General features: G+C 49.7%; 1 protein-coding gene and 1 long non-coding RNA gene across 2 annotated transcripts in view; both read left to right on the forward strand.

Annotated features, from left to right (window-relative positions):
* Nucleotides 56,190–104,695, forward strand: LY86 (lymphocyte antigen 86). The gene is given in 6 exon segments (NM_001097415.1): nucleotides 56,190–56,363; nucleotides 84,977–85,063; nucleotides 86,773–86,856; nucleotides 86,859–86,900; nucleotides 100,323–100,375; nucleotides 104,296–104,695. Coding segments are annotated over 6 exon segments (477 nt in total). The 5' UTR covers nucleotides 56,190–56,236; the 3' UTR covers nucleotides 104,380–104,695.
* Nucleotides 139,435–143,334, forward strand: part of LOC110261765 — an 8,671-nt gene continuing 4,771 nt past the window's right edge. Inside the window, exons 1-2 of the long non-coding RNA XR_002346274.1 lie at nucleotides 139,435–139,813; nucleotides 139,957–140,046. This is a non-coding gene — a long non-coding RNA (uncharacterized LOC110261765). The remainder of the gene's footprint in view (nucleotides 139,814–139,956; nucleotides 140,047–143,334) is intronic.

The raw sequence follows: 143,334 nt of genomic DNA on the forward strand, positions 1-143,334 counted from the left end.
TCCACTCTCTCTTGTCCGGCTTTCTTACTCTTTAAGAAAACTTTTTTTTTTTCTTTTTGGGACGGCACCTGCAGCATATGGAAGTTTCCAGGCTAGGGGTCGAATCAGAGCTACAGCTGCCAGCCTGCACCACAGCCGCAGCAACGTCAGATCCCCTTTTCCCCAAAAGGCAAAAAGACAAAAAAAAAAAAAAAATTAATGACCCTTAGAATCAGGGAGAGGACTTTAAGGGAAAGATGATATTTCAAAGTAGATGACCCTCCTTAAACAGAAACCTAGATGATTTAAAATATTTTAGCATATGTTACTACCTTTCTGATTGAATAAGCACCTTCACAGTCTTAGTTTTTTGGGTTTATTTGGAGTGTTTGTTTGTTAGTTTTGCTTTTTAGGGCTGCACCTGCAGCATATGGAGGTTCCCAGGCTAGGGGTCTAATCGGAGCTACAGCTGCCAGCCTACACCACAGCCACAGCAACGTCAGATCCCCAACCCACTGAGGGAGGCCAGGGATTGAACCCACATCCTCGTGTATATTAGTCAGATTGTTTCTGCTGTGCCACAGTGGGAACTCCAGGACAGTCCTAGTTTGACTTCTCAGCATCAAATATTCTTTCCCATATGAAGGAGGAGCTAGTGATGTAAGCAGGACATTAGTAAACGAATGAGAAAGAAAGTGGTCCCCCCAGCCCCACTTTCCTTGGATGATAAAACTATAGCCCACCTGATCCTCGGGGCAGAGCCTCCTCGCCTGCCCACTTGCATCTCTCACAGACGCCTTATCTTAATAAATCCATTTCTTGCCACTTTGTCTCTCGCTGAATTCCTTCCGCAGTGAGACCCAGAGAACCTGAGCCTCAGTGAGTCCAGACACCAGGTGAGTGATTCTAATCCAACAAACAAACAAACATAAAACCTTCAGGCTCAAGTCCCAATCTGAGTTTCGGCTGGGTTCAAGTCAGAGGTATCTCGGTTTCAGTGCAGTACGATTCAGCCTCAAAAAAAGGGAAACTCTGTCGCATGTCACAACGTGGAAGAGCCTTGATGACATTATGTTCAGTGAAAAACAAGCCAGATGCCAAAGGACAAATGCCGTGTGATTCTATTCCCATGAGGTCCCTGGAGGAGTCGAACTCACAGACAGAAGGAAAAGCCTGGCTTCCAGGGGTTGCGGGAGGGGCTGTGCATCACCACACAGAACCATGCCTGCTGCTCCACAACAAACACTTTCGATTTTTCTACCGTTTCCAGATACATCAGCACGTTAAATCCTTAAAATAAATGAAGGCGATGTGAGTACCCTGTGTCTAGCGAGGAAAATCAGCCCCCAAGACTAAGGCGTGTTCAAAGCCGCCCAGCAAGCACAGGTCAGAGGGGAGCCTGAAATCACCATTTTTTGGCTTCTAGTCTTTTCTGTTCCTCTCACCTCATCACTGGGAACGACAAAGGTGAAGCAGATGAGAGCTACCTCATCTAAGGACTCGGAACACTCAGGGCATGCTGCCAGGCTCAGGCGCAGAATCAGAGAGGAAGTAGCCAAAACAACCCAAGCTTGGCAGGGAAGAAGAGCCAGGCCACGAACAGGAGAAGCCCAGGTACCAGAACACATGACCCTTTCAGGGCCCTGCAATGGCAGCATTGACTCTTGGGACCAAGAGCCAGGCAATGGGTGGCTGCAGGAGGCTCGGGGTCCTGTTGGAAGGCTGTTAGCCCTCACGGAAAGGCCGCATCCCTGAGCTCAGCATCTGAGAAACATCCCAAGGTCCCAGGGGAGGTACCAACGGCAGGGGTCCTGGTTTCATGAGAATGGAGTTTCTCCTTCCTCAGGACAGTCTAAGAAAAAGGTCAGAGAAATCAGAGCCCCCTAGACAACAGCCGCGAGCAACGATGTAAGGGCTCCAGAGAAATGAGAAGCCCTGACTGGTTCTAACTCCAAAACATTTCAGTCTCCTCCCTCAGCATCCGTACACGTGAGTGTGGTTCTGCTCTTTGGAGCCATAGTTGCTGCCGCCACTTTGAAAGACCGAGTATCTGTTCTCTGTGTACCACCTCGCTTCCCGGCCAGGACCCATGGTCACCAGCATAGGGGCATGTACTGCCACCCAAACCTGTAGCCGTTGAGAAAATGCTGCCACCATCACTGCTTCCCAGGCTTGAATGGAAGAGAACAGACACTCTGTGTATGTGTGTCTCTCTGTCTCCGTCTTTCCCTCTCCCTCCCTCCCTCCATCGCACTCTCTCCCTCGCTCTCTCCACTCCATGCTAACGTGGGCTCGGAAGGTTAGAGTTCTTTAAATACACACAGACACAACCGCACACTTCCCCAACACCACCTGCCTGTCCCCCAACTCCCACATCCCCGGATTTTCAGGAGCTGAGAATGTTTCTCCTAATAGTCAGTGTCCACCACTTCTTGCCCCAGGATACGTCGTATTTCTCTCAGGAAAACTCCACATTCCAATAGACTGCATGCTGCTTGAAAAAGGGTCGATGAGTCTTTACATCAGAGAGGAGAATCGGAAGGAAGGAGAGGAGGTTTTGCAAGACAGAGGATTAAGGATGAGCTGGCTGAATCGAATGAAAAAATGATGCCCTACGAACACAAAGATGTGGTTTCCTTTCCTGAACAATTCAGCTGAGAATCTGATGCGGAGTTCCCGTCGTGGCGCAGCAGAAAACAACTCCAACTAGGAACCATGAGGTTGCCGATTCGATCCCTGGCCTCGCTCTGGGAGTTCAGGATCCAGCGTTGCCGTGAACTGTGGTGTAGGTCACAGATGCGGCTCAGAGCTGATGTGGCTGTGGCTGTGGCTGTGGTCGGCAGCTGTAGCTCTGATGACACCCCTAGCCTGGGAACTTCCATACGCCGTGAGTATGGCCCTAAAAATATAAAAGACAAAAAAAAAAAAAAGAGAGAGAGAGAGAGAGAACCAGATGGTACCTGGCTATTCCATGGATGATGGAGTTGGAGATAAAACCAAGCCCTCCAGCGTCTCCAGGGAAGCAGCACACTGAAAGAAAGGCATCTGAAGATTAAGATCTCATTTTCTCTCTTTTTTAAAGTTCCAAAACCCACATCTTCTATAAGTTAGTTTGAGCATATTAACTTAAATCTCACTTTCATGCTCCAAGAAAAGTCTGTCCTGGGAGTTCCTGCTGTGGCTCAGCAGGTCAAGGACCCGACGTTGTCTCTGTGAGGATGCAGGTTCGATCCCTGGCCTTGCTAAGTGGGTCAAGGATCCGACGTTGCCACAAGCTGTGGTGTAGGTCACAGAGGTGGCTCAGATCCAGCATTGCTGTGGCCGTGGTGTAGGCAGGCAGCTGTACCTCCAATTTGACACCTAGTCTGGGAACCTTCATATGCTACAGGTGCAGCTATAAAAAGAAGAAAGAAGGAAAGAAGCAGGAAGAAAAGAAAGGGAGGAAGGAAGAAAGGAAAAGTCCGTCCGTGAAGCCATAGGAAAGAAGAGAATCCTAGTTGGGCTCCCAAAAACAGCCCCTGGGACGCAGATTTGTGTATGGGTGACTTTTTGAGAAAGGACTTCAAGGGGGCTGAGAGGGGGTGGGGAGTTGGACATGAAGGGAAGAGGCCAAGCCAGGAGGCTGATGCAGGCAGAGTCTTGCAGGGAGCTGGGGAGTAAGAGTGTTTGCAAGATGAGGGAGCTGGGGCTTTCCTACTTCTGTACCCATCAGCCCCTGAGCAGGGATGTACATGCCCCAGCGCTTCCTGCCTTCAGATTGTGTGGACCAGGAGGCACCCCTGAACCAAGGGCCACACCAGAGGAAGTGCAGGTGGTCTGAGCAAAGCCTCGACATCAGCTGCTAAGGAGCAAAGACGAGTCAGAGAGACTCAGTACCGCCCCCCACACACAATAGCTTACTCAACTGCCGGGTACCCCTGCTTCCTTATCTATTAAATGGAGACTGGAACCATGCCTGCTTCACTGGGTTGTTGTAAGGATTAAATGGACATTCAGGAAGAGCACAGATGAAGCACCGAGAAAGAGCACCTATCACAATTATTTATAAGCCACTATAACCGTCATTTCACCTGCACCTGTGGCTCTGGTTACGTTTTGAGACGGAAACATGATCACACATGCAGCAAAAGTCTCAGAGAGCTCCGCCATCTCTCAGCAATTTGGCAAAACCTTCTGAGTCACCTGGAAATGACAGGTTTCCATAGGACAAGAAAAACATGGACAGCATCCATGAGGAATTTCAAAAGTTCGTGAAAAACACGAATGCACTGGCCTGGATTGGACACAAAGCTTCTCTTTAGCTAAAATGCTGCTTCAGGTCTGCACTGTGTTTTCTGCCCCATTCATCTCTCAAACAGAATTATAAGGAGAGTTTTTTTTTTTAATTATTTTTAGGGCTGCACCGGCAGCCTATGGAAGTTCCCAAGGTAGGGGTCAAATCAGAGCTGTAGCTGCCCTACACTACAGCTCACAGCAACCAGATCCTTAACCCACTGAAAGGAGCCAGGGATCAAACCCACATCCCCATGGACACTATGTCATGTTCTTAACATTGGAAGCTCCAGGAGAGCTTTTAATGCGTTCGTCCTGAGAATCAACCTACGATGAGGCTGGCCCTCAGTGAGCCAAGTGAGGGGCCACGAGGGAGCTGTTTTTATGACATTCGAGTAGCACGGAATGTGATTTTTCTCTGGAGAAGACTTTTGAGAATGAGGGAGAATGAGTCATGTTTCCAGTGGGGATTTTAACAGTTGTGAAATTATGAGGAAGACCTGACTCAACGATTCCAATACTGCAATCTGTCACCTAGCTGTCTTGTTACTTAAAATTACATGATTTAGAAGACAGGGACTTTGAAAAGAACCCAGCTGAGGCTGGGAAGAGAAGGGAGATGTGCAGACAAAGCAAGAGAAAAGTATAGAATTGCCGAACATTTACAGAGCTAAGTTTAACAATTCTGGGCTCATTTAGAACATTTCTTTCTTAAAAAGCACACTGAATAGACATGTTTATCCTCTCAGTGAGTTATATGTTAGAAATGCACTCATTAAAAACGGTGTTTTCCCCCCCCTACAGTACGGAATCTGAACTGGATTTAATATGTTGCTAAATATTCAAATGGTTCACCTTTCTGGACTCCCTTGGGGAGGTTAAAAAAAAAATGGATAGACTTTTACTGGATGAAGAGGAGCGAGCCAATTTATAACAACCCTGTGCTGTATTTTTCTAGCCTCTTCATTTTTCTGCTCCTCATTAACCACCCAGAATGAGCTACAAATGGTGATCAGGTCCTGTCCTTTATATATGAAAATGAGACCATTAGTGAGCTTCTGACTCTTGAGGTGTTTTCCGGGAGCGGCAAGGGGTCTGAACTTTTTCCATTCTTTCTCTGGGTTTCCCTTAACCTCAAACCACACAGGTGCAGGATGGTTGGCCAGGGTTGGGAGGAAGCAAAATGGCTCTGAAAGAGATGCTTCTAATGAGCCTGGCCTCATTAACATGGTGTGATAATTAGATAACCTAGCCAAACAATTGCAACACTGGGCAAGTTGGAAGAGCTACAAACAGCTCCGTGAAATGGTCAATTCAAAGCTAGAAGTGGTGTTACCCCCTTGAAGAACTAACCAAACGACTAACTAAGAAGCACTGGCATTTATTATCAGAGATGGTAAAAAGGGCGAATGTTGGGTTAAGGACTTCGTGCCACGTACAACTAACTCACAATTCCAAAATGCACACACAATTTCTGGGGGGTTGCTCCTGTTGTGAGAATACCAGTCGAAAGTCCCTTGAGGCGTTCCCACTGTGGCTCAGCGGAAAGGAACCTGACTGGTATCCTTGAGATGTGGGTTCGATCCCTGGCCTCGCTCAGTGGGTTAAGGATCCGGCCTTGCCGTGAGCTGTGGTGTAGGTTGCAGACAGGGGTTGGATCCTGCGTTGCCGTGGCTGTGGTGTAGGCCAGTGGCTACAGCTCTGATTTGACCCCTAGCCTGGGAACCTCCACAGGCCATGGGGGCAGCCCTAAGAAGACCAAAAAAAAAAAAATCCTGAGAGGTCTTAGACTTATTCCAGACAATGCACCCCAAAGAAGTTTATTCCAATATATTGATTTCCAGGACCATTCATTCTTCATACATGTTCAACAAAGTTTTTTTGTTTGTCCATTTTTTCCAAAGAGTTTGTTTCAGCAAAATATTTCTCTCCGAATTGATCTATACATTAAGGGCAGTTTCAATCAAAATTCCAGTGGGATTTTGTACGACCTTGACAAGTGCATTTGCAAAGTTATCTGGAAGGACAAAGCCAGGAAACCTGCCTAACCAGATATTATTATACCTCAAAGACGAAGAAGTTAGAAAAAGTGTGATGTCAGCAACAGAAAAGATAAAAAGATCAATGAAACGGAGTAAGAGGTTCAGAAACAAACTCAAATAAGGATGGGCATTAATTCCACAATAGAGGTAGCATTATACATCTGTGGGGAAGAAGGAATTTTTAGCAGCTGATGTGAAGAAAACTGGCTCCCAGCATGAAGAACTATGTCTGCCTCATGAAATAGAAAACTACAAATCTCAACTGATTGAAAACCTAGATATGAAAGTTAAAACAGTAAAGCAATATTTTTAAAAATACTGTGACTTTAGGTCGCAGGTGCAGCTCAGATCCCGCCCAGGGCTGTGGCTGTGGTGTAGGCCAGTAGCTGTAGCTCTGATTCGACCCCGAGCCTGGGAAACCTCCATATGCCGCAGGTGCAGCCCTAAATAGACAGAAAATAAAAAACGTAAACAAATAAGGAAATAAATAAATAATTAATGAATGTATGCCCATTCGGTGGGCAAACGTGTGGACGTCGGTAAATACCAAATATAAACACGATGTTGGCGTATAAGAACCTATGCACCGCTGGCGTGAGAGACTATTGATGATGGTTTGTCAGGTTATTGTGCAAACGTCCTCACTACCTGTCCACCCCTTCCATAGGCGGGATGTATTTCTCTCCCCCATTGGGCTTGGCCCTGTGCCTTGGTTTGGTCTCACAACGGGCTTCCTGGCACTCCCCTGCTCCTGGAGGTGAAGCTTGGCCACAGGACTCGGTTTGGCCAAATATGTTAACAAAAGTGATTTGGGCAGGGGCTCGACATGTGCTGGCTTGGCTCAGCCTGGCCCCTGGGCTTCTGCCATCGCCCCGAGCGCATCCCCAGCTAAGTCCACTCCTTGCGCGGTTGAAAGATGCGTGGAATTGATCTCAGCCCAGCTGGAAGCCTAAGGGCGCCTTCGGTGGGGATCTCCTTTCAAGCCCCTTCGCTGGTGACTGGCAGGATCAGTTCCTTGTGGATGGGGGACAGAGGCCCTCAGTTCTTCGCTGGCTGCTTTTTGGCCACAAGCCCCCTGTCAGCTGCTTGCCACCTGGGCCTCTGCCCGGGGCAGCCCTTGGCCCAGCAGCTTGACCTGCTCAGGGTGAGTGAGAGAGAGGGTGTCCCCAGCACAAGTCTCCGTCCCACTTTGGCCGCATCCCAGTCATCAGGAGCCAGTCACTGGGTCCAGGCCACGTTCAAGGGGAGGGGGTTGCCTAAGAGCATGAGGACCAGGAGGTGGGTTCATAGGGACCCTCAGAGACCCTCCCTCCCACAGCGAGAGTCCCTTACCACCAGCACAGAAGCCCCCTCCCACCGCCCTCAGTACCTTGACCAGGGAGAGCCCCTTGCCACCAGGGGAAGAGTGTGATGAATTCCACCTTGGATGCCTGTGGTCCAAAGACTGAAAGGAGAGACCGAGTGGCCAAAAGCACCCCAGCGGCTTTGACTTTTACCTGTTTGTAGGTCACGCAGTGGCTGAATGACAGTAAATGATGCTGACAGACTGAGTAGCTATTCAGGCCAAATTCTTATCTTTAAGGATGTAAATATTAAGACATAGGAAGAAGTTGCAGCTTTTCTTAAACATAAGATCCATATAAAGAGACAGGAAGAAAAAAAGGTGAATATTAATATAGCTTCTATTGAAAACAGCAGCTCCCATCCAGATTTAGAGTAAAAAGTGCTATTCTCTGTGCTAAATGTCTTTGATGTAGATTCGGGTAGCTTGATAACAGGAGGAAACTTGTAACGTTTTCTCTTATAATAGATGGATGGATAAGGAGGTGTCCAGATGGCCAGTCACTTAGCTCAGGCTGTGGCGGGCGTCCCTGCCTTTGGTGAAGCAAACCCAGCAGGCAGCCTCTCGGGTCTGGGTAGAAATGTGAGCCTTGCAGTCTCCCAGCAGCTTATATCTGATGCCCAGGGGGCTAGACGGGGCACTACCTTTCTTTCTTTCCCAGGAAATTCACACCAAAGAGTTAATTGCATTAAAATGTTCCATATTTAATGTCTAACTCTGCAAAAGAGCAAACCCCAGTAAACCCCAGCTTCCATGTTCTCTTGGAGCAGAGCAACGCTGCTTTTATTGGCTTAAAACACTATTCCTGAAGCTCTCTCATCCTTTTCAAGCTCCTCATCACAGTGTAAGTCCATGAAAAATTAACGCCCCTGTTCAGCAGGGAAGCTAGCTCCTTTTAAAAGAATGTTCTGGCCAACCCAACACCAGGACATGCATCTCCAGGCAGCTCAGCCTTAGAAAGGTACAATGTGTTACAGAACCTTCTCCCCAGAGCGCGGCCGTCTCTGGGGCCATGGCAAGGGTGTTAGGTTTCAGGTATGTTTCCTCGACTGTGCTATTCTTTCACAGAATAGCACCTTTTGGATCTACAAACTTGCAAAATTCAGGTAAATCACTGCAACAGTGGAGAAGCCACTATACTTTTTTTGAATTCCATGACCAGTGAGGGAAAACTGAGATCTCAAAGTCCAAATTCTACCAACAAAATAGCTTTTGCAGCTGCTGAAGAAAGCCACTGAGTTTTACAGATAAGACATTTGGCCATACCAACAAGTTGAAAATGGGGTCAATTAGAAAAGCATGCGGTGGAACGAACACATGCAAGAGCTCGTCACTGTCATGAACGTTTTCCCCAAAGAACATGGTTAGCGCAGCATTTAATGAAAATTCAAATTGCATCTCTTCTTAAAAGCCAGATTTTTAAAAAATCTGAGTTCAATGTACCCGGCTATTTCTATTCACAAATACAAATAGCCATTTGGATTAGGGTTTTTTTGTTTGTTTGTTTGTTTTTTGTTGTTGTTGTTGTTTTCCCCCGAGGAATGGATTGGATTTTTGTCACATAAATTCACAATTATATCTTATTATGAAATAATTCCTCATGTAAAATATATGAGTCACCCCCACCCTGGACTTCACTTGGTGAGTTTGATCCTATGGCTAACTTAGATCACAATTCGCCATTTCTAGGTCCATCCCTCTTCCCTCCCCTTCCTAGACATCTTGATGGAGCTCATTCCAGACTTGTACCTGTTAGTCGTCTCATAAGACCACAAAACCACCAGGTGGCTCAACGGCTTTAAGAGAAAAGGCATGTCCAAGGAGATGGACACTGGCTGACCCCCAATGGAAAATCTGATCCAAGAGAATTTGCTTTTCAAGGCTTTCGCATCTCTTTCATCCCTCAATACGAGAGCCCATCTGACTCAGCCAGCTATCTGTCTCCTCCACTGGTGCTCCATCTCTGAGCTTCGACAGTCTAGAAAGCTCCTAAAACCTTAATCAAGAGTCAAGTTAGACACCCACTTAATAAATAGCCTTTCACTCTCTTAAAAGTCCCTACCTTCCCACCACCACTGATATTCCAATATTCTGCATGTCTTATGACCCAGCTCCAACAATAACGTTCAAATTTCAGAGTCAGTTCTTGGTTCTGTCAGAGGAGCTCATTCCCTAAAGTTTCCTCAAGGGTCATAAAGCCCACAGATCTTAGAATAAATGGAGTAAAATGTATGGACTTGTAAACCACCTTCACATGGAAACATGCATTGCTGGAGTTTCCGCTCTGGCTCAGCAGGTTAAGGACCAGAAGCTGCCTCTGTGAGGATGAAGGCTTGATCCCTGGCCCCCTCAGTGTATTAAGGATCTGGTGTTGCCACAAGCTGCAGCATAGGTCACAGACACGGCTTAGATCTGGCATTGCTGTGGCTGTGGCCTAGGCTGGCAGCTGCAGCTCCAATTTGACTTCTAGCCTGGGAACTTCATATGCTGCAGGTGTGGCCATCAAAAGAAAAAAAAGAAAAAGCATTGTTACCTTCTCTCAAAATTTTTCACTGGTCCACCACTTTGTTCCTTAAGTTTTGCAGGCAATAAAGCAAATGAGCATAGGACATTAATTTCCACAGGGGTACGCATTTGGGGGGCAGGGGAGCCATATGCATATTGAAAAGCCTCTTTGACAAACCAGAAGAGCGATCAGAGAAACTCCAGAAAGGCTTTCTCCCCCTTTCCAAGGCTGTTCGTTAACCAAACTTAATGGCTCAGAATCAGATCCAGCTACTTCTGTTCCTCTTCTTGTGCCTTACTCACTCTGCATAGAACAAATCCATTAACTCTCAGCACTCTAGGGTACCAAATGTAAGATGAACACTGGAGTAGCTAATTCAGCCCAGTGCTACACTAATGGAGAAACAGAATCCAAGATAATAGTTACGCCACATGGTCTTAGAGCAGCATAAAACATGCAGGAGAGAAAAAGTCATTTAAAACACAATTAGGGAGTTCCTGTCATGGCTCAGTGGTAATGAACCCAGCTAGCATCCAGGAGGACTGGACTGGATCCTGGCCTCACACAGTGGGTTAAGAATCTGGCATTGCCATGAACTGAGGTGTAGGCTGCAGACACAGCTCGGATCCTGTGTTGCTGTGGCTGTGGTGTAGGCCAGAAGCTGCAACTCTGGCTCAACCCCTGGCCTGGACCTTCCATACGCTGAGGGTGTGGCTCTAAAAAAGACAAACAAAATAAATTTAAAAAATAATTTAAAAAGTAATCCTAAAGTTCTCTTGTGCTGCAGGGAGTTAAGGATCTGGTGTTGTCACTGCAGCAGCTCAGGTCACTGCTTTGTCTTGGGTTCGATCCCTAGCCTGGGAACCTCCTTCCATATGCTGTGGGCAGACCCACAAAAAAAAAAAAAAAAAAAAAATCCTGCAGTCAAAACTACTTTAATTGGCATGTGTGCACGGAGGTCTCTGGAACAATTGGCCAACGGGGACCTGCTGTATAGCACAGAGAACTCTATGCAATATTCTGTGATCATCTATGTGCAAAAAACATCTGAAAGAGAGTGGACATGTGTACGGGTGTAACTGAATCTCTTTTTTGTGCAGCAGAAATGATCGCAACTTTGTAAATCAACTATAATTCAATAAAACTTTAATAAAGAAAGGAAAAAAGAAAAAACTCCTCTGGTCTAAATTCACTCTAAATCACCACAAGATTCAATAGAAACTCAAAGGGAACTGCACAGTCATGGATTCTCAAAAGAAAAACTCATTATAATTGAGCCAACCTACTCCTTGGCACACAGAGCAGCTGGTCTGACCATACATGGATATTATACTTGATTCTGGTGCCACATTTTAAGAGGGACCATGACAAACTGGCATACGTTCAGAATGGGGCAACCTATTCTGGAAACTATTTCATATGATAAACGGTTGAAAGAACTGGTGAGCTATATTCACCAGTAAGGGGAATAAGACAGCTGCCTGAAATAACAGGGGTGACTACGAAAGTGGGACCAGAATTATAGAAGAGCAATTAGAACATGAATCAAGTAGAAAGCCTTAAGCCAATAAATGCAAATAAAAACAACAGTGAAATACTATTTCCCCATTCCCGCACCTCAGCAAATTGGGATATACACATGCCCATATATTTGTCTTTCAGTGAAATGCCTAGTGTTTCACTGGCAGGAAGGGGTGGGAAAAGCATTTCAGGTGGTCATTTTGAAAATAAGAATCAGCAGCCTTAACATTGCGTCTACCTTTCTTCGGAATGTTTTCACATCTCAGAGTTTCTTTGAGGAAATAACCAGAAAAGCTTCTCAAAGACTTTTGTAAATAAATGTTCATCAGAACATTAATGATGCTTATAGAAAAATGGGGGCAGTGCCAAAATATCCAATGAAAATCTTGGGGTTGTCTACCCTGAGCAGTTACGATATGTACAATGCACCTGTCACCGCTGAATGTTGTTCAAAATCCCAACAGCCCTGGAATTCCTGCTGTGGCATAACATATCAATGGCCCCTCGGAGCAGGCGCTGGGATGCAGGTGCGGTCCCCAACACTGGGGGTTAAGGACTCAGCATTGCAGAAGCTGCACTGGGGCCGGGGGGGCGGGGGGTGATCCCTGGGGTGTGGCCAAAAAGAAAAAAAAAATCCCTACAGCCGTATGAAGGGAGTGTTATCATTATACTATTATGCACATTTTGTAAATGAGGATATCGATGGGCAAATATTCATTACTTGAAGTCTGAGAAACAGCACATGGTAGAGCCAAATGCCAAAATACTCACCCTGGCCCTGGACTCCGCACTCGTAACCACCACATTACGTTGGTTAAAAGTCATGACTTCCCCGAGTTCCCATCTTGGCACAGCGGAAGCAAATCCCACTAGGAACCATGAGGTTTCAGGTTTGATCCCTGGCCTCGATCAGTGGGTTAAGGATCTGGCATTTCCATAAGTGTGGTGTAGGTTGCGGATGTGGGCTTGGATCTGGCGTTGCTGTGCTGTGGTGTAGGCTGGCATCTGTAGCTCCGATTAGACCCCTAGCCTGGGAACCTCCATATGCCACAGGTGCGGCCCTAAAAAGACAAAAAAAAAAATGAAAAAGGAATAGTAGGAGCTCACTGGTAGGGGTTGGCAAAATCTACCTCAACCTCCTTCTGGAGAACTAAGACCCTGTCTGCCCTTTTTCTGTCTCCTGGCCCCTGCTCACCCCATGCCCTTCCAGCTTCTGGGGACCAGATCCTCTGGCTCAGAGGCTCAGCCACCAGAGCAGCTAAGACCTCGCTCACAGCTCAACCACTTCTCAACCTCCTCTTTCAGCTGCTGCTGTTGCACAGAATCAGTGGGTAGAAGTTACCGGCAGAGCTATCCTTGTTATTACATTCCTCACCCCAAAAAAGTTTCAGGCAAATTCAAAAGTAAAAAGTTAATGACGAGTTTTGTTTTTTTTTTTTTTTTCCTTCTCATTTTAGGTAAGGAAACATTGGATTCTGGATGTAATTATTGAGTGGAAATTTTAAAACCACTTAGGTCACTTGCAAGCACCTTTCAAATGAGGTCAAAGTTTTTTCCATCCTCTCGTCTTTATGCTGAATAGCTCTGTACACCTTGGATAACAAAACCACAAATGCAATTGCTGCTTCCTCTGTATTGGAAAACGTCTTGTTTAAAGTGTTTGATTCACTTGTAAACACAAGCACTTGTTTTTGTTTTGTTGTTGTTGTTGTTGCTGTTTTGGTCTTTTTAGGGCCACACCCGTGGCATATGGAGGTTCCCAGTCTAGGGGTCGAATCAGAGCCGGCCTAGATCCAGCAATGCAGGATCTGAGCAGTGTCTGCTGCCTACGCCACAGCTCACGGCAACGCTGGATTCTTAACCCACTGAGTGCGGCCAGGGATCAAACCCACATCCTCATGGATCCTAGTCGGGTTCATTAGCCTCTGAGCCATGACGGGAACTCCTTAAGCACTTGTTTGAAACTCGGGCTATTTTTCCTGGCAAATTCCCATTAAGAACTATAGGTAAAGACAGAAACAAGAAGGGGTTCCCGTCCTGGCTCAGTGGTTAACGAATCTGAGTGGGAACCATGAGCTGTGGTACAGGTCGTAGACGCAGCTCAGATCTGGTGTGGCTGTGGCTGTGGTGTGGGCCGGCAGCTACAGCTCCGATTGGACCCCTAGCCTGGGAACCTCCATATGCCGTGGGGGTGAGGCCCTAGAAAAAGAAAAAAAAAAAAAGACAGAAACAAGCAGATGAAGAGCCTCATAAATCTCTTTGCTAACATCAGTCAGAAGTAGAAAAAATACATAGATGGAATTGCTTCGAATGATGCAAAGATTTTTATTCTAGCAAAATAAATAGGATATAAAGAACGGCTCTACTTACTCAGTAGTTCTCCAAAATCTATATGTTTGATGAATAGAGAGGCTGGCAAGAGCTGAGGGTCACCCTGATATTTAATTCCTTTGGCTTGAACAGTTTCGTGATTTGTGACCGGCGATATCCTGCCAAAGATTTATGTGACTTCCCAGGGGAACCTTATATTCCCAGGGTGACTCTTGGCCGGAAGCCCCTCATTCCTACTGAATTCGCTGTAGATGTAAATATCATCTCAGAGAACCTGACAGGCTGTTTCTAGTTGGTACCAAATCAGTCCAGAGATGGGAAGGGTGCTTTCCTTCACATTCACAAAAACAAAAGTCACCGAGCGAGCAATTAAGTACAACCCACGTGCACACTGATATCTAACCTGGCCGACGGTCCTAGGGTTGGGAAGAGCCAGGAAATGTATTTGCAGCGATGCTGACCGCAGAAACCCAACAGAGAGGCACCCTCTTCCCAAACCCCTGGTGGCCTCCTGGTTACGGACAGTTCCCTGGTCACCCCAACACAGTGAACGCTCTGCCCCTCAGCATCCTGTCGGGCCCCTCCCTCCTCCTCCTCCTCTCTTCCCAGCCTCTCTCACAGCAACCGGGGTACCAGGCTTATTTCTGGCACAGAATATTTAGCTCTCTCTTGCCCTTTCTCCTGCTAGCCCATGTGATTTATGATGTGATTATTCAAAACAAAGGCACCTCCCCCAACAGGAATGCTGTTACTATTAAAGCATTTTTGTGTGTGTGTGAAACTCCATTGTAATCACAGACACTTAGGAGTCCGTTGAGCCAAGACCTTGTCTTAAAAGATAAGAAATACCTAAAAATAAGACTAAATGACTTTACCCCAAGGTCTCATGTCTTTTTATGTCTTTTTTTTTTTTTTTTTTGGCTTTTTGGGCCGCACCCTTAGCATGTGGTAGTTCCCAGGCTAGGGGTCAAATCAAAGCTACAGCTCCCAGCCTACAGCTTCCCAGCAACACCAGATCCTTAGCCCCCTGAGCAGGCCCAGGGATCAAACCCGCATCCTCATGGGTACCAGTCAGATGTGTTACTGCTGAGCCACAATGGGAACTTCCTGGGTCTTACATCTCAGTGGTGGCAGAGCTCACGGGAAAACCCCGCTCTTCTGATCCTGCCTAGGATTTTTTCATTGCTAAATACAAATACTAAAGCATTTCAATATCTGCTGATAGTAAGCAGTGGGGAAAGCCTAGACTTATACTTGCTCCATACATTCTGAGAAAGTAGAATGACCATTTCATGCACAACCAGTCCCAGACAGTTTTCACCGCCAAATGTTTTTGAGGTCACATTTGTGCTAAATGTCAGCGTCAGTCGAAGGGGTTTGGAGTCGAGTGAAATGTCTTTGTCTAGCTTATAAAGATCCTCTGTGTCATGACCCCAAAGCCCTTTCCTAACCTGTGGCTATAAATACCAGCCACAGGCTGATGACCGTCTGAATTCAGGTATCTCCACTCCTGACCTCAGCAGCAAGCGCCCTATTTATGCAGCTAAATGCCTTGTTTACCAAACTGACTGGTTGACTAAACCCAAGGGGAACTCTGGAATCTTTCTTCAACCACTCCCTTAATAACTCTTTCCACAGGCTCTTCATTTCAGTGGCTGGCATCACAAGGATCCAGCTTCTCAAGCCCCCAGTCCGCAGAATTATCTTTGATTTGGCTCACTCAATTATACCCTAAGCCTCCTCTCTCAGCTTCTCTCCCCAGATAGGTTCTGAATCCATCCCCTTCTATCTCCACCATAACCGCCCCATTCAAGCTCCAAGATCTCCTGGCAAAACTGCTCGAATAATCTTACTAGCTTCCTCCTCCATCCTTTCCCCCTGGGGTCTATTATCCACAAACCAAAGGGATTTTTAAAAACTGAATCCTCTTATAATAACCTCTTGCTCAAAACCCTTCACTGTCTTTCCAGGAGGCTTCTAGAACCACCAACTTTCCTTCTAGAACCTACCATGTCCTAACTAGCCTGGCCCCACCTAAATCGTTAGCTACAGCAACCTCTTCCTTTATCATCTTTATTTTATTTTGTGTATTCTTTACTATCTTGATTAAGCAGGTCTTCCTATTGCAAGACCGTAAGGACAGCCTCACATTTTTTCCTAACCCGCCTGGAATTCATTCTGGAGTGTGGTGTGATAAGGTATCCAACGTCATTTATTCCACATAAATAACCAATGACCCTCTATATCATTAATTGCTATTGATCCCCAATGGAAAACACATCTCTATGAAGGGAGCCTGTTTCTGTGTCTTAATTTTGCCATCTATTCTTCTGTAGATCTGAGCCAATACTATGTTACATTAATGATTATAGCTCTATTAATTTTTCTTTTTTTTTTTTTTTTTTTTACAGCCACATCTGTGGCATAGGGACGTTCCCAGGCTAGGGATCACATCGGAGCTGTAGCTGTGGCCTATGCCTCAGCCACAGCAACGCCAGATCTGAGCCACATCTGCCACCCACGTCACAGCTTGCGGCAACACCAGATCCTTAACCCACTGAGCAAAGCCAGCGTTCGAACCCACATCCTCACAGACACCAGGTGGGCATGTGGGGTTCTAACCAGCTGAGCCACAGTGGGAACTCCTTATATTAATCTTGATGTCTGGTAAGGCACATGCCAGACATGCTCCGTTTTCTTCTGCAGGAGGATCTTGGTTGTTGTTGATCTTTGCTCTTTCACATACTTTTCAGAATCAGTATTGATTATAAACCAGCATTGACTCAAAGCACAGTACTATGTTGAGTTTTTGAATTATATTCAGTGTAAACTGGTATCTTTACAAATTGAGTCTTCCTATTCATAGATATGGTATACCTCCCAATTTATTTCTCCTAGCTAATAACTCTCAGTAGAGTTTTATAATTCCTGGCATAATCTTTTGATAGATTTATTACTGGTTGAAATGACCTTATTGCTATTAAACATACTCTCATGTATTTTCAAAGAGTTTACTGCTGGATCCTTTACACTGATATGATATCTACCCACTTTGTCACAGATTTTTAAATCTTTTATAATTTGTCTGTAGCTGTTTCTTTTGGAATTTCTTGGTAGAAAATTATATTATCTATAAATACTGAGCATTTCATTTCTTACCATTTTTTCTCTTTTATTTGCTTTCTTCATTTGTCCATCATCCTTGAAATTTTACTATAAAAACTTAACAGTGTCAGGAGTCAATCAAATATCTACCTGAATAGACGAGTTTCCAGAAAAAAAGATACACAAAAGACCATCAGGTACAGGAAAAGGTACTCAGCATCAGTAACGGGGGAAATGCAAATTAAAACCATGTAAGATATCACATCTATTAGAATGGCTGTTATCAAAAAGACAAGAGATATTGTTGCAAGGATGTGGAGAAAGGGAACTTTTGTGAGCTTTGAATAGAAATGTAAATTGGTGCAGCCACTATGGAAAACAGCATGGAGTTTCCTCCAAAAGTTAAAAACAGAACTCTATGCTCCCATAATCCCACTTCTAGGTAGATATTCAAAGGATTTGAAATCGCTGTCTCGTAGGAACACCTGCCCCACCATGTTCACTGCAGCCTTCCTCACAATAGCCAAGATATGGAACCAACATGTGTCCATCAATGGATGAATGGATAAGGAAGATGAGGTACATATACACAACGGTACATTATTCAGACATGAATAATGGAAGGAAATTCTGCCATTTGTGACAACATGGACAGACCTCGAGGGCATTATCCTAAGTGAAAAAAGTCAGACAGAGAAAGACAAACACTGTATGAGCTCATTTACATGCAGAATCTAAAAGAAGTCAAACTCACAGACACAGAGGGTATAATGACCACCATCAGGGAATGGGGGGTGGGGAAAATAGGGAAATTTTGGTCAAAGAGTACAGTGTCCCGGACTCCGACTCCTCCTCGATGGTCTGAACTGAGAGTTGTGTCTGCCCAGCACAGTGAGACGTGAGCTTCTCAAGGGCATCACCTGCACCACAGTACAGTGTCTCCCGAGCATCACCCTCATCAGGACCATGGGTATCTCCTATGCATCACCTGCATCAGGACCATGAATATCTCCCAAGCATCACCAGCAGCACAAGTGTGCCATCATCTTTGCTCAGCTTTCAGCCCTTGAGCAGGTGATATTGTTTAGTTTCTTGGCCTTTCACCCTTCACAGGCATGGCTTAGAAATCCAGAAATGTCTGGAAGAGGAACTGTATACTGACTCAACTCCCTTTGCTTCTGCTTAATGGCACATCAAGTCCCGGCAACTTGGCATCCTGCACTCCAATCATTTTGACTGCAGCAAGCTTTGAGCTGCCACTTTCTGTCTGGGTTCCACACCCCATGACAAGGCCTGAATCAGCAAATGCTCCAAGGGGAGAACAGCAGCTGTAAAGAAAGGACTCATTTCAGTGCACTTCTCTCCTGCTCACATCTCAGCCCCTTCAAATCCTGGTGACCTTGACTGCTCTCTGATGCTCTCAGACTGCTTTCTGTTTTATTTTATTCAGCTTCACAGTTCTTTAGCACTTGGGGTGTTATTACATAAACCACTACTTTACAGCCAAAAATGGAAAACCCCTTCAGGTTTTTTTTCCCCCCAGAAATGTACTAGGTGGCATATTTTCTTACTTAATGGAAATGTCTTTCTGTTGGCTCCATGTGTGAAAGATAATTTGATGTAGATCAAAACTCTTGGTTCACCAACACTTTTCCCTAAAAATTCTGTAGATGTTGCTCCATATTCTTTTTGTATTTAATGTGCCAGAGAAAAACTCTCATTGAGCTTGATTTTTGTTCCTTGGTCACAGGTGTTAAAATTAAATTAATGTTTCGGGCGAGACACCAAAAAGAATGATATCAACTTCAACGTCTGCATAGCTTTTCTGAGTAGGTGGCTGAGAAAGGAGTAGCCTCACCCATCCAGAGAACCAAGGATGCAGAGCTGGGCTGATTTGCAAGCAAGACTTTGGGGGATGCCTCTGGACCAGGCCAGCTCTCTCACCTCAAGTGTCTGGGGGTGGGTGGGTTGGAGGAGCTCAGTGGAGCACTCAGAACCCTTGGGAGACTCGCCATCTTTTCACCCTGCCTGCTATTACTGTTTGTATACTGACCACATGTAAAAGGTGTCATCATATGGTCTCAACCAAATTAAACACATACAGAAAAACTATTGTAAGGAAACACATGGCAAGGATTGTCATATGTTTGGGGGGGGCGGATTTTTGTCCTCATTTATTCCCTTATTTTCCAAACCTGTACAAAGACATGCACTGCTTTTAACAATTTGAAATCTTGCTTTTAAATACCTAAATGTAAACACTTTACCATACACTGTATGCTAAGTATGTGTTTTTAACCTACAGTTTCGTAAAAAAAAAAAAAAAATGTTCCCGTAAAAAAAAAAAAAAACCCAGAATAGAACACCCCACCCCGCCACCTCGGAATGTGTTTTCCTCTGGATCGTGATTTCCCCTAGATAGCTATTTTCAACCTTTTATATATAGTGGGGGACGGGGGGGGGGGGTAGGTACTTTAAGAATATACCAGTTCCGGACATAAGGTGGGTCTACCCGATCATTGGATGGCCTTAGGAGCACCTGCAGGGGCCTCTCCCATCCCCACTCAGGGTGAGACCCTCCTCATTCTGCTTCTCTCTCTGGGTGCCTCCTCCTTTCCCCTCAGTCCCTCCTCCCAGGCACCCCGCCTCGCCGACCCTTGCCCCCTAAGCTGCTCACAGCCACATTTAGATGGCCCTTGGTACACATTCTGGCACATTTTCCTTCAACCACTGGGCGCTTTTTTTGAGAATGGGTTTCTGCACTAGCCGGCACCCACCCCCACCCCCACCCCCACCCCTCAGGGCAGGAATGTGACTCCTGGCCGAGCTGGGGTCGCGGAGGGTTGGGGAGGGGGCCTTGGCGCAAATGCAATTCAATTGACCGGCCAGCAGCCGGCTCCTCTGGGGGCGCTCACAGCTTGCCGCTCGCCGGCCCGCTTTCTCCCGGAGATGAAAAAGGGAAAGGGAGGAGGCCACTAATGTGAGAAACAGTCCCTCTCCTGGGTCAGCAATGGCGCGGTCCGGGGAGGGGCCGCCCTGGCGCAGTCGTGTCCCTAAGGGCCCCGGCCCAAGAGGCCGCCTTCAGATCCGCAGCCAAGTGAATTGCAATGAAAAATTCATTGGCCTCCACTCTTTCGCGGCCCAGATCCGCACGGAGCACCCCCCTCCCCCCGCCACCCAAGCCAGGCAGGAGCAGCTGGGCTTTAAAGCGGCCGCTCCGCCCGGGATGCGCTTGGCTTCGGGCGGGGGGTGCTCGGTCAGGGAGCCAGGGTTATTCTCCACAATACCAGTGGGAAGCACGCCCTGGGTCTCCAGAACCCTCGAGTGTGTAAACGGACCCCCGACCAGGGCCTAGTCCCCGCCACCAGCTTTAGCAGCCACAACGCAGCCAGAGCGCAAGGCCCTTCCGGGGAGGCGGGGGAAGAGGGGGTGGCCAGGGCGGGCAGGTGTCGCAGCCCCTAGGCCGGGGTGGCGGGGGAGGGCGGGGGCCAGAGTCGGAGAGATGCAACAGAGCCACGGGTTTCTGGAGGCCTGTGCAGCCCCTGCCATCTGGGCACTGCGCAGACAGACGCTGCGTGGGCCCCCGGAGCGAGCCACCTCCGCGCGGCTGCGGGAAGGCTCCACGTCGGGGGCTGCGGGAAGAAACACCGGCCGGGGCTCGCCTGCTGCCCAGGCTCTGCGTGTGGAAGTCATTTTCCTAAAATGACTTTCAATAGCCACTGATGATTTGCTATGGGACACGCAGGACTCTGAGGTGCTACCCTCTGACCTAGCTGGGATGCGCGGCGTTATCCGGCTGTTTTGCTTTGGCCCCAAACGCGCTGATTAGAGAAGTTGGAGATTCAGGTCAGGCTTTCCCAGGACCTCCAGGCCCGGACTGCGCCGGCTCGCGGGCCAACAGCGCCATCTGGTGGTCATGGTCGCACTGCGGCGGGACCAGGCCGAGTGATGTAATGGTCCACGTTTGCCTTCAGAGTGGGCTCTGCCGCAGGGCCCGCGTTGCCCGAGGTTCCCACTCCAGTATTTCCTGTAAATGAGTCATCGCGCAAGGGATTTCTCCATAGGACCCTTGCTATACATTGCAACGGACGTGTCCCTCTTTGCACTCTATTCCAGGGCTTCTGGATTTGAAGCTGAAAGCGAGGAAGAACTCAAAGTCTAAACTCCTTGATTCACAGCTGTGAAGCTGGCTGGTTATGCGACTTTTCCCAGGTCCGGCCACGCGAGGACCAGAATCGCGCCTCTTGGCAGAGTGTTTTTAAGAGCCCTGTGAGTTATGTCGGCTTGGGAACTTATTCGGTCCCTTGGGCCTGCAGAACAGATGCCTTGGTGCCTGAAAAGCCCGGAGCACGCTCTCACTGTCACCTCTCCGCTGCCCCTCTCCGCTTTGCCACTTACCCCAACCCAGGCTAATGTCCTCAGCTGCCTCCTTGTCTGGCACCTCATCCCGCCAAGACTCACTGAGAAGGCCCCTATGCAGAGGACTGATGGGACCAGGGGCAAATTTAGGTGGACTTGCGGCTGCGCCCTCCCTGCAACTCAGGGCTTTCAACATTCGTTGATTCCTGCATTGCAGATGCTGCAAATGCTTCCTTCTGATCTTCAGCTCTTGGCCTTACAAGACCTCACCATTTCAAAAACAAATTCTCCTGCTTTCCAGAGACGAGGTTTGCCTCCTGGGAGCCTCCTCCATGTTGCCTCTTTCGCCCTTAAAATATTTGCATTATCTCTATCTTCTCTTTCTCTATTGCCTCAAGGGGGAGGAAAAAAATCCTTTGTCTTTTCTAAAGCAAATGCATCGACTTTTACCTCTCGCATAAAAGAGTGAGCCCAAATAAAACAGGAAAATAAAAACAGTCAAAAGAGCAAATTGAAGAAGCTAAAGGCAACATTAAGAAACCATCAGTAGTCTCGGGTGCATGAAAAAAATACTGCATAGTGGAGAAAAAGATGCCACCAGAAAAGGAATATTCAGAGATGGCGGGGGGGGAAACCTCCTGGAAATTAGAACACATGATTATAACAGCCAAAGACTCAAAGAAAGGATTCAATGAAAATGTAAGGCGGCTCCAGAAAGTTGAACAAAAAGGCAAAACAATAGAGAGCTAAAAATTAGAAATAAAGCAAGACTAGTCGAAGAGAGTCAGTTACATAATTTGAAAAGCTCAGTGCAAAATGATAATGTTGGGGTCCCTTGTTTAAAAAATCGTTAAGATTTTCAGGCACGGGCTGGTACCGTGAACACGGGTCTCTGGCCCCTCCTCTCCTTCCTCTGGGTTAAGGGATCCTAGCAACCTGAGACCTTAGCAACCTGTGACAGGAGGAATCCTTTTGGTCAGAGTTTTGACCCACAAGAGCTCTGCTTTTTAGACTATTTGGAGGTTAGTGGAAAGCGAGAGCCCCGCCATCAGCTCTGCAAGTTTAAAGCTGAGCTGCCCAGGAGTTCCCGTCGTGGCTCAGTGGTTAACGAATCTGACTAGGAACCACGAGGTTGCAGGTTCGATCCCTGGTCTTGCTCAGTGGGTTAAGGATCCGGCATTACCGTGAGCTGTGGTGTAGATCGCAGACGTGGCTCAGATCCCGAGTTGCTGTGGCTCTGGTATAGGCTGGTGGCTACAGCTCCGATTCAACCCCTAGCCTGGGAACCTCCACATGCCATGGGAGCAGCTCTAGAAAAGGCAAAAAGACAAAAATAAATAAATAAATAAATAAAGCTGAGCTGCCCAGTACAGAGGCCTTAAAGACTATGAGATCAGGACTCAGAAGCATGAGGCTAATGAGACTCAGGTGTGTCTGGTCTGATGGAGACAGATTGTAAGTGTAAAATATACACAGGATTTAAATATTTAGTATAAAAAAATAACATCAATATCCTGTTAATAATTGTGTTGTAGTGATTACATATTGAAGTGATAATGTCTTAGATATATTACGTTAAATATATTATCACAATTTCACCTGTTTCTTTTTACTTTTTAAAAATCTGGCTGTTGGGGGTTCCTATTATGGCTCAACAGGTTAAGAACCCGACTCAGAACCACGAGGACATGGGTTCCATCCCTGGCCTCACTCAGTGGGTCAAGGATCCAGCATTGCCATGAGCTGTGGAGTAGGTCGCAGATGCAGCTCGAATCTGGCATTGCTGTGGCTGTGGTGTAGGCCGGCAGCTGAAGCTCTGATTCCACCTCTAGCCTGGGAACTTCCACAGCCCTAAAAAGACAAAAAAAAAAAAAGCTGCTATCGAAAAAATTTTAATGTGGCCTGTATTTTTATTGGACGGCACTGGTCTTTATTACCGAGCGACAGTCACTAACCCAGTAGTTACTTCTATGTTTTGTTTCTGCCTTCTTATCACAGAGTTTCGGGGCAGCTGACTTGGCCCAAGCCATATCCATCAGTTTCCAAAGAAGAACATAGAAACTACTCTAGGTATTTCAAACGGATGGAGATGTAGTGTAGGGAATTAGGTTACCAGATCATTATAAAGGCGGGAAGAGCTAAACAGGAAGGTGGTGTTTCCTGAAATCCAGAACTGCAGAAAGCTGCCACCACTCTGTAGAGGAGCCAGGGCTCATGGGAGCCTACCCCACTCACCCTGCCCCATTGTTCAGCAGCTCCAAGAACTCACGGTCAAGTGTGGGCTACACCAGGGCAGGAGTCTGCTGATGGTGTTGCCGCTGTGGGCACCACGTAGCAGCTGACAATCACTCTCTGCTGTCACTGGGCTAGAGGACACGATATTGTTGTTGAGAGGGCCTGCCAGAAACATAGTGGCTTCTGCCTTTTCACTCTTTCTACTTTCTGTGGATGCCTCCAACTGGCAGGCTTCAATAGAGTTTGGCTGGATATGAAGTCTGGAGAATGTAGTTTGCAAGCTTCTAGCCCTGGCAGCGAGAAGGAAAGGATGATGGGATGAGGCACAGAGGTTTCCTATAGAGTCTCTTCTAGTAGATCAACGTGGCAAATATCATTGAATGTACTGGGAGGAAAGTCTTTGGCTGAATGGGGATGAATTATTGATAAGGACCCAGAAAACAAAGAGAGCACTGGAAATTTAAAACTAAGTCAACTGGATTTCCCATTGTGGCTCCGTGGTTAACGAACCCAAAAACCCGACTAGTATCCATGTGGGCTCGGGTTCAATCCCTGGCCTCACTCTGTGGGTTAAGGATCTGGTGTTGCTGTGAGCTGTGTGTATAGGTTGCAGCCCAGGCTCAGATCCCATGTTGCTGTGGCTGTGGTGTAGGCTGGCAGCTACAGCTCTGATTTGACCCCTAGCCTGGGAACCTCCATATGCCTCAGGTGCATCCCTAAAAAAAAAAAAAAAAAAAAAAAAACTTAAGTCAACTGTAAACTCCAGGAAAAACAAAAGTTTTACAGTAAAGAAATATAATCACATACTGGGTTCAGCTATGAACACTGTTTCTATGTTCATAAAAACATCAATTCCTAATATTAATTTACTGAAAGTAATACACGATTGTACTGAGGTGATGGGGTATGTGAAAGAGGTAGGTGAATTTGAACTGTAAATCTTCATCCTCCATGGTAGTAATTCGAGACATAAATATAACCTTGGGAGAGAACATCAAGAAAGAGCAGTATGAGATGGTCATTTCTGTGTTTGAAGGTGTATCCATGAAGAAACAACTGCATAGTTAAAACAATGAGTGGGGATGTAGGATGGGGAGCAGGGCAATGACACTGCTGGTTGTGGTGATAAGCTCTCGGAAATTATACAATTTGTTCCAACGACATACATGTTCCTTTGAAAAAATAACATTTAATAAGTTTTTAATTTCCTAAATAAGGAAAGCTCCTTCCCACCACCCCAAACACTTCACTTCTCATGAGACACTCGTTGTACACACAAATTTATGGTAACGATGGAAAGAAAATGCAATTACTGTCAGAGTAAAGCAAAGCTTGACAGCACTACGTGGAGTGATTTATTTATGGAAGGAAAGTTGACTGGGCAGGAACTAATTATTATCTTTAGCCAGCATTCTTTACCATACATTCTCACAAGTCTAGTTACACTCTTGATGAGCAACTGGAGTTACCAACACTGCTTTGGAAGTCTGCGTGCGACCTGCTGTTTCCACCAGCCTTGATGAGGTTATTAGTGAGGGAACTGAAATCTATGATAATTCTTTGAAACTAAATTTAACTGAGCAAAGACCTTTACTGCTCACCAAAGATCCACCACTTGTACTCAGGTAGGGCCATGTGCTGGTCTAGCCAACAGGCTCTGCATAGAAGTGATTTGAGCTGGGAACCAAAGCATCGAGGAGCCAGTGTTGGACCTGACAGCCCTCTCTCCCCAGCCTTGCTGACCGTTGAAAAGAGCCTTACAAGATGTGGCAGCAGCATCCTGGTTCCTGAGTCACGAGGTGCAGGACGTGTACCCTAAGAGTCGCTCATCATTGAGAAGTAAAGTTTACTGTCTTAACCCCTTAAGATTTCAATTCCATCATTAAGAAAGGAAGTTTATTGTTTAACCCCTTGAGATTTCAGTGGTATGTGCTTCTGAGACATAATCCAACCTACCCTGACGCAATGGTCTTTTGTATCATTTCACTTGATATCATTTTAATACATGCTGTTTTTTAGAAATCACTTTCTGGAGTCCCCTTGAGCTGCAGTGGGTTAGGGATCCAGCGTTGTCACTGCAGTCGCTCGGGTCACTGCTGTGGTGCGGGTTTGATCCCTGGGCTGGGAGTGTCCACATGCCACACGGAGACTTAAAAAAAAGAGAGAGAAAGAAATCACTTTCTAATCCTCCATCATAAACCCATCACCAAGTGTTTTGAGCAGTGGGTTTAAATGGGAGCGATGGGTTTAGACTGAGCCCCACACACTCCCCTACTCAAGGCTCCTAAGATGACTTGTCGGAGGGGAGAGGCCAGCAGGTGGCCCCTGTTCTCTGTGTGATGTTAACTCACCGCCGAGGGAACTGGATCCATAACGGAGCAGCCATCGTGTTCTAACCGACAAACCACCAAGGAAGCAGAATGAAAGGGGTTAGACTGTTTAGACGGAGTCAAACATTTCAATCCATCCATCCATAACCTTAACTCAGAGCCTGCTGCGTTCAGGGCCTTGAGCCAAGTACAACATGAGACTGAAAATGACTGGGAGATGCATTGTTTTCCCCCCAAATGAACAAAAAAGCCGCCCTGGAAAAGGAATACTAGGTGTTTTTGGGAAACAGCATCTCAACAAACATAGGACAAGGGTACTTCACGCAGTCCCAAGGCCAAAGAGCAAAGGAGAATGAAGCATTCACAGAGTGAAGGAGTCTCGGGGGTGGTATCCAAGCCGGGCTTTGGGGGAGGCAAAGGCGAGTATTAGGAGACAGGCGAGAGGAGATGGGACCAGATGAAAAGACTGGCACAGCAGGGGATTCCTGTTGTGGCGCAGCAGAAACGAATCCGACTAGGATCCATGAGGTTGCGGGTTCTATCCCTGGCCTCGCTCAGGGGGTTAAAGATCCAGCATTGCCGTGAGTGTGGTGTAGCATGCAGATGTGGCTTGGATCCTGCATTGCTATGGCTGTGATGTAGGCTGGCAGCTGCAGCTCTGATGCAACCCCTAGCCTGGGAACCTCCACCTGCCCCCAGGTACAGTGCTAAAAAGCAAAAAATAAAAGTCTAAAAGGGCCACTTCCGGAGTTCCCGTCATGGCGCGGTGGTTAACGAATCCGACTAGGAACCATGAGGTTTCGGGTTCAATCCCTGGCCTTGCTCAGTGGGTTAAGGATCTGGCGTTGCCGTGAGCTGTGGTGTAGGTCGCAGATGCAGCTCGGATCCTGTGTTGCTGTGGCTCTGGCGTAGGCTGGCAGCTACAGCTCCGATTCGACCCCTAGCCTGGGAACCTCCATGTGCCATGGGAGCGGCCCAAGAAATGGCAAAAAAAGACAAAAAAAAAAAAAAAAGGGCCACTTCCCTTCTACCACAATAGAGCCTCAGGGCTGTGACACCCACATAATTTCAGTGGCTCGAGTCTAGGGTTGGCCACGCCCTCATGGAAGCAAGAGGCTACAGGACCCAGAACAGAGAAGATGCTGACAGCACACTGGTCACTTGGAAGAGGTGCAGAGACCACCGGAGTACATTTATTCCTGAGTTGATATGCAGACTCTCCCACCTCCTCCCAGAAGTACTTGAAGAGGTGGGAAATGCCGCAGGGAGCTGAGGTCGGAGCATCCATAAACCAAGGTCACATCAGACTTGGACAGGACAGGCTTTGCCCAAAGTTCATGATACTGTGAAGCCCGACATCAGAGATGGAGTGATTTGGGGGGGGGGGGGCACTGTTGACCCAGGGAGGGGAGGGGTGTGTTGATAGCCCCCAAAGATTCGGATCAGTAGAATGTACTCCATCTGCCCTGGACCAACTTCTTGCCATAATATAAAGTGATGTGGGAGTTCCCACTGTGGCACAGTGGCTTAAGAATCTGACTGTAGAAGTTCCTGTCACGGCTCAGCAGAAACAAATTTGACTAGGATCCCTGAGGACGCAGGTTCCATCCCTGGCCTCAATCAGTGGGTTAAGGATCCAGTGGGGCCATGAGCTGTGGCAGAGGTCACCAGTTGCAGCTCTGATTTGACCCCTAGCCTGGGAACCTCCATATGCCCCACCTGAGTGCAGCCCTAAAAAGACAAAAAAATTAAAAAAAAAAAAAAAACGAAAAGAATCTGATTGCAGGGCTCAGTTCGCTGCAGAGGAGTAGGTTCAATCCCTCGCCCAGAGCTGTGGGTTAAAGGATCCGGCATTGCAGCAGGTGCAGCTCAGATTCTATCCCTGGCCCAGGAACTTCCATGTGCCATGGGTGTGGCCATTAAAAAAAGAAACGTGCAAGGACGGGCAAGCAGCTGACTGCACCACGCAGAACCTACTGCACAGGCTTTTCTGCTCCACTCAAGTCTTAGCCTCCCAGCATACCTTGCCCTACCTGTGCCCAGCAGCCATCCCATCTCGGCATCACCTTTGCCAATAGAGCCTCCGCTTTGTTCTGCGTGGTAACAGGCGCAGCTAGTGCTTCCTGTTCCAGGGGGTGGGAGGAGGCCACATGCCCCATCTCCAGAAGGATGCAGAAGTCTCTGGGCGATGCTTCTTTGTCCTCCCTCTTGTGTGGAATGGAAGCCCCCAGCTGAGCTGAGTCACAGGCTGTCTGGTCAACACAAGACTGCAGCCATGAAGACTAGACCAGAGCCGTGCGCCCAGGAGGGCTGAGCAGAAAGAGGAGGCGATCAGGACCCAGTGGCAATGGGGAGCCACCACGCCAACCCTGCCTTGTCTACCTCCATAGCCCTGTTCCTCCCCATCCCTCTGCAAACCCGCCCCCCTTCTCCACCTTTCTATGGAAACCACCCCTCCCTCACCTCACCCTGCACTGTTAGCGGATGTGTCCCAGGGCAGCCTGTATTCCACGCCCCTGTATTTCTAGCTAACTTTTCCTTTGTACTTGCTGCTTCCTCTCAACTACATTGTAACAGTCTGATAGCTGAGCTCCTGGCTTACCTGTTGTTTATTTGGGTTTTTTTTTTTTTTTTTTCTTCCTTCTTAACTTCTACAGAATGGGTGGTAGAACCTGGTTTTACTGGGTGCTTCCCTTAAGGGATGCTGCCTTAGAAAGGCAATTTCAGCCTTGGGTAAACCACATGGTGGGTGAGTGGAAGGGTGGGAAGCTTTTTTAAAAAAATTTTAACCCAATTCCAGGAGATGGGGCAGGATGAAATGGATGAAGGGCGTCCATACAACTTTCCAGGCATAAAATGAAGTCACAGGGATGACAAGTACTACATGATGACTAAGGGGGAAAGAAGAAGAAGGTCGTTCGAGAGGACTTTTGCCTTTCAGTTCATGGACTATTCAGTCCCGACCTCAAATTTATAGTACACTAATTATGATTCATTCAGCATCCTAACAGCAGACTCCGGGCCCACACACTAGCACCAGACACAGCCAGCTACGCCCCAAGCTGTCAGAGAAGCACCAGCTCTGGGGGGGGTTCCTTTATGTGAGCATCCTACCTCTCCCCCAGGAAGCACGCCGTGACTCATCAGGTTCCCCCACCCCCACCCCCCGACACCACCGCCTCTCCATCCTGTGCCAGGTCCATCTGGCTTCCTAGGGCCAAAATAGCATCCCGGAATGACTGTCCCCGAAGGTGCCGGAACGGATGGACTGAATGGGGAAGCCTCTCCAGAGGCACACGGGTGGTTTTCTGGGACGGTAAACGCCAGCGATTCTTTTCCGAATCCTTCGTGTGACCCCCCCTATGCCCAAGGTTCTGCTCTCCCCCCAGCTGTTCCGCCGGGTCCTTTCCGATGCCTTTTTTCCATAAACTCTGTCATATGTCCCACAGATGCTGCTTTGCTCAGCCGGTCTCCTCAGGTGCCCCCCTCTCCAAGGCTGAACGAGTGGCAGCTGCGCAGCTCGGCGGAGAGATCCCTTCATTTGACCCTGCGGCAACACGGTGGAATCGATTCTAATTTCCTGGCGCTGGTCCCCGGACGGAGGAAGGTTACCCCCTGGGGCGCCAGAGTGTGGACGTGCCCAGGCAGCCCTGGCCGAGGCTGCAGCAGCTCACGCAGGTCAGGTGCAGAGCAGAACAGCGCAGGCTCCAGCGGCACGACGTCTGCTGTGTGCAAACTAAGCCCAGGAAACTTGCTTCTTGACTTAGGGTGGGTCAAATTCCAGGAGCTTCGTGAGAAGCTGCAGAGCCGCTAGGGAGCCACCAGGGGGCTCCTTACCAGCATCTGCCGGAGCCAGAGCGCTCAATCCTCAAGATTTCTGGTACATTCCACAGGGTTTACTAAACTGTTGATTGTCTCCTTCCATAAAGACTTAGAAAGCAATAATAATGGGGCGATGCCAAGTGAGGAGGAATAGGCATCCTTTTCCTTTCATTGCCTTTTGGAAAGAAACTGAGTTTAACATTGGCCAGCAGTATGGAAGCAGGGTGGGGGTGGGTGGCGCAAAGACACTTCGTGGCAAACCCACAGAAAGGCCCCAGAATGGTCCGCTGGTCCCAGAAATGTAGGGCCAGGGCAGGCTCTGTTCTAGAAGAAGCAGGAAGCTTGTTAGCACTCCCCAAACACAATTATTTCAGTCGGGAAGGCTAGGTCTCTGCCTCCTCTTTCTTCCCCCTCCCTCTCCCCTCCCCGCTCCCTCTCCCTCCCCTCTACTTCTCCTCCCCCTTCTTCTTCCTCTCCCCTCTTCTTCCTCCTCCTCGTTTTCTCGTGAGATATTTATTGAGATAGTTGCAGATTCACAAACAGCTGTGAGAAGTAACGCTGAGATGTCATACCTGCTTTACTCGGTGTCCCCAGGGGTGACATCTTATTAAACTGTAGTAAACCATAACTAGGATACTGACATTGCCACAGCCTGATCTTATTTGGATTTCCCCAATTTTATTAGGACTCTGCGTGTGCCTGTGCGTGTGCGCATGCACCTCTATGCAGTTTTATCACCTGCAGGTCCAGGCACACACTGCCATAGTCAAGACACTGAATAGTCCCCACCACCGCCAGGACCCCTCAGGTTCCCTTCTACGACCACGCCCAGCTAGCTCCCAAGCCTCTGGCAACCACTCACCTGTCCTCCAAGGCTAAAACTTGGTTATTTCAAAAATGCCAATTGAGGAGTTCCTGTCATGGCTCAGACATTAACTCGACTAGGTTCCACGAGGAGGTGGGTTGGATCCCTGGCCTCACTCATTGGTTAAGGATCCAGCATTGTTGTGAGCTGCAGTGTAGGTCTCAGATGCTGCTTGGATCTGGCATTGCTGTGGCTGTGGCGTCCGTAGGCCAGTAGGCCAGCAGCTGCAGCTCCAATTTGACCCCTAGCCAGGGAACCTCCATAGGCCGTGGGGTCAAAAACAAAAACCTGGAATGAAATCATATAGCATGTACCATTTCAGGACTGGATTTTTTTTTCCCTCAGTATAATTCCCTGAAGGTTCGCCCAGGTTGCACTTTGCCTGCACCGACCAGTTTGCTTTATTCACCTGCCCAGGAACAGCTGAACTGGTTCCGGATCTGGCGAAGTGAAATGGCCGTGAACATTAGTGTAGTGTTGTGAGTATTGCTGGGCAGAGATGCTGAACACTTTATGGGCTTACTGTCTAACCCAAAGTCCTCTTTGGTGAAATAACTCTTCATGTCTCATTCCCATCTTCTAACTGAGTTGTTCTTTTTTTTTTTTGTCTTTTCTGGGGCCACACCTACAGCATATGGAGGTTTCCAGACTAGGGGTCTAATTGGAGCTGTTGCCACAAGCCTACAACACCAGATCTGCAAGCTACGCCACAGCTCACGGCAATGCCAGATTCTTTAACTTACCAAGCAGGGCCAGGGATTGAACCTGAATCCTCATGGATACCAGTCAGGTTCATTTCTGCTGATCCATAATGGTAACTCCCCAGTTGGGCTTTTGATATCAAGCCCAAAATTCTTCCCATAGCCCTAGGTCCTAAAAGCTTTATCTAACTTTTTCTAAAAGTTTTATAATTTTGTATTTACCCATAAGTCTGTGATCCATTTTGGTTAATTTTTATGATATGGGGTTTAAGGCAAAGTTGTTTTTTTGTTTTGTTTTTTTGCCTATTGATGTCTATTTATTTTCTGTCTGTTTTTCTCTCTGTTGTTTATACTGGGTGAATTATATTGTTCTGTCTTCTAGTTCACTGATTCTATCCTCTGGCAAGATAAAGAGTGTTTCCTCTCCTGCTTATTATTGGTGGGGCACCGGATGTCCAGTGGTGTTGGGCATGATGCATGGCACGGGAACTTCCATTTGATTTGGGGGAGGACTCAGCCTCCCTGGCTGCCTCCACTGCTGGGCTGGGGGTGGGAAATGCCAGGTCTGGTTGGTCTCCTTCTCTTGGTTGGGAGGGTGGGGACATGAGATGCTCTGCCTCTGTTTCTCCTCCAGTCCCAGGACCCCTAACAGATTTGCCTTCTCTCTTTCAGAGTTTTCCTTTCATTTTCTCTTGCATTATATCCAGGGTTTATAGCCGTGCTTTGGTGAAGGGGTACGCCAAGAAGGGGATTCAACTAGTCCTTGACACACACACCCCAAGTCTTGGAAGCCTACAGAGGACTAAGTAGGGATGCCCAGAGGCCAGATCAAGGGTGTGTGGGTCTGAAGAGCTGCTATATTTGTGCATATGCACGGGGCTGTGCCCACATTTGGAAGAAATATGATTGCATAAAGAGAGGAATTAGAAGAGACCCAGTGGCACCTGTAGGCTACTGTGATCAATGCGTGGATCATGAGACCAGCAGGGAAACCTCAGTTAAATGGGAGAGAAGGGGCATTGCACTGAGAGAGCTGTGCACGGCAGCAGCTGTTACCATCCCGCTCCACCATCTCCAGATAGCAGGGCTCAGGCTCAAGGAGGCCGGAGCTGGGCTGTGAAGACAGGTCTGCCTGTTCCTGGCCTGCATGCCTCTTCCACTGTCCTTCCCCACCTCCTGTGAACGGGTCCAGGCCTCTGCCTTTTGGGTCAGGAAGACATACTTTTTAGCATCAAAGCTAAATTAGCCTTGGTTCTCCCTTTCAGGGTCCTCTCCCTCGTTCAGACTTGGCAACAATGAAACTGGGCTAAAACCAGAGAAGGCATTGGCCAAAGACTCCAAGTATGAGAAAACTCCACACATTCTTTAAAAGGGCAGGCGGGGAGGCAGCCTGCCTGAGCAGAATTGGCCAGGGGTCTCTCTTTCCTCCTGCCCATCGTGAACTCATCTCTTTAGAGTCACCAATGGGGCCAATCGGAGAAGCACGTGGGGTCCTCCTCACTGCCTGCCACCCCCCCCCCTTTAGGGAGAATTTTTCTTCCAGGAAACACAGGTAAGTTAATGTGGTTGGAGTTGGGAGAAAGCTAATGTTGTGGTGAAGAGCTGGCTAGCTAGATGTCCTACAGCCTGGCCAGGAAGGGGGCTGCCCACCAAAATCCTCTGTTTTGTTCTTCACAGTTAAACATTGAAAAAGGCTGACATGCACAGAGATGCATTCTCCCCCGTCCTCATCTCATTAAGCCCAAATTGAGACATTTATTAGAACTGAATTGAAAAAATTTTTAAATCACTTTCATCCTAGAGGGAAAAAACCCAGTGTAGCTGGCGTGCCCTGTAATGATCGCGGTAATTCATCTGCAGAAGGTCCATGCAATTTGAAATGCAGTGGACAGGGCCCTGGCTGCTTCTCAGCTTTGCAGCCTGTGCCTTCAGAACAAAGACCGCAGTATGGAGAGGTGGTGACAAGGCAGTAATCCAAGGGCCACCTAGGGCCACCTCCCTTGGGACATCCTTATTGACAATATCGTGTAGATGTCAGCATTGGGGGGAGAAATGTTACAGTTTAAAAATCAACTCTCTCAAGTTTGGCTATAAATCTTGTATGGAAATTTAAGATGAAAAACACATTTCTTTTTCATTGGTCTCATTTGTCTAATAAATGCTTCAGGGACTCACAGCTCAATCAGTGCTTCCAACCTCAAATTAAATTATCTTTTTTTTTTTTGTGCGCGAGATAAAAATGATTTAAGTAGGTGGAGTAATTTGGCTCTTATCTTAGAGTTATTGACTGAGTGTCATTGCCATTGGCGTTTTTCCCCTCCTGAGTTATTCATTTGAAGAACAACCTGATATATGCACACACACACGTGTGTACATATAAATGTGTATTATTTACACACATGTACACACATGTACAGATAAATATAGATTATTTACACACATATACCTATAAATATATATTATTTCACTAAAGAGTATGTTTCCAAAACGGTCATACTCAGTAAATAGAGGTGTCCCCATCTACCCCTTGGAGTAAAAGTATAAACTGGAGGCCAGCGACTTTCCTTAAATGAATGTGGATTTTGTCTCCTGCACAGCAGAACATTTGTAATAAATACAGCACTTTCTTACATAAGGCAAGATAAACAGAAATATTCTAATTGCAGAAGAAACAGACAAAATATCTACCCCTTGATAAGAATAGCTTATCTCACTAGATTGTAATTTTTTTTTTTTTTTTTTTTTTTTTTCTTTTTAGAGCCGCACTCTCAGCATATGGAGGTTCCCAGCCTAGGGGTGGCAATGCGGGATCCGAGCTGCATCTGCGACCTACACCACAGCTCACAGAGACGCCGGATCCTTAACCCACTGAGCAAGGCCAGGGATCAAACCCGCACCTTCATGGTTCCTAGTCGGATTCGTTTCCGCTGTGCCATGATGAGAATTTAATTTAATTCTTCATTTATTACACCAGCTTTGGTTTATCAATCATTAGGTACTAGACTCAAGGCCAGGCTCTGTGGATAGAAAGGTGAATAAGACCGAGGTCACAGGCTTTGTAGACAGAGGAGTACGCGTAGGCGTTAATACCGTTGACAGAGTGTGTAGACACTCAGTTAAGCTACATAACTGGGCCCTAAGCCGGTGGGGGCAAACCTGAATGACACGTATTCTAAAACAGAAGACACACATTCTTTTTTTTTTTTCTTTTTAGGGCCGCCCGTGGCATACGGAAGGTCCCAGGGTCAAATTGGAGCTGCATCTGCTAGTTTATGCTACAGCCATAGCAATGCCTGATTCGACCTACACCACAGCTCATGGCAATGCTGGATTCTTAACCTATGGAGCAGGGCCAAGGATCGAACCCACGTCTTCATGGATACTAGTCACATTCGTTACCGCTGAACCACCATGGGAACCCAACAGCTTTTGTTTCACATTCCATTCATTTTTATCTGGATTTTGCTCTTACCTTTTTAATAAATAAATTTTCAAAAATAAATAAATTTAATGATGATAAAAAGAAATAACCTCCTTTTAGTATCCAAATTGGGATTCTGCAATTCTTCCCTTATTTCACCGAGACATTTCAAAACCTCTTGGAAAATTCAGATAAAACTGTGTCTTCAAGCTTTATGGAAAACATCTTTCTCTTTACAAAAAGAAAAAAAAAACTGAAAAGAGAATGGCTTGTTTAGAATCGTATTAGCTGAGCCACCCAGTAGATTTCCATAGGTGAGAGCTTCCACTTTCACCAGGTACCTTCAACAATGGAACCCTCCTCCCCTCACAGGGAGAAATATCTGCTGATTGGAACTATTTCCACAGATTCCACGTCAAATCTTGTCCTCCGCCCCCCACCCCCCACCCCATGACTTCCGTTTGGAGCTATGGAGAGTCTGTAGGGCGCCACTGGTCCTCCCCATCCCCCAGCAGCAGGGGAGAGCTGATGGAGGAGTTTTGCACACATTATGACCGTGTGAACATGTTGCTGAATCCCTTTTTTTTTTTTTTTTGTCTTTTTTTTTTTGCTATTTCTTGGGCCGCCCCTGCGGCATATGGAGGTTCCCAGGCTAGGGGTCGAATCGGAGCCATAGCCACCGGCCTACGTCAGAGCCACAGCAACACGGGATCCGAGCCGCGTCTGCAACCTACACCACAGCTCACGGCAGCGCCGGATCGTTAACCCACTGAGCAAGGGCAGGGACCGAACCCGCGACCTCATGGTTCCTAGTCGGATTCGTTAACCACTGCGCCACAACGGGAACTCCTGAATCCCTTCTAATGTGAGCCGTGGAGCTGATTTCATGTGCTTCACAGGAAGAATACCTGGCAAAGGGCAGATGCTACGACCTAGGCTGACCTCTAAGGCCTTGAGGCCTTTAAAACAGTGCTTCTTAGAGTGAGATCCATGCACCTGCAGCATCAGCGCCACCTGGGCCTGCACGTGCAAAGGTTTGGGCCCCACCCCGGACCTCCAGAATCAGAGTGGAGGAGGTCTTTGGTGGTTCTGATGCAGACGAAAGGCTGAAGAATGATTGCTTTAGAATTATGCTATCCAGTAGGGTAGCCACTAGCTGTATGTTGCTATTAAAATTAAGGGAAATGAAATAAAACTAAATTTTTCTAGTGCTCAGTAGATACATGTAGCTGGTGGCCGTCATGTTAGTGCAGAAATTGGGCATTTCTATCATCGGAGAAACTTCTCATGGTGGTTCAGCGGTAACGAATGTGACTAGTATCCATGAAGACGTGGGTTCGATCCTTGGCCCTGCTCCATAGGTTAAGAATCCAGCATTGCCAAGAGCTGTGGTGTAGGTCACAGATGCGGCTCGAATCAGGCATTGCTATGGCTGTAGCATAAACTAGCAGATGCAGCTCCAATTTGACCCTGGGACCTTCCGTATGCCACGGGCAGCCCTAAAAAGAAAAAAAAAAAAAAGAATGTGTGTCTTCTGTTTTAGAATACGTGTCATTCAGGTTTGCCCCCACCCTCTTAGGGCCCAGTTATGTAGCTTACACACTCTATAGCCCTGTAGCCAACTTGTATCCATGAGGATGTGGGTTTGATCCCTGGCCTCGCTCAGTGGGATCTGGCTTTGCTGTGGCATAGCAACACTGATTCCAGCAGCCGCGGCACTAATTTCCACCCCTAGTCAGATAACTTCCGTAAAAAGCAAAAAAAAAAAAGAATAAATGAAGAGTCACGCCATGAGCAAATACTGCCCAACAATTATCCATTACACAGAGGGGACGGAATCCGTGTGAGACAGAGCTCATCCTCTGAGGAGTGCCAGTGGGTGGGGTGGTCAGGCAGCAGAGGACCGAGTCAGAGGAGAGACACCCCAGGGCCAGGATGGTTGGGACAAGTGCATGGAAAAGCAGCTCAAAGAAGCAGAACAAAGGGGAGGAAGCTGGAGAAGGATGGTGCCGACAAGGGATGGAGGTTGGAACTCACATGACCTGCTTTGAAGACGAGGCAGATCGCACAGTGGGAGTGAGAAGGTCGAATAATAAAGTCGGAAGAGAAAGGGTGGAGCTGCTTCAGGGGGTAATCAACCCTCAAAGCCAAGAAGACCCCACCAAGGGTCTGGGCCGGGTCCTAAAGGGATGGGCACAGGGTGGGTGCGTGGGGAGACACATGAGCCTTGGGGTTCAGGTCCCCAGCACAGGAGCAGCAGCTGGAAGGAGCGACCCCAGGCTGGGAGACCAGACCAAGGCAGTTCCACCGGCTCAAGGGCGAGGGCACCCAGCCAGGGTCAGGGAGGCGGAGGGAGAACAGCCAGGCGGCATGGGGCTGAGACATGATGGAAAAAGACGGGCTTTGGGTTGGTGCATTTGTTTGAACATTTATTGAATGCCTAGAAGGCAACAGAAGCTTTTGCACACCTTCCTTTAAACCCCAAACTACCCCGAGATAGCAGAAGCCATCTCCCCCCTCCCCCCCACCATGACACAGGTAAGGAGGGCGGGGCTCGGTGACGTCAAGACTCTGGTGCCAGAACACACACTGCCCTGGGGCAAAGGCAGAGGTCAAGGATGCCTTCTAACTTGCCCTTCAAAGCCTGCTGCAGAGGGCTGGGGCTGGGGCTGGGGGCAGGATGGGCCCCGTTTAAGGGGAATCTTCTGGAAGCCTATTTCTATTTGAACAGCTGGAGGACAGCTTCTTTGTCCTTGTTCTCCCAGCCTGACAAGTATGTTGAGCCCTGGGACTTTGAGAGACTCACTCTGCAGCTGTCCCTGACATTTCAAAATCTGTTCCCAGTTTGAATTCGGTGGAATCCTCAGTCTTGGATGTGAAAGCACTTGCAAAAAAAAAAAAAAAAAAAAAAAAAAAAAAGTCGTAGAAAGCAGTTTATTTCAGCTTTTCCTCCTCTTTGCAACTGACCTTCTAAACAAAAATATGCCAGACAAAGAGGCTTCCCAGCTCCAGGGAGGAAAGGCGAGGCTGTAAAAGCCAAAGGCATCCCAGGCTTGGTGGCCCCCAAATCTGCCTCCCAGAGGGGGTTTGCTCCGCCTTCCTCCCAGTGTCACCCTGGAGGTTAAGCTAATAAAATGCAAGTATTTCTTCCACGTATGTGTTTTCCATTTTCTCCAGCAGTGTGAAGCTCCATCCTTGGGGAAAATGCAACCCCTGGGAGATGCCCAGGAGAGATGGCCTGTCTCTCTGTTGAGTAAAGGAGGAACTATTTATGCATTGACACAATTTACATTTTAGCCTAGACAGTTGATTTCTTTAACTATGTCCTGACAGGCCACTTTTAACATCTTATATTAATCTTCCAAAGACAAATCATTTCAGCTGCCAAAAAAAAAAAAAAAAACCCTTCTTCCCAAAAAGCAAAAAAGTTGATCATTTTACAAGTTCCTCTCATTATGGAAAGTGTGAAAATTAAAGAAACACAAAAATGGTGATACTCGAACAGGAAGCCGACTAAAGACCCCGTCGATGTTTTTTTATGGTTTGAGGAAATGATATTAAAATGAAAGTGACACTCTCTCCTGGTACCAACTAGTTGAACATTATCTTTAAATTTTATTTTTAAGATGTGCAAGTACTACTGTGGTCATTGTCAAAGACACAAATGTTACAGAAATACTTTTCTAGAATAGTCCTTCCTCCACTGCCTATCCTAGGTTATTGGGCCGTTGGGATAATTACGTATAAAATTGTCAGCACAAAATTGATCGTGTATATTCCAGGGATAATTAAAGAATTTGAATCGTGCTACTTAGGGCCACTCATGGCTCTGCTCCTATCAGATGCTCCTCCAGTCATCAGCTCAGCTCCAGATTCCTTTCTAAGGTGAGGAGCAGGGGTCCTGACACGAAGAGATATGAGAAACATTCTCCCCAGGGCCAAGCAGAATCAGAGACGTAAGTGTGAAAAATGTCAGTATAAGATTGCCAACTGTCTTGACTGTGAAGAATTCTCTTGAATCTGAGAATGTGTCTTTCTTCCTCCCTTTTGGTGTTAAAATAGTCTTTCTTTGGAAACAATTGTAGGGGGTTCCCCTTGTGGTACAGTAGAAACAAAATCAACTAGTAGCCCTGAGGACGCAGGTTCAATCCCTAGCCTCGCTCAGTGGGTTAAGGATGCAGCATGGCCGTGAACTGGTGTAGGTCGCAGACGTGGCTCGGATCCCACGTTGCTGTGGCTGTGGTGTAGGCCAGCAGCTGCAGCTCTCATTCAACCCCCAGCCTGGGAACCTCCATATGTTCAGGTGAGGCCCTAAAAAGCCAAAAAAAAGAAAACCAAAAACAACAGTAGCAATAGCTAATGGCAGTTTAGAATTTCCATTTATTGCAAAAGAAACAGTTAGCAACTCATCTCTCCTTATAGTTTTAACATCTTGAAGAGTGCAGTTAAATGGCATTAAGCACATTCACACCGTTGTATAATCATGACCACCACTTCCAGGATTTTTCCGTCACCGCAAACACATATTCTATAACCACTAAGTGGTGCTTCCCCCTTTGCTCTCCTCCAAGCTGCTTGTAGCCACCGTTCTCCTTCCTGTCTCTATGAATCTGCTTGCTCTAGGAGCTTCAGGTAAGTGACACTACACATTTGTCCTTTGGGGTCTGGCTTATTTCACTTTGCATAGTGTTTTCATGGTTCATCTATATTGTAGCATGTATCAGAATTTCATGTCTTTTTTAAGGCTGTATAATATTCTCTTGTATGTTTGTACCAGAGTTTATTTAGCAACTTCTCTGTTAATGGACATTTCAGTTGTTTTCACCTCTTGGCTGTTGTGAGGAAGGCTGCTATGAACTTTGATGTACCAGTATCAACCCACTGGAGTGCATACCTATGGGCCAAATTGCTGGATTATATGGTAATTCTATGTTTAACTTTTTGAAGAACTGCAAGCTGTTGACCATGGTGGCTGCCCTGTTTTACATCCCTACCAACATGCACAAGCATTGGAATTTCTCTACATCTTCACCGACACTTGTTATTTTTCTTATATTATTAGATATGTAATATTGATCCATATATTATGTATAATAGCCATCCTATGTGTGTGAAGTGGTATCTCATTGCAGTTTTGATCTAAATTACCCTAATGACTAATGGCATTGAGCATTTTTCGTGCAGTGTAGATCTCCTTTTGAGAACTGCCTATTCAAGTTCTTTGCCTATTTTCAAATTGGATTGTTTTCTTGTTGAGTTGCAGGAGTTCTTTACTTTTTTTTTTTTTTTTTTTTTTTTTTTTAGGACTGCACAAGCAGCATGTGGAAGTTCCCAGGCTAGGGATCGAATCGGAGCTATAGCTGCCTGCCACAGCCGTGCCAGATTCGAGCTGCCTCTGCAAATTATACCACAGCTCGTGGCAACACCGGATCCCTGACCCACTGAGCGAGGCCAGGGATCGAACCTGCATCCTCATGGATGCTAGTCGGATTCGTTTCTGCTGGGCCACAACAGGAACTCCAGATTATTTGGATACTAATCCCTTCTCAGATATATGATTTGCAACTCTCTTCTCCCATTCTGTGTGTTGTCTTTTCACTCTGAGATGCTGTCCTTCGATGAACAAACGTTTTTAATTTTGCTGACGTCTCTTTGTCTGACTTTTCTTCACTAGGCTGTGCTTTTGGTGTCATATCTCAGGAATCTTTGCCCAGACCCAGTGTCATGAAGACTTCTCCTTGTGTCGTTGGGATTTTGACAGGCATGGTATTGAATTTGTCAGTCACGTGGGGTGGTTTTGACATCTTAACAATGTTAAATCTTCTAATCCATTGATATGGGATGTCTTCCCAATTATATATATATATGTCTCTACTCATTTTTGGAAGACGTGATGTAGTTTTTAGCACGTCTTTTATTTCCTTGGTTAAATGGATTCATAATTTTTTATTATTTTTGATTCTAGTGTCCATGTAATTGATTTTTAAATTTCTTTTTCAGATCACTCATGGCTAATATATAGAAATGCAGCTGATTTTTGTGTGTTGATCTGTACCTTTGCTGAATGAATTTATTAGCTCTAACAGGTGTGTGTGCGATCTTTACAGTTTTATGCAAATAAGACTTTCCTCTGTGAACAGAGGTAATTTTACTCCTTCCTTTCCAATTTGAATGACTTTTCATTACTTTTTTTTTTTTTGCCTAATTACTCTGGCTAGAACTTCCAGGGCTCTGTTGAATAGAAGTGGTGAAAGCGGAAATTCTGAATTGTTGCTGACCCTAGGGAAAAGCTTTCAGTCTTTCCACCACTGAGTATGATGCTACCTGTACGTTTGGCCCAACATTTTGAAATTTTTATTGAGCCATGAAGTCTACCATCCTGAAACTACTGGTAGAGCGGGGAATGCATCAATTTGGGAATCAGCCTCCCTCAGATTCAAATAAATCAATATTATAAAGTTCCTATGGGCTTTTCACCATGATAGAGGAGAGAGCTTCCAACATACCCATCACTCCAAACAACCATCAAACCAGCTGAAAAATATGAAGTAGTTCTTTTCAGGAATTGGACAAGAGGCAGCATGGGGCTAGATACTGAAAATAAGGAAAGCGAGAGTCACACCGCCTTGGCTTTTAGACAGGCAGGTACTTTCTCAACCACAACGGAGGAAGGCAGCACCCAAAACAGAGCAGCAGTCTTACCGGCATGAGGAAAGGGAGATTGGTCTTGGGGGATGTTAAGATAACGGGGTTTTCATAGGGATCGCTTCACCTTTGGGCCAAATACTAAGTTAAACACAGTCTGTGAAGCCTGACGAATACCTAAGAATAGCTTGAGAACTGGTAGAGACTCTGGAGATCTCACAGCCTTGGGAGACATGAGAGTTGGACCAGCCAGAAAGGAGAGACTCTTGAAATTCAATCAAAACCCTAGAAAAGGCACATCTTAGAGACAGAGCTCCTCCAGGCTTGTAGTATGGATTACTCTCGGCCCGCACTTACAAAAGCCGAAAGCCAAATTGTGATATGACCCAGATGAGCTGCAGTGGATCATTCACTCAACATTTTTTCCTAAAGAAGGGACCGTTCATAAAGTTTAATATTCCTTTTTTGTTTTTGGCTTTTGTCTTTTTAGGGCCGCACCCGCAGCATATGGAGGTTCCCAGGCTAGGGGTCCAGTTGGAGCTACAGCTGCTGGCCTATGCCTCAGCCACAGCAGTGCAGGATCTGAGCCGTGTCTGCAACCTACACCACAGCTCACAGCAACACCGGATCCTTAACCCACTGAGTGAGGCCACAGATCAAATCTGTGTCCTCATGGATACTAATCAGGTTCATTAACCACTGAGCCACAACGGAAACTCCATGTCTTTCCTAATTTCTTTAAAACACATTGATGGTCTTTGGGAGAGGCTGTCTGCCAGGGGCCAGGAGCAAGTTCGTCCTGCTGCAGCCACCAGATTGCAAGGCCTATCTGCTTTCTGATAAGGAGCAGTTAATGGAGCCAATCATAAAGCAGCTAGGAGGTCAAAGCAATGACAGTGGACGCGGAGAACTGCTCGCTTATCAGCAAAACTGGCTGGTTTGCTGTTTTCTACAGCATGTACTCCTTTTCCTGGTCAAAAGACAGCAACCAAGGAGCCTGGGAAAAAACCATGAATATAGGGGTTCCCGTCATGGCTCAGTGGTTAACGAACGTGACTGGCATCCGTGAGGAGTCAGGTGGGTTAAGTGGGTTAAGGATCCAGCGTTGCCGTGAGCTGTGGTGTAGGTCACGCAGACACGGCTCGGATCCTGCATTGCTGTGGCCCTGGTGGTAGGCTGGCGACTACAGCTCTGATTGGACCCCTAGCCTGGGAACCTCCATGTGCTGTGGGTATGGCCCTAAAAAGACAGAAAGACCAAAAAAAAAAAAAAAAAAGAAAAGAAAAAAGAAAAAAAAAGTCATGACTATAGTTCTGATCCAGTCATTCTTTCCAAAAATCAGAGGGCTTTATTCTACAAGTGAATGGGGAGGAAATTATTCCCCTTCAGCTTAAAAAGGCAGTTTCTACTTGTTTGCCAACAAATCTTCTGAATCTCACTGTTGGGAACTAGTGTTTTATTGATATTTTTCTTCGCAAGCATCCTTTCACAAAAGTACTATGTTCCTTCCCATAGACCTAGCCCCTAATTTACAGAGTGAGAGTTCTTCCCTAAAAAGAATGACCGGGTTTTTGGTGCCAAATATATAAAAAGCACTTTCCATACATACTCAGTCTAGGTTTGTTTTCAAACCTGAAATACGCGTTTAGCAAGCTTCCTCTTATAGATGAGAGACTGGGACTTACCAAGGTCACGCAGTGGTCAGTGAGGGGGCCAGAAAAGTCAATCAACTCCACCCACCCCTTGCAAAGCTTCCTTTCCTGGGGGGTGCTTGGGAGAGGTTGAGCAAGAGTATTTCCTATTTGTTCAGAGTACAAGGACTTTGTTACACAATTCCAGCTGCTCTTCTCCAAGAAGACCATGTGCTCCAAGTGGGCAGTAGCAACAATGTAGCAAGTCTTCAATCACATGGTCATTGTCAAGTGTGGAGCAACTGTGGCTGAAGGATTCTCTTTGTCCACACCACTTCTAAATTAATTATCCACAGATATAAAGAAATGATCCAAGCTAATACAATGTCTTATATCAAGAATTCATTTCATTTGTGTTTCTATATTACAAGCACTGTCTATTGTATTAACAGTCGGTATCATCCTCTGAGTAATTGGAAGTCAAAAACAAACCTCAGGACAGGGACATCTTTAGCTGCACCAGCTCATACACAGCTCATTCCAGAGATTAAAAGCACCAGACAAGGAGGAAGCAGTAAATGTTTGTGGATCAGATTTTCGTGAAAGTCTAAATTCAGTTGTTTCTTACTTTCAGTTTCTCTTCTTCAAATTTGACATCATTATAGAAAAATAGGCAGTAGCCATGCATGGGCATTTACCAAGGACAAAATACAAATGACCAATAAGAATAATTTGAAAAATATTCCACTGTATTAGTGCCGAAAGAAATATAAGGAGAAACCAATATTTATCTACTAAATTGACAAAAACAATTTTTAGATAATAATATCTAGTTGCTATTGTATCAGAAACACAATATGGGAGCGTGTATCAAAAGGCTTGAACGCCTGGGCATTCTTTTCACCAAGCATTTCACTTTTAGGAATTTACCCTGAAGAAATAATCATGGCTGCACAAAAATATAGCAAGAAGGATAAGCCCTGTAGTATTATCTCCTTTTCTTTTGTTAATAACAATAGCCTAAATGTCTCAAGTATAAACTGACTAATTAAATCATAGTCAATGCATACAGTAAAATATTCTACTCTTTTTTTTTTTTTTCTGGCTTTTTAGGGTCCCACCCTTGGCATATGGAAGTTCCCAGGCTAAGGATCAAATTGGAGCTATAGCTGCCGGTCTACACCACAGCCACAGCAACTCAGGATCCAGGCTGCGTCTGTGACCTACACATACAGCTCATGGCAACACTGGATCCCCGACCCACAGAGCAAGGCCAGGGATCGAACCTGAATCCTCATGGATACTAGTCGGATTCGTTTTCGCTGAGCCACGACAGGAACTCCTGGAATAGTCAACTCTTAGTAAAACTTGTGTCATGGAAGAATTGTAAATGACCAGTGTAACTAATGTAGTACATTACAGCAAGTGCAGTTCATACAGTGTGATCGTGTGTGTGTGCGCGTGCGCGTGCGTGTGTGTGTGTGTGTGTGTGTGTGTGTGTGTGTGTTTACTAAAAGGATATTTCACAAAATGTCAGCAGTGTTTATCTCTGGGTTTTGAGACTATGGGTGATGATTTTTCCTCTGGCTCCAGTTTCCCTCCCCCTCCGCCTGCAGGGGGCGCTTATCGTGTATATCCCCAAAGTCCTTCAATTAGCATATGTGACTTAAGAATGAGAAGCAAAATGATAGAAAAGGAAGCCTTGACCTGCTCTTGGGAAAAGATGACATCATCCTTTGTGAGCTTCTTGGGGATTCTAGACTCTCGAACAGGGGATTCCTCGCTTTGCCTCACCTGTAAGGGCAGACGTCCAGTTGCCAGGGCCAAAAAAGTCAAGTTGTTGGGCCGTCTCCTCCTCTGTATTTCATCCATTCCGTATAAAATAATTTACTGAGGACCTGCCATGTGCTAGGCCCTGGGCGTCCTATAGTCCCTGGGAAAGGAGAAGAAAATGAAGGGAGAGAAGAAGAAAGATTTCTTACATAATATGGGGGACTCTGACTTTAACTGGATGACAGCCATGAGCAGTGCCGTGAAGAGGTGGTGTCCCCTGGCTGTACAGGCCTGTTTTAGGGAGAGTTAGGGGTCTGGGTCTTAGAGTTGTTTCTCCAGGAAGCAAGCGCTGAGCTGCACTCTGCAGGAAGCACAGGAACGAAGCTGGGACGGGCTGAGAGTGTTCCAGGGCCGGGTAACAGCTCCTGCTGAAGATGCTGCGGCTGGAGGGAGCAGGGTTGCCATGGAAACAGAGAGAGGGCTGGAGCGGGAGAGGCTAAATCAAGGGCAAGTCCTCGTGGACACACTCAGGGGGTGACACTGAAGGACCTAGGATCTGAGAGTGGCTGAGGTGGGTCTGCCCCGAGGAGCCCCGTCCTCAGTGGCAGCGGTGGGAAAAGAGGGATCCGGGCAGGGTGAGACAGCCTCACACCGTCACACGGAGAGCAGTCGGTGATGGAAAGACTATTCTTAAGTGACTTCGTCTTTGACTCCCTGATAGGGAGTTTCCAGGCTTACGGTTCAAAAGCAGCAACAGAGGAAAGACCAGCTTTCTGAGCCAGAAGTGGCAATGTAGGGTCGTGGCTTTTTAACACAATTAGATTCCAGGTGAGCGGAGGCCACAGCCGTGGACAGCACTGTTTTGTCTGAAAACTACAAAGTGCTTTTCTCCCCCCCCGCTTTGTTCATCAGTAACCTTACAATCGGAGCTGACACATCCAAGCTTCAAAGCAAAAGCAAAGAGCTCAGTTCATGAATATTAAGTGGATTGCGGTGAGATGGTCTGACCCTGCCTCAGTGGCATCCAGTGGTGACAGGAAAGGTACCATTCATTAGTGGCCTCTCTCTTTTGAGCTTTCAGGACCCTGTTTTCCATTGAGAGTGCACATTTCTAGTGGGAAGATACTTCTGCTAATGAGGAGAGATTTGTCCCAGCTAGCTCCATCCATTTAATCACTTGCCATGGGGCTTAGGGCCTGGCTTTGGCTAAAGGGAAAGTCTGCAAACTAGATTTGCTTAGAAACTCTCCAGCCGGTCAGGGGATTTCTCCATACCTAGTTTCCTCTATAGATAGAAATACTCATTTAAAAGCTTACCATGTATTGATTATTCTTGACTTTTTCAAAGGTAAAGAAACATATTCAGAGAGGTTCTGTGACTTGCCAATAACACACAGCAGACCCAAGATTTCAGCCCAGGGAGTTCCCATTGTGGCTCAGCGGTAGCAAACCTGACTAGTATCCATGAGGATACAGGTTCGATCCCTGGCCTCGATTAGTGGGTTAAGGATCTGGCGTTGCTGTGAGCTGCAGCGTAGGTCAAAGATGCAGCTGGGATCCCATGTTGCTGTGGCTGTGGTGTAGGCTGGCAGCTGCAGCTCCAATTTGACCCTAGCCTGGGAACTTCCATAGGCTGAAAGTGCAGCCATAAAAAGCAATAATAATAGTGATAGTAATAAATTTAAAAAATAAAAAAGATTTCAGCCCAGGCCTATCTGCCTACAAAACCCGTTCCCTCTGCAAGACTCCAACTAGCCCTCCTCCCCCAGTCCTGCGATTCCTCTCTGACAAAGGGAAGCCAATGTCAAGGCTGCTCCTTGAAGCTGCACAAGCCAAGTCCCCTTAGCTTCCAAACAGGGGGCAAATTTGTTTCGCTGTCACCTAGAGGGGAAGATAAGCAAGCACAGAGGCACAGTAGGAAAAAGATCATTTTCTCAGGGGTCAAGAACCCTGGTTCCGGGGTCCAGCCTCCTGACAGGCAACTTGGCCCTCCCGCATGTGTGATCTTGACTAGTTATTGTGTCTTACTTTCTGCACCTGGAGAACAAGGGTTTTTCATAAAAAGAGTCCAGAATCCTTTAACTGAAATGTCTGGGCAGAGACAGATCTTAAAGTTCAGAATTTCTTGATTTTAAAAAAGTCAGAGGGTGTCCTCTTCATAACACCCCACTGGGGTCCAGGGCAGGATCCATTAAACGCTGATCGGTCACATTGTTTCTGCAGTGAAATTAATATTTCCCTAGACGGGGAGTTCCCATCGTGGCGCAGTGGAAAGGAATCCGACTAGGAACCATGAGGTTGCAGGTTCGATCCCTGGCCTCGCTCAGTGGGTTAAGGATGGGGCATTGCCGTGAGCTGTGGGGTAGACGGGCAGCAACAGCTCCGATTAGACCCCTAGCCTGGGAACCTCCATGTGCCGCAGGTGCGGCCCTAAAAAGAGACAAAAGACAAAGGGAATATATATATCTATTCCCCCGGTGGGGTAACTCAAGAATATAGATTGAGGCTATTAAACTGATGAGATCTTAAAGTCCTATCAATTCAGACTGGATTTTCTACCAAAGAGTTAAGAAAAAAACCAACAAACAACTCCCCTTTTTCAAGACGTTGGGGTTCCGAAGTCGTGGATGGGAGAACACGGGGCCGTACCTGCCTTGTAAGGCCGTTGTGAAGATGAAAGAAATGAGTAAAAACACGGATTAAAGTGTTTGGAAGCATTCCTGGCACATAACACGTGTCCATCCCACTTGGCTCTTCTTATTTATTCCAGAAGAGGAAAATAAAGGACACAGCCTACTTCAAAGATTATTATTTACATGTCAAAATTACCCCTGAGTAAGCCTGCAATGTCCAGGAATAGCAAGCTATCCGTGCTACCCCTTCAGAAGGATTCTAGGCGAATCCAGCTGCCGCTACCAGGAGGGAAAGATCAAGAATGTCTCCAGAGATCTGATGCAGAAAATGGCTAAGTTATTTTATTCCAGGTACCACCTGCCAGCCCAGCAACACATGCTCTCAAATAATGTGGCTTCTATGTGACAAGAACAGATACTGGAATTGTAATCAAGCTAGGGCCCTGTGGGGCTCCTGGGCACACAAGTCTTTCTGGGGCCTCCATTTCTTGTTTTCAGAGAATAAGCCTCTGCCTCCAGCACCTTCCCCGAGTTCCAAAGGGCAATTGCTTATCAGGGAAGGGAGGGGACGCAGAGACTTGGGAGGGGCAGTCAAGAGACAAGAGTGCAGCCTTGGAGCAGGGTCCACATTCCCCCTTGAGGAGTACACACAACGCTATCTTTGAGCCTTTCTGCAGAACTAAAACCCCTGACAAATGGAGGAACTACTAGATGGAGGCTTCTTCCTGCAGGAAGGAGGAGAACCACCAGAACCCGCCCTGGGGCCGCTAAACACCAGCTTTGAGAAACAATGCAAGCTGGCCCCTACCCTGATCCTTGCCTGCTGCCCTATTTTCCACTCCCCAAACTATAAAACCACCTCCTAACCCATTCCAAAGGGGGCACAGTCTTTAAGGCATGAGCCTGCTGTGGCGCCCCTTTGCCTGGCAAAGCAATAAAGCCGTCTTTTTCTCCTTCAGGCAAAACTCCATCTCCATGTTTCTATTCGGCCATGGCAGACAGAGGCTGAGTTTTGGCAACATAATGACCAGCTGGAAGTTTGGGAACCAGCTGGAACTGGAGGCCATGTGGAAACCAGGGCCTGGGACTCGAGCTGCAACAGCAAATCAGGAATCCTCTTTTTTTAAAAAAAAAATTATTTTAGCGAATATAGTTGAGTTGCAATGTTGTATTAATTTCTACTAGAGCAAAGTGGTTCAGTCATACATACATAGACATTCTTCTTCTTTTTTTTCTTTTTTTTTTTTTTTTTTGCTTTTTAGGGCTGCACCCGCAGCATATGGAGTTTCCCAGGCTAGGGGTCCAATCAGAACTACAGCTGCAGCCTACACCACAGCCACAGCAATGCGGGATCCAAGCCAGGTCTGTGGCCTACACCACAGCTCACGGTAACACTGGATCCTTAACCCACTGAGCGAGGCCCGGGATCGAACCTGAAACCTCATGATTCCTAGTCGGATTTGTTTCCGCTGCACCATGACGGGAACTCCTATACATTCTTTTTCATATTCTTTTCCATTAAGGTTTATCACAAGGTATTGAATATAGTTCCCTGGTTATACAGTAGGACTTGGTCTATCCGCTCCATGTATAATGGTTTACATCGGAGTTCCTGTTGTGGCTCAGTGATAACAAATCCGACTAGCATCCATGAGGACTCAGGCTCAATCCCTGGCCTCGCTTGGAGGGTTTAAGGATCCCACATTGCCATGAGCTATGGTGTAGGTGGCAGACTTGGCTCGGATCCCCAGTTGCTGTGGCTGTGGTGGAGGCTGGTAGCTGCAGCTCTGATTCCGCCCCTAGGCTGGGAACTTCCATGTGCCGTGGGTGTAGCCCTTAAAAAAAAAAAAAAAAAAAAAAAAAAAAGCCAAAAAAAAAAAGTTCACATCTACGTATACGCAGAACCTACAATAGGACGCAAATGAATTTATCTATGAAACAGGTAGACTCACTGACCTAGAGAGCAGACTTGTGGTTGCCAAGGCGGGGAGGGTTGGGGAGGAAAGATTGGGAGTGTCAGCTCAGCAGAAATCTCTTCTTTATGCCTCAGAGAAGAGAGCTCCCCTTTCGTTACCATTGGTTTCCTCCCAATGCTTTGCCCCTGGGCTTATTAAAATCACTTCCATTTTATCAGCATGAACTCTTGAGAGCATTTGCAACTGGAGCCAGCATTTAGCCACAAGTTGGTACTTTGTCTCCTGCTGTAGCAAATTTTTAGACCATGTGCCTCCCACCCTCCCTGACCTCTGCCTTAATCAGATCACGGCAGAGGGATCTGTTCATCCCTGGGAAGTTGCTCGGATTCATCTGCAGAGCCCACCTCTTCCTGGGCCCAGCACCTGCGCTCCTCAAAGGAGCAAAAATCATTTCTGTTTGTACTTTGTCATAGAACGCGTCGACCCCTTTAGGAACCAAGTACTTTGCATATTATGTCCCCAGAATAGTGAACATCAATAAACTTTAATTAAACATTAGTATTGACATTATGTGGGGCCATAATAAGGAAGTGGGGGGAGGGCAATATTAAGGCGCCTGCTACGGTTTGTCTGTTGGAGCAAACAGTTATCAAAAAGCCCTGGTGAGCTACCAATAATAAAAACAAAATTAGTGTCTATAAGCGATAAGCTGAAAATGTTTCAGAAAGCTTGGTCCAATTTTCTATGGGAAATCCAAGCCGTTTTTCAAGAAGCCAAGTCTCCGCCTTGACAACAGTATGAAGTAAACTGTCGTCTCCTCCCACTCGGTGACAACGAGGGCTTTGTTGGCTGTTTTCCTGGCACGTGGAACTGTGGCCGGTGTGCAGAAGTCCTTCGCAAACATTCGCTGCGTGAAGGAAGGAAGGAATCTGGAGCAAGTGGACAAAAGATGAATTTTCCCCTGTTTTTATAGGAAGCAGAGCGTGTCTCCACTTCCCTGTTGATGCCGGCAAGATGTTACTGGAATCCAGGGTCTTGTTCACGGAGCTGAAGAAGGAACTTCAAGAACACACAGGCAGCAAGCAAGCAAAGTCTTCATTACAAGAAAGCAAACAGCTCTCGGGGCAGCTGGGAGGGGAAAGAAGAGCCCCCCTCTCTGTTGTCCTATAGGGGGTTTTATCCTTTAAAGATGGGGGGGGGACCAACATGGGATCCGGAAAGATGTGGTTTTTCTCTCATTGGCTTTGTCCAATTACCTACATCCATCCTTGTCCAATAGGGATCTTAGGGGTGGGAATGTCCTGTAAGTCTCATGGTTTCTTTGCCCTTTTCTTCCTGTAAACTGAGTCACGGTGGGTTAGGGATTAAGGTCCATCTGGGTGTAGGTCCACTCCCTACAGTACACAAGACCTGTGGGGATGTTGTTCCCTGGAGCCCTTAAGCCACAAACGTTCATCAATGGCCACATCAGAGAAGGCGTCGAAGCCCAGGCTCCTCCACTGACTCCCTGGGTTAGTATTCTGCCTCGCCGGCATCAACCCTACAAGACACTTGTGTAACCCACACAGCATACAAGAGATGTGAAAATAATTAAAGGGCAAAACCTCAGCAGTTGGCCTGGGGGGCTACTAAATGGTGTTACATAGGAAGCAGCCTGGCTTCCTGGCTTCTGCACACCTGGGGGGCTGGTTTTCTGTGGGACTCAATTCAGAAGACAGAAGTCAGAAGGGACCAAACCTGCCTCGTCCCTCCGCCGCGTGGCAGAAACCCAGGGACAGGCCACAGAGACGAGGAGCAAGACGGCAGTGCTCCGTGAAGGGGAGCTGTCCCCTCCTACCGTAAATATCGGAGGGGCGTTAAGGGAGAGCTGCCACCGTGGAATGCAAATGACAGTGAAGACGCACGGGCTGTTGGAGCCAAGTGCTCCATCTGTTACCAAATGCAAGATTGTTACCTATCGTTAAGTCCAGGGGCCCATCGCATAGTGAGGCCAAAGATACCCAAACATCAGAGTTAGGAGCAGAGAGAGGTTTATCACCGGCCCTGCAAGGAAACTGGCAGCCGTGCCTTAAAAAGCCCAGATGCTGGAACAAACACTTCAGCAAAGCCCTTTTAAAAGCAAAATGAGGGGAGGGTGTGGTTCCATGTTGCAAACTTTTTGGTGTCAGGGACCCTTTGTTCTTTGGGTCTGCATAGGTCAGGTCAAGGTCACGTCACCACGTTCCTGTTATTCTCTCTTTAGCTCAGGCCACGGTCAAGCTCTCCTGTATCGTCAGAGTTGCTCTTCCCTGTTACATATCACCAGCATTGTAACGTATAGGTAGGGCTGTCGGCTGCTGGCCGAGGAGATGCAGGTGTGATTGGCCTGAAGCCCCCTCCTTGTTCTGGAAAGTGCAGCACCCACCCTGAGATGCAAGCACTGTCCCAAGGGAGCTGTATCCCTTTGGGAAATACAAACGGATGACGTGTATGAGTCTCCATAGAACCTGTGGGGGTCACAGAGTGGAGAGGGTACCACGTGGCACATTCCATAGTCAGCAGTCTAAGTCCTTGGATGGCCTTGGGCGCGGCCCACCTGCCGCAGGCCGCTTGCCCGCACCCAGCAGCAGCCTTTCAGCTGCGCACTTCTCTCTCCTTCTCTCACTCTCGGCAGCAAAATCCAGGGATCCAGTGTAACCTCGTGTCCTCCTGTGGAGCAGCTCAGCCTTCCTTAGGTCTTAGACTCTTGCCTTCTGTCTCCCTTTTATTCTTGGTTCCTTTTTTCTTTTTCTTTCTTTTCTTCTTCTTTTTTGTCTTTTTAGAGCTGCACCCACAGCATATGGAGGCTCCCAGGCTAGGGGTCTAATTGGAGCTGTAGCCACTGGCCTACACCACAGCCACAGCAACGAGGGATCCGAGCCGCATCTGCGACCTACACCACAGCTCACGGCAACGCCGGATCCTTAACCCAAGGAGCGAGGCCAGAGATTGAACCCAAAAACCTCATGGTTCCTAGTCGGATTCGTTTACCACTGAACCACGACAGGAACTCCCCTCCCTTTTATTCTTAAAGTCTCTCCCTAAACATCAGCGCTGCCTTAAGAACTCTTCCAGTGATGGCCATCCTGATAGGAACTCTCCCCCCCACCCCAGCAAGAAAGAAAGGCGCCATCCCCAAGCAAACCTCCGTGGAAAGAAAGCAGCTTGAGATGTGGGGGGAAGGTTGTTTAAAAGAGTAGAACAGGAGTTCCCGTCGTGGAGCAGCAGAAATGCATCCGGCAGCTGTGGCTCTGATTCGATCCCTAGCCTGGGAACCGCCATATGCCACAGGTGCAGCCAAAAAAGGGAAAAAAAAAAAAAGTGAAACAAAAATCTGAATGAGACAGATCAGTGCAGCTTCTTACGTGACGTGCTGAGGGGCTGGAAGGCTACATCAGAGCCTGGTGGCATATTCGCTCACCCTTTACCCACCTGTAACCATTTTAAATAATGCTCATAAACTGATCCTGGTTTATTTTATAGTTAGGGAACAGAACCTTCTCGATGATCTCTTTTGCTGCCTTCAGAAAGCTTCTAGTTAACGAACTCCTTGAGACACGCGTGTGGATTGAACTAGCAGAGCCACAGCTGATTTTAGGCAAACTCTGGTTCGCAGGAGGCAGAACTCCTTAAAGAAAGTGGCTTTTACTCGTTATTCCCATATAGATGGGCTCCGTGTTACACACAGCATTGCCTGTCATTTAGCACATTTTGTTAAGAACCAAGATGATTTAAAAAAAAAAAAATGCACACCCTGCAACAGACCAAATCCTATCTCCTAGAGCAGAGGTTCTCAAACCATGGCCCCCAGACCGGCAGCAATGGCCTTACCTGGGAACTTGTTAGAAATGCAAGTTCTCAGGCCCCACCCCAGACATCTTGAACCTGCCCCTCGGGAGCATGTGGCGGAGCTGCAGTCTGTGTGCATGAGTCCTTCAGGGGATGCTGACACCCTTTCAAGCTGGAGGATCGCTGCTCCAAAGTCACCACATCACCAGAGCTTCTCAGTGGTTCTTCTGGAATATTTCCAGATGCCAGTGCAACCCCCAAACTATGTTTCTTGTCATCGCTAGGTCCTCTGCTTCACAAAAGTCTGTAGCCCGGTCCTTAGACAACATGGGTTCCCTGTTGGGGCCACTTCCGGCCTCTGCGTGGGTATCAGGTCCCTGCTCCCAGTCTCTGCCCAGGGATCAGCTCCCTGCTCTGCCTGGGTATCAGCTTCCTGCTCTCAGTCTCTGCCCGGGCATCAGCTCCATGTTCCTGGTCTCTGCCTGGGTTTCTGCTCCCTGCTTCTGGTCTCTGTCCAGGGAACAGCTCCCTGCTCTGCCTGTTATCAGCTCCCGGTTCCTTGCTCTGCCCAGGTATCAGCTCCCTGGTCCTAGTCTCTGCCTGGGTTTCTGCTCCCTGCTCTGCATGCCTGGGTCCGACCCTATGTGCTGCTCATGCTGCTCTGTGGGGTGGAGGGACGTGGCCCCAACTGCTCTCCCACTGGCTGTTCGGAGCTCTCGCAACAACTCCCGGAGCTCTCAAAGGTCCCCAGGGAAAGCAAAGCTCCGCGTCCTGCCCTGGAGTCCCCTGTGGTCTCAAGGTTCCTCCAGGGCTTACAGCTCTCCCCACCCACTCTCACCTCCCGAGCCCTTGCTCAGAGGGCAGCCGCCCTCCCCCACACACAGACCAGTGGGGCTATACCTTGCTCTTTCTAAAGTGACCACCCACCTCTCCTCCAGGGCTCAGATTTCCCCTTGACTTTCACAAAAGCCAGGGGTTCTTCAACTTGAGGGTATGTCAGACCCACCTGTTGGGCTTATTAAAACAGAGTGCCCACAGCAGACTTTCTGAGTCAGTGGGTTTTGCATGTAGCCCAAGAATTTGCATTTCTTTTTGCAGGAAATTCCAGCAGCACCTGGAAGTTCCAGGGCTAGGGGTCAAATTGGGGCTGCAGCTGCTGGGCTAAGCTACAGCCACAGCCACAGCCACAGCCACAGCCACAGCCACAGCAATGCCAGAACCAGGCCACTCTTCAACCTACACCGCAGCTTGTGGCAACGCCAGATCCTTAACCACTGAGTGAGGCCAGGGAATCGAACCCACATCCTCATGGACACCATGTCGGGTTTTTAACCCACTGAGCCACAATGGAACTCCAGAACTTGCATTTCTTCTAACAGGCTCTTGGTTGAAGTTGATACTGTTCTCCAGAACCACATTTTGAGAATCACTATCGAAAGCCAACAAAAGGGAACTGACTTGCAGAAGAGAACTTCAAAAAAAATCAATAAATAAAAATAAAAAATCAGTCCTCAAACAACTGTGCCCTGCTGTCTCCCAAGAAACCCAAGTGTCCATCAAGTAAGTCAACGTATTTGTCTTTACTGGTAATTACATTCCACTCGCTTTCAAAAAGGTTTTGACACTGAAGATGTAAAAAATAATTAGAAAACAATGCTAGGTGTTGTGTATATGCAGTTACCTGTGACTATATGAAAGTTCTATTTTCTTTGTCAAGCTGCCTTGTTATACCTTTTTAAAATGAAAGATCAAGCTTCTGCTGCAGACAAAAAAATTTTGAAGTGACTTTCATTCTTATTTAAGCCATCGGTAGAAACAGTCATGCCCCCAGTGCACTCAGAGAAATGCTTTTCCTCCCAGGGAAAAGAGTGTTTCTCCGTTGCTTCTGAAACGTGCTGGCCTTGGCCCTGACCGTGGTTCTCTTAAGCTAACATGGAGCTGGGGCTGGGGTGGGGAATCAGAGTTAAGAGAATGTGCTGTCACAATGCAGAGCAGCAGAGATAAAGGGATGGGGGATGGGGGACAGAATTTAGGTGCTTTTTTCTTTTGCCCACACCCATGGCATGCAGAAATTCTGGCGCCAGAGATCGAACCCACACGGCAGCTGTGACCCGAGCCACAGCAGTGATAACACCAGATCCTTAACCTGCTGAGCCACCAGAGAACTCCTGAATCTTGGCTTTGAAAAGAAAGTGGGACATGCCATCAATAATGCCACCAATGACCAAAACAAAGAAAACCCCCAGTCTTCAAAGGGCAGTCCTCAGTTGTCTGTCCTTCTCCACCCTTCCTGCCATGCTGAGCCCAGAAATAGAACCCAGCTCACTTCTCAGGCCTCCTCCCTCGCCCTCGTCTCCAGGGACCACAGCTGCTGCTCCCACAGCATGCCCTGTGTCTCCCAGTTGCACAGGTCACTGCTGAAATCCTAATCCTGCAGGCGGAGCTGAAGCCCCAGTAGAGAAAAGTGCCAACAGGACAAAAGCCTCATGGCAGACCCCAGATGTCCTTCTGCAGCCCCCCAAATGCCAAATGCTGCCGCCGGCACCAGCCAGGCCTCTGGTCCACAGCCCACATCAGAGGCCCTCGGAGCCAGGGGGCTGGTGATGAAAAACACACAGAGGCCTTTCGGCAACTTTCTTTCCCCGAGTTGCCGCCCCAGCTGGGGGCGGGGCTCCGAGGAGGGCCACCTGCGGCCCCGCCCAAAGGTCATGCATCACTTGCTGGCCCCTCCCTTTGAAAGGAGAAAGTCAACATCCCCCCCCACCCCCCGCCCCCGGACCCAGCCTAGCCTCACCCCCGTTGGTTCAAACCCAGAGTTTCTGGGGAAGAGCATTCAAAGCCCTCAGCTAACTGCCTATTGCTTTGCGGCGTGGTTCCCCAGGAGCAGAAAATACGAGAAGTGAAACTGAGCATGTCACCCCTTTATGAGCAGAGAGGAAGCACCCCAAGGGCCCTTTTTATTGGGCCTGTTAATCTTCCCTGGGACGCAGGCAGCCCCGCCATGAGGGGGTTCACGGCCACATTGCTTGTCTGGACTCTGGTTTCTCCCCAGGGCGGTGGCGGGGAGGCCTGGCCCACACACGTCGCCTGCAGGGATGGGAATTTGGAAGTTCTCTACCAGAGCTGCGGTAAGCACTTGCTGCACATCCCTTTCTGGTTATGGGGAAATTAAGGGCGGCTGTTTGAGGGCTTTGTTGGGTGGGAGGAGAGAGGGGCGACTGTGGCCAAAACGGCCTGCAAGCGCCGCAGGGAGCCCGGGCAGAAGGGGCAGTCAGGGCAGGAGAGAAATAAAGAGAGTGACCAGAGGACCAGGAAAAGACCATGAGTCTAGATACGGCAAACTGCTAGCATCACAGATCCCGAAAAGGAGCAGAAGGACCCATGGATTTACCAAAGCGGGATGCCGCGCCAGTTCCCGACGAGCAAAGGTGCTGCCCTGGCCTCCCTCGGCTGGCCACCTGGGACACCTGTCCCAGTTAGTTCATCTGTGGGGAGTTGAGTGGCAAGTTCACTTGTGCCAAAGGAGAGGCTTCCTGTTCTGCTGATCACGCTCCTAGAGCTCCGGACATAGCAGCGACATCACTCATTCATTCAACAAACACCCGGTAGCTTGTCAAAGCCAGGGTTTTCTCTAGTGAATGACTAGTATGCAGGAAATGCCATCCTCAGTGTTGGAGCCCACTTTTTGGAGTGTGTATGTGTCCCCTGGGGCTGTTAGACCTGAACACCACGGACTCGGGGGCTTGAACAGCAGAAATGTATTGCCCCACAGTTCTGGAGGCTGCAAGTTCAAGACGGAGGCCTCGCTCCCTGGCCACCCTCTCCTGTCTCTGCTTGGTCTTTCCTCTACGCCTCGTGTGTCTGTGTCTCTTCTTATAAGGACACTGGTTGTATTGGGTCAGGACTCACCCGTTAGGACCTCATTAATCTCAGGATCCCTTTAGAGGCCCTATCTCCAATTACAGTCCTATTTTCAGGAACTGTGGGATAGGACTTCCACACAGGGTTGGGGAGGGGGGCGCAGTTCAGCCCATAAAGGGGGCCTGAGAGCAGAGACACGAGCCCAGGCTCAGGCTCACATCGTGAATGAAGATGACAGGGACCCGCTCATGAAGCCATGACATGGTGAAACATGCCACTCTGGAGGGACACGGGGGCAAGATGCTGTTTGGACTGCAGGAGATGGAAAGCAGATATGTCTTTTAAGCAGCTAAGTTGCCCCCCGACCCCCCGCAATGAGGTCAGTAGTGGAGACGTTACACTGAGCAGAGAGCTGATCCCTAAGACCGCCACGTGAGGAGCTGCCTCAGAGACTTTGCCCTTTTGAAAAGAAGGACCACTGAACCTCCATATACACATGAACACAATTTTTTAATTGAGAGAGAAGGACTGGCTGGATGCTGGAAGGGTCCGTCACCTTCCTCGTGCTCTTCCCACGGGGATGGGATGCTTTCTGCAGGCGTCGAGTCATTTTAGGTGCAGGATGAGAAGCGAGGCTTGAGATGAATGCACTGCCCGGGATTTGTTTCTCCAATTCATCCTCCCACAAGAAGTTGCCATGGCTGGTCCGTCCCTCAGACCAGCCTGCAGCCGAGCTTGGCAACAGCCTCTCAAGCCGCTGCCAGGAGAGGCAAGAGGAGCAGATGTACCGGGGAAAGAACTCTCCCTCAGATGGGGTGGCTGCTCTGGGGAACCGACAGATGCTGGTCACAAGCCCTGCTCTGGGCACTCAGCCAAGGGGATGGAGGAGATGCAGCTCTCATCCAAGAGCGGTGCGAGGATCCGACAAGCATCAGGTTGAAATCTCTCTGCGGAGGGGGGACCAGAGGCACGTGTGTGGCACCCAGGGCACAGGGTGGCTGGAGAGGGTGAGGTTGGGGTCTAAACCTTCAGAGAAAGCGTCATCAAGCTTGAGTTCAACCTTAAAGGACGGTAAAAAAAATAGTAATTACAGCGTCTCACGTCCACAGAAGGTTTATAGGTGCCAGGCACTGTGCTAAGTGCTTTCTGAGCACTATTCCTATTCACAGATGTGTAACCTAAGGGTTAGAGGTGCAGGTAACTTCTCCGAGGCCACACAGGTAATGGCGACGAGAGTGACATCCCCAGCGGCACAGAGTCAGAGTTCAGTAAATATTTGTGGAATTAAAAGAAATTGATTCCAGGCTTGTCTGACTCCAGAGCCTACTCTTAGTTATTGCCTTCTGGAGTTTTGTCAGAAAGCAAATGGAGTGGAGACATGGAGCAGGAAGGAGTCCTTTGGCAGAGAACAGCAGGTGTGACGGCAAGGAGGTGTGACCAGGCTTAGAGTTCAGGCAGCTGTGGGAGGTCTGGGACCCTGGGGCGCCTGAGCAAGGAGGCAGGTCTGGGGCGCCTGAGCAAGGAGGCAGGAAATAAAGGCAGAGGCCTCATGAGATGCTGAATTTTACATGTTATTTGATTGGGCCAAGGGATGCCTAGATAGCTTGCTTTGTTTCTTTTTCTTTTTACTTTAATTTTGTTTTTTATAAACATTTACGATTGGCAGCAGAGTGGTTCAGTTTTATTATGCTGAGATATGGTCCCTCTATACCCACCTTGGTAAGAGTTTTGATCATGACTGGATGCTGGATTTTTTCAAATGCTTTCTCTGCTTCTATCGAGATGATCCTGTGGTGTTTGACCTTTTTTTGTTGTTGTTAGTTTGGTGTATGAGGTTGATTTGCATATGGTGAACCACGCTTGTGAACTTGGGATGAATCCCACTTGGTCATGGGTGTGATCTTTTGAATGCATTGTTTTACACGGTTGGCTGAAGTTTTGTTGAGAATTTTCGTGTCTATATTCATCAAAGACATTGACCTCTTATTTTCCTTTTTGGTGGTCTCTTTGGTTTGGGTATTAGGGTGATGGTGGCTTTATAGAATGTCTTTGGGAGTGTTCTTCCTTCTTCAATCTTTGGGGACGTTTAAGAAGGATGGGTATGAGGTCTTTGTGTGTTTGGTAGAAGCCATCTGGTGAGTTTTATGTGTGTGTGCGTGTAGATATATTCTTATTCAGATGCTTTTCCATTGCAATTTATTACAAGACAGTGAATACAGTAACTACAAACTTTTATCAAAATGTAGCTGGTTAAAAGTTACTTCTGGGTGTGTCTGTGAGGGGGTGTGCAAAAGAGACGAGCAGTGGAATCTGTGGACTGAGGAAGGCAGACTCTCCTCCAGTGTGGTGGGCGTCCCCCAGTCTGCCGGGGCTGGAACAGACCACAGAGCAGAGGGAGGCTGATTTGACTTTCTGCCCAACCACAGCCCTCTAGGTCCTCAGGCCTTCAAGCTACAGCACCAGCCCCCCTGGGGCGTCAGCTTGCGGACAGCAGATCAGTCATGGGGCTTCTCCGCCTCCATGGTCGTGGGACCTTGCAATAAATCTCTTTCTAGAATAGACACATCCATGTCATTCCACGGGTTCTGGTTCTCTAGAAAACCCTGATGAGTGTGCACCAAGAGACCCAGACGAGGTTGGGCCCTAATCTCTGGGCAATGCAGAGGTTAAATTTTGGAAATGTCGACTGAAAAAAAAATACAACCTGAAAGTTGAGAGTTAAATTTTATTTAGGGTGAAATTAGAACTGAAGCCCAGGAGACAGCAGCTCAGGTAGCCCCGAGAAACTGCTACGAGGAGGCCGGGGGCAGGGGGGTGGGGGGGAGCCCGGATATATGAGTTTTTGCAACAGAGGAGAGGTGGTAGGAAAAAAGATTTATAGGAGAAGATTTACAGAAAACCATTTCTAAAGACCTGGGCTTACAGCAATCCCTCCTGTGATAAGCTTTCCTGAGTTTCCTCAGGGCTCACTGGCCCACCCTTGGGAGGGGCTATTGGCATGGGTGACCGTGACATCTTGTGTCTTGCCCACTAACTACAGCCCAGGAGGCAGTATTTCAGACAGCTCTGAAACACTGCCCCAGAGAGGAAAGGGAATAGCCAGATATAAGTCAGGAAGGTGAAGGGGGAGGTGCCTGCGGCCCGGCACACATTCCCAGAGGTTTTCTGCTGGTCTCGTGCAGGGGACCGCCACGCAGAGACATTCGTCACCACTGACGGGTTTTAGTGTTTTTCCAGATAGGAGGAGATGCAAGAATTGGGCTCATGAAATCTTCTCCTAAAAATATCTAACTATCCGAAGGCCCATTCTTCCAGTTTTCCCAGAGTACAGAGGGCCTGGCTCCTGGTCTCCACCCTGAGCCCCACTCTGGGGGGGCTGCGGGTCGGCAGCTGCAGTGGCTCATGTTTTACTCCGTATAGAGGCTGACGGCAAGGGCCAAACTTCAGCTCACAGGGCTCCCCCATGGTCATAAATTCGACCGTAGTTCTGGGAGGCATTTCCTGATTGGTTTGTCCCTCAGTGCTAGGGATGCCCATTCCCAGGTCTGGCACAGGTTGCGTTGGTAGGCCACCCAATGTGCTTTCACTGGTCTGGGCCTTCTTAACAGCAGCTAAAAGTCTCTGGACCACCTGTCTTACCAGTCCGTCATGGTCCAGGAAATTATTCCTTCTTTTGCATCTCCCCATAGTTAGAGCTCCACTGTTACAATCATCGATCTGGTGAAGAACCATGTATTTGATCGATGGCTTCAAGGCTCCTAGTCATCATTATTTTGTCGGGGGCTCAGTTACACATTTGGTAGCATACGAAGCAAGAGTCCTACCAAAGAGGCAAAATATAATATACAGCTAATCACATGAGCTATAAGCACATGGTTAAGCCAAGCGCTTCTTACACCAAACCGGTTCTTGAGGATGTGGAGACCGGAGATGGAAAGCAGCTTAAGGCTTCAGGCAGGATGTGCAGCCTGCAGAGTCCGTAATCCAGGAAAGACACGCTCAGCGTTTACACTAGCATTGCTGCCACAGCCAGTGTCACAGGGAAGCTCTGGTGTAGCCTGGGGTCCGAGAGGAAAGCAGCGTCCTGGGGGCTCCTCCAGGGGTGCGTCTGTCCCCTCTCCTGAGAGCCATTGAGGTACTGGGGACCGAATGGCTGCACCCCCCCCCCCAGATGGAGATGCCCCTTCCCCTCAGCTGCTGGATTCACGGCGGGATAATCCCTCCCACCCCAGGCTTTCACATTGATGACCCAGTGCAAAAACTATGGTTAGGAAGCTTCCTCCAGCTCGGGGTTTAGACACCCCTGGGTACCTAAGAGGCTCCTCGAATCCCAATTCGTTCACAGATGTGGGGGGATCAGCCGGCAAAAATACAGGAGCTACTGTCCTCTGGGTTCAGCGCCTCATTTTTACCTCCGCTTTCTGTTTTATCATTTTGGGGGGAGATCTTCAGCTAGCAACTGTTCTGAATCATACAGAAACCCTTGCAGCGGAAAAAAGAACTTCATAAGCAGTTCCTGGGCTCTGAACGTGGACCCGGAAGTGAGCAAAGTGTCTGAAAAAGCAGAAGTCCTGCTCTGTCCAGCTCTGGGTGCTGCAGCAAAGAAGGGAGTGACTGTCTTTACAAAAGCAAAAGGGGGGACAAGAGCAGTCAGGGGCCCTTTTTCTTTTTTTTTTCTTTTGATAAGACAGTCTCCAGGACTAGAAAAAGCCCGGGACCCCACCGCACACACATGCCGCAAATGTCCTCCAATGTGTGTGTTTATGTGCTGCTTCTACCGTGAAGACGCGAGGTGGATGCAAAGTGTGCGTGATCTGAAGATGAACTAGGGAGTGGGGGAAGCAGGGAGTGGGGGAAGCCGGGGCGGGGGTCGGGTGGGGTGGTCAGGACCCTTGCAACAGAGAAGGCGGCCTGAGGCTAAGGGCTGCGGTCTGGAGTCAGCAAACCTCATTCCAGCTCCTCCGGGGACACTCTTACGTTTCCCGTCCTTGATTGTATAACGGGTGTGTGAGTTTCCCGGGGCTGCTGTCCCAAGTGACCACTTGGCACTTGGTGGCTTTGAAGGACATGCATTCACTCTTTTCCCCACCTGGAGGCCAAAAGTCCAACGTCAGTCACAGGGTCACAGGGCACGCTTGCGCAGAAGCTCGAGGAGAGGGGCTTCCCAGGCCTTTTCCAGCTTCTCCTGCTGCTTCCCTGCATCCTTGGCTCACAGTCCCTTCTCCAGCGCCAGCAGCATACACCTTGCCTCAGCTGCCACCTTTTTTTTTTTTTTTTTTTTTTTTTAGAGCCACACCTGCAGTATATGGAGGTTCCCAGGCTGCCGGCCTACACCACAGCCACCAGATCGAGCTGTGTCTGCCACCTACACCACAGCTCACAGCAACACCAGATCCTTAACCCACTGAGCGAGACCAGGGATCGAACCCGCAACCTCATGGTTCCTAGTCAGATTCGTTTCCGCTGCGCCATGACGGGAACGCCTCAGCTGCCATCTTCCTTCCTTCTTCTAATGTCGAACCTCCCTGTGCTCCCTCTCATGAGGACACTTGTGATGCACATAAGCTCACGACCTCAAGTCCCTTAGCTTAATCACATCTGCAAAGCCCTCTTGCCATATAAGGGAACGGTCACAGATTCTGGGGAGCAAGACACGGCTCCCTTGGGGAGCCACTACCCAACCCACTGCAAGAGGGATAACAGCCGTATTGGCATCTCAGGGCCTGTGTGAGGCTTACATGAAAGTACCGCGTGCTCAGTAAACCTCAGCTGCTGCTGGTGGGAAGCTGTTTACGTCACTAGAGGTATATTTGGCTATGAGCTTCCCTGCAGCCAAACCCGACAAGGGAATTACAGTGTCCGCATCTAGAATCCGGGTTTAAGGAGATGTCCAGCTTTTCCTGACCCTGGAGTGAGCCGTGAGAGGCCTTTTTCTGCGGAGTAGGTGGCATCCTGAACAGCATCGCTCCAAGAGAGATGACACAGTATCACGCATCCACTGCTCCTCCCGGTGTCTGAGGCTGTGGACCAAGGGCCCAGGACCAAAATGAAACGCAGATGGGATTTGCAGAGGTCCACAGTAGAACCTTCCTGGAATGCAACACGTGCCGGTCCGGGTTGCTCAAGAGGAAGTTAGGCGTGGATGAGCAGCACGTGCTCTGGGACCCATCCAGAAATATTATCATTATGGCCATTGCTGCTGTTGCGGCTGTTACGGGGGTTTTGAGAAGGGGTGGAGAGCAGAGACCCAAGTTGTGTTTTCAGACAAGAGCCTTGAGAGTAGACACCCGTGTTGTCCTTTAACATGCTTTGACATGAACCAGGCAGAGAGCAGAGGCGTAAAAAGTAAGGGACCTATGACACCTAAGATAAACCAAAAAAATGACATCGAAAAATTATAATACGAATGGAAAACACCACAAGCCACCGAGCTGCTTAACAACACTTTAAAAATTATGTAGGGAGGTCCCATTGTGGCTCAGCAGAAACAAACCCTGACTGGCATTGATGAGGATGCGGGTTCGATCCCTGGCCTCCCTCAGTGGGTTCAGGAGCCGGTATCGCTGTGAGCTGTGGTGTAGGTCGAAGATGAGGCTGGGAGCCTGTGTTGCCGTGGCTGTGGTGTCGGCTGGCAGTTGCAGCTTCGACTCGACCCTATGCCTTGGGTGTGGCCCTAAAAAAGAAAAAAATTACATAGAAAAAGCAATTTCTCTGTATATTTTTCTAGATTAATACTGGGCGAGTAAAGAAAAGCAGATAAACAGCCAGAGAAACATAGAAGCAATGTCAGAGGGATACATACATATGCATTTATAAACACTGAGACGCGGATCTTTAAAAATGGGAACAGGAAAGTCAAAAGTGGGCAGGAGCTGAAGCACGAGGGCTTCTCCTAGAGCCCCAGCCAGGTTCCTCCCAGCCTCCCTCTGTTGCTACTGACTTACCGCTAAGCCTCTGGGGTGATATTACCTCTAAGGGCTTGTTAAGAGATGCTGAGTAACTTAACTGAATAGGGACCTGAGGACAGAAAAAGCTGCAGCCTGTGAGTGTCAGAGACTCTTTGCAGCCTCAGGCCACCTCAGAGGGGCTGCTTGGCGCGCGCGGGGGGGGGGGTGCATTTGGGGAGAGGCCTGTTTGGAGAGGTAGAGACAGGCAGGGCTGACCTTCAGCTCTGCAGCCTTTTTTTTTTTTTTTTAAGAGGCATGGGGGCAAGGACATACTCCCACCACAGCTTCCAGTGTGATGTCCTGGGCCGGGCTGCAGAAGGGCCAGTGCAAGACCAAAGCAGCTTTTTTCTGAGAGGTGGAAGAAAGCCTGGGAAGGAGAGAGCTCCCCTTCGCTCTTCCTGCGGCTGGAGCACCTGGCAGAGCCCGGCAGGCACCAGGGTTCTGGTGACCCAGGATCCCGCCACCCCCCTTACCGCCCCCGACTCCAACCCCATTCCCCATTATCATCGCTGGGGAGAGCAGTCGAGAAAGGCACCAAGCAGGGCTGTGCCCGTCAAGCATAGTGGGGGTTGGGAGAAGGCGCTCGCCTCCTACCCCCACCCCCACATGACTGGGCTGGGGAGGCGGTTAATTGAAAGAAAAGGGCGATCCACCCAAGAACCTGGGTTGGTGTCTCTTTCTCCTCTGGGAAGTGAAGGCTCCTGATCCAGCATTTCCTTCTGGGATGCTAGAGTAGCCGGGTGAACGTCCCAGGAGGTACGCTGGGGTCTTCCCGGAAACAAGCACGAGGGCCCCCGCGCATTCTTCCAGGGGCTGGATGCCCTGGATGATGCCTTAGCAGCGGGCAGTGCGCAAGCCCGCATCCGCCAGCCTCCTCGTGAGGGATCCAGGAGGGCCTCGTCGTGCCTCGTCGTGCCTCGTCGTGCCTCCGTGCCTTCTCGAAATTCTGGGCCAGTTTCCCCTGCAGTGTCTTCAGCACAGAAGGGAGTGGTAACCGAGCCAAGGCTAGGAGGAAAAAGAAAGGGATCCCGGGCCCAGAAAGCACTGCTTCCAAGCACGACTTAGTGGGAGATTCTCACAGGTTTAGGAAGCCTAAGGAATATTCCCCCGCTCCCTTAGTGGACGCCTGACATCCCCCGCAGGGCAGGTGGGACAGCACCGGCCCCAGGGAGAGAGCCAGATGGATCAGCCTTCCCTCTGCCTGTTTGCCCTTAGCGTCCCTTCCCATAGCTGGGGGTCTTCCTTATTCCGAGAGCTCCTCTGTGTTTTTCGTGCTCAACGGAGGGCTTCCCAATACTCTGTGAAAACTATCCCTTTAAACGGTGAAACTCTACTTGCATAACTAAGAAATCAAAACTTTGTAAATTTAACAAGTTAGTTTTATCACAGGCATAAGTTACAAACTTATGAATAGAATTGTCTTAGATATTTAAACAAGCCGGATGTCCTTAAATGCTTTAAAATCTTTAAAAGCAGGCAGAGCGAGCACAAATTATCACAGTGATGGTTCCACTGACTACTCCTGCTTTCTTAAATTAGGGTCAAACTCTCGGACCTATGGGTTTCACTTTGTTTATCATCTTGACATTGATATTTAGTCTTCCCTGTTTTTTTTTTTTTTTTTTTTTTTTTTTTTTTTTTTGTCTTTTTGCTATTTCTTGGGCCGCTCCCGCGGCATATGGAGGTTCCCAGGCTAGGGGTCGAATCAGAGCTGTAGCCACTGGCCTACACCAGAGCCACAGCAACTCGGGATCCGAGCCGCGTGTGCAACCTACACCACAGCTCACGGCAACGCCAGATCCTTAACCCACTGAGAAAGGGCAGGGACCGAACCCGCCACCTCATGGTTCCTAGTCGGGTTCGTTCCCATGACGGGAACTCCTTCCCTGTATTCTTGTATTTTCCTGTGTTACAGCAATACTTCAAGGACTTTCTAAGTGTCTAGTATGTATGTTCCAGACCAAAGATGAAGACTGTTGCTCAGAACAGCCAAGGTCACAGGCTTGGAGTTGCCAGTCAGTTGATGCTGGGCCTGGGGGCCCATCAAGTTGAGATCTCTGTGCTTCAACTTGACCTGTTACATCCTGAAGATGTTTTAAGCCCCTCCCTTCACAGAGCTCCCTGTATTCTGCTGCCTTTTGGTCAATCGATGTGTGTTTTGCTGGGTCACTCTGATGCTATCCGTTGTCTTAGCGTGGTTCTGCAGGAAACTGGCCTGCCAGCATTGCCGGAAATTTACAAGGACCACCCTCATGTCAAAAATGCAATGAAAGGAGTTCCTATTGCAGCTCAGTGGGTTAAGGACTGGATGCTGTCTCCGTGAGGATGCAGGTTCAATCCCTGGCCCTGCTCAGTGGGGTAAGGATCCAGTGTTGCCGCAAGCTGAGGCATAAGTTGCAGATGTGACACAGATCCAACATTGCTGTGGCTGCAGTGTAGGCCGGCAACTGCAGCTCCAATTTAACCCCAAGCCCGGGAACTCCCATATACTGCAGGTGTGGCGGTTAAAAAAAAGAGTACGAAAATAATATATGCATATGATGAGGGGAGGAGATGCTGGATTTTGTCTGCACAGTTGAGTCTTATCTGTAGGGCGACACTTAGTGAACCCATCCTCTGGGGACACTGGATGGATTGATTTCTACTTGTCTATTCTGTGTGGTCGCTGGTGCTGATTTGACTCTTCTTCAGCCTTCAATCCAATTTGTATAGGAGACCACTTGAGCTGATCAATCCTTCTGTTCTAATGTTTTTCCAAGTCCTTCTGTGTGTGTATAGATATATATTTTTTCCTCCTGGCTTATTCATAATACTTTGTTCTTACTCCTACCTACTTACAAAGATAGAAAAAAAAAAAAAATTCCATGGTTCTGTCTGGTCTATCCAAATGGGCAGAAACCCTCTGATTCTCCAAATAACTCAGAACAAGGCTTCGTGTTCATCCTGTGTTTGGGATGTGACCCAACTTCCTTCTCATCTTTGCTAAATCTTTCATCATCCAGACAGGTCAGCTAAGTGGTTCTGAAAGAAAAAAATCAGCAGAGGTAAGGTCCTCAAGACCTCCAAACAGCAGGCACTGCCTTTCTTCCTGTTCCTAGAAACTTCCTGGTTTCGCCCCAATCAGCAAAAGAAAGGAAGTCCTCAATGGTCTCTCGCTTGCCCATCCCGGGCAGAGATGGCACCAGCATTGACTCTCTGTGCTGTGGCCCGTGTAGAGACCCCAGGTCTCTCCAATTGCAGTTTGCTATGGTTGTGTAGCTGCAAATGGAGGAGAGGGAAGCACCAGTGCAGGCTGAGGTTCCTAGAGCAGCTCTGGGTGGAGCCCCGTGGACCAGCTTCTGATGGTGGCCTTGTGGCCATCCACCGAGGACGTAGATGTTAATTGGCCTTGAAAGGAGCTGCATGGCCAGAGGCTGTCACGTGATCACCTATTTCTCCACCAGCCGGTGTCTGCTGGCATGTTCGCGTTCTTCCAGTCCCCGCCCACAGGCTCAGGGTGGCCTGGCCACCTCGTACAGAATCCGGAAATGCTCTGGCCGGACAGAACCTCAGGGCTTCAGTCCAAGTGCCTTCTTGTTCAGAAGAGGAAACTTGGAGCCAGAGGAGCCCTGTGTCCCAGCCACAGCCACACGCAGGATGGAGGCAGCACCATCCAGGGCCCTCCCAGGCCAGCTCCGCATGCCCCCTCCTGCATAAAAGCCATGGTGTGAACTCACCCAATTTCAGGCCTTCTGGAGGCTCCTGGGAGACGCCGTGAAACATCCCCAGAGTGGTCGGATCTGAAGGGAGAAGGAACTGGGGTGTTGATCTTCCAACTTCTACCTGTCATGGTTCTTCCTGGGAGCATGGACTCCCCCGCACTTCTGGCTTAACTGTGTATAGGGCAAGTTCATTCCCAAGTCCAGAGAAAGCCCTCAGGCAGGGCCGCAGGTGTTTGCAGGAAGGCTTTGGAGAGAGTGAATGCCCTGCTAGTGCCCTCGTGCACTGGAGTCTCTTGTACACAAAAGGATGCTGGTGGCAACAGAGAGACCAATATAACCCACCGAAAATGATCAGTGCATAGGGAGTAGGCGAATTTCTGGTCTTTACATCATGAAAAACTGTCTTGCTCTAAAATAGCTGGGTAAAATACGACACAAATCTTTTAAAATGCACAGCTGAGATTGCAGGAAAGAACAGGAGGTCTCCAGGAGCTAAAACTAAAAGAAAGCACAAAAGCAGAGTGGAGAGCCAGCCCCAAAGCTGCGTCCGCCCTCAGAGCACGTGTCTATCTCCGTGAGCCAGAATGTGGCTTCACTGGCTCTGTGGGAGTCTTGCAACCATGCCCTGTGCTGTGCAAGTTGGAAATTGATCCCATACTGAAGCTAGGACCTTCGAAATGTTAGAGCCACAATAAAACGTAGACAAGAAAAGAAAAATACTCTCTTCAACAAAACAGACAACAAGGCAAATTATCTGACTCTGCCTGCCCTCTGGAAAAAGTGAAGTCTTCCCTGAGAACTCGGAACGTGGTATGACCGCAAGTTTGGGGCTCAAATATGTGTTTCCTTCAGGATCCAGGAGATCCCAAGCCTAGAAATTAAATTAAAGTGAGTCTTGATTGTGAACACCTGAGACATATTGACAGCAAAACATTTTCTCTGGAGGGACACACACTCTCAATTTAGGTTTCACGTGATTTCTAAAGATTGACCTCAATCCGCAATTTACAAACACAAGGACATAAACCACCATGAGGGAAAGTCAGCAGAAAAATAAAAAGCAGAACTATACCCGTAAAAATATTAGATTTATAAAATGTAAGATACAGAATATAAAATAAGAACGTGTCATTTGTTTAAAGAAATAAAGGAGGAAATCTAAACCACGAGCAAGGATGGAGTTCCCGCCATGGCGCAGTGGGTTGAGGATCCAACTGCAGTGTCTCTGATTACTGTGGAGGCACAGGTTTGACCTCTAGCCTGGCACAGTGGGTTAAAGGATCCAGCATTACTGCAGCTTTGGCTTGGATTCAGCCCCTGGCCTGAGAACTTTCATATGTCCCAGGTTCGGCCATTTGAAAAAAAAGGAGCAAGACAAAATATAAGGTAAAGAAGAAAAAAAGAAAAAGACCCAAAAGATTTGAAAAAAGAATCAAAAGAAGCGCTCAAAATAAAATATTTAATTTTTGAAAGTTAAAAAATAATGAGGTTAAAACAGATTTAAAAATAGCTTAGAGACAACTAATAAACTGGATGAAAGGTCTAGAGATATTATTCAAAATGTATCACAAAGAAATAAGGAGACTACAACTTGAGGAAAATAGGGAAAAGGCCATTTCTGAAGAAAAATACTGGGATGTTTCTGGAGTTAATGAAAGATATGAATCTTCAAATTCAGTAAACACAACAATTCCCATGTGGGATTCATAAAGAGAATTCCACAACTAGACTCATCAGCATAAAACCACAAATTAACAAGGAAAAAAGTAACTGGTATAAGCAGCAAGAGAAATCACATAGATTTTTTTAAATAGCAGCAGCTATATACCCAGAGAAAATAGTGATCAACCTCAAATTTTATATATAGCTGACTACCACTCAAAAATAAGAGGGAATTAAAGACTTTTTTGGACAAACAAAATCTAAAGTTTGCCACCAAAAAAACTCTCAGCAATGGAACTTTCTAAGGAATACTTCAGAAAGAAAGAAAATGATCCCAGAAATACATTCTGAAATGCAAGATAGAATGGAGAAAATAATTGATAAATTCAAATAAACAATGACCGTAAGGATAATACTTAATTTGTAGCAGGAATATGTGTGTTTTCTATTGTTACATAATGAATTATTCTTAAAACTTGGCACCTTAAAACAGCAAACATTATTATCCTATAGTTTTTTGGTTTTTTTTTAATTTTTTTTTATTTTATTTTCCCACTGTACAGCAAGGGGGTCAGGTTATCCTTACATATATACATTGCAATTACAGTTTTTCCCCCACCCTTTCTTCTGTTGCAACATGAGTATCTAGACATAGTTCTCAATGCTGTTCAGCAGGATCTCCTTGTAAATCTATTCTAGGTTGTGTCTGATGAGCCCAAGCTCCCGATCCCTCCCACTCCCTCCCCCTCCCATCAGGCAACCACAAGTCTCTTCTCCAAGTCCATGATTTTCTTTTCTGAGATGTTCATTTGTGCTGGATATTAGATTCCAGTTATAAGTGATATCATATGGTATTTGTCTTTGTCTTTCTGGCATCCTATAGTTTTTAATGGCTGAATAATATTCCATTTTATATACATATAATTACATATATATAAATTTATATGTAAGTTTGTTTATCCATTCATCCACTGATGGACATTTAGGTTGTTTCCATGCCTTGACTACTGTAAGTAATGCTGCAGTGAACAAGGTGGTACCGATACCTTTTTGAGCTAAATGCTTGTGTTTCCTTTGGCTGTATTCCCAGAAGTAGAATTGCTAAGTCACATGGAGCTCTCTTTTTAATTTTTTTGAGGCTCTGCCAGATCAAATGTTAAACATCAGCTCTCTGCTCTTTAGAGAAATGTGCCTAAAATGCAGCTCTACAGAGAGCATCCCATTTGACAGTGAAACCTGGAAACGGTCCCTTTAAAACCAAGAATTAGGCACAAGTACCCTCCCTCCCACTTCTATTCCACACTGCTCTGAAGACCCTCACCCATATAGTAAATAAAATACTTAAGGATTTGAAAAGAGGGTATAAAATATTATTTTATGCATATAATATGACTGCCAACGTAGCAAATCCTATCTAAAACGTATAGGAATTAACAAGAGAGTTGGACTAATAATTTATCTGGGAACCAGTGTGTTACATTATTCCAAGAGAGAGCCAGCATGTGTATCTTTGGTTAATTCATTTTTACCTCTGTAGAGTATGTCATTATTTGCATAGACTGCAATTGTGTCATTCTCCTTTCCATAAACATTGAGGTGGCTTCCAATTTTTCACAATTAAGAACTGTTGTGAGTATCTATTATTTATGTTTCCTCATGTCAGAAAAACCTACCCAGTTCAGGACTTTCTTTTCCATGTCTCTGAAGCGTAAGCCTGGGCACACGCATGTAGAAGAATTCCTCAGGTTTCGACAGTTTTGTCTAGTACTGTTTCCATACAATTACAGTTTCTAAATACTATATTCTGAAAACACGCGAACAGATGGCAAGAAGAGTTGGAACAATATCCAAATGGTTCCGGCCACGGCGTGAAGGAATTGGTGAAGTGCTGAGTCAGGCCAGCTTGAAACTTCGCAGTGATCAACTCACGTGCAGCCTTGAACTTGCCTGAGGGTTGGTAGCGGGGCAGGAAGGCTGTGGTGATTCAGCAGGTGCACCCTCTGATTTAATTAACCAGAACTCAGATTTCCCGTCTTATTTTTTCATGTCAGGTTGCTATCTTCCAACAGAATTCTTTTTATATTTTTAGTAGAAGTATTTTTGATCCTCTAAACAGGAGGGAAAGGAGAGGGTTGTGTGGATTCAGGAAGCAGAGAAATGAGTTCTTTCCTTAATGAGGAATTTATTTTACTGGAAGAGGGACCCAGCCAAAGGCAGCTGGTCCTCTGCTCCTCCAGCACTGACCAGTGAGTGCTTAGGACCCTGTGTTATTCACACCCCGGGATCCTGTTGCTGGGTGGTCCAGGACACACGGATGGAAACATCTCCCTCCCCCGGCCCCCGCGGCCAGGGAGCGCTCTGTTGCAGAAGAGAGACAGCCCGCAGACCCACTCTGGCTCCATCCCCAACTGTGAGAGAGGCAGGAGGCAATGGAAGACTGGTTCCGAGAATGAGGGATTCTGCTCCCTGATTCAGTACAAGACATCCTGGTAGAAACCCCACTGCTCACCCAGGGCACCTGCTCAGGAAATCTTCATGGCCTCCTCAGGTCCCCCAGGAGAGGCATCCACCTGCTCCGGAGACACGGTGCCTCTTGTGTCTGATGCAAATGACCCCTGCAGTCCCCTTGAACCCTTCCTCCTCCTTCCGCTGCTTCTGTGGGGCATTCGTTCCAATCAGGGTGGGCGCGTATTCAGAATCGGGGTCACTCTGGCCCCTTCGCCGACTTCTGACTGCCTTTAAGAGCAGGGTCTTGACTCATGCTATGGACGGAACGTCTCCCCCAAGTTCACGTGCTGAAGCCCTGGACCCCCATGGGATGGTGTTTGGAGGTGGGGTCTTTAGGAGGCAGTTGGGGTGAGATGAGGTCATGAGGGTGGGGCCTCAGGACAGGAATTAGTGTGTCCTCATAAGAGGAAGAGACCAGGAAGGACACGGGTGGGAAATCTACAAAGCGGGACGAGGGCCCCGCCCCCACCAAGGAACGGAATCAGCCAGCCTCCAGGGCTCGCCAGCCTCCCAAACGGTGAGAAATACGTTTGTTTGTTTGTCATTTAAGCCACCCGGTCTGTGGGATTTTGTTATGACAGCCCGACAGACTGAGACAAAACGTCGGCTCTGTCAACAGGCTGGCTTCCTGGGAAAAGTGTAAATTGATGGTTCCTGGTGCGGCTCTGATGGGGCATCAGGGCAGCAGTGGACAGCTCAGGACCAAGGGCAGGGAGAGCAGAACTCAGGGGAGGGAGCGGGTGGTGAGCTGATCTCATGCTGGAAACACTGGACGACAAGCCTTGGGAATGAACACCTGTCCTGCAGGCCTACCTGTGACAAAGTGGGACCAAAACTGCCCCCGGGGCCCTGAGTGCAGCACTGGGTGGTGGGGGAGGGGGGAGGTGCTAGGATGGAAATTCCCCTCCCCCTCCCCCTTAGGGGCATGACAACCATGAGCTACCCCTGCATGTGCCCTGCGCGGCTCCCAGGGTTGGAGGCTTCCCGGGAGTGTCTGTCTCCCATCACAGAAAGTCTTGCCAGAACCTCGAAGGCTGGTAGGCGTAGACGCTCTCAACCCCACGCTGACGCCCAAGCCCCTCCCCTGATCCCTCCCAGGGAACAAGTGTCTCTTAAGAGGATCTGCCAGCCTTGCTGGATGTAAGATGTCCAGCTGCTCTGGAGAACAGGCTGCATTTTACAAAACCAAACCTACACTCACCATGTAACCCTGCGACCTCAGTCCTGGGCATGTATCCCAAACAAATGGAGACATGGTCAAACCAAAATTCCTTTACGGGCCATTAGGGGGATTCTCTCTCTTTCTTCCTTTCTTTGTTTCTTTCTTTGTTTCTTTCTTTGTTTCTTTCTTTCTTTCTCTTTCTTTCTTTTTGTCTTTTTAGGGCTGCACCCTCAGCATATGGAAGTTCCCAGGCTAAGGGTCAAATCCCAGCTGCAGCTGCTGCCCTACACCACAGTCACAGCAATGCCATATCTGAGCCATGTCTGCAACCTACACCGCAACTCACGGCCACACCGGATCCTTAACCCACTGAGCGAGGCCAAGGATGGAACCTGCCTCCTCATGGATCCTAGTCAGGTTCATGACTGCTGAGCCACGATGGGAACTCCAGGAGGATGCTACCAAGAAGAGCCCCGCCTCTACTGCAAGAATTCTTTAAGATTCACCCGGGTAAACTGCTGAGGACCCCCCAGACCTGGTGGGGTTCCAAGCTCAGCACTAAGGTAGGAGAAATATTTCTGCAGTTTCTCTGGAGCAAGAGTCAGAGAGATAAAGGGATGAAGGGAGGCAGCTGGGAAGAGGGTGACAGGTAGTTTGGGAGAAGGGGGTTGCCTTTTTGAAGCCCCTCAATTTTAGAAATTCTGTGAAACGTGTGAAAACGTTTGTCAGGGGATTTCTTGGGAAACCCGTGAAGAGGTTAAACTTTTAGCCTAGAGGGAGGCAAAGTCCACCCGGGTGTCTTCCTATCAGCGTCTCCCCCCGGGACTAAGCCTGCAACGGGCTGGGCTTCTAACAGTGGCCCTCAGACAAGGCTGGATGGTAGAATCGCTTGGTGAGCATTTAAATAGTTTGGTGCCCAGGCAGCACCAGGGTGTCTGGGTGGGACCCAGGCATCGGTATTTGTACAGAACTGCCCAGATGGTTCCAGTGCACAGCCAAGTTCAGAAACTGGTGGCAAGAAACATCCCCAACCACAAAACTACTATTCCTCTCTCCTCTGGGTATTGTTTCAGAGATGTCTATTGGACCTAACAAAATTGTTTTAAACCCAGAGTGCTCTCACGTTAGAAGGAAAATTTTGAGATGTTCCCTGGTGGCTCAGTGGGTTAAGGCTCTGCCATTGCCATTGCTCTGGAACAGGTTCAATCCCTGGAGCAGGAACCCCCACCTGCTGTGGTCATGGCTAAAAATAAAAGAGACTTTTTTTTTTTATCTTTTCTTGAGCCGTTCCTGTGGCTAGGGGTCGAATGGGAGCTACAGCTGCCGGCCTACACCAGAGCCACAGCAACTCGGGATCCGAGCCACGTCTGTGACCTACACCACAGCTCACGGCAACACCGGATCCTTAACCCCCTGAGCAAGGCCAGGGATCGAACCCGCAATCTCATGGCTCCTAGTAGGATTCGTTAACCAATGCACCAAGACAGGAACTCCAAGAAATGTTTGAGAAGAGGTTGGTTTCATGTTCTGCAATTTCAATGAGAATCGTCCGTTATTGCTTTTCCAACAGAACCCACTCATTTTTGCCCAGCTATTCAGGGTCTACTATGCCCTTGACATTGACCTAGTTGCTTTATGCATATTATTATTATTATTTGTTTTTATTGACATACCCACAGCATATGGAGGTTCCCAGGCTAGGGGTCCAATCAGAGCTGCAGCTGCCAGCCTACACCACAGCCACAGCAATTCGGGATCCAAGCCACATCTGCAACCTATGCTGCAGCTCGCAGCAACACTGGATCCTTAACCCACTGAGCGAGGCCAGGGATCGAACCCACATCCTCACGCACATTAGGTCAGGTTCTTAACCTGCTGAGCCACAATGGGAACTCCTATATTATTTTTCTTAAATCCTACAAAAACCTTCTTCTGCCTCTGCTTTGTTCTCTGGGCTATACCATCATCCTTTGGGGCTGGGAAACAGCAGTCCCTTTGCAGGGACAGTGATGCATGCAATCCTAAGCCAACAAGCCCAGAAAGCTGCGTGTCTGGGTTTGTCCTGTCCCTTCTGTGATCAGCCCGAGGCCCGAGGAGCAGGGTCATGGTACATGTTGGACCCTTGCCTCTGCCCCACGCTCTGCTTCTTGCCCCAGGCAGTTAGCCTCTCCTGCCTTCTGTCTCTCGTGAGTGGCAGTGTGAGGGAGAAGCCACAAGAGGCAGGGCAGGGCCTGGGGACCGTCACTTGGCTGCCCTAGACCTCAGCCTCCTCATCACAAAATTAGATATTAATACTTGACGTCCTGGCCGCTCTCAAGCCCAGGGAGAGAATCAGTGATTCAAATACATGTCAGAACCTCCCAGAACTTTGGGTTCAAGTCCAGTTCTCCAGATCACCAGAGATTGCCTGGTGTCACTTGTCACCTCCCAGCCAGTTCTCCAGTTCCTGTCACCCATGCAAGGCATTCCACAGCCCAGATGCTGAGGACAAACACCTGGGCTTTTTCTCCTAAACCTCGCGCGGGACTTGCAGCAGAGGAGGGAATATTCCTCTTCAGAATCTCTAGCCTTTCCAGAAAACCCCCGAGGTCAACCTCACACCTTTACCCACCGTCAGGTAAACCCCCCTGGCTGTCGTGGCCCTGTCTTGTCCCCGCCGGAAGATGGGCAGGTTGGCTGGAAAGGCAGAAATGCGCTATGACACTGGATGTGTCTCAGTGTCACCAAATGCTGCCATGTTACACACTGTTCCTAAACCCGAGAAGCGTGGAACCCACGGGCTTCCTCCCCAGAAGTGAAATCCAAATCCTCTCCCTTTTCTCTGTTTTTCTAACCCGCACGGACTGACCCCAGATTAGTAAAGAACGGTAAACAGGAGTTCCTGTTGTGGCTCAGCAGGTTAAGAACCGCACCTAGCATCCTTGACGATGCGGGTTCGATCCCTGGCCTCGCTCCGTGGGCTAAGGATCCGGCGTCGACGTAAGCTGCGGTGTAGGTCACGGATGTAGCTTGGATCCTGCGTTGCTGTAGCTGTGGCTGTGGTGTTGGCCGGCAGCTGTAACTCCAATTCAGCCCCTAGCCTGGGAACTTCCACGTGCCTCAGGTGTGGCCCTAAAAAGCAAACAAACAAACAAAAAAACCAGAGGATGCATGTACCTTTTACTAAGTCTAGAATCATAATTAGATGATGGAAGTGTCAGAATCCAGGTGAGAGCAGAGCCTTTTCTGGTGTGTCTTTGTTTTGGTGTTTTGTTTTTGGGGGGTTTTTTGGTCTTTTTTTAAGGCCACCCCTGCAATATATGGAGGTTCCCAGGCTAGAGGTCAAATCGGAGCTGTAGTCGCCAGCCTATGCCACAACCTCGGTAACAACACTAGATCTGAGCCACATCTGTGACCTACACTGCAGCCTGTGGCAATGCCAGATCCTTAACCCACTGAGGGAGGCCAGGGCTCAAACCCGAGTCCTCATGGATGCTGGTCAGGTTCTTAACCCTCCGAGCCATAATGGGAACTCCCGGTTTGTTTTGTATCTCCAAGGCCTCGTGTTCTTCCCCCCCTGTCAGGTACTCAGGGAAATGAATCAGAGGCTAACTTGCAGTTCCCATTCTTGAGCCGCTAGGATGCACTGTCACCTGTAAGACAAGTTCAAGTTGGCTTGTGCGCTCATGTTAAGATTCTCTGTGGCACGATGGTACCCCCTTGGAAACACACAGAAAAACTATGCATCTCGTGTCTATTGATAGTAGACGGATAGACTCCTAAGATGCAAACGCTCGATCTTAGCCTCGGACGGGTTGTTACTGTCCTTGAGGCCTTTGGTAAGGTTCTGAATGAAAGCGTCTCTTCATTGTCATTTATCTCTTTTGGTCTCTAATGTTTATATTATGATACAAAAACCATCTCCTCCTACGCTCATGGAAACCAAACTCCGGTTCCTCCTGGGGAGTGGGATTCAGAGGCCAAAGATGCAGGTCAGACCTTCTCCATGAATGAATTCCACTGAGTCCCATTTCTTTTCGTTAGAAGCCGACAAAGCGAGGGATCCAGAATTTTGAATTGGGCAGCCCCGACCCACCTTCACGCTCAAAAATGCATTCCACCGAGCTTACCAGGCAGCCTGGGGGCTGTAGGAATTCTTGCCCCCATGGTACCCGCTGTAGATGTTCCACTGTGGCTGTGTTCATTGTCTGTTTGTTGTGGTTGGTATTAGGAACCATGGCTAAGCATTTTTGAACACTCACTCTGCACATCCAAGCTGAAGGAACCAAAAGCCAGATCATGCACTTGACTTTGGCTGAGTGAGTCAGTTCCTGATGAAACGCTGACGGGGGAGCCTGGAAAGGGGCGGAACTACTACTATTTGAAAGAATGGCTCATGTGGGAGCTTTGCCGCCCTGTTCTGTAGCAATAAGATTTGACAGGTGGAAGAAAAGCAGAGGTCGGGAAATAACAGAATGACAAGCTAGAAGACATTTGCCACCTTGTAAGTCATTTACGTCTTTTCAAAGGCAAGGAAGGAGGATGGCGGGGGGAGAGGACCACGCCGCAGTGCATCAAGGACAGAAACGAGGGAATTACTCTTGTGTTGCCATGGTAACGGACCTCCAGCCATGGCGTCTTCCCGAAGCCTTCCCATCTTTTTTCCTCTCTTAGGCTTCCACGATGACTCTTGATTGTTATCCTAGGACTCACGCGAGAAGGTTTAAACCCCACAATCAAAACACAGCCACAGGAGAAGGCCCCTTACAGACCCACGCACAGCTAGGCCTGGATTGTAAGCAGAGGGCAAAGCTTACAGAACCGGTCGGCACCCAACCTCGCGGAAGAAGTCAAAAGCAAGATCTGTTTCTTTTGTCGTATTTGGGAAGGAATCCTGAAAGATTGCAGAGGTGCATCTGCTCATGTTTGCCCTGGGATTAGATTTTCAACCACCCTCAGAAATGCCATCCTAAGCGCCAAAGCAAATACGCCTGTTACTACAATGAGAGCGTTAACGCGCTGACACCTTCCCGAAGAGCCGACCGAATGGGGGGACCATCAACCCCTGGCCTCGAAACTCAGGCTTCCCGAGCAATTGCTGGCCCCGGCAAAGCTGGACAGGAAAGCTGGACTTCCTCCCACTATCATCCAGCTGCCAGACCTTCTCTCCTTTTCATCTGTTTACCCAACCAGCTGAGATTCATGGGCGTGTCCGGTATGAGATGCCGGTTCTCTGAGGATGGATAAAGGAAACATCATTCCCAGCCTCCACGGCTTCTATGCTAATATCATCTATGAGAGATGCGAAGCAGCGAGCCTCACCACACTTCATGATGATAAAAGCGGGATGAGATGCACAGAGCGAGGAAGGGTAGAAGAGGGGGTCCCGGGAGAGAGCTGGGCTTGGGCTGGGCTGCAAGCACAAAAGGCAGGGGAGAAGCAAATGTTTTCCTGTATGCCCGCCAAAGCCCTCTCATTTCTTGGAAATTGTCCAAAGCGAACTTCATGCTGTGGAGAGAAGTAAACATGTTTTCAAAAAGCAGAGAATGAAAAGCGCGAGACGTTTATCCTGCTACACGGAATCAGCACGTGCCGGGGCGACTGGGGTCAGACACAATGGGAGGCGGGGAGGAATCCAAAACGCGGAAGGATACAGTATAATAGGATGTAATGGAAAAGTCCTGCCCCTGAGCCTGACCTTGGTCCAGGAGGCAAGGCTTTATCACGGAGGACGTTGCATGGTATGAATGCTATGCAGTGTGGCTAAATCCCAGGCATAGGTCATCAACTATAGGAGCAGAGAGTAAGAAGCTGGTGGGACAAGGGGACAGGCCCAGGAAGGTCAGTATTTGGAGAGAAAAGAGAGACATTGACCAGGTCACGCCACGCTCTCCCTCTGGAATCGTCAGTGGCTCCCCAGGCAGATTCTGGCTCACTCTCTGTGTTACCCCGGGACCCGGACAGCCCTACCTATAGCGCTCCTGGAAACTTAGTTGGCTTTTTCTCATCTTTGTTCCCAAACTCTCAGTCAGCATAGAGCCTGCCACTGGTAGGGGCTCAGTGAATCCATCCTACAAACTTAGGGGGTCGTTTAGAGGCCTTTGAACCTCAAGCTAACTCTTGACCCTGTAAGAGCACTGAGATTGTAAAGCACAATTGGAAGGGCTGTCGAGGGTTCGGGCGACAGGACACAGGAGAACCCGCGATGGCGAGCTGTGTGCGTGCCTGGCTTTTTTGGTCACGACGTGCTATGAAGGCGGCTGTAGAGGGGAGATCGTTTACAGCCGGCTTCGTGTAGATTTGATAGCCCTCCGAAGTGTGGGTGGGCCTCGTCCAATCAGTGGAAGGCTTAAGAACAACGACTGAGCTTCCCTGAAGAAGCAGCAATTCAGTCTTAAGTGTGCAACATAGAAACGCAGCCTGACTTTCTGGCCTGCGGGCCCGGCCTGCAGATTTCAGACCTGTCAGCTGGGCCCTCCACACCAATCCTGTGTGACTAAATAAATCTTAAAAGAAATCTCTCCATAGATAAATAGATATTATCTATGCTATGGACACTCTGTGTATGTATGCGATATTCTCTATGTGTTATATATATACTTTTTCCATTCCTTCTGTTTCTCTGGAGAACTCAATTTCTACTTTTTAATTTTATGGCTGCACCTGCAGCATATGGATGTTCCCAGGCCTGGGACTGGGTCTGAGCCACAGCTTCGACCGACACCACAGCTGCAGCAACACCAGATCCTTTAGCCCCCTGCACTGGGCTAGGGATCGAACCCACCCCTCCACAGTGACTCAAGACGCTACTGTCAGGTCCTTAACCCACTGAACCATGAAGAACTCTCATAAATACCATTTTGTTGGATAACGAGAAGCTATCCGGGGCTGTTTTTTAACCAACCAGAGGCAGATCCACTTTGCTCACGTGCTGTTTGCCCAAGTGTTCCTTCTGCCCAGAAACCAGCGGAGCCAGTTTCACCTGTGGGTTCCAGCCATACGCTGATGGTGAGCCCCTCCCCCGCCATCTCTCTGGTCCTTCTCTACCCAACCCCAGCCATGCCTCTGTTGGAAACCTGCTATGATACATGCCTTGTAATTCCTGACATTCCTGGAGCAGCCTGTTTTCTGCCAACAGCACACGCAGGCAGCAATACCAGCTCCTACAGTCCTGTGGGTTAAGGGACATGAGAAGAAAGTCAGTGTTCTGAGTCTCAGGATGTAGCCCATGGAAGGGGTGGAGGGGCGCTCAGAGAAAGAGGGAGGAGGGAAGGGGGGGGAGAGAGGGAAAGAGAGGAGGGAGAGAGAAAGAGACCCCTGTGGAGTTCCCATCATGGTTCGGTGTTCATGAACCCAACTGGTATCCATGAGGACTCAGGTTCGATCCTTGGCCTCATTCAGTGGGTCAAGGATCCAGGGTTTTTGCCTGTGACTGTGGCATAGGTCACAGACGTGGCTCCGATCCCCAGTTGCTGTGGCTGTGGCGAAGGCCAGCAGCTACAGCTCCGATTCAACCCTAGCCTGGGAACTTCCACATGCTGTGGGTGCAGCCCCAAAAAGACCAAACAAAAAACAAAGAGAAGCTATCTTCGTGCAGCAGGACATGGACAGCCTTGGGTGGACTTGGACGTGAACATAGAGAAGGCAGATAGAGGTGACTGGGGGCTGTCAGCTCTTTCTCGGGGTGGCCCTGCTGTAAGAACCCCACCCTCCCTCTGGAGCTAGAAAGTCCATGCTTCACCCACCTTGCAATGGTTTTTAAAATCTAAGCAATGGAACACCAAGCGCCTGCACACACGTGCACACACACACACAGACACACACAGACACACAAGCTCAAGGGCGTGTAAAACTGGTAACATCTGAAAGAGCTGTCGTCCCAAGGCCCATCTCCTGGTTTCAATATTTTACAGTATGTAAGTGGGACCAGCAGCCTGAGAGTCAGGCCCTCAGCTGTCCCCCAAACCCCTCCAGCCAGCTACACACAGGATGCAGGGTGTGAGGCCAGGGCGACAACTGTGGCCTCAGGACTCAGGTGTTCTCCCCGCCCTCAAAGCTGGGGACCCCCGAGTTTCCGTCATGGCTCAGCAGTCAATGAACCTGACTAGTATCCATAGGGACTTGGCATCCATCCCTGGCCTCGCTCAGTGGGTTAAGGATCTGGCGTTGCTGTGGCTGGGATTCAGCCCCTAGCCTGGGAACTTCCAATACACCTCAGGTGCAGCCCTAAAAAGACAAAAAAGAAAAAAAAAAGCCAGGGACCCCAACGTTCCCCAACTTTCCCATTTTATTCTTTCAGAAGATCCAAATTCAGATAATCCGATGTACACATGGTAAAAATGACCCAAGGCAACTGTCTCAGGAAAAATTCCCCACTTTGCCACAGTCGATTTGGGTGCTTTTTAAGGAGAACGGCTTCAAAAATTCCACCTGCTCTTGTTTATTTCCGCAAGTGATTCTGAGGCATTTGCCTGGCAATCGAGAAAGCAATTCTTGAAAGCCGTGGTGGTTCCCCCCCAGGGACGAGCTTGTCCCCCAGGGGACACCTGGAAATACCTGTAGCCTTTTTCGGTTGGAATTGGGTCTGGAATGGTACTGGTACCTAGTGGGTAGGGGTGCTGCTGTTATCCTACAGTGCACAGGCCCATCCCAGGAGAGCCCCCACACCAAAGGACTTCTGACCCCAAATATCAATAGTGACGAGGCTGAGAAATCAGGCTTTAAAGTTCTTGGCAACTTTACCACCTATAATCCCTATTATTCATTCAACAAACCATTATTCTGAACCTCATATAATCTTAAGACATTATGCTGGGCCCGGAAGCTGGGAAGCCTGCCTTGCAGCCTCTAGTAAAGAAGTGAAAGAACTTGTGGCTGCCTGATGGGAGGGGGAGGGAGTGGGAGGGATCGGGAGCTTGGGCTTATCAGACACAACTTAGAATAGATTTACAAGGAGATCCTGCTGAATAGCATTGAGAACTTTGCCTAGATACTCATGTTGCAACAGAAGAAAGGCTGGGGGAAAAATGTAATTGTAATGTATACATGTAAGGATAACCTGACCCCCTTGCTGTACAGTGGGAAAATAATAAAAAAAAAGAAGTGAAAGCGGTTACAGGAAAAAATAATGTCATATAGCTCATGCTAAGTGCCCGAGTGAAAACACCGGTCTATAAAGGGAAGGTTACACGTGTGTGAGGGTGGGATTGGGGGATGGTAAGAATAAATGCCATTTTCCCCCAGATAGCTGCAAGCTGCGCTTTCACTCTCAGGCGTAAAATGGAAATAACTGCTCAGGAAGATCACCAAGCCCTCAGCGCTTTTTAAATAATATCTTTCTGCTTTTTAATCCTCATCCTCAGAGAGAAGCAATGGGCTGCTTTCTTTGTGACTCTTTTCCTTATTAAAGTTATTTTCCTAACAGTGATATTTCCCTAGCACCAGGGAGATGTTTTATTTCCTTCTGCTGCCTTTGGGTCATTCCCCCATCTATACTTTACTGATACACATGCAGTGCGGTTCTGTAACTGCTTAATCAAGCTTAGCCCCACGTGACCAGCCTCTTGTATCTTTTCTCAGATAGCACCTTCCGGTCGTCCCCAATTTGGAGGTTGCATTTTCGTAAATGTCTGTTCGTTGGCCTCTGTTTCAGTACTGAGTGAAGTTAGTGACCAGATCGTAGGGGGTTTAAGCAAACAAAAGTGCACCTAGATGAAGTGTGCAAGGCTAAAGGTCCCGGCGACCTTTCCCATGGCAGATACTAGAGACAGTTATGTGTCTTCCAGGTCAGCCATGTGGACCATTAAACTGTCTGGAATATGCTCGCTGACAAATGGGAGCTCAGAGCTAAGCTGAAATTGAAGCCAGTTATGAAGCAGAACGGCCAGATGCAACCAGCCTGCACAAATCTTACAAATCAAATGATTAACAGACGTCTTCCAGGCTCTACTTGGTGAATCCTGTGGCAGGTGGCAACTTTTCATTAGTTTATCTGTGTTTAAGTCCGGGTTTGACTCTTGACTCTGCTACTTTCTAGGGCTCGAGCTGGGTGAGTTAACGCAGAGGTTCACTTTGGGTCTTTATTTTCCCATTAGTGAAATGAGGAAATCTCTCAAGATTGTCATTCGTTTGTATCAGCCTAGATCTGGTCGGGAATTCAAGAGCTTGTCAGTTATTTTAATGGAGAAAATTTAATTCAGGGGATTGGTGAAGCAGTGGTTAGAGAACCAGAAAACCAAAGGGGGACACAGAGGAAGCAGCTACCACCCGAGGGCTTTGAAAGGGTGGGGCTGTTGGATCTCAGATGCTTGAAAGAAGAGCCTGCAGAAGCAAGACACAGGCTTCTGGGGACAGGTGATGGCCTCTGAGTTATCATCCCTGCAGAAGCTTAGGGGCTGGTAGAACCAAGCCTTGGCTGACTCTGGGAAGATGCAAAAGAGAGAGCCGGATGCTGGAGCCAGTTGCCACTGCCAGGGTGAGAGGTCATCACCAGTGACATTCTCAAGACTCAGCAAGGATGCTAGAAGGAGCCAGTCCCTTGTCCCACTCAGCCTGTCCCCGCTGGCACCTGGCAGAGCAGAAACATGATGGCAGAGAGCCGCCACTTCACTAAGCAGAGCCCAGAAGGCTGGATCTGGAGAGACGATGGCTTAGTACACAGCCCGTTCATCCGTATTGTGAGCTCTTACGGAGCGCTTACCGGGCATGCTCGGCGCCAGGGAGACCGGACAATTAAGTGGAAAACTCATCAAGCACACAGCTCAGTGATTCATGTAACATAAACCCTCCATTAAAATCAGTGGTCCTCTCTCGGGAAACGGAAAGGAAACGGAAAGCAAAAGAGCAGGAACAAAACAACACACTGTCTCCTGCCTTTCAAGTATTCCGTGCTTCGATTAAGTGGTTTGGGGCAAAGTACAAAGTCATAAATGCTTCTACGCTTTAAAAAGTATTTCAGGAGTTCCTGCTGTGGTTCAGCAAGTTAAGGATCTGGTGCTATCTCTGCATCAGCGAGGGTTCGATTCCTGGCCTGGGAACTTCCTTGGGCAGCAGGTGTGGCAGAAAAAAAGGAAAAAACATTTTTTTTTTAACTTTAAAAAAGTATTTCAGATATAACTGGCTGAAGAATTCAGAGAAGCAAAAAAAAATCTTTGGAGGACTGTCAGGGGAGCCTTCACAAAGAAGATGGATTGAGAAACTGTAGTTTTGAGACGATGACCTGAGGGGTGATGTGGTGAGAAACAGGAGGAAGTGCCTGGAACTTGCTGGAGAACTGGCTGGGTGGTACTTAGGTTGCCTCCCGGATCTCTTGGGATGGAGGGCAGGCTCAGGATGTCGGGTGGGGAAGTTGGGGCCAGAAGAGCATGTCTTGACTCTCATCTAAGGCATAGGTAAGCCATGGGAGCTTTCTGAATGAGCAGAAATTGTTTTAAAAATATTCTTTGCAGAGAGTGGAATATTTGGGGAAACAAATTTTACATTGAATGGGATGGGGTGGGATGGGATTATCAAGGCAGGTCTTAACTTTGAACATCTACACGTGCTTTCCTCTGATTTAATGATAATAACCAATGCTTTATGAAATGTTTTATGCAATGAATTTTAAGGCCCAAAGTCGAGGACCTAAAAGAATTCAGACAGTAAGAAAAGCTGTAAGTAAAGATGGAACTCACCCAGGATACTGTGCCTATTTCACAGGCTAGACCCGCCATCCGCGCGGACATGGGGTTGGTGTTATGGAGACCGGGAGGTGCCGGGCAAAGCCTCATGGACGTGGGCAAGAAAAGCATTGGTCCCTGTCTCTTCGAGTTCGTGTTAGCGATTCCTATGCAAAAAAATAATAGAACTGATGTGACTTTTGCATATGAGTTTGCAGAGTATACGGTGCCCTCACACCTAATCCATTGTTTGTTTCCTGGCAGACCCGCTACAAGATTTTGGCTTTTCTGTTGACCAGTGTTCCAAACAATTAAAACCAAACCTCCACATTCGATTTGGAATCATTCTGAGTAAGTAAAAGTTACTGACGTCATATAAAACATGGCAAAACCTCTTCCTGGCCCCTCGCACCTAATTACTTGCATTTACTGCAGTGGCTGGCTAAACCCTGGTTCCCCGCCAGGCTCTGGAATTAACATGATTTCCATGTTGGTTCTCATTTCTCTCTCTGGACAATATCCAGACGGAGCAGAACTCTCATTTGATGCTGTGCTTTTGGACTGAAAAGACCCCAGGCGCTCATCTGAATGACAGAAGCAGTTGGCAACTGTACCTCCAGCAAAAAGAGAATATATATTTTGAGTGTAACTATTGATGTCTGCTCAGGAGGGACTTTTGCTTGGTTATCTCAGCGAGAAACAAGTCCAGTACCAGCAACATGGTTCATCTTTGCCTTATTTCTTTCTCCAAATAACACGTATAAATTCTGAAGCCTGGACACAGGCAAAGACATGGAGTATCATTTCCCTTTGCCCCCATCAAGGAGCTGGAATGCCCTCTGATGGTTTATTGTGATGCCATCCTGTCATTAGAGTTGGGTATTGCATGTCTCTAACTGCTCCAGCACTGCCTTTCTAAGAGTTCCATCAGAACCAGAGCAGAAGGGGAGTTCCTGCTGTGGCAAAACAAGATTGGCAGCATCTTGGGAGCACTGGGTCGCAGGTTCGATCCCTGGCCCAGCACAGTGGGTTGGGATCCAGCGTTGCCATAGCCGCGGCTTAGGTCACAGCTACAGCTCGGATCTGATCCCTGGCCCAGGAACTCCATGTGCAACAGGGGTGCCAAAAAAGAAAAAAAAAAAAGAAAGAAAGAAAGAAAATGGAGCAGAAGGATTTAATAAACTGAGCATGTGGAATCATTCCAGAGAAGTGGAGGGAACTTTCCCGGGGGCCAAGACCTCTCATGCATCTCTCTATTTCCAGACTCTGCACAGTATCTGGTCTCTAAGCTGTGGCTCAGCGAATGCTTTAGGGAGAGAAGAAGTGGGAGGAGGACCAGGGGGAGGAGTGGGCAGGACATAAAAGGGAGGAACAGAGGCAAAGGCAGAGAGAGCTGGGAACCAGTCCTGCCGGGCACCCGGAGGGGCTTCCTACGTGACCAGAGGACAGCCTCTGCCAGGCATCAGCAGTGGGGATACAGGCTGGACCACAGCCCGTGGCTCTTTGGCGCAGTGCCTCAGAAGCTGAGAAGCTGGAGAGGCCAGGCCCCCAGGGCATCACATTCGGGGTCCAGGGTGTGTGTGTGTTGTGGGGGGGTGCTGGGGACAGGTCAAGTACCTGCTCCAAGGACAGTAAAGTCGTGAAAGGGCCACATTTCCTACCCAGGGCTGTCCGGGTGGTCTCAGATTCCCCGGGAGCATTGCCCCAATGCTGTTTGACCAGAAAAGAAAACCATTCCCCACACAGCACTGACTTTGGGAACAAAAGGTCCTTTGGGAGTTCCTGTCATGGTGCAGTGGAAACGAATCCATGAGGTTGCAGGTTCGGTCCCTGACCTCACTCAGTGGGTTAAGGATCCGGCATTGCTGTGGCTGTGGTGTAGGCTGACAGCTGTAGCTCTGACTGGACCCATAGCAGGGGATCCTCCATATTTCATGGGTACGACCCTAAAAAGCAAAAAAAAAAAAAAAAAAAAAAAAAAGGTCCTTGGCTCAGGCTTTTAGGAAATTTGAAGCTTGGCAAGCAGGCTCACAGGAAAGCTGGTCTTCTGGTCTCCCCAGGACAAGACATCAGGGAGCTGTTTCTGGACGTCGCTCTCTTCAGTCAGGGGTCCTCCATCCTGAACTTCTCCTACCCCATCTGCGAGCGGATCTGCCCAAGTTTTCCTTCTGCGGAAGAAGGAAAGGAGGTAGGTGTCTGGCTGGCTGACTGCTGGGCTGAGACCCAGAGCGAGGCAGGTGGACAGGAGCGGAGTCAGGACCCCAAGGCGGAGTCTGGTTGTCCCCGACTCCCACCTGTGGACACCCTGAATGTCGCTTAGCAATGCGCATCCTGTAAACCATCCCGCTGGGGCCGACCTCACTGGGCCGAGCGGGGCGAGCGTCGTCACCAAACGGAACGTGCCTATCAGGGTTTACAAAGAGACACATGGGCTGTGGATGGTGGCACCTTATAGAAAATCGCTGGTGAGCCCACTGAGATTCAAAGTGCTCCCAGACTCCTCCTCAGCCATCTCTTTAGCGGCAGGGTCCCTAAGTGGACGCCAGGGAAGAGAAAGTGAAGTTTTCTAAATGTCACTGCTCAACCGTCGTGGTTCAGTGAGTCAGTGGCTGATGGGGACATGAGGTATCTAGCGGCAAAGGACAGAAGCATGAAACCCACCACGTTCTCTCTTCTTTCTCCAATTCGCTAACCCCAGCCCCCTGCTGGACTTACCCCCGAAGAGCACAGGCGCCTCTCTCCAGCCTGTCCCCTCTCCTCTCCTCCGTGTCCTCACCGGCCACATTCACCACGATGCCGAGCTGCCTCTTTCTTCACCTCCACCCAGGGTTTGATCTGTGATGGTCCTTCCCCGGAAGCTGGTCTTGTCCCCCTTCCTCCCCCCTCCCTCCCCCCCCCTTAGCCTCCAATGCCTGTTCCCCCTTTGTCCCTCACCCAGACCCAACTTAAGCATCACCTTCTCTCTGAAACCTTCCTCCAACCTCCAGCCACATGAAATGCTCCCTCTGGATCTTCCTGGAGCACTATGTCCCCACCTATCTAAGCTGGAACTGTACTCTAGAGTTGGCCTGTGCACACGCGCACACGTGCACACGTGTGTTTCTCTCTTGAAGTCAGGACACTTCACACTGTGAGCCCTTTGAAGGCAGGGCTATTTCTGGTTCCTTTCAGTCTCTGCTGACTTGACAAAGAGAGCCTGGCACAGAATAAAGACGCGATAAGTATTTTATTGAATTTGCAGGTGGTAGATTGAATGCAAGTTTACCAGCCCACCTCCAAAGTGACCATCGGGACACCTATACAGGCCACAGTCACGAAGCACAGCCAGTCATAGCTAATGTCTCAATCCTTCATGTTTAAGACGACCAAACTGTTTTCTCCTCTGTGCATGGTTTTGATAAGAGAAACAACACAGAAGAGTTATTAGTCTCCAAAACGGAGATGCCCAGTTCAGTTCGGCAGCTTGAAAGGCTGGTGTCGATCTTATTTGAATGGTGGGCAGCCCTTCAGCCATTCATCATCTTTCTTGCTATAGCATTGATTACTGAGCAGGCTGAGAAGCCGAACTTGGGGAATTGCCAGGAAATTTTAAATAGAATAAAACAATCAGAAAAGTCATAACGCAAATGCTGCATAAACAAATGATTTGTGTAAATTAGACAAGCCAGGAAAAACTAAAATCTTACACTCGGAGGCTTCTTGGGTTATTACACTTTTTTTTTTTAACCCACCTACAAACCTACTGAAGGAATGATTCTCTTGAAAGGAGGTGCTAAGTTCTAAGACCAGAAAGGGGGCAAATGGCACCAAGGAGAGTTGAAGTCAACTCAAATCCAAGTGCAGGTGGCTGGTGACATACTAAACAGGATGCTGAGTGCCTTCTGGGGTCCTTTTAGCAGAGCAGTGAGAAAACCCACTCCAGGGTTCCAGGATAAGCTGCCTTTGAATTGTTTGGTATTTCCACTGCATTGCAATGCATCCTTCTGCATCCAGCTAGCTCTTCTCCCAGCCAGAAAAAACTGCAAACTGGTCAGGCTCAGGGAGACTATGTGAATAAAATGTTTTTTTCTTCCTCATCTTCCTCAGCTAGCTCCAAGGCAAGAGTACCAGGGCTTCCACTCCCAGGGATGCTATTTCAGTGTTCCTATGTATGGTGTGATTGGTAACTGGGGGGAGAATGACCTCTATGGCCAGTGACAGGGAATTGGCCAGTCATTCAGCCAAACAGAGCTACAGTGTCTGTGCTTTTAAATGATTTGTAGGAGTTATTGAATTACATGAAAATATAAGAATATTGTTAAGTGACAAAGAAGCTGTCATTAAAGAGTATTTACTGTTGGATCCTGTGAGTGTAAACACCTGCCAAAAATGCTGAAATAGTGTACACCTAGGTGCTTAATCACAGGCACCTCTAAGTGGTGGCACTGCAGAGCTTTAGTTTCATCTTTTGGGAAATCTCTTTTGTTTTTATAATAAATTTACAAGGTTACGCTTTCAAATAAGAGTTGATCTTTGTAGGAAAGAGTAGAGGATAAATTTTCTCCCCCACTGTGAAGCAAATAAGAGTTTTCAAGAAAAAGAATTGTCAACTACTTAATACTCAGTGACTTTGGTGTTAGAATCTGAATCAAAGCATTGCATGGAAGGTCACGGGACTGTCTGATATCCAGCCTGGCTCCTTCCCTGAGCTCCCCCTGATGCCTTTACTGCTGTGGGCTCATTGAGCAGGTACCAAAATAAGCCCATTTTACTTCCGACTCTGTTAATATCCCCTGTTCCTTTCTCTCTTCTTTGCACTGAGTCACATAGATCCATCTGGTCAACTTCTTGATGCCTTCGGACTGGCTCCATCAATGTTTAAGATTGAATTGGGATTCCATTAAATCTCCTCAATGACCACATCTAATTACTAACCCAAAGAGAGAAGCTGCAGTAAACTTCCTTCATACCCAGCAATGATCTCCATGCTTCCGTTTGGGGATGGGGGCTGTGAGGGCAGTCAGGTGCTTTTAACCAGAGCTGTGAGCACAGGTACCCTCCAGCTTTGCAGATGCAGGCTTCGTAGGAAAACGTAACATCTTTGCTCTGACTGTGCTCTGCCACCTGCCACCAAATTAGACTCGGGACAAAGAAAGGGGTCTAAGCACACAGATGGTTGGTGGGAAGAAGGAGACCCTTATGAAAAGCCAGAGAGCAGGTCTGGTCCCCTCCCCACGCTGCCACTGGCAGGTTAGGGCAGAGCCCTTTCCTCTGAGGGACCATTTGACCCCAGGTTCTCACTTATTTCATGCAGTGGGAGTAACCAGAACCCTTTACTGGGTAAGAGAGGCAGCTGAATAAGAAGAGCTATGTGGCCTGCCTGGCATGCTAGAAGCTCACAGTAAAACTGGCCACGGCGTGTGTCTCTCTGCTTCCTCCCTCATCTGAGAGACCCAGAGGCAGGGATTTATTTTCACTTGCAGATCAAGTGGCCCGCAGCTGCTTTATAAACTGGGGTCCCCCATACAAATGAGCCAGAGGTGAGGATGCTGAGCCACCAGCTCACCAGAAGGCAGGTGGCAGCCGGGCCAGGATCCCAGATGACTGGCAAGCTCTCCTGGGTCTTTCCGTGCTGTTCTGCTTTCTTAGCTGGGTCTAAGTTTGGCCTCTAAAGGTCTCATGTTCCATCTCTCTGGCTTGACTTCCTTCCAGAAGGCATGACCACGGGAGTGTCCACTCCCCGGGGGGAAAACTTCAGATTTACTCTCGGGGGTGTAGTCTGTCCCCCTGGCCACACAACCCCCTAACAGAGGGGCTTCCCCCAAAGTCTGGGCTGGCTGGCACTAAGCAGTGCTGCCATCAAGACACCCCTGGCCCCATGTAGCCCCTTGTGCCCCCTTCTGATTTGTCAGGGCTTCAACACACCTGGATGTCCCTTCTCAGCAACACAGGATTCCTTTTGCCCAGTGGATTTCCCAGAATATCCCCTAAAATTTGGCTGCAGGACTCACTATTGACAGGCAACTAAAGGGTCCATCTGGGAAGTGGGATCAAGACCCATCCCCACCCCCACAGGACACGCTCCATCCAAATAAAAAATAGGAGGCAAATTACCAAAAGGAACAGGGTAGCCCAGGTTTGGGCTGTCTAGAAAATATTGTGCTGTGTGGAAAGAAGATTCTCAACTGGAAAGGAACTGGAGATTTGAGCAGAGAACAGATTAAAGACATACAGTAGTAGGAGCTCCCGTTATAGCTCAGCAGTTAACAAACCGGACTAGCATCCCTGAGGACGTGGGTTCGCTCCCTGGCCTTGCTCGGTGGGTTAAGGATCTGGCATTGCCATGAGCTGTGGTGTAGGTCGCAGATGCGGCTCGGATCCCATGTTGCTGTGGCTGTGGTGTAGGCCGGCGGCTACAGCTCCGATTGGACCCCTAGCCTGGGAACCTCCATGTGCCACGGGTGTGGCCCTAAAAAGACAACAACAACAAAAAAATTCGTGTGCATGTGCATGCATGCATCTGTGTGTGTGTGTGTGTATAAGATCAAAACTAGGGAGTTCCTGTTGTGGCACAATGGAGTCAACAGTATCTCTGCAGCACTAGGATGTGGGTTCCATACTAGTCAGGCACAGTTGGTTAAAGGATCCAGCATTGCCTTAACTGTGGCTCAGATCTGATCCCTGGCCCAGGGAACTCCATATGCTGTGGAGTGGCAAAAAAAAGAAAAACGAAAAAGAAAGAAAGAAAATCACAAACTTAGAGACCTGGAGGTCAAGGGCTCTTCTTGTGATTGACGTGGACAAAACAGGACAAAAAGCTAAGAAGACTTGACGTCAGACATGTGTCAGAATCACAGAGAAGGCAGCAGTCCACGAGAACTGCTGGCGTGCGGTGCACCTGACCCCCACCTCCCCCGGCCCCACACAGTTACCACTTCCCAGGAGAAGCATCATCTATTATGAACCAGGCGTGGCAGACATGAATATATCTCATTTCATGCAGGATGTAAGCTACAGGAAAAAAACGCTGGTTGTGCACTTAATTTTAAATGCATCTGCAGGAGTTCCCTCATGGTTCAGCAGGTTAAGGATCTGGCATTGTCTCTGCAGAGGCTCGGATCAGGTCACTACTGCGGCACAGGTTCGATCCCCGGCCCAGGAACTTTTGCATGCTCTGGGTGTGGCCCAAAAAAATGCATGTGGAAAGCTTGGAATTAAATATGACAGTGACACCTTTTGCAAGCTGATGCGTTCTTTAGTCAAAGAAATAATTGGTCCCTGGTTTATCTTTTGGGTAGATCTGCGCTACCTACTTTAAGCATTTGTCCAAAGTGGGGAATACATCATAATTAGATGAATTTCAGTACAGAGCTCAGAAGACCCCCTGAGAGCTATTTTTCAAGTCTGACATGACATTGCCCACAAGGCAAATACTATCCTGGACAGCAGCTAAGGGCTTCTGCGGCAGAGCTCATTGATTTCACACCTACAAAGAGACCCAGGTGAGGAGTTCCCACTGTGGCTTGACAGGTTAAGAACCTGGCTAGTATCCATGAAGATGCAGGTTCAATCCCTGGCCCTGCTCAGTGGGTTAAGGATCTCATGGCTTTGCCATGAGCTGCGGTATAGGTCACAGATGCGGCTTGGATCTGGCGTTGCTGTGGCTGTGGCATTAGGCCGGCAGCTGCAGCTCTGATGCGACCCTTAGCCTGGGAACCTCCATAGGCTGCAGGTGCAGCCCTGAGAAGCAAAAAAAAGACCAAGGGCGCTCGTGATGGTGATCATTCTCCCTCTCTTCTTTAAACTTGGGCTTCCTGGCTCCTGATTCACGCCAAACACACAGGCCTGGCCATCCTCTGAGCACCCGTAAGTACAGAGACTTCTCAAGCTCACTGACTATGACTCTTCAAAATACAGTCTTAACAGCTCTCTCTAGATCAGCAAGTCACACTTCATCAGCTAATGTCCAGGGCCCTCGCCATCTGTTTCTAAGTGCTCCTTTGCACAGGTCTAAGAAATGGAAGAAATTTGGAAATTGCCTAGATTGGGGGGAATCCCATAAACACTTCCTGCAAAATGCTTCTGTGCTGCACGCTGCAGTGGAAAACAGGGCGAAACCCCTTCCAGGCAAGCACTCCCTTGAAGAAATCCCACCATTAATTTCTGCCAATGACCTGACTGCCTCTGTCCAGCACACCCGCAGGCCTGCCTCGGGCTTCATTTTTGAGCGTTTTGCATTTGCTGCGCGCATATTCACAAATGCAGGCCCCAGGCACGTGGTCATTGATTTCTGCTATAAAAGAAGGGGAATAAGTGGCTTTATCTGGGGCTTCAATTTTAAAATACATCTTCTCTGGGGTAGCCTCTCCCACCTGTTTGCTCCCCTTTGATTTCTGGGCCGTTGTAGACCCCAGCTGCTCCATGTGGCTTTGCTGCCGGCTTTCCGCTCAGCTGGTCGCTGGGCTTTGTTCTCAGTGTCCCCCGATGCCAGCTTCTGGGTCTGTCTTTCGCCCAGCCCTGCTCACAGCCCAGAGGACGATGTGGCTTAGACAGGAACACGTGGGTCTTGGTTCCATTTCCATGGAGGGAAGGATGGCCCTCTGCCCCTGGGAACCGCACAGCGCTCTGCCATCATCGTCCCTCGGTCACTGCGGAGCTGCAGGCAGCGTGCTGCCCAAACCAGGATGGTTTCCTAAGAATTTTCTGCTGCCTGCCTGCCTGCCTCGCCTTGCTGCCTTGGAGAGCACACAACTGAGCCCATCCGGTGGTTCTCAAACTTGAACTTGCATGGGCAGGTACCACCCGGAGGACTCGTTCAACCCCAGGTGCCTGGACCCATCCCCAGTTTCCCCTTGGGCATATCTGGGGGAGCCTGAGAATACGCATTTCTTACAAATCCCCGGCGGGGCCCAATGATGCTGGCACAGGGACCACACCTTGGGAACCCCTAGCCTAGTTGTGAGTAAGCACACAGAAGGGACAAAGCACCTTTGCCCCTTCTGGTCATGGGACCTCAGGCACAGGACTCCCTGTCTCTGGGCCCCACATTCCACACCTGTGTGACAAGGAGACTCAGGTGACCTCGTGGTGTCATGTACAAGTGCTAATGTGTACAAAGCTCTTGAACAGAGTCTGGCCCATGGTAAGCCCTCGATAAGTGATGGATGGCAGCTACTTCCTACGGCTGATGAGGCATTTCTCAAGCAAGGCCTCTGAGCCCCCGAAGTCATCAATCTCCGGGTGGAAGTCAGCGTGTTCACAGGCCTGGAGAGGCGGCAGAGCCTCCGAGGCTCCGAAGCTTAAGACCGTTTTCCTCAGGGGCAGCAGGATCTTGACTTTGGTCCAAGCTCTGTATCCTCTGGTGGCTGACAAGCAGAGTCTCCACGGCCCCCACACCTCTGGGGAGAGAGCCCCAGCTGCGTTTCTCACGGAATTGAAAATCTGCGGCACCAGCAATGCAGTCTCCAGCCTTTCTTCTCTGTATGTTTTATTCTTCGCCTGCGCACCTCGAGCTACCGTGGGTTTCCTGCTTGTGACGGCTGGGCAGCCGCCGATGCTGCAAATTCATGCTGAGTCCACGGAAACAGTGGCTTATTATTGTACAAGCAGCAGACGCCCACCTTGAACTGCAGAAAGAAAGAAGGGAAGGAAGGAAGGAGGAAGGGCAGGAAAGGAAGGGACAAGAAAAGAAAGGAAAAGAAAAGGAGAAAAAGAAAGGAAAGGAAAGGAAAGAAGGGAAGGGAAGGAGAAAAGAAAAGAAAAGAAAAGAAAAAAGAAAAGAAAAGGAGAAACAATGATTACCTTTGCGAGGACACCAGCAGGACCAAGCAAAAAAAAAGACTTTTTTTAATTAAAAAAAAATAATTTTCTTAATTAAAAAAAAAAGAAGAAAAAGAAAGAAAGGAAATATATTGCCGCTAAGGGATCCTGTAGCCCTGGGAACTTTCCATCCATCCTTAAATCCAAGCCTTTTTTTGTACATGAGCCAAGAATGAACTTGTCCTTTGACAGCCATCAATTCTTTATTTTTGGTGAGCCCAGAATGTTGAGATCAACGATGACCTCGGACCAAAGCATTTTTAATTTCCTAAGCCACTGCGGGCTCCTTTTGCACATTCTCGGCCTATTATGGAATTTCATCCATCTGACTCCATGACCCCCGCTTTCCGTGGAAAGATCATTTAGGAAGCCAGTTGGGAAGGCCGCTCCCAGCTCCCCTGCATCCTTCAGAACTCCCATCCCATGGCTGGCAGGCCTTTTAACAAACACCCTGAGGCTCTGATGTGACTGGACCCCGGGAACCCCGGTCGGAGAAGTCTGAGAAAGGCCAGCCTCCGTGCTGTCTCTTTCATTATTTCCCATCACATTGTTTTCGCCCGTGGCTGCCCCAGGTTTCTGAAGGTCAACTCCATTTCTTCCCTTCTCTTTCCCCTCTTCTTCTCTGCTTCCTTCCCACTTCTGGGAATCCAACCAGCCCACCAATTCACATCCTCGGGGTGGGGGGGTGGGGGCATCCACTCAGCTGTACTGACGCAGCTACAAGATCACGTCTGAGATGGTACAGGTGCGCTCACTGCACGGAAGTCCTCCACTGGCCTCCCTCGGGGTGGACCTGAAGGACCGCAGAGGCTCCAGGGGGTAACAGGATACATGGCTCGGGGAAAGAGGGCCTGACAAATCAGGGCACGCCAAAAAATATACGTGATAAAAAAGTGAAAACTGGGCCTGGCTGAAGCTCCCTGCCCACAGCTGCCGGGAATCCACTGAAACCTTAATGGAACCTCAAGGCTTTGAGGCCCCATGAAAATTCTACATACAGCCACATCCAACAGAGAAAGAAGCGAGGAGCAGCCTCTGGGCCTTTGCCTGCAGCGGCCACATTCAGTGCCTTGAAGAAATGCCCCAAAGCCGAGAGGACTGGACAAGTGCAGCGTTTCCTCAAATGAAGGACTTCGCTCACTCCAGAGATGAGCTCTCGGTCTGCCTGGAAGTTCACCCACCTCCCTCTTCCTCTTGAGACCCCTGCCCACAGCAGCCCTTGGATGGACCTCCCAGACCGCATGCTCCCTCCCGCGCCCTGGATGGCAGGATGCTGGCTGCAGCCTCTGAGCTCATCACTGGCCCCCAGTCCCCAGGGCGCAAACACGTGTGAGTGAATATGAGATCATCATAGGCGTTCCCGTCGTGGCTCAGTGGCAACGAACCGGACTAGTATCCATGAGGATGTGGGTGCAATTCCTGGCCCTGCGCAGTGGCTTAAGGATCCAGCATTGCTGTGAGCTGTGAGGTAGGCTGCAGAGGTGGCTCTGATCCCACGTTGCAGTGGCTGTGGTGTGGGCCGGCAGCTGTAGCTCCGATTGGACTCCTAGCCTGGGGACTTCCATACACTGCAGGTGTGGCCCTTATAAAATAGTAGTCATTGTAAAAGCATCTTTGCTCTGAACAAAGCAACGATTTGGCCTATTTAGGATCAACTGCCACTCTAAATATTTTTACACCATCAGGGACGTTTCTGTAATACCTTTGAAAGACTGGAGGCAGTTCCCTTAGGGGAATATCAGGTCCGTTTCCTAGCAAGGGCTAGGAAGTGGTGGCTTCCACCTAACAGAATATCCACACGCTCAAGAAGGGCCTCCTTCCAGAGCAGCGTCTGTGCTGGTTATTGCGCATAGGAGGCTGTACCCAGATCAGGACACAGCCCCCGGCCCTGTCGATCGAACCCACAATGCCACGGGACCTTTGATTTCCACATTTTAAAATCCATTTCCTCTATCAAAAGACACAAAGATCTGGGCCCCCCAAACCAAAGCCGACTGGGCAGAAATGACTTCAAGTGTCCAGACACAGGAAGGTGAATTCCTTTCGTGCCCTTACACACGAGAAACTGATCACTATTCCAAAGAAAAGGGGCGGAAGAGGCGAGTCCAGATCCACGGGGGCTCTTTTTATAGCTCTGGAGTGTGAGGGTGTTAATCAAAGGAACCTCGGAATCCGAGATGATCTGAAACAGGAAGGAGCGAGAATTTAATTTTAGGTGTTTCATCAGGTTTTTAAAAAAAGAGACAGTTTCGTGAGTTCCTTTCAGCGACTATCAGGAGCTTCCTGGGCCCCTGGAAAAGCTTAACGTGACGAGCAAGTTCACGGCCATCTCTCACCCCAGGAAAGGACCTTCCTAGCCAAGCGCACACAGGCAAATCCTGGAGCATTGAATGAACCTCACAGACTGCTAGGCGTCTGCTAGCCGTCAGCTGCTGTCCTCAAAGAGCAGCACTCATTCTTATTTTGGCCTCACCCGTGGCCTATGGACGTTCCCAAGCCAGGGATGGAATCCCTGCAACCTGTGCCTCTCAACCCACTGCACAGGGCCGGGGATCAAAGCCGTGCCTCAGCAGTGACCCAAGCCGCTATAGAGGCAATGCTGGATCGTTAACCGGCTCTGCTGCAGTGGGAACTCCCTCATTCATTTTTTAAAGCAGAAGTTTAAAAAAAGAAAAAAAAAAAAAAGTCACCGGAGACATCCTGCTGTGGTGCAGTGGAGACGAATCCAGCTAGTATTCATGAGGATGTGGGTTCAACCCCTGGCCTCGCTCAGTGGGTTAAGGATCCGGCATTGCCGTGAGCTGTGGTGTAGGTCACAGACACATCTTGGGTCTGGTGTTGCTGTGGCTGTGGTGTAGGCTGGCGACTGTAGCTCCGATTTGACCTCTAGCCTGGGAACCTCTATATGCTGCAGGTGCGGCCCTAAAAAGCAGAAGAAAAAAAAAAAAAAAAAAAGACACAGCAGAGCTTAGCAGTTGTACACTTTGGCTCAGGGAAGAAGTTCCCAGACACAGCCTTGGTGGGTTTCTCAACAACTCCCGTGGGAGCCTCCCCACCTCACTCTTTCACATCAGATGAAGAATCATGCAAAGAACAATTGCTATTTCTACCCTTTCTGGGGACCCCATTCTTCTCCGTGAACCTACCCACACCCCTCTGGTCCTCTCTGTGCCCTTCGGGAGGGGCACTCCTCTTCCTACTTTGCAGGGGCAGAAGCTGAGTCCCAGGATGAAGTAAATCATCCACCCACATTTAGTGGGTGGGAGAGCTGGGTCCTGAACTTGCGCGTCTGCCTCCAGGGTCAAGCCATTAGAACGCTGGGCAGAGGCATAAAGTGGGCATCAGAGGTGATCAAGAAAATCTGGGCAGACCAGGCGTGGACGGGCACACTCCCTCCCATGCTGGGGCAAAACTCCAGGTCCACATCTACCTTCTGTGTTCTTGCATCAAAGCTACTGCATGGGGCTGAGAAAATACACATCTGGACTGACGGCAGCATCTTTAAATCTATGCCACAAACCTAAAAAAAAAAAAAAAAAAAAAAAAAAAAAAAAAAATTGCCTAGCAGTCCTTCTGTTGTTCAAGTAACTTTCTTCCCCACTGTGCCTGATGACTACTGTAAATCGTCTTCTCGCTCCGCAGGGTCCCACAGCCCCCACCGTCCCTCACCAAGAAACAGAAGTAATCAGACAGGAACCTGCCATTGGTCCACCTGCCAGGCTCCAAATCTGCTCCATCTGAACCAGTTTTGCTCTGTTTCCTCGCCTGTAAATATGGGCGCCCTCTCTGCGCTCCCCTCAAAGGCAAATCCCTCCCCAACCACCCCTTTAAACACTCATTTCTTCAGCGAGTCCGTCTCTTCTGTACCTTCAATCTTTTTGCCCCATGATCCTTGCCTTCGAGTGACAGGACGCGGAGTCTCCATCCTAAGAGACAGCCCATGAACCCTCCCCCGCCTCCAGCCATCATTCATTTCTTCTGCTTCTCTCTAGAGCAAAATTTTGTAACCCCCTCATCTCCGTATCACTGGCCCACCCGCCCCGTCTGGGTGTTTGTTCTCACTTTTCCAGTGTTCTTGTCAAGGTCACCAAATGACCTCCACGTTGCTAAATCCACTGCACGTTTTGTCCTTATCTGACCCAGACTCTCAGCATCATTCAACACGGTTGATCGTACCCCCCTTTTTGAAAAGCGTCCATCAGAGTCCCCATCGTGGCGCAGTGGTTAACGAATCCAACTAGGAATCATGAGGTTGCGGGTTCGATCCCTGGCCTTGCTCAGTGCGTTAAGGATCCGGCGTTGCCATGAGCTGTGGGTGGGTCGTAGACATGGCTCGGATCCTGTGTTGCTGTGGCTCTGGTAGAGGCCAGCGGCTACAGTTTCAATTGGACGCCTAGCCTGGGAACCTCCATATGCTGTGGGTGCAGCCCTAGAAAAAAACAAAAAGAGAAAAGAAAAGCATCCATCGCTCGGCTTCTCTGCGCCCTCACTTCTGGTCACCCTCCACCCAGGACCAGTCCTTGGCTGGCCTCTGCTCCTCTACCCAATTTCTGGATGTTGGAGGGCCTCGGAGAGTGGTCCTGGCCTTCACCTTCCCTTCCCATTAATTGTATCTTCCTAGGGGTCTCATCCTGACCCCACTACTCCCAGCTCTACCCCTGACCTCTTCCCCCAAATTCAGACTCATGTAACCCCTACTTTCAAGGACCCTTAATAACCACCTACCAAAAAGAGGGCTCTTCAGCCAACACACACACACACACACACACACACACACACACACACACCCATCCTCCTCAGGCTCCCCCTCCCCAGGAATGGAACCCCATCCACCCAGATGTTCGAGCCTAAACCCTCCCTCACCCTCACTGTCCACGGGCAACTCATCAGGAAGCCCCACCTCCGGGTACCACCCTGAGTCCATGAGTTCTCTCCATCCCCAACACCTCCAGCTCCACCAACCCATCGCTCACCCGGGCCCCTGCACGGCTTCCCCTCTGGGCCTCTCCACACAGCAGGGTGAGCCCTTCAAACATAGGAGAGTTTTTGCCCCTGGCTCCTGACCGTGTCCTCAAGGTCCTGGAGCGTCTGTCTCCCCTCAGGCTTCTCCATCGCTTCTCACCCCACACCCTGTGTTCCCTCTGCCTCAGCAAACCCACCTCCCTTCCGACCATCCAAATTCTCAAACTCTTTCCGTATCAGGGCCCTTATCCGTATTCTGCTGCCCTGTCATCCTCTCCTCCCAGCTCTCTAAGTTACTGGCTCCTTCTCCCTCAGAGAAAGCTGATTGCTCCAGTACCATCTCCTTGGAGAAACTTCCCTGACCCCCCATGTTCGCAAACATGGCCTCTCCCAGCTCCTAGCTTTCGTGTTTATTGAGTGCTCTCCAGCCAAGGTTGTTATTGTTTTATATTGATTAACTCTCTTCATTCCTCTGGTGCTGTTATTGCCATTATTTTACCTTTCTTGAAAATGAGGAAACTAAACCCAAAGAGGTAATAACAGTCAAAGCCAACCGGCTCCCGGAAGCTGTTTTAGGATTTAACCTGGCTCAGCCCAGCGCCAGCCTGGCCTCTTAACCATCATCCACCTGCGTCTCTCCCGCGACCCACCTGTCTCCTTCTAGCACTTTTCTGTCTCATGGAGCAGTTTATGTGCCCTTAGTCTCCGCATGAGAATACAAGCAACGTCTCGACAGGGGCCTTTTTCTCCACCACTTGGATCCCCAGGGAACAATAAGCACAGATAACACAGCAAATCATTTCTGTTCTAAATGATTGAATGACATTCTGCGTGTTTGTCTATTTTCCAGAGCAGATTTATTACGCCGGCCCTGTTAATAATCTCGGATTTGAAATTCCCACGGTAAGGTTTTAGTTTTTTGTGTTGTTTTGTTCCCTAATTATTGTATAGAGCAGTTTCTTCAAGAAGGAGATGCAGAGCAGGAGGGGAGAGGTGGGAGAGGAGAACGGAGGAGGAAGGGGAGCAGGAGGAGGGAATGGAGCTAAGACCACATAAAGCTTTCATGTCGCCCATCCCAAAGAAAACCCTCTCTCAGTGATGCCGTTACCGCGTCTTGGTACTTACATGCTTGACGCATGGGTTTTGGGGTTTGGGTATTTAACATTTTTGTCCTGTGGGACCGCATCACCTGAGCAGACGCCTCCCCTGGAGAGGGATTCTGGGGCCCGGTCCTGCAGGGTGGCGGTGTCTGTGGGGCGCGGCTAGAGCTGCTGGTGGAGGGGGAGGCAGCCACAGGCAAGCCGGCCACTGGGAGAAAGGAAGAAGCCCACAGCTGGGAAAGGCTTAAAAGCCCCCAGTTATAGTCCTTGCACAGTATTCATAGGCTGCCACCCAGTAAATAAAATGCCCACATCTTGCAGGCTCACAGCTAAGAGGAGATTTTTCCACTCACTGCTTTTGACTCAAAATATTATGACTTGATGAAACGGCGGAACTCCAGCAGCTCTGCCATAAACCATCCATTCTCAATATGCCACTCCTGACAGCATCCTGAGAAACGCCATCAAAAGAATCACAAACATGTGCTCATTTTAAAGTTCTGCTTTTCAACTTCATCCTTTCGTCTTCCCAAACCCTTGGACGGCTCTAGAAAACAATCTCCTTCTCCATAAAGAACCCCTTAAACTTCGCCTCCTTTCTCTGCCCGTCTCCTTCCGGTCCCAGCCCCTGGCTTCCTCCGTCTCAAGCTGTCAGGTGTCCAGATCATCTTGGCCCCTCACCCGTGTTGCTCTGGCAGCTGGGGAGTGCCCAGCCTTCCAGGGTGTTCTACTCAGGTCTTCCCGTGTAACACAAGAGTTTTGCAAACTCTCTTCCTATCTAGGATGTGAGACTGAATTTCTCCTAGAGTGTTTTTTCTTTCGATCTTTGCTACTTAAATTATTTTTCTTTCCCCATTTTCTTCTGGCCCCCTCCACTGGAGACTGCTTAAAATGTGCAAACATTTTGTTTTTGTATCGCTTTTTTTTTTTTTGCTCTTCAGGGCCAAACTTATGGCATATGGAAGTTCTCAGGCTAGGGGGTTGAATCGGAGCTACAGCTGCCGGCCTACACCACAGCCACAGCCGTGCAGGATCAGAGCCATGTGTGCAAACTATGCCACAGCTCACAGCAACGCTGGATCCTTAACCCACTGAGTGAGGCCAGGGAGCGAACCCCCAAACGCATGAATACCATCCGGGTTCGTAACCCGCTGAGCCACAGTGGAACTCCCTTGTCTTGCATTATTGACTTTAAAAAAGAAAAAAAAAGTTACCCTTAGCAATTGCTGTGGAATAGAGGGGAGAAAACTTCAGGTCACAGAATGGCTTTGAAAGATGTAGAGGACATTATTGCAAACGCCTAGGACACGTGGGTGAGCGCGCTGCCTGCTTCCTTCAACCACTGGCAAGGCTCCTCAGGATGTTGCCCACTGGGGAGCCAAGACAGTGGCCAGGAGACATGGCTCTGGTCCTGCTTGTTCAAGCTCCACAGGTGCCCCTGGCTGGCCCTCCGTCCTCTCCCCCTTCTGAGGGCTGAGCCCCAGAAGCAGAACCCTGCACCCCTCCCAAAACCCCGACCCAGCCGGGCCTAACAGGGGACGGGACTGGAGTGGACACAGGTGACCTGTCATGTCTGCAGCAGAGGCAGCTGGAAGCCTGACCCCAGCTTGCACCCCCACGCTGGCCCAAAACCAGCTCGGCCAGCCAGGCGGCCCTGCAAAGCTCAGAGAGTGGACTTCCGAATATGGAGCAGAAAAGGTGGGAGGACTTTGGTTTGAGAAAGTCCCTGTGTCCCCTCCTTCTCCCTGCGAATCCCCCAGAGATGCGCTCTGTCCGATCCCATCCCAGCACGGCAGGAAACTTGCCGCTGCGTTGTCCATCCCTCGTGTCTTGGTATTATTCTCTTTGTAACACCACCAGTCCAGTCCCCTGGCCCAGGCCGAAGTCCTGCCTGCAGCGTGCATCTGTCTATGCTGCTTTCTGGCCGAGAATTTCCAGGTTCTGTGGGCACCAAATTCACAGGCGCCAACCTGCAGGCCCGAACCGTGTACGTGCCAAGGCTGCAACCACAGACTCCTAAGTGGCAGATCCAGTTCACTCTGCAACTGCAGAAAGGCCACTCCTCTCGGTCCATTGTCCCTCCTCTGCCCCTCCTGCCCTTCTCGCATGTCCCCTCCTCCTGCCCACAGACAGCCACAGTGGCCTGAAAACTCTTGCCCCTTGAAGCAGGATATGTGTATTTTTTAATGTCTCCTCCAGGGCCCCTTCCTTCCAATACCTCACCTTTTGTCAGGCTTATAAAGCAATGATGAAAAATTCGCTTGGTTTTCAATAACTGTGTGTGCTGTGTTCTTAAAAGCACAGGGCCAGTTCAGAGTAGTGATGGTGATATAACAATGATGACAAAACACCATCCGAAGCAAATGTGAGCTGGTCTCTACTCAGAATCAATTCTCGCATGTGTACACTGTGGGCTCCATTCCTAACCCTACCCCTGAAAACACAGCTGCCGAGTGTGGGCCTGGACCGTCACGCTACCTCCAAGGTGAAGGGCGCCTTAAGTCACCCCATCCACCCTCACAATGGAAATGCCATCACTCGCTCCTGGGCCTCTGCTTATTGCTAGAAAGTTCCTCTCTTCGAGCAAAAACCAACTCGCATGCCACGTCTGTCCTGTGGTCTGATCTAGCCCTTCCCTCCAGCTTATACAGGTGAAATGCCTTCCCTGCCTCCAGTGACAAGGACGAGCCAGGAGGTTCTTGAATCTCGCTGCCCTCCATCACCCAGAGAGTTTCTTCCAGGGACAGAGGGTCTGCAGGCAGGTCGGCGGGGCCAGGCAGGGCTTTGGCCACCAGCAAAACCGATGTGGCTAAGCCCTGGGATCTTCCTGCAGCTCCACGCACAGCCTGGCTGGCAGCCACTGACCTCAGACGAAGGGAGTCCTCTGTGGCGTGCTGGTGCCCAAAAGGAACCCTAAAAGGCAGAGATACTCTTCTAGTGGAGTGTTGCGGTTTTTCCTGCAGCAGAAATTTGCTCTCCCACGTCTTCTCCATCTCAGCAAAGCACACCTCACCCCTCCTGTGGCTCAGACCAGAATCCGTGGAGGCACCTGCAACCCCTCTCTTTCCCACCCACGTGGGTTTCCTCGGCAAATCAGATCCGCTCTTCTTTCAAATCTCCAGAATCTCTTCCCTCTCCTAATCGTCTCCATTTGCTCCAAACCTTCCCCCTCTCTCACCTGGCTCATTGCTGTCACCTCCTTCTGCTCGTACTGCTTCCTCCCCCTCCCCCACGGCAGCCAGAGGGCATCTGAGGACAGGCACATCAGGACAGGCCACTCCTCAGAGGGGAAGCCAGTATCCCCGCCATGGCCCGAGATGCCCATTTGTGACCTCATCTCCTCCCTCCCCCTGTACCCCTCCCGCAGAAGGCATGGCACGCTCCACACCTGCTGCAGGTCTTTGCCCAAAGGGCACCTTCTCTGGGGACTTGCCTTGACCACCCTACTTAAAACTGCAAACCAGTCTCACCACCCCGGAACCCCGTCTGCCCCCTTCCCTCTGGGAGCTCCGTCTGGAACATGAGACATCTCATCTTCCTCATTCAAGGTGGCCTCTGTCTGTCTGTGCCCGCCAGCAAGCATGGTGGGCGGGGTTTGTCCAGGTCAACTTCGATCCCCAAGTCTAGAGCCGAGCCTGCGCGTGCGTGGAAGGGCTCCATAAGCACCTGCTGAAAGCTGATGGCTCAGCGGGTCACACACCTGCTTTCCTTGCATCCCTTCAGGGAGAGTACCAGGTTCTGCTGGAGCTGTACAACCAGGACCACTCCACCGTGGCCTGCGCCAATGCCACGGTCCTCTGCTCCTGAGCGTCTGGGAGTGTGCGGAGCTGTCGCGTGGCAACCGCGGCTCCTCCCGCTGAACCTGCCGCGAGGAAGGACCGGCAGACGGCAGAGCGAGGCTCCCGGAAGGCGCAGGCGCTGATTTCCACCCCTGGACCAGAGGTCCCGGGCCCCAGGGATGCAACGAAGTCCCCCCCATCTGATCTCGGGAGCTCCTGGGGGTCGCCAAGCAGTTTGCGGGTCCTGTCCCTCTTCCCTAAGTGCTCATCTGACACCCCTCACCTCTTTCCAGCTCCTGGGGGCCCTTCCTCGGTCGCCCAGAATAAAGAAACTGGCCCCACAATCGTGCCTCGTGCTCTGTTCAAGTGTCTTATTCCAATCCTTCAGCCTTAATTTAAGTTCCTCCTCACACCGCGTGGGAGGGGAGGTTGGGGGGAGGCAGGAAACGGTTGTGGCGGAGCCACCGCAGCGTAAGTGATGCTCAGAGATTCGGGACAGCGAGGGTCCAGCAGCAATGACGGCGATGAGGGGGGAGCCCTTCCGTCTCCTGGGCCAACCCACGCCCGGGACATGAGGGCCCAGAAGCTGATGAAACCTCATAAGCGGGGACATTACCGTCTCACCGGAATAAACCTCCCCCTAACTTCATCCCAGAAGCATGGCCTTCCCGGCCCGGATAACCCGGGCCGGCCGGAGTGCCTTCATTACTCACTCAGACTCACAGACCCGGCCCTGTGCTCAGTGCTGAGGCTACTCCAGGGAGCAAAACAGACACTGTCCCCACCTTCATGGTGCTTGCAGTCCCCTGAAATATTAAAAAGCCTCGTGTGTCTGAGTTCCTGTTGTGGCTTAGCCGTAACAAGTCTGACGAGTATCCATGAGGATGAGAGTTCCATCCCTGGCCTCGCTCAGTGGGTTAAGGATCCGGCATTGCCGCGAGCTGTGGTGTAGGTCGCAGACATGGCTTGGATCCCGTGTTGCTGTGCCTGTGGTGTAGGCCGGCAGCTACAGCTCTGATTTGCCCCCTAGCCTGGGAATCTCCATGTGCCCTACGCGTGGCCCTAAAAAGAAAAAAAAAAATTTTTTTAATTAAAAATATAAAAAATTTTAAAAGCTTCATGCCAGGGGAGGGGGAGGGGCACATTCATGTAGGTACAGAAACACCTCCTTTAAAGCCCCATGTAAATGATGAGGTTGCCTGTCTGTGGCCAGAGCCATGTAGGGAGCTCTGTTTCCTGCCCCTGGTTGTGCAAAACCTCTGCCGAGGGTGGGGCGAGGGGGCTCCACGACCCCTCCCACATCTTGTGCTCCCACCCCCGCCTCCCAGCATCCCCAGGCCCACATCTGCCCTCTTGCTCCTGCTAAGAGGCTGGCATCAGGAGATTGGGTGCATTTTCTCCTTTGCAGATCTTTTATAGCCATAAAAGCGCCACTATTAGAAATTAAAAGTGGGGGGAATGCACAGTTTAAAAATGTTTGTTGCTATTAATTACTGACTGTATATAATTGAACTACCCGGAATAGCAGGCCATAAATGCCTGGTGAATCAAAACCTTCAAACCAGCTCTGAGGTTTTCTGGGTTGTGGAGAGACAAAATTATAGCAGTGCCCTCGCCTACGCCCAAAATGCTCAGCAGAAAAGACACACTGTGGCCCCACCAGCCTCGGGGGCAAAGTTCTGAGCGCACACGGGTGACCCCATTTTGTACCCAGAGAGCAAACCAGTTGGCTGATCCCTCGCCCTTCCCTCCAGTGAGACATTCCCCGCTCCCGACGGTCACGTCCCTACGTCCGGGAAAGGCCCTGGATGGGGTCTGGGTAGTCACATGTTCCAACAGCTCAGGACAGCCGTCACAGCCTTCCAAGGACAAGGGCAGGGCGTAGGAACACGCTCGCTTTTACTCTTCTACGCTTCAGCTGTCCCTTTCCTATTCTTCACCCTCTTCTTAGAATTCCTGGCCCGTGTGTGTGTGTGTGTGTGTGTGTGTGCGTGTGTGTGTGTGTGTGTGTGTGTGTGTGTGTGTGAGAGAGAGAGAGAGAGAGAGAGAGATGAAGTTTTACATGCTGTGGTTTTGGTTAAAGAAGGATTTCCACACGTGCTCGAGCTGAGCCTTCACTGGGCACACAGGAGCACACGGCTGTTGCCCTAAGGGTATAATGTGAGAGGAAAAAAGTGTTTCTCTGCCCCCAAATCTGCTCGTCCTGAATGTCCCAACATGGGCCTTAAATTTCACCGACTTTCACTCCTGTAAATTGAGAATGGTTGTCACTGTTTGTAAATTTCCTGTTAAAAAATACCAACAGTCCTGGGAGGAGACGTGCCAGAATCGTTTTGGCTCAGGCAGACCATGATAACTAAAACCGCCCCCAGAGGTGGGACGAATTAAGGATAAAAGGGGCAGAGCCCAAGGCAGGCTCTCTGTGTGCCCGGGCATGGCCGGGGGTGGGGGCCGGGGGCTGTGAAGAACGAGATTTCTTTTCATCTTCTTTTTTTCTTTTTAGGGCCACACCCGAGGCATATGGAGGTTCCCAGGCTAGGGGTCTAATCGGAGCTGTAGCCACTGGCCTACACCACAGCCACAGCCACAGCAACACCAGATCCAAGCCTCATCGACTACCTACACCACAGCTCACGGCAACACCAGATCCTTAACCCATTGAGCGAGGCCAGGGAGCGAACCTGTGTCCTCATGGATGCTAGCCGGTTCGTTAACTACTGAGCCATGATGGGAACTCCCACTTCTCATCATCTCATGAGTGGTTTGCTACTGTTCCAAAATCACCATCAGGTATTCCAGAATTTTCTCCTGAATAAACTTCCCTGAAAAAAAGAGTTTGATTCAAGATTATGCTCTGTCCCCAAACCAAAGAACCCTCGTGGAAATCAGCCAGCTCCAGCCATTTTGGTGTTCACAGGCTCTTCTGTATGTTTTAAGGGAAATTCTATGTGTATATATTATATATGTGTGTGTATATGCATGTATCCTTTTTTTTAAGCTTTTTTTTTAAGGGCCACACATGAGGCATATGGAAGTTCCCAGTCTAGGCATCAAATCGGAGCTATAGCTGCCAGTCTATACCACAGCCACAGCAACGCCAGACCTGAGCTGCGTCTACAACCTACACTACAGCTCATGGCAACACCAGATCCTTAACCCACTGAGCGAGGCCACTCTCATGGTTACTAGTCAGATTCGTTACCGCTGAGTCAAATGGAAACTCCCTGTATACACACATTTTTAAGGGACTGCCGGTGCCCAAAGAAAGCTTTGCCAGGCAGGGTCCAGGCAGACAGCAGAAGATTCCTTTGGCCAAGGTGATTGCCCTTGGAATATGTGGCTGTCAGGAACGGAGAACAGCTCACTCTGGCTGCATATTCAGCTCAGCTCAGCTGAGCCCATGTGGTTCAGGCATCAGCCTTGGTTTGCTGCATGAGCATTTCACCTCCATTTCTCTGCAGTTCTTTCCCCTCTGGCCGCCCTGAATATTGGCTTTACCCTCAGACAGTCCTTCCTGCAATGGCAAATAGTTTCACACTTGCCAAAGTACAAAGCAGAGAGACCTTCCTCCTAAAGCCCCGTATTCCCTCTAAGTACCCTCACTTGGGTCACATGATGACTCCTGGCCAATCACTTTGGCCCTGTGCTGATTGGCCCACCTAGATCATAAGGCCCACCCCCAAAGCTGGATCAGCATTAGTCCCTCTGGAACCACATCACTCTCTAAGTGGGAACCAGAGTAAAGGGAGGAAAAGGGAAGCGAAATAGACGGGCCGGGCTTTTGGTTCTAACTCCCCCAGTTGTTAACTGGGCGGGTGACTCACTTTCTCTAAGCCTCTGTTTCCTCATCTGTAGGTGTCAGTGATAACAACACCTGCCTTACAGAACGACCGTGAGGATTCAGTGAAAGAAGGCATGAAGGCACTTAGAACAGTGCCAGGCATGTAACTCAATGAATGGGAGTTTTATTAAGGAGGTGCCTTAGTCTGCTCAGAATGCAGTAATAAAAATACCGTAAGTTGTGTAGCTTAGAAACAACAGACATTTATGTACCGCATTTTTCTCATTTATTTTTGGAGGCTGGCAAGTCCAAGACCGAGACGCCAGCAAATTCAGTGTCTGGTGACCCGCTTCCTGGATGACAGACAGCGGTCTTCCTGCTGTGTCCTCCTATGGCTAAAGGGGTGTGGGAAAGCTCTCTGGGATCCCTGTTATAAAGTATAACCACCCAATTATGTCCCAAAGACCCACCCCCTCGTGCCATCACTTTGGGGGTTAGAATTTCACCACGTGGCCATGCAGGGGATACAAACTCTCAGTCCTTAGCAGGGGGTATTCACCTTGGAGCTGAAGCCCTGTCTCCTAATTCCCTCTCCCATCCCCCGTGCTCACAGGGACCAAGTGTCTTTGACCCCTGCATCCTCACAGAGACACGGTCGGATCCTCAACCTGCTGAGCCGCAAGGGGACTTCTGTGTTCCCCAGTGGTTTTATCTGGCAAGCCCGTTTCCCTTTGCAAGTCCTGGAATGGTTCCTTGGCACCTGGCTTCCTCTCTAGTATCGCTGCTTTCTTAGCCCTGGGATGGGGGCATGTTCCCTGAGCTGCAGCTGGGAGCACAAACTCTGGAAAGAATTGAAAGGAAGTATTCATGCATGAGTTTCCCCTGAAACAGAAACATCGTAACAAGGCCAGAAAGGCCCAGGAAAGAAAACGTGTGTAATTTTTAATTAAATGTGTTTCCTGTTGTTGGTGGTTATTTTTTTAAGATACGCATCAGGATGTGAAGAACTAAATGGAACACCCGAAATTTAACAATTACGTCTGCCTTCAGGAAAAACATCACCCAAAATAGCGAGTGAGAGAAGGAAAAGGGCCACATCCTGATTTTTTTTTTTCTTCCGTCATTTTAGGGCCGCACCCGTGGCACATGGAGGTTCCCAGGCTAGGGGTCCAATCGGAGCTGTAGCTGCCGGCCTGCACCACAGCTCATGGCAATGCCAGATCCTTAACCCACTGAGCGAGGCCAGGGATCGAACCTGTATCCTCACAGAGACAGCATCAGGTCCTTAACCCGCTGAACCACAGGGAAACCCTGTGTTTCCCAATCACTTTATCTGGCAAGCAGGGGGGATGCAGAGGAACTGGGAAAGAGCTATTTTACATCGTTTGTAAATCACTTCAGTTGTTCCATTGACGTTGAAGCCTTCAGCTGCCTTCAAATGCACCAGCCTGGATTTTTTTTCTCTCCTCTAACCTAGCTTTCCTTTAAAATACGTGACAAAACCAAATTCTTTCCTGCAATATCTTGGACTCCTCACTCCAGAGGAAAAGAATGTATGCATCAATGTTATTTCAGCTGAAAACAATCCTTTTTTTCCCCTCCAGCTGATATTTTTATGGATTCCCTTAAACCCAGCCAAGGATGGAAAGAAAACATCCCTGCTACGCAAGCCTGTATCATTTTATTGAGGTTTTCCCCTCCTTTTCTTTTACTCAGAAATGGTGGGAGAGAAGGGAGACAGGGCCGGAGAATGCTGGTGAAATGATCACAGGGTTTTCACATAAAGGTAGAGTAAAAAGATGAAAATGTGAGAGCAGAGCCCCGCGGACCTCGAGGACAGACTTGCGGTGGCCGAGGGGGAGGGGGACGGACGGGGCGTTGGGGGTTGGTAGATGCAAACTATGACACTGAGCATGGATAAGCAGTGAGGTCCTGCTGCACAGCACAGGGAACCCTATCCAGTCTCGGGACAGACCATGATGGAAGATAATTTAAGAAAGAGAATGTGTGTGTGTGTGTGTGTGTGTGTGAGAGAGAGAGAGAAAGAGAGAGACTGGGCCACTTTGCAGAAAATGGCACAACATTTTAAACCAACTCATACTTCAACAAAACTTTTTTTTATAATTTTTATTTTTTTCCATTTTAGCTGGTTTACAGTGTTCTGTCAACTTTCTTCTGTACAGCAAGGTGGCCTAGTTACACATACATGTATAGATTCTTTTTTCTCACATTATCATGCTCCATCACAAGTGACTAGATATAGTTCCCAGTGCTATATATACACAATGGAATACTACTCAGCCATAAAGAAGAACAAAATAATGCCATGTGCAGCAACACGGATGGAACCAGAGACCCTCATACTGAAAGAAAGAAGTCAGAAAAAGAAAGACAAATACCATATGATATGACTCATATCTGGAATTTAATAAATACATGGCACAAATGAAACTTTCCACAGAAAAGAAAATTATGGACTTGGATAATAAAACTTTTAAAAAATGAGTAAGTAAATAAATGTCAGAGTATAGAAAGATAACACCTGAGAAGGCAGAATAATAATAATAAGAATAGCTATTACTTAAAAGCTAACAATTATTTGAGCACCCGCTGCATGCTGGCATCGTGCTAGGTAGTTTACCTGCATCGCGATACTTAATTTCCCTCGGAATAATCCAGCGACCCATCCTATTGAGCCAGTCGGGGTTGGCGAAGCAAAGAACCAGACCCCGGCTTCTTCAGGCTCCTGAGGTCGGGGAGTGGGATTCAGATCTCTCTGACTCCTCCCAGGCTCTCACCAGCTGATGCTGCCTTGGCTGTTGGGCTGGAGATGATATCAGAAAAAGCACTGGGAATTCCGGCCGTGGCGCTGTGGCATAGGTCACAACTGCAGCTTGGGATCTGCTCCCTAGCCTGCAAACTCCAAAAAGGGGTGCAGGGGGAGCCCTGTAGGTTGTGGGCTTGCAGAGCTGGTCAGGTTGAGGGGTAAATAGGCTAAAAACAAAAGCTAGGCTCAAAAGGTGTTAGATTAATGCATTGATGAGAGCTCAGGGGAAAAAAAAAACACCGCTCTGCTCTTCAACCAAAAAAGTCCCTTGGACCATTGGCTGCCAAGCCCAGCTGGGCGAGGGGCCCTGGCCAGCACGGCTTTATCCTCTTCTCTCTCCTCTTCCCTCTCTCCCTGCCGTCTCTTCAGGGAATATTTATTCAGGACTGACTCCTAGTCAGCCACTGTACTAAATACAACATAAAGAACAGGAGAGAGAATTAAAAAAAAAATACTGCATAATACAATTCCTGTCCAAAATCAGCTCATGTTTTGGCAGAAGGGAAAGCCTCAGACACCTCAGGATGCATGGCCCGTGGTTAGGGACAAAAGAGGAGAGTGGTTCTGTGGGGGTGACCCTCGGGTTGGCTCCGCAGTGGACGGAGCACGCGGAGCTGGAAGGATGGTTGGGGCTGGAGAGGTCCTGGTGCCCCCAGGGGCCGTGGTCCCAGCTGTGGTTGCTGGCTGTCACCTGGCGATTTGTTCTTGAAGGTATTTCTGCTACCACTAGGCCATGAATTCAGTCTCGGATGAAAGAAAGTGGATGATGAAAAGGCTTTCGCCCAAGCCCAGGCTTTTCTGTCAAAGCTTAGCTGTGATTCCCTGACACTCGGCAACTCGGCAGGTGTTTGTGGAGGCCGACTCTGCGCCCAGATCTCACCCAAGCCCATCCTCCTGCCGGAGGCCCTTTGTCACCCCCTGGAAGAGCCCCCTTCCCTGAGAGAAGTGATTCTCTTTCCCGAGTGTGTCCTCCCCGCCTGTCATGTGTGGCTTCTGTTACCCGAGTCCCCTTCAGCGGCAGAGGGTGGGCTCCGTGCAGGGCTCCATGAGGACGGATGGATGCAGGAAGTGGGGGTGGGGGATGCCAGCCTGAGAAGGGCCTCCAAAACCAGGCAAAGGCTGCCAGAGGGCAGCTGAGGTTGGAGGGGCGGGGAGCACAGTTTTGAGGGTGACGAGCAGGAAGCAGAAGGAGACGGGGGCACACATGGGCCCTGGTGCCAGAGACCAGGACGGGCACTCGAGTCCATCAGCCTCTTCCCACGTGTATGTCTCCCAGCAGACGCAGTAACACCCCTGAGTCACAACTTCCGCCAGGGCAGGACCATGGGTTTGTGACCTCTGCTCCTTTCTCAGTCTGTTCGGCTGCTGTCACAGAAGTACCACAGCACAAGGAGCTTAGGGACAATAGAAGTCACCTCTTACAGCTGCACTTCCAGGGCATCTGGTGAGGGCTTCTTCCTGGTTCCTGGTTCCTGGCTCCTGGGTCCTGGTTCGAAAACAGATGCTGTCTTCCTGCTACGCCCCCAGTATCAGAAGGGGCAGGAGCTCTCTGGCTTCTTTTTTTTTTTTTTTTTTTTTGGCCACGCCTATGGCCTAAGAAAGTTCCTGGGCCAAGAGATCGAATCCAAGCTGCAGCTGGGACCTACACCACAGCTGTGGCAACACCGGATCTTTAAGCCACTGTGCCACACGGGAAGTCCTGAGGGCCTCATGATAAGCAGCCTAATCCCACTCACGAAGGTACCACCCGCTTGACCCAACCACCTCCCAAAGCCCCCACCTCCTAAGACCATTGCCCTGGGAGCCGGTTTCAACAGCCAGATTTTGGAGAGACGCCAACTTGCAGCCCTCCCGTGTCCCTTCTGTTTTTCCCTTTCCCACCTCATTTTTGGTGATGAAAAGAAATCCACAGACAGCTTAACATGGAAGCTCCCCTACTGAAAATTAATTATCCCAACCACCAAAAAGAGAGAATAATTACACAGTGTGATGGAAGCACTAAATATTACTTCTGCAGCTACCAGTTACAGTATATACAGTATATATCAAGTCAGACAGAAAAAGACAAATATCATATGATATCTCTTGTATGTAGAATCTTAAAGATAATATGAATGATCTTATTTACAAAACAAATAGACTCAAAGGGATAGAAAACAAACTTGTGGGGAGTTTCTGTTGTGGCGCAGTGGAAACGAATCTGACTAGGAACCATGAGTTGCGGGTTTGATCCCTGGCCTTGCTCCGTGGGTTAAGGATCTGGCATTACGGTGAGCTGTGGTGTAGTGCAGATCGGCTCGTTCCTGTGTTGCTGTGGCTTGGGTAAACTGGCGGCTACAGCTCCAATTAGATCCCTAGCCTGGGAACTTCCACATGCTGCACATGCAGCCCTAGAAAGCAAAAAAAAAAAAAAAAAAAAAATTATATATATATATATATACTTTTAAAGTATATATATATATATATATCTGAATCACTTTGCTGTCTGTTTAAAACTAACACAACATTGTAACCCTTAACTATACTTCAATTAAAATAAATAAATAAAAAATAAATATTTGAAAATCTATACAACTCACAACCTTGAAAGAAAAATAAAATAAATCATATACATTCTTGACGGAAACAGGGAAAGCCTTTGGCAAAATCCAACGCTTATTTTTTCAAATACCTTAACAAGAAAACAAAGGGACCTTTCTTAACCTGAAAAAAAAAATTGTATCAAATGAATACCTCGTACACCTTAAATGTACACTGTGTTGATGGAACCTACTCCGTTTTTTAAGAAAAGAAGGAGTAAATTCCCATCTCGGTCACCTGCCCATGTCTGCAGCTTTTAGCAATGGCCCTCTCGGCCAACCTGGGTGACATACGTCCTGTCCGGAGTCATTTAGAAGAGAGAGGTGCCTTTTCACTCCTGCCTCGTTCCCTGGCCACCGTTTTTCGTAGTCATATTGGATTTGCCCGTTGTTACCTCCCAAGGCTTATTTCTGTTTCAGAGTTGGTCCTTTCCTTCACTTTCACGCTCCGAGGGCTGTCTGTCTGCAGTTGTTTGTTTTTTGTTCAGTTCTTTTAAATTGGATTTCATTGTTCAATATTTTATGTGTTCTGACTTCAAAAATCTCACAACCACATTCCGGCTTCCAGAACCTTGGGCTCAGGAACAAGCCGCTGAGCTCATCCCTAGAAGCTGAGTCCCACCTGCCCCTCCCAGGGAGCCCATACACAGAGGCTGCAGAGCCAGCCCCCCAAAATTAGAAATTAAAAATCAGCACAACTGGGGAAGGAAACCAGTGCTCCCAGAGCAAAGGACATCACGTCGGCTCTTCTGGAAATTTGGGGGTGGGGGTGGGGATGTTGGCCCTGCCTCCTGGACAAGCTTCTGGCCACAGAGGTGGAATGGGCTTGGTGTCCGGTGTCCCCACCGAGCCCTGGGGACAAGCACCAGAGCCTCAAGGAGGAAGAAGTGGCAGCCAGTTTCTGAGCCAGTAGCTGACCCCCAGGCATCCAGAGACTCCAGGGCCCCATGGCAATTTGTGGGGCCCCATGGCAGTGGGGTACGAGGGCAAGCAGGTAGAACACAGCAGGGCTTGCTCTAGGAGCTTGGGGAACACAGCACAAGTCAGGAGGGAGGCGCCCCACCCGGGCTGGGCTGCCACGCTGCCCCCAGAACGCCACGGCTGCGTGATGCTTGCCTTTCTGCAGCTCCGAACGTTCATAACAGCTGGGGAAGGTGCCCAAGAAGGAGCTAGAAGGAGCTGATGACAGGCAGGGGCTCAGCTCCTGCTCTGAAGAGAGTCCCTTTTTCTCCCTCCTCCCGAGGAGAAGCTTTCGAGTCTCGGGTCTGGGTCTGTTCTGGACGGAGCACAGCCCTTCTGCCAACCTTACTCCCCAAGCAAATATGTGGTGGGGTCCATACGGGAAGAAACACCACATGCGGGCAATTGACAGAGTCTTAGACCTTTATGTGTGAGTCAAGATGGGAAGCGTAGGGCATCTTGCCCAAGCCACAGAGACAGCGTGTGGAGCCAAGAGTTAACGGCTGACTGCTTGGAGCTGTGCTGTCCCCTTCCTCTCTCGGCTCCATAAAAACCAGCTATAATCTCAAAGGCGGGGTCATGAGCCAAAAGCCACAGAGCGAAGTTCAGACCAGCAAGGTAACTGGGAGGTAGCAGGGCAGCCAATGACATGGAAATACAATTAGAGCTTCCCCTGGGTCCCTCCTCTGTCGTATGACAAGGACTCCTGGGCCAGCTTTCCGACATGCAGAAGAGGCTTGATTTCCGAGAAACACATGCCTTGTCCTGCAGCCAGACCAAATGCCAGGCTCGGGACCACCACAAGGATGGATGGCACCTTTGGGTTCCCTCCCAGGAGAATCAGAGTCAGTTGCCTATGCCATGGCAAAAAGAGGACACCTTTGTGCCAAGCAAAGTGGTAGCCATCCTCTGGATAGACAGAGGCACATGCCCAGACGCCTGGTGTGGTAACTGGGCATGTGCTGGATTTCAGTCCCCAGTCTCCCCTGGTGCAGTCCACAACCTACATGACCGTACCCCATGACCCATCACGTGGCACAGGTTGAGGAAAGAGAGCTAAATGAAAGGAGTCTTCTGCCCCAAAGAGGCACCAGTCTGCCCAAGCAATTAGTAGAATGGGATGGCTGCCCGCTGACACGGGGAATGCCATAGTTGGAACAGGTTTTACAAGTGAGGGAGGGTATCAGAAGGGTTGATTGATGCCCAACCTCACTTCCACCCCACCCTACTCAGTGCTCACGCACTTCTCCCAACCAATTACCCCAGCTAAGAATCCTTCTGGAGGCAAAACTGCTAAGTGGAACAAATGCATTGACTTCTTTCCAATCTTCCTCGTGCCCTGGCATTTTTCATATCAACTTGGAACTCAGCTTGTTCCTTGACTGCCACAACAGTCATTCCCACCCTCGCTCTGTGATCTGAAATACAGCATCATTTGGGGAGCATCCCCCCCTCCAAGAAGCTGTTGGTTTCTGAGCCCGGACTGGGTTAAAGTTCCCTTCTGGGTCTCCTTTCCTTTCCTTGACTGTGGTGTGACACTATCGTATTTTACCACAATTGTTCATTTACTCCTTGTCTCCTCAACTAGAACTGAGAGAGGAACATAAGCAACTGAGAGAGAAACAGGGTCTTATTCAACTCTGAACAAATTCCAGCACTTGGCTTAAAACAAAAAATATATTTGTGGAATGAACAGCCTAAGAAAGGAAACTAACGTCAATGGTGCATGGCTCTAGTTTTCCAGGGTGCTGTAGTAAGACCAAAATGGAGTGGCTTAAAGCAGAAATCTGTTTTACAGTCCTGGAGGCCAGAAGTCCACAGTCAGTTGGCTATCGGAGTTCCTGTTGTGGCTCAGGGGGTTAAGAACCCAACATAGTGTCAATGAGGATGCGGGTTCTATCCCTGGCCTCGTTCAGTGAGTCAAGGATCTGGCATCGCTGCAAGGTGCAGCATAGGTCACAGGTGTGGCTCAGATCTGGTGTTGCTGTGGCTGTGGCTTAGGCTGTGGCTGCAGTTCCGATTTGACCCCTTGCCTGGGAACTTCCATGTGCTGCAGGTGCAGCTGTAAAAAAAAAAAAAAAAAAAAAAAAAAAAAAGGCTATTTTATGTGGAATGGAGGTGATAGCGCAAGCAAAGCAATTGCCGTAGGATGTCTGTACCAGAGATTACCAAGAACTTGCTAACGTCCTTCTCACGAAATCCTCTCACTACCATCTTCCTGGGGAGCAGCCCAGGGACACACTGGGATTCAGTTAGAGAGGAGGCGTGGTGTCCGTTTATCTCTGCCGGGGGCTGGGGAGGGGGGGCACCAGTCTTGCAAACTCGACACACCCTTTTATTCATGCAGGAGCATCTGTTTCCTTTGCGGCACTCCCCTCGTCCAGCTCAGATATGATGTTCTTAGCAAAGCAGAAATGTCCAGAAGTATCAGCCAGTCCAGACTCCACCTCTCTGCCGTTGAAGTTCACTGTCAGTGGCTCTCTGCATCTGTCTCTTCCTCATCTCTGTGCTTATTGCCACAATCTCACAAAGACAGGTCACAACGGGACAAATCACAGAAATCCATCAGAGTTCCTCTTGGTCAAGGGTACGTGGGACAGGAGAAGAGCTGACCATGGAGTCCTTTAAAATCTCCAGCAAGGCCAAGTCCTTGAAAGCTCCAAAAAAGCAGAGCATGCATTCTTCTGGACAGATCTTGGGGTAACTAGCAATTCAGCAGTCCTCAATTTCACTTCCCACCCAGTCCCTCCTCCTTCTTCTCTTCGTGCTGAAGCTGGTCTAAACTTGAGGGCATGGTGCCTTTGAAAAGCAGACTGGGGGCCGGGGGTGAGTCTCAGCTCCATCAGTTTGCTGCGTGGCCTGGGCAAGCTGATTAATTCTTTCCTAGGTCTCAGTCTCCTCACCTGGAAAATGGGATAACAGATTCTGCTTCACTTGTCGTTGTGCAGAATCTAACATGCTGGGCTTTGCGGGCACTTGGTCAGCGCCTCCTCTTCCCTTCTCTTCTTCTTGGAGTCGTTTTTAACCGCTTGCGTTCAACATGCCCGCAGTGATTAGGTAGAACGACAGAACAATTCTAAATACAGTCAAGAAGAAACGTGGGCTCTGCATTCACTGGTGCAACTTGTATCTTAAAAAATACAAAGGATAGTTTGCTGAAAACTTTCTGGAGATGGACCGTGATGGTTACACTGTCCTTGTGCTGCTGAACGCTTAAAAATGGTAAAAGGGTAAATTTTGTGTTACGTACGGTTTATCAAAAAATGTTTGATTGAGAAAATTAAAAGGAGTTCATGCTGTGGCAAGGAAAAGAAAATGGAACCATAACTGCTAAATACATGGCAGGTTTTTCCCAACATCTAAAATCTCTTTACCAGGTGTTCACTATCATATGAATCTGTTCAGACCTCTCTGATGCTGAAATTGTGGCAGACATTGAGGTTATAACAAAAAGATGCTCTGAGGCATTGTTTAAATTTTTCTCAAAATGCTTTGTTCTTTGTAAGGGTTATCAGGTCTTCACCCTGAGGCTGGGGACAGATTCAGTGTCTCTTGATGGGACAGGAAAATCTCTCTTATCAGAGGAACACAGAGAGCAAAGTTCTGGACCTCTGAGCTTCATGACCCTGGGACGTGTCACCACCCCACACACCTATCTCTCTCTCTCTTTTTTCTAAAGGAAAGAAAGGAAGGAAGCCAGGGGACTCAGATGCGAGACAAGTGAGTGAATTTGGTTAAAACTCCAGAAAGGTGCTGATTGTGGGCTTACTTTTAAAGGGACTGTGCTGGCACTTTCTCATTGATTGGGCAATTTATATGTCACCGTTACCCCATGATGTAACACTAGCTTTAAGATCTTCTTTACGAGGTTCAAAACATTACCCAACATTTACCATGATGGAAACTAATAACTGGGCAGTAATTTAAGTAGAACTACTTTGGGCAGAACCAGATTTTTTATAAAGGGTGGAGACCAGGTGTGTGGGTTGGGCTGGGCATCGACCCCCACCCCGGGGGCGGTCGTTCAAGTTCTTAGTGGTACGTGAAGGCAGAGCCTCATGGTCCACATGCTTGGGGCAGCATGGTGCCCACGTGGTCCTGGTGTGCCCACTCCCTCCGCTGGGTGCTGACACAGGGCACCCAATCACCAGAGTTGATCATGCCTCTCCCAGGAAACTCTGTGATGGGGGGAGAGAGGAGGGGCAGGGGCAGAGTGTGGACAAGGTGGGCACGACGTCATTTGCCTAAGAAAGAAAGGAAGAAAGAAAAAGAGAGAGAGAGGGAAGGAGGGAAGGAAGGAGGAAGGAAAGAAAAAGAAACAAAGAAAGGAAAGAAGAGAGAATGAGAGAAAGGGAGGGGAAGGAACCTAAAACAGCAAACAGAGAAGCTCCGATGAGGGGCTCAGTCATTCTGTCCATTCTGGTTTGTTACCAGCTCTTCCTTTCCTGCCATTTACAGGGACCTAAGTGGTCAGAGCAGGTGGAGACACAAAGGCACGGTGACCAGGCTGTCCCAAACGTGCCACCCTCTGCCTTGGAACCCAAGCCAAGATTTCTTTCCTTCTTCTTCCCTTTGTCACTCTCCATCCCACCCCCGCCTCGGGCTCCTGTCTCAGGGGCGTCCCAGCGCCCTCTGACACCAGGATCAGGCTCCAGGGCAACACGACGGACTCGCTTTCTGCTCCATCCTGGGAAGGGACCCACAGAGCTTCAGGTGTAGACCATAAATCCAGACCGCTGACACGTACTTCTCTGTCCTGTGAATTCCCGGGAGATTCCACTTCTCGGAAACGTTTCCAGTTTTCATTTGATGCCTCTGTCCGTCCCTCTCTCTTGGAGGAAAATAAAACACAGTCTCTCTGGAGCAGCTCACCCCTCAAGCCAACTCAGACTGCATCCCTGTGACGGAGAAAGCCTGGGTGGCCCCAAGAATTCCCAGGCCCCCCAAGACACAGGAATGGGGGGTCCAGGTGGCTGTCATCTTCGCCTGTCAGTGTTACCGAAAGCCTTGCACGCACTTCAGTAGAGTTAAGCGTGCGGCTGGGCTGGGGCAGGTAACAGAATCCAACATACCCTACAGCGTTTTACGAGGAGAGACTTGGGTTTCATTCACAGAATTTAGGAAAAGAGATGCAGAGAAGTCAGAATTCCTCTCTGAAAGACGGGCCCACACGAGGGTCCCATCTGCTTGGCAAACGGAATGAAACTCTTGTTCTAATCACACCATCGCTGAGCAGCCTTTGCCATCAGGACGTGGCTTCTCACGGACTCTCCCGCAAAGGCGGGGCTCGGGTCACATCTCGGGGTCCTCTCCGAAAATGTGGGGGGGGGTCAAGGTTAGGGTTCCAGCCCCACCCTGGACAAGCTGCCTAACCTCCAAACACCTCTCTGGGGCTCGGGTTCCTGGGGTGAATGATCTCGGCCACCCCTCGGGCCCTAACGTGCTGGATCGTGGAGCACTGCAGCCCACTGCCCGCTGCACTTGTCACAGGAAGGAAATGAACTCCGTATTCTCTATCCATTTCGCTCTCCTCTCCTGAGCTGGGCTAAAATGAGCCACATGCTTTGCCCCTGGTCATGCCATCGCTCTCTCTCTTCTTTCTTCCTTTCAGCCGCCTCAAGGCATATGGTGTCCCCGGGCCAGAGGTCAGATCTGAGCGGCCGTTTGTGACCTACCCCACAGAGCCTTTACCCACTGTGCCGAGCCGGGGAGCGAACCTGTGTCCCAGCGCCACAGTGGGAACGCTGACGATGGTGACCCCAGAGGGAAGTGAGAAGTCCTTGGATTCTGGACTCGCCGCCCCAGGGAGAGCTTTGCTGCGCCCCATCTCAGCGGCAGCCACTCTGATGACCTTTCTTCTTGCTGTCATCCCCGCGCCCCTGGGACCGCCTGGCAGGGAGACACGGTGCTTTTTCCAGCTTCTGACCGAGGCCTGGCACTTCGTAAGTTCAAGCTGATTCCTGAGGTGTGGAATTGGGTCAGAACCGACCAGACCCCCCACGTGGATGTCCTCCCCTAAACCCCCACCCCGCGCCCCAGGTCCCTGAGCACACCTTGGCTGCCTGCCAGCACCAGACCCTGTCCTGGGTATCAGGCTCCACCCTGACTCCCAACCCGCTGACACTCTCGCAACCTCACTCGTCTGAGCCCCCAGATCTTCAGCCTGTCTTTAGAGTCACGTGACTGAGGGCTGGGCCCTGAGAGGCCCCACCCCCGACCCCAGTCATCCTCTATGAATCCACAGCTGCCCTGGGAAGTGGATCAACCTCCACCCGCTCCGCCTGAGCCCCTAGGGACGTCCAGCTACTGACCAAGAGGTTCACCTTCCCGCCCCGCCCCACCTGTCAGCTACACCCACCATCCAGAAGGAGTCTGATGTGCAAGCCATCCGTGTCATTTCAAAGTCTCTAGAAGCCTCATTTTAAAAAAGGAAAAAGAAACAGGTGAAATTAATTTTAATAATATGTTCTATTTCACACAACCTGTCCAAAATGTTACCATGTCAACATCTAACCAATATTTAAAAAAAAAAAAAATCTGGACAATGGCCTACACTCTTGTTTTCATCCTAAGACACCGCAGTGAATCTGTATTTTTTTCTGTACAGCCCTCCGCCATCTGGGCTACCCTGGTTCCGCGTGCCCGATGGCTGCAGGCGACCAGTGATCCAGTGATGACCATATAGGACTGGAGATCGGTGACATACTGCTACTAGCTAGTGTGTGCTGTGTTTGTTTGTTTGTTTGTTTGTTTGTAGCTGCTCCTGCAGCATCTGGAGGTTCCCAGGCCAGGGGTCTAATCTGGACATGTAGCCTCCAGCCAGAGCCACAGCAATGCCAGATCTGCTCTGAGTCTGAGACCTACACCACAGCTCAGGGCAACGCCAGATCCTTAACCCACTGAGAGAGGCCAGGGTTTGAACCTGCAACCTCATGGTTCTGAAGTCGGATTCATTAACCACTGAGCCACGATGGGAACTCCCGTGATGGGAACGTCCTTAAAACCTGTCCAGCTCTTCACTGAGACACTAGGATTTTCATATGCCTTGACAAACTTTATCCTCACCGCAATCCGGTAAGCTGGGGGCTGTCACTAACCCCGTGTGGCAAATGAAGAAATAGTCAGAGATCAAGACCAAGGCGTTCCAAGCAGCTCGGTGGTAGAGTCAAGGCCAGAATCAGACCAGTGTGTCTCCAGGGCATCCTTAGTAAGCATGGGATTTGCTCGCCCCTAGAGGTCACGCATTGAGAAGACACAGGAAGGCTAAACACGCTACCATCACATGGCCAAAAAGTTTTGATGAGCAGATTCATCTTTTGAAAGTCATCGGAGAGAACAGCCATATCCTTCCAGGGCCAAAGTATGAAAGACCAGCCCGACAAAGGGCAACATTTATTATATCCCCCGGATTTGAAAGCTTTAAAAAGAATTCGTTTAGAGAAAGTTCATTTTCAACAGGTTTGACAGGTACTTAAAATCAAGCTGGCTTCCTTCTTGGTCCCTTCATTCAGCCACCACTGTCGGCCTCTGGGGCCAGCCTGGCACACAGTGGGGGCTTTTAGCAGTTTTCTCCTGTGATGTTTTCAAAGATGTCTCCAGGAGTTCCCATCGTGGCACAGCAGAAACAAATCCGACTAGGAACCCTGAGGTTTCGGGTTCGATCCCTGGCCTCGCTCGGTGGGTTAAGATCTGGTGTTGCCGTGAGCTGTGGTGTAGGTCACAGCTGCATCTTGGATCTGGTGTTGCTGTGTCTGTAACATAGGCTGGCAGCTACAGCTCCGATTAGACCCCTCTCCTGGGAACCTCCATGTGTCACGGTGCAGCCCTAAAAAGACAAAAAGAAGACAAAAAAAAAAAACCAAAAACAAAGATGTCTTCATTTGGGGGGGTCCCTTGCAAACATCTAAGGGAGTGTCTCGTGCACCATCTGCATCTGACCTCAACGTAGGGAAGAGAGAGCACCTCCCAGTAACAAGCTTAGGTAATTAAACTTCTCTCAGTGCCATGATTCATCCTCCTTTAACCTTCAGACTCTACACATAAAATGTGGATTGTTTTTTTCCATCAGGGGACAGAAAATCAAGCAGTGACTTACCCAAGTTAGAAATATATATTTCTCTCTCCTCATGAACTTGGGCAGTCCATGATCTGGGGCTTGGGTTGGTGTTATTTTGTGGTTTCATCACCCTCTGCAGATGGCATTTGTCTCATGGCCCAAAATGGCTGTCCAGGTCCAGCCACCTCATCATATGCCACCCATCAAGCAAGGAGAAAGGGCAGGAAAAGAACAACCCCTGTTTTAAGGTCTCTTCCTATGTTCACAGCTTACACATATACCATACTGGCCAGAAGTCAACCCAAGGCCATCTAAGCTTCGAGCGAGGATGAGAAATATAATCATGGTTCTGGGTGTTTACAGATGCATGCGAATGTGGCCCCCAGACCTCCGACTGCAGGGAGGGCCATGGTGTGAGGGCCCCAGCCCTGGAACCGTCACCGCATTTGCAGTGAGGTTGTGCTTCCCACAGGCTGCTCCCAGGCCGAGCACAGCTGTGACCCAAGGCAGGTTCTTTCTTGGGACGTCTCTGGTGGGCGACATTGGCTAGCAGCCTCTATGACATATCCGGCACTACCTAACCAGTTATGCCAAATGTTAGTGGCTAAAAACAACACGCATTTATTGACTCACGGTTCCTGTGGGTCAGGAAATCAGGTGTGGGTTAATTAGTTCCTGGGCTTCAAGACCCCTCGTAAGGCTGAAGTCGTGGTGTCAGCCAGGGCTGTGGTCTCATCTGAGGCCTGACTGGGGAAGGAGCTGCCTCATGCTCCCCTGCTGGTGGTTGTCCGCTGTTGGCCTTGAGGGGAGGCAGGGGTGGGGGAGGGGAGGAGGGGCTCAACGCCTTCCTAGTTCCAGCCCAGCAACTTAGTCCATCAAAATCGACACAAGAGAGCGGATCCAGGAAGATGGGGGCCACGGTCTTCTATAACAGCATCAAGGAAGTGACATCCTGTCCTTTTGCCACATTCTTAGGAATAAGTCGCAGTGTCCAGTTCATTCTCAAAGGGAAGGGATTATACAAAGGCATGGGCTCCTGGACACAGGAGCCACTGGGGCTCAGCTCTGAAAAGTGCAGGTGGCCAAGGTCCCCAGTTTGTCAAACTCTTTCCTTAGACCTGCCCTGTAATCGCAGTTGCTCCCACCCTCCCTGCCTCTCTCCCGACCTCTCTCCCTCCCTTCCTTCCTTCCTCCTTCCCTCTCTCCTGCACCTGGGCTCAGACCTGACTTGGGGTCTGGGGGCCCACCCAGCCTTCCTCTGGCCCCTCTGTCCTTCCTAACAGACATTCTCCCTAACAAATTCCCTGCATCTTAAATCTCTTCTTAGCACCAGCTTCTCAGGACTAACACAGTGGCCACGGGCCAGCTGAGATGCCGCGGTTTCCGTTGCTGAGGAGTAAGAGGAGAAAGGATTCTGAGAAGATTTGCCAGACTTAATATAAAGATTTAATACAAGGACTTAATATAATTCTGAAATCACCCACGTGTGGCTCCCAGTGCATCTGATATTAAAGGTAAAATACACCATCTCCCAAATTTAAATAAGTAGAAAACCTTTTTCTACCTTGATCAACATATGCATATTGCACGTGTTACGATAATCCTTTACCTGACTTAGAATTTAAATTTCTAGCGAGTAAGAGCCTAAGAATAAAGTCAATATGCACAAACGATGAGGACTGATTCCAAATCTTAGCATTTTTATTGCATAATTTAAAGACATGTTTTAGGTCCAATAACTGTTTATGTGGCAATTTTCACTTAAGTCCTTAATTTTGTACTGATTTTCTAAAAGTGATGGGTAGATTAATCTAAATTTGCTAAGAACTCAGGTATAGAGAGTAGGCAGGTTTAGAAACTGAGCCAGAAGTTACAATAAATTGTTCGGACAAATTCTTTCCCTTACGGTCTCAAGGAAGAACAGGCTACTGCGTTTTTATTCATCATACATTATTTTACTCATTCTGTGTCTGCTTTACCATTGTTGCTAATGTGAAATATATAAATAAATACTCTAAAGACTATTCCTCTGGTTTGGCTTTTGCACCACACACAGTTCATAAAGAGGGAATCTTAGTTCTTTTTTTCCAGGAAGTCCAGAGTGTGTAGTTCCCAAGCTCAGCCAGGAGGTGGCAGTCGTGACCACTGAGAAAACCCTGACGCTCGGCCTCCATCAGCTTCTCATTGCCCAGCGGATGCTTCCTGGACCTAATCTGATTCTTAGGAGAGCGATTTCCTACTTACACAAACACCAGCCCCAAACAGAAACTAACCTCATCCTGCAGATAAAGAATGTTTGTGCCTCACAAGTTGTCAGACTCTCTTCGTTACAGCCAGACCCTCTGTCAGTAGCATCCCAGCAGCAGGAGGCAGCTGTGCATTGGGGGAGCAGAGTAAGCACCGCCCCCCCACACACACTGAAGCCCCCTATCTTATCAGATGGGCCCTGGGGGTCGGGGGAAGGACTCAGCGGGGCTGCCAGACGGATCCCAGCTCCAGGAAGCCTGAGCATGCTGGAGGATTCCGCAGGAAATAACAAGAAGCTGGGAGGCGGTGGGGTTGAGGGAGCAGCGCTGTGGCCGAGCCCTGAGCCACTCAGACAAGGTTTTTTCCAGCAGCAATGCCCACGTGTCTTCCTCTTGCAAGCACAGGTCTGATGGGCTTTCCCAGGATGTGTTTGATTGAAATGGATTTTTGCCACCTTCTCAGAGACAGGACTAGGGCCCTGCTCAGACAGCGGTAGGCTCTGGAGGCTTGCGGAAGCTGTTTAGAGTCCAGACCTGACCCCAAGGGTCAAAGACTGTAGTCGGGGTGAGAGCACAGACGGACGGAATGTGGACGTGATCCTGGAAAGAAGATAGAGGAGTCCCCCCCCGTCCCCAAACCCCAGCCTCCAGCCACTTTCACTGTGTGGCTCAAAACATATTGAGAAGAACAGAAATGGCCCTTAGGCTCCTCCATCCACTGCAGGCTTGCAGGGGACACGGCCCCCAGCTCCGTCAAGTCCCTGCCCAGACAAAAGACGGCGGAAGATCTCGTGGGCTGTGGCAACAGAGGGACCTGGCCTGAGGATTCGGAGAAGCAGCATAAGCCTCTGTTTCCTGGGGTGTTAAGCAGGGGCAAAGTCCGGACCGTGGGCGGGGCCAGGGCTGAGAAATGAGGTCAGACAGTTAAGTCCCTAGGACAGGGCTTGAGCGTTTGGGAAACTGGTTACAGACACTCAGCCCAGGGAGTGGCCACACAACAGAGAAAACTCACCAGCAGAGGCTGAGCGAGTCCTGGGCTTGTCACACCCATGGTTCTGTAAAGAACCAGCACACACACACACACACACACACACACACACGCGGCTCCTCCTCCATCCTACACACACCCACCAGGTCTGCCTAGAGCCACATCTTTGCTTCCAGCAAGATGCCCCTGGAGGTTTTCTCTTTTCCATCTGCCTGAAAATGGTCCAGAGTGTCCAGCGGGGGTGCAGTCCCCGCCCCCCGGGAGTCTGTACACCTGGGATGCCCTTGACTCTGGTCCACCATCCAGGGCTTACCCCAGCAGGCCGCTGCTTCCCCTGCAGCCAAAAAGAGTCACCTGCTGAGTGGGATGAGTGACTGGAGATGCTTGCCTCTATGGCTTCCGACTCGGAGACCGAGCCTCAGCTCTAGCACGCACTGGAAGCCAGGAAAGGAAAGGTCTCCTGCAAGGTTCGAGAGAAGGTGGGAACTCATAGGAGCCACTGGAGGAAAAGCCACTGCCATAAACACCACTTCCCACCTGCTGGCCCCTGAGCAGGAGCCGGCTCCGGCCCCAGGCGACCCTGGCGGCTGCTGCGGGGCCTGCTTGCTCTTCTCGCAGCTTCTGGGGAGAATCTGCACTATTTACAGCTGCCCTGGAGCTCAGCCTTTGCCCAGATCGATTCCAAATGCCTTCCTGACTGAACGGGGGCACCAGATGGGTCAGCCTTCTGTGTCTGAGCTTCCAAAGCTCTGCAAGAGGGTCTCCCAGGAGGCAGGAGGCAGGAGGCAACCGCCAGGCCCAGACTCTCCCAGTGTAACTGGGTTCGTGTGACAGAGCCTGGGAGGCCCTGGCTCACGGCTCCCTCAGCCCCGGATGTGGTTTGGAAAGTTGGTCTGGAATGTGTTTTCCCATCAAAACAAGGAAGTTTGGACAGTACGTTCGCAGGACTCCCTGAAAGCCAGTCAAACCCACTCTGGGCATTTTGCGCAGAGACCAGGGATCCAGGGAAAAGCCTGACACGTTGGGGGAAGGGGGAGACTGGACTGAGGTCAGATTTGGGGTGGGGGGAGTGACAAGATGGGCGGGGGAATGGAGAGGGAGCTGGGGGGGCACACAGAGGCCAGGCCGGATTTGGGGAGCCACTTAGGATTTTGATTTCCCTCGAAGGCAGGGGGACACCATTCAAAGGTTTGACACAGGGGAGCCACCCAGCTGCAAAGCGTGAAACCTTCCTCCTTCAAGACCCCCTGGGTGGGGGTGGGGACAGTGGCTGTGAGCTCAGCAGTGGGGGAGCATGCACTTGGGAGGAAGCTCTGGGCTCCCCCCCCCCACCAGGGGCCCCTGAGCATCTGGGCTTAAGCTTGGAGGGGGAGGTGTGTTTGTGCAAAAGGCCCACAGACGCCGAACCCCAGATGCGGGCTGGTTTTAGGTGGGGGCAGGTGTCCATAAACCAGGAGGCATCTGCGTTCTGCTTTCTTAAAAATGCCATTTTAGAGTTCCTGTCGTGGCTCAGTGGGTTAAGAACCTGACCAGTATCCGTGAGGGTGCAGGCTCGCTCCCTGGCCTCGCTCAGTGGGTTAAGGATCCGGCGTTGCCGTGAGCTCTGGCATAGGTCAAAGACACAGCCCAGATCTGGCGTTGCTGTGGCTGTGGTGTAGGCCGGCAGCTGTAGCTCCAACTCGACCCCTAGCTTGGGAACCTCCATATGTGGCAGGTGCAGCCACAAAAGGAAAAGAAAATGCCATCTCCCCCTGGCCTGGGAACGTCAACCAGCCTAGACACAGTGGCTCCATGGCTGTGCCAGGACTGAAAGAATATGGCACCAAAACGAAGAGTCTGTTTTCTGGAAGGCATTTGTTACCGCCAAACCTGGGACAAAACCAAACTCCACTGCGCTTCAAGCCAGAATAGATTAACTCTTCCTCGTGCCCAGATACAACCTGTACTCCCCCCTGTGAGCCTGTGGGGAGTCCCTTAAAGGTGACAGGTTACATGATCACAGTGTTTTTCCAAAAGGAAAGATAGTATAAATAAATACACCTGCAACGCCAATGATAACATTAAGTTTTTCTGTTTAAATAGATTAATAAATAAGTCCGCAGGGTACAATCAAGGTTGCTTAAGGTCGTGCGTGTCCCTAAGCACGAGTTAGTCAGTGTGAGAGCAGACAGGCCAGGCTTTTGTTTTGTTTGTTTGTTTTTTGTTTTGGGGGGTTTTTTGGAGTTTTGTTTGTTTGTTTGTTTTTTGTTTGTTTTAGGCTTTTGAATTTAAAGGTTTTTATCTAAGCCGAGCGACCTTGGAGCAAGTGAATATTTGTTCTCCAAACAGCACATTTCACAAGGCAAACATTTTAATTTCGCTTTATATTTATTTCCTTTATTTATACATTTCATCTGTTTATAGATTGTTTGCCTATTTATATTTTTTCATGTATTTATTTATTTGAGGCAAAAACCATGATTTAAAAATCTTAACCAAAAATACACCCGGTGAGGGAGTTCTGGTCGTGGCTCAGCAGTAACGAATCCGACTGGGAACCATGAGGATGCGGGTTCCATCCCTGGCCTCGCTCCGTGGATTAAGGAGCCGGTGTTGCCGTGCGCTGTGGCGTAGGCTGCAGATGAGGCTCGGATCCTGCATTGCTCTGGCTGTGGTGTCGGCCGGCCGTTACTGTTCTGATTCAACCCCTAGCCTAGGAACTTCCATACGCCACAGGTGCGGCCCTAACAAGACAAAAATAAAATAAAATAAGAACCACCCAGTGAAAAAGAATGGGTGTGTGTCCATGTATAACTGAATCACTTTATTGCACAGCAGAAATGACCACAATCTTGTAAACCAAGGTTCAATAAAACTTTTAAAACGAAAAGAAAAAAAAAGAAAAAAAATGCACCCAGAAACCTAGCCTTAAAGGATTGGAAACTCCCCTCCCGAAAGCAAGAGGGTTTTTTAGCTAAATTATGAAACACTGGGAGGCGTCCATGAGATTTCAACAAGAGTTTCATGGCAAAAGATGGCTCACATATTTTTCCATGAATACATTAGAAACAGATTGATGACTATTGAAACAGAAAACATAAATCCTGCCGTATTTCACGGAATCTGAGTCCACTGGCGTAAGACACTGTTGTTTAAGGGGAAATGCTGACATCTCACTGCCTGTACCACGATATTTTCGTGGCACTTAGCACTTGTAAACGTGCTAAAAGAGCTCTTTTAGACCTATTTGAACAGAGATGGTTTTAAATCAGACATCCCTCCTCTGCATGTGCACAAAAGGAAGTGGAGGTGAAGTCCATAGGTGAAGTTCTGCCTAAAATGTCTCCAAACACAGGATCCACCTCTTTGGAATCAGGCTCTGCTGCAGGACCTCAGGAATCCCGGTTTTCCATGCCCCTCTGCCCCAGGAGCCATGGCAAGCTTTTCGGAGAGCTTTGGTAAAGCCGTATTTCTTTTAAAAGTGCTCCGCCACTGTCTCTGGGATCTTCCTCCAGGCCTCTGATACCCTTCTCTAAGCCCTGATGCCCACACCGTGGCAGCGGGAGCTGTGACCAAAAGCCGCCTAGGTGACAGCTAGAGGAAGAGATGTCAGCAAGGTCAGGGCCTGAGAAAGTGCTCCCCTTGCATCCAGGAATGGGGTGCAAGGCACTGAATGCTTGCGTGCGGCTAAAATTCACACGTAGGCTCGCTAACTGCAACAGGACGGTGTTTGGAGGGGGCCGCGAGGAGGTGATTGGGTCGTGAAGTTGGGGCCCTCACCCATGGGTTAGTGCCCTTGTCAAAGGGACCTGGCTTGCTGCCCTGTAAGGACAAAATGACAAGCCAGTGACCCAGAAAAGGGCCCTTCCCCGACCTGGCTGGCACCCCGATTGCCCTCATTCAGCCTCCAGAACTGTGGAAATACGTTTCTGGCTCACAAGCCACTCAGTCTGGCAGTTTGTTTCAGCGGCCTGAACGGACCCAGACTGGTGATCTGCCGAATGTAACAGGTGTTTTTCTGCCTCCCTCCCCCACCGCCCCCACCCAGCCACGTCCGTGTGTGAAGGAGGAAAATCTGGCCTCTGTAATAAAAAGTGGGGGAGACCACATGGGAAAAAAGCATGGCAAATGCATGGTCAACCAACCCGACTGTCCTCAGCCGGTCCACGGTGTGACTCGGCCAAGCGGGAAGCTAGACCCGGAGCATTAGGAGGCCTGGGGGAGACGCAGCAGACACAGGGCACAGGCTTGGGGCAGACTCCGCGGGCGGGGAGGGCGGTTTCTCCTTAACTCACCCAGTGGCACTCCTGTGCCCATCCTGCCCAAGCTCCCAGCTGCTCGTCGACAAAAGGGATGATTACAGCATCTTGTAACGTGTCATAAAGAATACAGAAAATCATCTACGGAAATGCCATTCATAAATGCCAAATACCTTTTGTCCCCCCCTCCCCATTTATCCCTCTCCCAAAATGTAGCCCCAAGCCTCACTCCAAAGGGTGAACTAAATCAGAACCAAAAATAGAAAAATCAGGAGTTCCTGTCGCGGTGCAGCAGAAACGAATCAGACTAGGAACCATGAGGTAGCAGGTTCGATCCCTGGCCTCGCTCAGTGGGTTAAGGATCTGGCACTGCCATGAGCTGTGGTGTAGGTTGCTGACCACAGCTTGGATCTGGCGTCGCTGTGGCTGTGGGGTAGGCTGGCGGCTACAGCTCTGATTCAACCCCTAGCCTGGGAACCTCCATATGCCACAGGTGCAGCCCTAAAAAAAGACCAAAAAAGAAAGGGGGGGGACAGAGAAAATGAAAGCGTGTTTTTGTCTGTATTTCACAGCTTCCTGTAAGGGACTATTTCTCCTATAAAATGTACTTTTTTCGCCAACACATAAAATATAGCAGCTAAAGATTGGGGGCATTTGGGGGATTTTTTGTATAAAGAAAGAGTGTTTTTGTAGGATTTTTAAAGGCAACACTCAATGTACAGTTATCACAAAACATTGGCTCTATTCCCTGTGTGGTACACAAGGTCCTTGCAGCCCGTCTAACTCCCAGCAGCTGGTACCTCCCACAGCCCCCCCGCCCCGTGTTGCCCCTCCCCCTCCCCCTGGTAATTACTGCTTTGTTCTCTACATCACGAGGCTGCTTATTTTATTTTATTTTATTTTATTTTATTTTATGGCCACTCTTTGAAGAACTGGAAAAGAAGCATTTTAAAAAAAATTTTTAAGGGCTCTACCTGCAACATATGGAAGTTCCTAGGCTCGGGGTCAAATCAGAGCTGCAGCTGCTGGCCTACACCACAGCCACAGCCACAGCCACGGCAGATCTGAGCCACATCTGCAACATATGCCAAAGCTTTCCAACAACCCTGGATCCTTAACCCACTGAACGGGGCCAGGGATCAAACCCACATCCTCACAGAAACTGCGTCCGGTTAAGAATCCCCTGAGCCCCAACAGGAACACCAATGAGGTTGCTTCTTTTTTGTGATACTCACTATCTTCGGTTGATTTATTTATTCGCTTACTTAGTCATCTACTTGCTTATTTTGGTCGCACCTGTGGCATGAGGAAATTCTGGGCCGGGCATTGAACCTGTGCCACAGCAGCAACCTGAACCACAGCAGTGACAGTGCTGGATCCTTAACCCGCTGAGCCACCAGGGAATTAACACGTCACTGTCTTTTAAAGAGTAGTTCATTTGGAGTTCCCATTATAGATCAATGAGTTATGAACCCAACTAGGAACCACAAGGATGCAGGTTCGATCCCTGGCCTCGATCAGTGGATTAAGGATCTGGAGTTGCCGTGAGCTGTGGTGTAGGTTGCAGACGCGGCTGGATCTGGTCTTGTTGTGGCTGTGGCGTAGGCCTCAGCTGCAGCTCTGATTCAGCCCCTAGCCTGGGAACTTCTGTATGCCGCGGGTGTGGCCCTGAGAAGCAAATAAATAAATAAATGAAGTCTAGCCCATCGGCATGAGTCCAGTCCGCAGAGAGATGAGCTCCCCCTGCCCTTTGGCATCCACGGATGGAGACAGAGCAACTCTTCCGGGCAGGGGCAAGCTCAGTTCCCGGCTGAGTCAGCGAAGCCGCAGCGGGTCCCCAGCCTGGTGCTCAGACAGGCTCTGCCCACCCTCTCCAGGGCACACCCGCCACAGCATCCTCCCGGCTCCAGGTGAAAGGCCCCAGCACGGAGCATGTGGACACAAACCCCTGCCTTCCAGGAATCCCACACACTTCCTCCCTGGGCTGGTTCCTGGCAGGGGTGGGGCTGGCCCCCGTGGGCAGGAAGCCCAAAGGGCACGCCCAGCTCAGCAGCGATGCTCCGGGAGATCAATGAATCATTCCCTTCGGTCTCCCGTCTCCACGCTGAGAACAGCAGCCTCGCCTTCTCTGTGTGTTCAGAGGACTAAGGCCTTGGACACTGTGGCTGCTTAGGCCTCTCCAAAGGGTGGAACAGCGGGGTGACTAAACACCACTAAGGCACTTAGCGGGTGACCTCCAGCCTGGCCACTCAGTAAACCGCACCCCTAAGAGCCAAGCGCGCCAAACTCCAGGCCATTTAGAGACACAGCGCAGAAGGCTCTGTCTCATATTCTCTCTCCCCGCCGTGGCCTGTGAGCGGTTTATGCCCCCGCTGTTCCCAAACCAGAGCTCCCTGCCCCTGGGCCGCTGCCCCCTCCCCACCGGGACCACCCCTCCCACTCCTCTCTGGGGCCTCAGGCCAAGGCCCGGGTAGGAGACCCTGTGAGCCTGGATTTCTCAGGGAGTGAGACTGAGGGAGCAGGAAGAGTCAGCACAGGGACGTGTCACCACGTTGGCCACCAGACCAGCAACCTGGAAGGAGATCTCGCTCGGCTCTTGGAGAAGCGTACAGCCTGAGACTCAGAATCTGCCTGAGGGAGTTCCCACTGTGGCTCAGCGGTAATGAACCTGACTAGTATTCATGAGGAATCAGGTTCAATCCCTGGCCTCACCCAGTGGGTTGGGGATCCGGCGGTGCCATGAGCTGCAGTGTAAATTGCAGATGCAGCTCGGATCCCGTGTTGCTGTGGCTATGGTGTAGACCAGCAGCTGCAGCTCCAATTAGACCACTAGCCTGGGAACCTCCATATGCCATGGGGGAGGTCCTGAAAAGAATCTGCTGGGGGACGAGAGGCAGGAGCATTTGTTCTTTGGCCCCGGCCCAGCCTCCCCGGCCCTCATCTCGAGGCTGAGGACAGCAGAGTCTGGGGAAGGGCCCGGAGGCGTCCCGCACCAGGGCGCAGGGGAACCAAGACGGGAGTTTGGCAGCATCTCCACTGGGATGGGTCGCATGCGCAGCCCAGAGAATCCCGACGGGCGGTGTGTAGATGCAGCGCGTGACCAGCCCTGGAGGGCAGGGACCTCAGGACAGGAGGGTCACCCCCACGGGGCAAGACCGCCTTGCCACTGACAGCAGCTGTGCAGGAGCTCCTTGAACTTGCGCTTGGAGACCAAGCGTTTAAGCCTCTGATGATGGTGATAAGTCTTCTGTGAACATATTTCGACACCCGGGAATCCCAACAAAATCTTATTTTGGTAGACACACAGCGTGTAACAGATATCCAGGCCAGGGATCGCATCCCAGATGCAGCTGCGACTTACGCCACAGCTGTGGCAATGCCGGACCCTTTACCCACTGCGCCGGGCTGGGGATCGAGCTGCTGCAGTCGGATGCTTAACCCACGGCCCCATGGCAGGAACTCCAGAAACGCCAAGTTATAACCAACACCATCAAGCTCTCTTACAGCTACTCCAAGAGAGGGGCCCGTGAAAGATGAACTGAGAAAGATGAACTGAGGTTGGAATAAGCGCGTTCTCTGTCCAAAGGCAAGTGGGCGTCTCTTTCAAGGCCTGGGGCGGACGTCTACACGCCTGAGAACAATGAGAATCCTCTTGCCTTGATGCCAAGGAAATAGAAACAGAAAAGAAATAGAAAACAGGAATAGAATAGGAATTACATAGAGAAATGTACGCGTGACAGTGACGGGGGGAGGAGGAAGAAAATGTGCCCCCTTCCTCCCCTTGGGTCGGAAAGAAAAGCATATGTTGAAATAAAACCTTGAGAAGATGGTGTTGTGATGAGACACTGGGTCGTGTGTCAGCTGGGAGCTCCCTACACGGCTCCCGGCCCAGAGCGTGGCCGGCCACAGAGGTGCCTGCAGGCTCCTTGCACTTCCTTTCAGTGAACAGTGCTGAAAACAGTGTGTGTGTGTGTGTGTGTGTGTGTGCGTGTGTGTGCGCGAATGGGTGTCCACGTGTGTATGCCTGCTTGTGAATATGTGCGCTTTTATGTGTGTGTGCGCGTGTGCACGTGGTTTTGCACGCGTGTGCCTGTGAGTGCCCTGCGTGTACATGAGCGTGGTCCCAGGAGAAGCCGCAGGGCTGCTTTGCCAGGGCATCCACTCCCATTCCGCCCACAGCGGCCCGAGGCTGGTCTCACGAGCCAGGAGCGAGAGAGAAAAGCAGGGACAGAGGCACACGTTCTCCCCTCCCTGCGTCGTCACTCTACTCCTAAGGGCAGGCGCCTTCGGGGTGAAGCCCAGAACCCAGCGTCTCCCAGCCCGAATTTGGTGGACACGGAGCTGAGACCACGGAGCTGAGACCCTGCGGGGCCCTCCGAGAGGCACCTGCCCTTCCCACGCCCCCACCCTCTCCCCCCGCGTGCCCCCAGCCGGCCGCCGTCCTCTCCTCACCATGGCAACCGGAGCCTCCACCCTCAACTTCCCTAAATCAAAAGCTGGCAAAGAACCCAAGGAAATGAGCCTCCTCCCAGTGACCTGAGGTCTCGCTCTGCGCTGTTTGGACACAAACCCCATCCCCACAGAATACCTGGAAGTTACAGACCGTGCTCATTAAACACGACTACCAGCGCCTAGGCCCTCGGGTTGTCTTAGAAGAGACAAAGCCGGTGGGACGGGAGCCGGGCGGCGCCCAGGTCCTGCTTGGGAATTAGATGGCATGTCAGGGACCCTTGCTATGCTGCCCCGAGACTGTTTCAGGGGCCGTGTCAGGCCCTCCTGGGGGAAAAATCTGGGGGTGGCTTTGTGCCCCTTGCCAGGAAGGGGGGTGGCATGTTCCTGCCTTCCTAACGGGGCACATTCTCGGGTTTAGCCTCCTTTGATGGCTTCAGCTCCCTGTACAATAAAGAAGAATCAGCCCATTTCATAACCAAGGCATCAGAGGGTCTCATCCTGGGGGTGGGGTGGGGGTGGGGGGCGTGGTCCGTGCCTCTGAGAGGTGTGGGTTCCTCTAAAGAACAGCCTTGGCATTGGGACTCCCCATCAGCCTGGCTGACACGTTCTTGGACCTGCTCCTGTGCCTGCTTCCTCCTCTGCGGGGCTACGCCTGCCTCTCAGGCCAGGCTTCTCCCAGCTTCCGTCCCGGGCTCTGCGGATCGGCCCGCTTCTCCTCTCCGACCCTGGGTGATCTCCACGGCCAGGCCAGCATAGCCTGGCTGGGGTTGTTCTGGGCTGATAAGGAAGGGAAGAGAGGAGCCCGCAAAGCTGCTGCGGGCACTGGCCGTGTTTACTGGCGGGAGCTGGCCAGCTCTCCTGGGCCTGGGTTTTGAGGGGACTCGCTCAAGGGGGCCGGAATGGAGACTGAGACGGCAGGAATTCCTCGGCTCAAGGGCAGCCTCTCCAGAGTCAGGAGTTAACTTCCTGGCAGATGGACACATTCTCTGCTGGAAGAATAGAAGGGCGAGGCTGGGAGAGGCAGAAAAACCCCACCTGCGCTGGCAGGAGGCCGAGGAAGTGCACAGGGGCAGCGGCCACGCCGGGAGGGGAGTATCAGAAGCCACGCGGGACCTGCCAGAGGCTGATGCTGCACGGGAGCCAGAAGCCACACCTTCACCATGACCACGGGGGACACGCTGGTGAGGGGCCACCAGCGTCCCAAGATGCTCAGGATGACTGTACTCTGCGGATCACAGGAGGGTGGCAGGGGGCTGAGCCCCTGAATCCCTGTGGTTAGAAGGCAGGAGACCCCCGAAGCCCTAGCAGCCTGGGGCCGCGCTCAACCACCTAAAGCCACAGGGCTGCCACCACCCTCCTGACGGGCGAGGTCGCAGAGGCAGCCAAAGAGCCATGACCACCAGGGAGCTGCAGACACAGGTCACAGAGCATGGGTCCCCAAAGGAAAAGAATAAACACGTAGCCGACATCAACAATGATAACAAAAGCAAGAAGAGAGGACCAGAGACTGTGGGGTTGCCCCCCCCCCCGCCGCCGCCCCCATAAAATGCCATGACTTCTTGCTTAGTGTCTAGATTCCAGAGAGTTTTCAGGTTTGGGACCCACTGACTAAAGACATGGAACCTGGGAGTTCCCGTCGTGGCTCAGTGGTAACAAACCCCGACGAGGAGCCATGAGGACGCGGTTCCACCCCTGGCCTCGCTCAGTGGGTTAAGGATCCGGCGTTGCCATGAGCTGTGGTGTAGATCACAGATGTGGCTTGGACCTGGCGTTGCTGTGGCTGTGATGAGGCCGGCAGTTGCAGCTCTGATTTGACCCCTAGCCTGGAAACTTCCATATGCCACAGATGCAGCCCTAAAAAGCCAAAAAAAAAAAAAAAAATCAAAAACAAATGAACAAACAAAAAAACCAAGTAGGTGGCTGACAGCAGAGAAATGTATTCTCTTAGAGTCCCAGGGCCCAGAGGTCTGAAATTAGGTGTCGGCAGGGCCATGCTCCTTCTCCGACCTGGAGGGGATCCTCCCTTGCCTCGGGTAGCGGCTGGTGGTTCTCCAGCGATCTCTGGCATCCTTGGCTGAGAGATGCATGGCTCCAACCCTCCGTCTTCACAGGGGCTTCTCCCTGGGGCTTCACACCATCTTCCTCCACGCAGGTCTCTCTGTGTGTCCAAACAGCCCCTTTTTGTAATGACTCCAGTTACACTGCAGTAGGGGACAGGGGAGACGCAGACAGTTCAAGGCAACTGGGTCTGAATTGACATTCACCCCTGGAGACTCAACTTCAGCATGGTCAGAGTGGGGGCCTGAGGGGCCAGGCAACAAACAGAGTCCTGGTTCGCGTCCAACTTGCAGTGGTCCTGCTGGTTCCACGGATGCTCCTATGGCCACTTCCTTGCGCTCCAAGCGCGCAACGGTAACTTGCATACTTGGCGGCTGGATTAGCTGCACCACCAGGTCCCTGGTCCTTAGGCTAAGTCCTGTCTTAGTGGAGAACCCCAAATAGAAACCTCTGAAAATACCCCCTCTCTGTCCAGGAAGTCAATCAAAAAATAATACTGCATTCGGAGGCGGACAGAAGAAATTTGTAGCACCTTTAAAGACCTCGTGGGTACGCAGTGGTGGTGCCAACCCTGTCTCCATCTAATTTACCAGCCTGCTCCCTGCAGAAACCGAACAGACCCAAGGGAATGACTATAACCTACAACAAATTCAACAAAGAGCAGCCCTGCCCACAGGTGCTATGCTGGGCTTGGTCCAAGGCATATAATCACTGATATGGCAGGTGCATCCTTTTCAATCCCAGGCAAGGAAGAGGGTTAGAAGCAGTTTGCTGGAGTTCCCGTCATGGCTGAGTGGTTAACGAACCCGACTAGGATCGATGAGGATGCGTGGGTTCCATCCCTGACCTCGCTCAGTGGGTTAAGGATCCAGCGTTGCCTTGAGCTTCGGTGTACGTTGCAGAGGTGGCTCGGATCCCCAGCTGCTGTGGCTGTGGTGTAGGCTGGCAGCTGCAGCTCCGATTGGACCCCTAGCTTGGGAATCTCCGTATGCCCATATGCCTCTGGTGTGGCCCTAAAAAGACAAAAGACAGAAAAAAAAAGAAGAAGAAGAAGTAATTTGCCTTCACAGGGGTTGGAAAAAAATGTTCAACTAGAGCTTTGCCTCACAGCTCTACAGACTCTCCTACTTTCTTCTTAAAATAGTCTGGGAGGCCACTAGGAGACACATGTCTGTTTGAGGGCCATCCTCGGACTGCCAGCCCCTCCTCCTCTGGTTAAACTTCTCTTTGCTCAGGTCCTTGCTGATCGCAGGTTCTCGGAAGAGGTCTGTGGAAAGATGGAAGAGACGCAGCTCCGTCTGTGCCAACGAGCTGCTCTGAAGTCACCACAATGCAGCCAGAGAAAGGAGCTGGGTGTCCAGCCAACCTTCCTCTCCCAGGCCTGTCCCGGTTTCAGACCGCAGGTGGAATAACGAGGTCCTCATAAAAGAACGCTCTCCGACCGCGCATTGCAGGGAAGACACTCTATAGTCTATCACAACCACTAATCACTAAAGCGATGCCAGCTAGGAGCTTAAATTATGCACAATGGCCCATCTCCGGGAACCCCGCCTCCAAGCACTGAGCATTAAACTAAAATACCTTTGTGCGCTCAAGGAAACCGTCTCACCAGCTCCCCCTCCCCGCCCCCGCGAAGAGATGCAGGAAGGAGGAAATGCACCCAAGTTTTCCGAGCCTGATGGGAACCAGGAAATCTTTGACTTTGCTCCCTCCCCTTTCAGCAGAAAAGGAGCCTGAATTCTGACGTGGGCAGGACGGTTCTTTGGGATGCTCGTCCCCCATCTTCTCGCTCTGCTGGCTTTTCCAAAGAAAGTCGCTATTCTTTGCCCCAGTAACTCATCCTCTCAATTTTTTGGTCCGTTTTGCAGCGAGCAGTATGCGATTGGACTCGGTAACAGCCACCGATCGTGGTCAGTGGCCTGCCTGGAGCTATCGGTCTTCTAGGAGAAGATGGAAGAGGCATTGGGTTCTCCTGGATCTTTCATCGCTTCCTGGTCAGAAGCGGCTGTGAGTCTCCAGTGACGCGGCATTTCCAGCCCGCGTGTCATCCTTGGATTCCCATCAGCAGACAAAACGTGGGGAGTCCTGAGCTGCAGGAGAGAGAGGACGACGACCCACGAGAGCCTGTTTTCCTTTAAGGGCCTCCCATTCCATGTGTATGAGACACTCGAGCAGCAAACGCACAGAGTCAGCAGAGGGCGGTGGTTGCCAGGGGTGGGCGGGGGTGCGGGGAAGGAGTCAGTGCTGGATGGGGACAGCGTTTCCGCAGAGGACGATGAGAAAGTTCTGGAGATTGAGGCGAGGGCTGCATGGCAGGGACTGCATCTCACACCACTGAACCCCAGGCTTAAAAATCATTTCCACGGTACATTTTGTGTATTAGACCACAACAGAAAATCACGAAAGCAAAAAAGGGGGGGGGCTGAAGCATGATGCAGGCTACGCCACGGATGAACCTCAAAAACAAGATGCTGAAGGAAAGAATCCAGTCACAGAGGCCACATACGGTCCGATTCCTTTTACAGGCAACCTCCTCAAGAGGTGAATCCGCAGAGACAGAGGGCAGATTGGCAGGTGCAGGGGCTGCAGGGGGTGGTGGGGAGAGATCGCTTCTGGGGTGATAAAAACATTCTGGAACTCGATGGGGTGGTGATCGCACGACACTGTGACTGTGCTAAATGCTACCGAATGGCTCCTTTAAACAAACGCTTATGTTTATATTAGGTGAGTTTCATCTCAATACATGATTATTTTTTAAGTCCAACAAAATCAGCACATCGGGCTGTAAACATGCCGGATGCTGGGCACTGAGTCCGGAGGCGGCCCTTGGCCCAGATGAGATGCTCTCAGGCTCCCGAGGGCCCTCTCCCGGGACCCGCGTGGCCGTCTGTGCAGAGGAGCCCCTGCGGCCTCAGAGCCACACGGCAGTGGCGTTTCCCCCTTTCCGTGGGTTCTCCGCGGTTATTCTCATGACTCCATGTGTCTGCAGGGAGCCAGCCCGGGAAGGACACAAAACCCCCATACTGCACGGTCCATGGCCCACCGGGCGGCCTCGGCTCTCTGACCACGACCGCCCCTGCCCGGCTCAACCAGGGCTCACAAAGGCCTTGCAGAGCATCCTGCAGGTGCCCTGGGTGAGCAGACAGGGCAGAGGAGAGGGCCAGGGGCCGGTCTGAGAACTGGAGAAAGAAGAAAAATTACTGAAGGATGTAAGCAAGCCCGACCCCAACAAAAGAAAAGAGACGATCCTTTGATGCAGGAAACATCTCCCGTGTGGGTAAGGGGGTGAGGCAGGCAGGGCCGGGTGCCAGGGAGGATGGGCAACGAGGGCACTCGATGGGGGTGGGGGGGAGAAGCAGGAGAGCGGCGGTGGAGGGTGGGAACTTGAGGAGCACAGAGCAGATGGCCTTAATCTTCTAGGCGGGAGAGGAGGCCACGTCGAACTTGGCTGGGGCTACGCCGGAGGACTACTTCCCGGGGATGCCGGGGCTCTAGGAGGGGGCGTCCTGGGTGAGTAAGAGCGTGTTTCCCAAGCTTGCCTCCGGAGACATGTTCCCAGAAGGATGTCAAAATGCAGATTCCCAAACTCCTCCCAGAACTGGGATGAGACCAAAAACCTGCCTTGTTGGGACAGGCTCGGCGTGTGCTTTGCGCCAGGCAAGTTTGGGGAAATTGTGGCTTAAAAAAGCGTTGGGTGTGGAAGGCTCGGGAGAGGCGGCATAAGGAACGTGACATTGAGGGGAACCCTCTCCACCTCAAAATGCTGCTGTGCAAGAGCCCACGGAGAGAAGACTGATGGTGGCGGAGAGCCCTTTGAGGGGCACGTACTGGGGAAGATGGGGGGCATCCAGGATGGACCCTCTCCAGGAGGGAGGGCTGTCCCCAGGAGGGTGGGGTCCATCCAGGAGAGCAGCCTGTCCCCAGGAGGGTGGGCTGTCCCCATGAGGGAGTGGCGGGAGGTCCAGGGCATGGGGGGTGCCTGGAGCACAGTTGAATCACTTGACCTTGGACCCACATTTGGCAGAGACCAGACTGAGGGCAGGAGAGAGCTGACAGTGAGAGAGGAGGAGTGGAGGGAATGGATCAAGACGGGAGGTGGGTGGGGGGAGGAAAGGGGAGGGTCGGAGTCGGAGGTGGGGTTTCAGGGTCAGTCGTGGGGAGCTGGAGTGGGGGCAGGGCTGCTCAGCGGTCCGAGGCGCATCCCCAGGTCACCTGTCAGTCAGGCGGTCTCCCCAAGATAGCAGCTCTGCACAGATATTTGGGGAGGAAATTATTTTTATACTGTAATAAACACAATCCATTGCTTCACATGAATAGTCCGTTTGAACAAAAAAGACTTCCGAGGCCTTTCTCCTGGCTGCCTGGTGCTCCTCGCCCAGGGCTCCTGTCCCTCTGCGGTCTGGGGACGTGGAGGAAGATGTGGGAAGCGGTGCTAAGGAATCTATACCCAAAAAAGCATATGCGTTCCAGGTCTGGATCTCTCCGGAGGAACAGGTGGCCAGCCAGGCATAATAACTAGAACTTGGTGAAACGCCACTAAATGACCGCTTTTGCTTATGTAAATGGCTACTTGCTGTGATTCAGCCCAAATCCAAGATTCCCTTTGGTCCCTCCTCGCCACCGCTTCCCCATGTGGCCTCAAGACGGCGCTATTCCTCCTTCTAAACTCTGTCCAAAGGGCAGAGGCACTTCCTGGGCTTCCAGCGGCGCCACCAGGTCAAGGTCAGAACAAAGGCTTGAAAAATAGAGAGACACGCCATCTGGGACAGTGCAGCTCCTTGTCCCCTTACACACGGTCCCCAGACCTGCGGCATCACCTGGAAGCTTGCAGAGTCCCTGGCCCCCAGCGAGACCCACTCAACCAGAAGGAGCACTTTCACAGGGCTCCCAGGCCAGGCGATCAGAACGTGCCCTGATATTTGCAAAGCATGCGTCCAGCCAGCAGATTCTGCTTCCCGGGCACCTGCCTCGGGGCCTCCGCAGCCTGGGCCCCGGCCACTTAGCACCTGCCCCCGGGGGTGTTCTCTTAGCCTTCCACACCTCAGAATCCACAGAACGCTCAGAATCCACAGAACGCCCAGCCTTCCCAAGGATACGGCGCCACTTCTTCTCTGAGAAGTGCATCAGCTGTCCATTGCTGTGTAACAAATGACCCCCACACCTAAGTTTAAAACAGCAGACATGTGTTATCTCTGCAGGCCAGGAAGCTGGACGTGGCTTAGCCGGGGCCTCTCTCACAGGCCCACACAGCAAGCAGTCATCACAGGACTCCACTGGGGGCATTTCACGTTCAAGTTTGCTCGTGCTGGGGCGTCCCCGCTGGAGGTTGGCTGGAGACATTCCTTCCATGTTTGCTGACAACATCCGAGCTTGCTTCCCTGAGATCAGGAGCTCTGGACAGGGAGAGGGAGGGGCAGAGACCGTCAGACAGGGCAAGCAAGACGGAGGTCACAGACTTTTGTCACCAAATCTTGGAAGTGACATTCCATCACTTTTGCTCTTTTCAATCGGTTAGAAGCAAGTCACTCTAAGTTTAGCCCAGGCTCAAGGGGAGGGGGCTACGGTGGCGGGGTGACGTGGGGGTCGCTGGGGACCCTCTCAGAGGCTGCTCACCTCAGTGGGTGACCGCACATCTCGGGGCACCGCCCAGAGCAGTCCTATCAGAAAACAGGAGAACGACCTCCACGGCCATAGGTGAGGAGGCCTTGCCCTCAACAACAGGAAGTCTAGTCCCTTTAAGAGCAGCTTTCAGAGCGAGTCTACAGCAGCATCACGTGGCAAAGGTTAAAAACCCCAGTGAAGGAGTTCCCATCGTGGCGCAGCGGTCACAAACCCGACTAGGATCCATGAGGTTGCACATTCAATCCCTGGCTGCGCTCAGTGAGTTGGGGATCCAGCAGTGCCGTGAGCTGTGGTGTAGGTCACAGACGCAGCTCGGATCTGGCGTGGCTGTGGCTGTGGTGTAGGCCGGCAGCTATAGCTCCAATTCGACCCCTAGCCTGGGAACCTCCATATGCTGCAGGTGCAGCCCTAAAAGACCAAAAAAAAAAAAAAAAAAAAAAAAAAAATCCCAGTGAAGACCATTTGCACTAAAATCTCCAGGCACTGGTTTTTTGTTTTGGTTTTTGTTTTGTTTTTTTTCCTGGGTTGAGAATTACTGCCGCCAATAAACAATTTCAGATGCTGCCAGGCCAGGGCTGGGCTGAAGCTCCCTGGCACCGAAGAAGCACGGGGAGACCACTGAGAATTCTGACGGGTGACCTGCCAGCCACAGAGGGAGGGGCTGGGAGGAGGAGCCGAGAATCTGGCCCTTAAGGAGGATGGAGGCCGGCTTAAATGACTTTTTACAATTGCCTACCTTAGCGTGACACTTGCAAGCTTAGGACGAAAGGCAGGCAGGAGGGAGGGAGCGAAGGCAGGACAAGAAACCTGTCCATTTGGAAAGCTCGTCCCACCTCCAGCTGACGGCTTCCAGGAAACGGAAGGAGAAAGAGGAAAACAAACCAGTAAAGGTGCCTCGTAAACTTTTACTCCACCGCCCCAGACACACGGGCATGCAGGACTGGAGAGGCCCCTAGATCACCTCCCTGGCCCCATTTCCTGGATGAGAAAACTGAGGCACAGAGAGGTCCCGGGAAGGGATGAGCGCTCACAGCTTTGCACGGAGCCCGGTGCTTCAACAGCAGGCTTCCCACACGCAGCCCTCCCCTCTCCACGGGGTTGGGCGGGGCGGGGTCCGGCCTGTCTCCTTCTCGGCAGGGTGAGGGCGAGCCTTCCTGAAGAGCTGGCGGGAGAGAT

Source organism: Sus scrofa, chromosome 7, assembly GCF_000003025.6.
Source record: "Sus scrofa isolate TJ Tabasco breed Duroc chromosome 7, Sscrofa11.1, whole genome shotgun sequence".
Lineage (NCBI taxonomy): Eukaryota > Metazoa > Chordata > Mammalia > Artiodactyla > Suidae > Sus > Sus scrofa.